Source organism: Dromiciops gliroides, chromosome 1 (genome assembly GCF_019393635.1).
Source record: "Dromiciops gliroides isolate mDroGli1 chromosome 1, mDroGli1.pri, whole genome shotgun sequence".
Taxonomy (NCBI): domain Eukaryota; kingdom Metazoa; phylum Chordata; class Mammalia; order Microbiotheria; family Microbiotheriidae; genus Dromiciops; species Dromiciops gliroides.
Genome location: NC_057861.1, coordinates 398,434,647 through 398,578,825, shown reverse-complemented (window position 1 = coordinate 398,578,825; position 144,179 = coordinate 398,434,647). Strand labels below are relative to the sequence as shown.

Sequence of the window (144,179 nt, the reverse complement as noted above, 5' to 3'; positions counted from 1 at the left end):
AATGAAAGCAGAGTTTATTTATGAGATACTATTTAAAATTAAGAATACAGGGAAATAAAATGTACAACCTGACTGCGTTCCTAGGTGCTTTCACCTGCTGTCCCTGGAACCTTTTCAATACAATAAGGGCCTTAGCTGCCTCTTGCCTTAGGGCACTCAGATCCTTTATTCTAACTTTGAGCCCCTTTCACTTTGTAAATCTCGCTGCCTCTAACTTTCTTCTCCTTACTGCCACTGCTGAACCCCTGTGTTTCTCTCTCACCGACTTTCTGTCTGTCTGCTCCATCAGTCTGCCCTTCGGCCTCTCTTTTGCTGCCCCTCCAATCTTGTCTGCTGGCCTTTCCTCCTTGTTCCTAGTCCTTTAGCCTTCTGAGTCCTTGTAGCTCCCACCTCTCATCTTCTTCCCTTTCTAATCTCGTCAGCCGCCTCTTGACCTCTTCTCCCCCCCCCCCTTCACTCCCAGGTCTATATATACCTTTTCTTCTCTCCACTCAAATCTCAGGGCTTCCTGTACGCCCACAGACCAAGCTAATCTCCCAGCCAGGGCTGCAGCTGGGGGGGGGGGGGGGAGAAGAGATGCTTGAGCATCCCTCGCCTCAGCACAGGCTATCCGGGATCTTTCGGATAGCTCTGCTCAGGTCGGACGGAGCTGGGGGCTTTTTTTCCCCCAGCTGTCTGACCTGGCGTCTTGTACAGCCCACGGGGGTGGGGGTGGGGGTGGGGGGGTGGGGGGGTGGCTCAGCTGAAGCAGAGGGGGAGGGGCACCAGCACCTCCCACACAGAAGAGACCCTGAGGGCCTAAGGCTTTCTAATCTCAGCCTAAAGGTAGGATCCCCAAATCAAAATAAATTTCCACACACCAGAGAAGGAGACCCCCAGAGCCTCTGAATCAGCTGAAGCACCAGTGTCATCTGAAACTAAACTCACAGTCTGGTGAGAGGGCTGAGCCCTAGGCAGGAGGGAGACTACAGGGGTCTATGCTGCTGAGGCAGAACTTGGATTTTTCACCCCTGATGAGAACCAGAAGGTAGGCTCGAGTAGCAATGGCCCAGGTCAGGGAGGAGCACAGGCTCATTGGAGCTAACAACCATAACACACAAAGCTGGTTGATTAGCAAGTTGGTCTGGGGTCATCTACAGACCAGGGAACAGGCCGGGTGAGTAAAGAACCTGATCCTCCTTAAATCATACCACCTGGGACTTCTTAAACTTAGGATACTGCAGCCTGGAAACAGTGCCCCACTTTAAAGAGCTAAAAGTCAAGTAAAAGAAAGGCAAGATGAGCTGACAGAGAAAGGTGAGGACCATAGAAAGTTTCTTCAGTAACAAGGAAGACCGAGGTGCACCCTCAGAGGAAGATGTCAACATCAGGGTCCCTATATCTAAAGCTTCCAAGAAAAATATGAATTGGTCTCAGGCCATAGAGGTGCTCAAAAAGGACTTTGAAGATAAAGTTAGAGAGGTAGAGGAAAAAATGGAAAGAGAAATGAGGGTGATACAGGAAAGACATGAGAAAAAAGTCAACAGCTTGAAAAGTCAAATTGGCCAAATGGAAAAGGAGGTACAAAAGCTCTCTGATGAAAATAATTGCCTAAGAATGAGGATTGAACAAATGAAAGCCAGTGACTTTATGAGAAACCAAGACACAATAAAGCAAATCTAAATGAATAAAAAAAATAGAGAGCAATGTGAAATATCTTCTGGGAAAAACTGCTGACCTGGAAAATAGGTCCAGGAGAGATAATTTGAAAATTATTGGTCTACCTGAAAACCATGATCAAGGAAAGAGCTTAGACATCATCTTCAAAGATATTCTCAGGGAAAATTGCCCTGAAATTCTAGAAGAAGCAGCTAAAATAGAAATTGAAAGAATCCACTGATCACCTCCAGAAAGAGATCCCAAAAAGAAAACTCCTAGGAATATTATAGCCAAATTCCAGAGCTCTCAGGTCAAGGAGAAAATATTGCAAGCTGCCAAAAAGAAAGAATTCAAGTACTGTGGGGCCCCAGTCAGGATAGCACAAGATCTAGCAGCTTCTACATTAAAGGACTGGAGGGCATGGAATATGATATTCCAGAGGGCAAAGGAAATGGGATTACAACCAAGAATCATGTACCCAGCAAAACTCAGCATTATCTTTCAGTGGAAAAAAATGGGACTTTAATGAAAAAGAAGACTTTCAGATATTTGTGATGAAAAGAACTGAACTGAATGGTAATTTTGACTTTCAAATACAAGATCCTAGAGAGCCATAAAAAATTGGAGCTGGGGGACATACCTGGGGTCGTACAGTGGGCGACTGTCTTGTGTCTAAGGCCGGGTTTTGGCTGGGATCCCCCTGGGTCCAGGGGTGATGCTTTATCCACTGTGTCATCTAGCTAGGTGATGACATCTTTAGGGTTAAATTGAGGGGTGAAGGGAATGCACTGGGGGAGGGGGAAGGGCAGAGGTGAAATCCTACATGAAAGAAACAGGAAAAGGCTTATGGAGTGGGGGAAGAGATGGGAGAGGAGCATGGCAGTAAATGAATTTTACACTCATCAGAAAAGGCTCAAAGACCTTCAGCTCATCAGAGCTACCTCAAGGAGGGACTAACACACACCTAACTGGGCAGAGTAATCTATTTAACCTGGGCAGTAAATGAGCCTAACACTCATCAGAATTGGCTCACAGACCTCAATCTCATTAGAACTGGCTCAAGGAGGGAATAATGTCCACACTCAATTGGGTGGAGTAATCTCTCTAACCTGCAGGAAAATAGGAGGGGAAGGGGATAAAGAGAGAGGGGCAAAAGAAGGAAGGGCAGAGTGGGGAGGGGACAGACAGAAGCAAATCCCTTTTGAAGAGTGATAGGATGAAAGAAGATGGATAATAGAATAAATATCATGGGAAAGGGAATAGTATGGAAGGGAAACAGTTAATAATAGTAATCATGAAAAAGAGAAGAGGGGGGGAAATTTGTACAAAAAATATTTATAGCAACTCTTGGTGGAGACTAAGAATTGAGAATCAAGGGAATGTCCATCAATCAAGGAATGATGGAAGAAGCTGTGCTATATGATTGTAGTGGAATGGTCTTGTGCAACAGGAAATGACAAACAGGATGATCCCTGAAAAACCTGGAAAGACTAATGAACATCAATGTATAGTGAAGTGAGCAGAACTGGGAGGACATTGTGCATAGTGACAGCAGTATTGTTCAATGGGCAATTGTGAATGACTTAACTACTTTCAGCAATGCAGTGATCCAAGACCATCCCAAGGAACTAATGAAGAAGCTTACTACACACCCCTATAGAAAGAAGTGATAAAAAAGAACACTTGTGGATTGTACATATATAACCTGATTGTGATCTTGTGGAGGGGGAAGGAAAGGGAGGGAGAAAAATTTGGAACTCTAAATCTTATGAAAATGAATGTTGAAAACTACCCTTACATGTAAATGGAAAATAAAATAAATGATTGTTGCTAAAAAAAAAAAAGAGAGAGAGAGAGATTGGTGACTAGAGCAGGGGCCTTTGCTTTAACATCAAACTTCCAGGGAGAACTTCCTCAAACTTGGAATAACTCCTGGAACTTTGAATAAATCTTCTAGTCCATGCCACCGTGGGCTACAATAACCCCTCACTCCACTTCCCAGGATCCCCTCACTGTGCAGCTGAGAACTTCCTCCTCTATCCCCAACCTCCTGGTGACAGATCTTCCCCCATCTCCTTCTTGTCCAGACTGTGCTGGGAGTACAACAGTCCCTGCCCTGCCACTAGAAACGTACCACCACCACCACCACCCTCCAAATATTTTTCTTCTGTTGCTGGATCCCAGTGACAGTGGCAGGAGGGTCTGAAAGTTGCAGGGAGAAGCAAGCAGAATAGTAACTCCTCCTGCTGACCCTATGTGTCCAGTGTTAGAGAGGAGTGGCCAGCCACTGTATAAGGTAGCAAGGGATTCCTTCTCTATGGAGGAAAACCAAGTTTCAGGTTATGCCATTTGGAAGGATTATAAGAGGAAGATATCCAGGGTGAAAGATCGTTGGTTAAAAGTAAATAAATGAATTTAAGGGAGCACATTGGAAGAGGTGGGGAGAAGAGGGGCTAAAAGTAGCTGAGGATAAAGCTAGAGGGAGAATTAGTAAGAGGAAAAACTTTTTTGTAGCTTCCTATGTCATTCTGAATGACAGGAAGCAGAAGAGGAGATTGGAATTTGCTAGCCGTAAAGCACAGGGAGAACCAAGTAGACAGAAGCTTAGAGGATGAATTGGACCCAAGATCCTAATTAGCATTTTGGCAGGATGATTCCTTTGTCGACGCTCAGCCACTGTGTATAGCTGGCATTTACATAGCTTTAAAGTGCTTTGCATTATCTTAGTTGGCCCTGTAACAGCCCTAAAAGATTAAATACCACAAATATTATTCATAGAATCATTAGAGCCAGAAGGGACCCCCGGAAACCATCTAAGTCAACCCTTTCCGTTTACAAATTGGAAAACTGAGACCCAGGGCAGTTACTTAAATTGTCCAAGTTCTCCCAGGTAATTAGTGTATGAGGCAGTAAAAAAGTCTAAGGTCTTTGATTCCAGAACCAGTGCTCTTGTCACAGGCCTATGATGAGAAAATAGATTTGGACTGATGATGTCACTCACCCATCCTTACACAACTTGTTACATATCAGAGGCGTGATTCTAACGCAGGTCTCTGCTGATTCCAAGTCTAGCTCTCTTTCTATTATAGTACTCTGCTTCTAGGCCAGTAAGGTGATCACAGTGAGGAGAATCAGAAGTTAAGACTCTCTCTCTCTCCCAGTGTCTCTCTCTGTCTCTGTCTTTCTGTCTGTCTCTCTCTGTCTGTCTCTGTCTATCTCTCTATCATCTCTCTATCTACCTACGTCTCCATCCATCATCTATCTATCTATCTATCTATCTATCTATCTATCTATCTATCTATCTATCTATCTATCTATCTATCTATCTATCTATCTCCGTGTCTCTGTCTCTGTCTCAGCTTTTTCTCTTGGCAATCTTAGCTACTCCATAACTTCAGTGAACTGATAAATCTCAAATTTGTATATCCAGTTGGAAACTCGCCCTTAAAATGTTTCCAATGGCCTAACTAATCTGTGTGCTTAGATGTCCCACTGATGCTTTCAAAAATATGTTAACAAGGAAATCATCAGCTTCCCCTTTAAACCCAACCCTCACCCCAAACTTCCCTATTTCTATTGGCAGCTTGATGGCATAAGTAGATAAAGCAGTTGACTTGGACTCAAGAAGATCTGAGTCCAAATCCAGCCTCAGACACTTAGTAGCTGTGTGACCTCAGGTAAGCCCCTTAAGCTTTGTCTGCCTCAGTTTCCACATCTGTAAAATGGGGATGATGATAGCACCTACCTTCCAGGGTTGTTGTGAGGATCAAAAGGGATAGGTAACATTTTTAAGTGCTTTGCAAACCTTAAAGTGCTTTGGCTGGATGTGGGGAGGGAGGGAGAGGAAAGAGTCCACCTGTTGCCAACACCTGTTGATTTTATTTTCACAATGCTTCTTGTATTTGTTTCCTTTTCAAAGATGGATCAACCACTACCCTAATTCATGACTTACTTGAGCTATTGAATTTCCTCTTAAATAGCTTTCCCTAACTCCAGGTTCTCCCCTCTCTGATATATTCTTCACACAACTGCTAAAATAATTTTCTTTTCTTTTCTTTTTGTAACAAACATTTATTTTATTTTTTCCAGTTACATGTAAAGGTAGTTTTCAACTTTTATTTTCATAAGATTTAGAGTTTCAAATTTTTCTTCCTCCCTCCTTTTCCTCGCCCCTCCACAAGACAGCAACCAATCTGATATAGATTGTATATATACAATCCACAAGTACTCTTTTTTTTTTTACTCTGTGTTCAGTCAATATCAGTTCTTTCTCTGGGAGTGGATAGTATGCTTCATCATTAGCCCTTTGGAATTAGCTTAGATCATTGCATTGCTGAGAGTAATCAAGTCATTCACAGTTGCTCATAGAACAACACTGCTGTCACTGTGCACAATGTCCTCCCAGTTCTGCTCACTTCACTATACATCAGTTCATATGAGTCTTTCCAGATTTTTCTGAAATCATCCTGCTTGTCATTTCTTATAGCACAATAATATTCCACTACAATCATATACCACAGCTTCTTCAGTCATTCCCCAATTCATGGACATTCCTTTGATTTCCAATTCTTAACCACTACAAAGAGTTGCTATAAATATTTTTGTACACCTTTTCTCTTTTTCACAATTACTACTGTTAACTGTTTCCCTCCAACCTATTCCCTTCCCCATGATATTTACTCTATTATCTATCTTCTTTCCCCCTATTCCTCCTCAAAATGAATTTGCTTCTGACTGCCCCCTCCTCCAATCTGCCCTTCCTTCTTTTGCCCCTCCCTCTTTATCCCCTTCCCCTCCAATTTTCCTGCAGGGTTAGATAGATTACTCCACCCAATTGAGTGTGTATGTTATTCCCTCCTTGAGCCAATTCTGATGAAATTAAGATCTTTGAACCAATTCTGATGAGTGTTTGGCTCATTTATGGCCCAGTTTAAATAGATTACTCCACCCAATTAGGTGTGTATATTAATCCCTCCTTGAGCCAACTCTGATGAGATTAAAGTTTTTGAGCCTATTCTGATGAGTTTAAAGTTCATTTACTGCCCTGCTCTTCCTCCATCTCTCCCCTTACTCCATATGCCCTTTCCTGTTTTTTTCACATGGGATTTACCCTATGCTACCTCTCCCCTTCCCCCTTCCCCCTCCTCTGCTGCATTCCTCTCACCCCTTCAGTTTTACCCTAAAGATGTGATCATGGGGCAGCTAGATGACACAGTGGATAAAGCACCCATCCTGGACCCAGGAGGACCCCAGCCCCAATCTTGTCTCAGACACAAGACACCTGCCCACTGCATGACCCCAGACATGTCACCCAACTCCAACCACTCCACAAAGAGATAAAAAATAATCACTTTAAAGATATCATCCCTTCGTAATCAATTTCCACCTGTGCCCTCTGTCTAGATTTATTTCTATCATCTGCCCTAATACTCAGAAAGTTCTTTTGAGTTAGACTTATCATCTTTCCATGTAGGGATGTAAACAGTTTAACCTTTTAAAATTCCTCTTAATTTCTTTTTCCTGTTTATCTTTTTATGGTTCTCTAGGGTCTTTGTATTTGAAAGTCAAATTTTCCATTCAGTTCAGGTCTTTTCATCACAAACACCTGAAAGTCCCCCTTTTCATTGAAGTCCCACTTTTTCCTCTGAAAGATTATAATCAGTTTTGCTGGGTAGGTAATTCTTGGTTATAATCCCAATTCCTTTGCCTTCTGGAATATCATATTCCATGCCCTCCAGTCCTTTAATGTAGAAGCTGCTAGATCTTGTGCTATCCTGAATGGGGCTCCACAGTACTTGAATTCTTTCTTTTTGGCAGCTTGCAATCTTTTCTCCTTGATCTGAGAGCTCTGGAATTTGGCTATAATATTCCTGGGATTTTTCCTTTTGGGATCTCTTTCAGGAGGTGATCTGTGGATTCTTTCAATTTCTATTTTACCTGACAATTTCTTGGAAGATGATGTCTAAGCTCTTTCCTTGATCATGGTTTTCAGGTAGTCCAATAATTTTCAAATTATCTCTCCTGGACCTATTTTCCAGGTCAGCAGTTTTTCCAAGAAGATATTTCACATTGCCCTCTATCTTTTTTTTGTTCATTTGGTTTTACTTGATTGTGTCTTGGTTTCTCATAAAGTCACTAACTTCCATTCAATCCTAACTCTTAGGCAATGATTTTCATCAGAGAGCTTTTCCATTTGGCTTTTCAAGCTGTTGACTTTTTTCTCATGTCTTTCCTGCATCCCCCTAATTTCTCTTTCCACTTTTCCTCTACCTCTCTAACTTTATCTTCAAAGTCTTTCGAGGGCCTCTATGGCCTGAGACCAATTCGTATTTTTCTTGGAAGCTTTAGATGTAGGGGCCCCGATGTTGCTATCCTTCTGAGGGTGCACCTCGATCTTCCTTGTCACTAAAGAAACTTTCTATGGTCCTCACCTTTCTCTGTCTGATCATCTTGCCCATCTTTTACTTGACTTTTAGCTCCTCAAAGTGGGGCAGTGTTTCTAGACTGCACTTTCCCAAGCTTAAGACGTCCCAGGTGGTATGATTTAAGGAGGGGCAGGTTCTTCACTCTCCTGGCTTTTTCCCTGGTCTGTAGATAACCCCAGGCCAACTTGCTGATTAACCAGACAGCAACACTTTATGTGCTATGGTGGTTAGCTCCAACAAGCCTGTGCCCTTCCCCTACTTGGGCCACTGCTATTCAAGCCTACCTCCTGGTTTCCAGCAAGGATGAAAAACCCAAATTCTGCCTCAGCACCATCAGAGACCCCTGTAATCTCTCCCCTGCTAAGGGCTCAGCCCTCTCACCAGATCATGAGCTTGGTTCCAGATGACACTGGCACTGCAGCTGATTCAGAAGCTCTGGGGGTCTCCTTCCCTGCTCAGCCTACCTGAGACTGGATCTGTGTCAGTATGCCTGTGGGGTTGGGCTCTACTCCTGCCTCAGTAAAGTAGCCCCCTCCTTTCAACCTTCTAAGCCATCTTTGGTTGGAAAATTATCTCAACACGTTCTTCTTTGGGTTTTGCTGTTCCAATAATTGTCCTATGGCATTATTTGGAGTTTTTTTGGAGCAATTGTGTCATGAGTTCAAGAGCTCACTGCCTTTCCTCTGCCATCTTGGCTCTGCCCCAATGAGGGAAGCTAAAATAATTTTCTTAATGCAAAGCCACTTCCTGCCTTAAGAAGCATCAGAACTTACATGAATTGATGTTGAGTGAAATGTATAAAACCAAGAGAACATTGTACACAGTATCAACAACATTATGTGATAAGCAACTGTGATAGACTTAACTCTTCTTAGTAATGCAATAATCCAAGACAATGCCAAAAGACTTATGGTGGAAAATGCTCTCTACATTGAGAAAAAGAACTATGGAGTCCAAATGCAGATTTAAGCATACTATTTTCAGTTTTGTTGGGTTTTTTTGTTGTTATTGTTCTTATTCTTTCTTGTGTCTTTTTCCTTTTGTTCTGATTCTTCTCTTACAACATGACTAATATGGAAATGTGTTTAACGTGACTGTAATGTATAACCTATATCAAATTTCTTGCTGTCCTTGGGAGGGCAGAGACAAGGGAGGGTGAGAGAAAAATCTGGAACAAAAAAATCTTTATGTGTAATTGGAAAAATAATTAAAATAAATAAATTTTTTAAAAAATGTTTAAATACTCATCATGTCAAAGTACAAAAAAAAAATGAAGCATCAGAGAATCCCTATGGCCAAAAGGATAACATAGCAGTTGTTTAGCAAGGGATTAGAGTCCCTCTGTAACTGGTTAGTCCATCAGTAAATATTTATTAAGTGACGTGTATGGGTTGTTCGGGGAGTCCTAGCACCCCTGGTGTGAGGGCTTGCTAAGTCTTTCTTAGGGCTACTCATCCACCTTTAGTGTCCACCTGGCACTCAACTCTCACCTGTGGCTCCAAGGTGCCGTAGCACCAGCATTGGCCAAACCCTGGTAAACAGTCAGGACAGATGGGCTAAACCAGGATGAGGGTAGGCAACAGGTTTTAAACCAATTGGTGAGTTGGGGGGATGCCTACTGAAAGAAAATGAAGATTCTCCTGATGGAATGGGTAAATGAGAATGATTTGTCCCCAAACATTACCCCATGATATCATTGGTCCTCTTCGAAAATGAGAACATGTATTAAATGCCTATGGTATGCTATGCCTGCACTGTCTTAAAGGCTGGGGATACAAATAAAGGCAAAAGGCAATCTTTACTCTTCAGGAGTTCATGGTATAATGGGGAGACAACATAAAAAAACATGTATGTAGAAATAAGTTACATGCACAGGATAATTTGGAGATCATCTCAGAGCAAAGGCAGTGGCATCAAATGAGATCAGGAAAGGCTACTTGTGGAAGATGATGTTTTGGGTGGGACTTGAAGGAAGCCAGGGAAGCTTGGAGCTGGTCATGAGGAGGGAGGGAATTCCAGGCATGGGGGCAGCCAGTGAAGCTGTCCTAAGTCTCAGGGATTGAGTGTTTTGTGAGAAGAACAGGAAGGAGCCCTGTAGCACTGGGGTGGGGGTGGGTGTTGGAGGTGGGAGGGAAGGGAAAGTGTAAGAAGATTGGAGAGGTAGTGAAGGGCTTGAGTGCCAAACATTGGAGGCAACTGTAAGCCACTGGAGCTGACTGAAGGTATTTGTGTGAGGTGGAGGTTGGGGTGGAGAAGTGTGCAAAGCCTGACCTGGTCAGACTTGTGCTTTAGGACAGTCAGTTTGACAGCAGAGTGGAAAACGGATTGGAGAAGACAGAAGCTTGATGCAGGGAGATCAACTGACAGTATGCTTGTGAAAGGGGCTCTAATTCCTTGTTCCATTGTCCCCTCCTTATGCATTCCTCTTTCCAGCCAGGCCAGCCTAATAGCTGCTCCCTAATTTCCTCCAGCATCCTCCCACCTCTTAATTCCTAAGACCAGACCCCCAGGCCAAGAATACTCACCCCCTACACATCTCTTATGGTGGAAAAATTCCCTACCTTCCAAAGCCCAGCTCAGCTACCACCTCTTCCACAAATTCCTGTGGAAAGTGATCTGTGGCTCCTTAAATTCTGATAACCTAACCCTCCTCCTTTGCAATGGCCACATTCTATCTTGTCTTGCATTGGCTACATTTCCCACCACCCTTGTCAGACTGAGGAAGCACAGTGCATTCAGAGTCAGAAGACCTGAGTAGAAATCTTGGATCTGCTTCTTCCTTCCTTCCTTCCTTCCTTCCTTTTTCTTTAAAATTTTTTTCTTGATTTTTTTTTTGGTTTGTTTCTTACATCACCTTGGTATCCCCTGCATCCCTCCCTATCCCCTTCCCCTAGCCTGGCTCTGCTTCTTAAAACCAATGGGACCTTGGACAAATACTTAACCTCTCTGGGCCTCAGCCCTCGAGCTCCCCCCCCCCCCCCCCCCCCCCCCGGTAAAATGAAAGGTTTGTACTAGATGATGTCTAAGGCTAGTCTATGGTGCTGGGATTGTAAGCTCCTAGAAGGTAAGGTCTATAGAGCGTGTCTTCCCTGGTCTCTTGTACACAGTATGCAATTTGTTTACTTATCTGTAACATGCACCAGACTAAATGATCCATAAGGTCTCCTTCAGTTCTAACATTCTACAATTCAATATTTGTTGCGTTTCCTTGAAAAGGAACAGGTCAGTGATGTCTTCCCTGTGGGGTAATAACTCCCCCTGCTGGTGAAGTCATCCCATGGTGGTAAAATGGAATTCTGACAATTCACCAAGAGGTGCAGAATTAGTAAACTAATCGCAGAGAGAAGAGGCGGGGGAGAAGGGTTCAGTGGAAAAGAAAGCCCAGCAGTTTCTATTACTACAAGAGGGCGTCTTTCTTTCCATCTGTTTTCGCTTTTCTCCTCTTACAACAACTCTTGTTTCCCCCCACACATTTTCCCTCTCCTTTCTATTTTCCTCCTTCCTTTTCTCTTTTCTTTTGAACCTGAAAATAGTTTCACTGAATATAAACTCAGCAGGAGAAAAATCTTTCTAGGGTCCTTGCCTTTTCTTTTCAGCTTCTTCTCAAACGAACAGAACTTGTGATTTTGAAGAGGAGAAATTGAGTGAGATAAATAATTCCCTCCCACATATTCTCTCCAAAGAGTATTTGCTCTAACAAAAACCAGGATTGAAGAATGGGAAGTAAATTGGGTTTCTTCTCTACACAGAATTTTTTTCAGATGTGGGAAGGATCATGGGATTGAAACAGAAAGAGATACCTTTTTAATGGATGGGGGAGGCTTGGAGGGAAGGAGACAATTTGGAACTGAAAATCTAAAAATAAAACAAAACACTAGTTGAATAATTGATTATGCATGTTCATCCTTCCCAGTGGTGGGTGGTGAATGGTGGGTGTGTTTTGGGATGATTGTACCTTTTATTTGAACTTAAAAATAAAGAAAAAAAATAGGAGAACAAAAAGAGAGAATATTTTCAACTTTATGTTGATAACTGTTCCAAGTAACCATTTCATTTGGCCTAAACCATAGGCATGTGCAGCCTATTTCAACAAGTTACTCAGGAAATTTTTACTTTTTTTTTTTAACTGGTGAACATTTGTTAAATTATCATAAAGGACATTATTTTTACTTATCAAACTAAAAAAAACCTAAAACTTAAAGAAACTTGATGATTTCAACTGTATCTTCATATTGTTCCAAGTAACCATTTCATTTGGCCTAAACCATAGGCATGTGCAGCCCATTTCAACAAGTTACTCAGGATACTTTCCTTTTTTAAAAAAAAACAAAACAAAACTGGTGAACATTTGTTAAATTATCATAAAAGACATTTTTTTACTCATCAAACTTAAAGAAGCTAAAATTTAAAGAAACAAAATTTTAATTAACAAAACTTTTTAAATGATATGAGATATAAATTTTTTGCTATAATGACGATGAAGTGTATATAAAGATACAATTAATTTTCATGATCTTTATTTTTAACCAGATAATGAGTTAACCCAATTGTCCCAAACAAATTAAGGTTTCATTATCCTGTTCTAGAGAAAATGATGTTGATCACCTGGTGTTAAAATCTGAAGGCCCTCAATTATCTAGTTGTAATTAACAAGGCTAGTCCTATTTTGGCGGAGTAAGGCTATAGATTGATAGTTGATATTTTTCTTTCATTGCCTTTTAGGGGTATTGCTAAGATCTGAAATTTTGTTCTATGCCTTTTGTGATTTTCCTCCCTTCATGTTGATCCATAATTCCTTCAGAAATATATTACCTCTAACAAGCATCTCCTTTGTGTACTTCGTTGGGGTATGCTGGTAAATGTTTAGCAACCAGCTCTCTGAAAAGATAGGACACACTTTTAAATTTAACCCATATTGGAGGCAGCTAGGTGGCACAGTGGATAAAGTGCCAGCCATGAGTTCAAATCCAACCTCAGATACTTGACACTAGCTGTGTGACCCTGGGAAAGTCACTTAACCCTCATTGCCCTGAAAAAAAAATTAACCCATATTAACATTTTCTCCATCACTTTAAATTGACAATCAACAACAATAAATCAAACCTCTTCCAAAGTATAAATGCTCACACTGGAAATTTAACGCTTTAAATTTAAGAGTCTTTAAATTTAAAAGTGAATCTAGGGGCAGCTAGGTGGCACAGGCCCTGGCCCTGGAGTCAGGAGTACCTGAGTTCAAATGTGGCCTCAGACACAATACTTACTAGCTGTGTGACCCTGGGCAAGTCACTTAACCCCAATTGCCTCACTGAAAAAAAAAAAAAAGAGGGAATCTGAGCTAGCTCCTTCACACCTTTGTAATTGGTCCAATCTGAGGACTTTTACCATCTGAGTGTCTTTAGTGTCATTTCTGACTCCCCCATGAATACATCTAGGATTACAGTGTTATATAAGTATGGTGATTCCACTGTAAAAAAGAAACAAAAACAAAAAAACAACAATTCATTAGAGTAATTTCTGCAGATCTTTTCCCATTTTTTCTTTTTTTTCCCCATTGTTTCTTTTGTTCTCAACTCATTTTCATTGTAATGCCTTTTGGATGATATTGTTTAGTTAGATACCTTGCCAGCCTTCCTTTAAATGGGCATTCCCACCCTGCCCCCCCCCCATTTCCTCTTTGCTTTGTGAGATAATACTGCTTATAATCATTCACCATCTTTTGTAAAAGTTTTACAAATGAGTTTATATTATAAACCAGTGTAACCTTTGGCCACTATCTCTCTTCTCTGGTTCAGTAATTCATATGTTACCCAACTAAAGCACTTTCTGGACTCTTGGACTTGTGGCAATTGATTTACATTTGGTTAAATGTATGTATAAAATAGTTACATTCAATTAGTGGAACTTTCTGTTCTTTATTTCCCATTTTTGCTTTTCAATTACTTGCTTAAAAAACTGAAGGTTGTTATTTCAATTGCCAGTCACATTCCCCCTCACCCCCTTATCATGTTTTCAGTCTATACCATATTTATACTGCCCTAGTGAAAAGAGAACTGGACTTGCAGCCAGGAAACCTAGGTGGAAATCCTTCCTCCAACATTCCCTAACTGTGTGATCATGGATGAGTCACTTAAGCTTTCTAGGAATCACTTTTTTCATTTATAAAAGAGGAATTGTAATATTTGACTACCTACTTTACAGGTTTGCAGTGCTTTGTAAACCTCAAAACATCATATAATTGAGTTACTATTGATTCTCCTAATATTTGATGAAGCTCAGATAAAAAAGGGTCCTAGGACAAACCATTATCCATTTATGTTTAATGTTCAGTGGACTGTTTTTACAGAATAGCATGCTGTAGAAATGAGTGTTATATTAGCACTGAGCAGGAGTTTAACAAAACATGTGTGGGACTACCCTTCCTGCTTTTAGCTGGCCTCACCTATGTGACATTAGTATTGAAGGACCTTGGTGCTTTGAGATGATGAGGCAACCCCCTTAGTTGAAAGAATAAATCACTGAGTGGAGTGACTCCATCCCTGGCCCTTCCTTCAATCTTCCAGTTGAGATTATGTCATTTTACCTCCTACTTCAGTTATCATTCAGTCAGAAACATGTAGCAGATAAAACTCACATCTTGCCTAAGTTCTGATTTTGAGATTTGGGTTGTCTTTTCTATGTCTCTTCTTTTTCTGTTCTTAGGGGAACAAATATTGTTACCAAAATGTATGAGTTAGGCTTAGAAATCATTTTGTGAATTTGAGAGATTGGGAGAGCTGCCTGCTTATTAACAGTGACACTTCAGTAGTTATCTTTGTTATCCTACTTCTTTTTTTTTTTTTTTTTAGTGAGGCAATTGGGGTTAAGTGACTTGCCCAGGGTCACACAGCTAGTAAGTGTTAAACGTCTGAGGCCGGATTTGAACTCAGGTACTCCTGACTCCAGGGCTGGTGCTCTATCCACTGCGCCACCTAGCTGCCCCTGTTATCCTACTTCTTATCCTACACTCTTGGCTGGAGGACAAGCCATTCAATCCCTGACTTGACTTTTCAGAAGACTTGGACTTTGTGGAAAAGTGTGCAAAGCTGAAATGAAATGTAAGATGCTTAATCAGCATTCTCCTGCCAGCTGCTTCATGATTAGATAATTTTAACCATCTAGCTCCCCAAAGCGTATAACTGTGTTTAACACTGCCAACTTTGTTTATTTTGATTGTCTTTCTGCCAATATGTATTTGTGATTTTTTTTTAGTAAACTTCTTTTGTGTATTAGAAATGAATACCTATCTCATACTTGATTCATATAGTACAGTGACTGCTTCTCTTTTCTCCCTTTGGAGAGACTTTAGACATGAATCAAAACCAAAGCTCTATATCAATCTTCCCCAGGGCATTGGGATTAGAGCAGAAGCACTTCAATAGTTCGAATAAAAGGGACCCCAACCCTTCTTATTAAGGGTCAGGCTTCCCAAGGACTAAACACAGTCTAGGCCACATGTCTGAATCCAGAGCGGATGGGCCCTTTGGTGGAAAGATAGTGAGTGGAATGCGTTAGCTCCCTGGGCCCAGTTCTTATTAGACAAAGGTTCTTTTTAAACAAAGAATAAGCAGATCTGACTTGTCCAGCTGTGTGATCTTGAGTAAATCACCTATAGGATTACAGAATTTAGAATTGAGAGATTATATTATTCTAAACCTCCCATTTTAAAAATGAGAAAACTGAGGTCAAAAGAGAGTAAGTTATTTTTCCCAAGGTCACACAGGTAGTAAGAGTGAGAATTGGAATCAAGTCTACTGACTCCAATTCTAGGGCTCTTCCTATTTCATCATGCTTCCCCTTCCCCTTGGGCCCAAGATTTCTTCATCTGTAAAATGAGGATCTGTGCTACATGATCTATAAAATCTTTACAACCCTAAAATTCTCTGAAATGCTCCATCCTATTTTTGAATACCACCAAAGACAAAGAAGAAAATGCTAAAACCTCTGTGAGTTACTCATTCTACAAGAAATTTTCCTCTTATATCTAGCCAAAATAATTTGCATTACAGTGTAAGCCCATTGTCAGAACCTTGGGAGTGTGGTAGAGAGCTATTGAGAGCTGTTGGCCATCATTCTCTCCCCCTCTATTAACATTGTGGGTCTTTCCAGATTCTAAGAGGAAGGAATAGTATAGTTGTTGGATGTATGGAGAGGGAAAGGATTTATAACCAAAGATGAGATAGAGAACATTATGAAATACAAAAGTGATCATTTTGATTACATTAAATTAAAAAGGTTTTGCACAAACAAAACCAGTGCAAACAAGATTAGGAGACCAGAAAGCTGATAAGCAATTTTTACAGCCAGGGTTTCTGATAAAGGCCTTATTTCTCAAATAAATAGAGAACTGAATCAAATTTATAAGAATACAAGTCACTCCCCAATTGAGAAATGGTCAAAGGATATGCATAGGCAGTTTTCAGATGAAGAAATTAAAGCTATATATAGCCATATGAAAAAAAAAAGTTCTCAATCACTATTGATTAGAGAAATGCAAATTAAAACTACTCTAAGGTACCACCTCACACCTATTCAAATGGCTAATATGACAAAAAGGAAAAATGATAAATATTGAAGAAGATGTAGGGAAATTGGAACACTAATGCATTGTTGGTAGAGTTGTGAACTGAATCAACCATTTTGGAGAGTAATTTGGAACTATGCCCAAAAGGCTATGAAAATGCACATTCTCCTTGACCCAACAATACCACTCTTAAGTCTATATTCCAAAGAGATCATAAAAAAAGAAAAGGAAAAGGGACCCACATATAGAAAAATATTAATAGCTGCTCTTTCCGTGGTGGCAAAGAATTGGAAATTGAGGGGATACACAATTTGTGGTGTATAATTGTGATGGAATGCTATAAGTAATGATGAGCAGGATGCTCTCAGAAAAACCTGGGAAGACTTATATGAACTGATGCAAGGTAAAATAATTAGAATCAGGAGAACATTGTACACAGAAATAACAATATTGTAAGAGGACCAACTGTGAATGACTTGGCTGTTCTCAGCAATTCAATGAGTCAAGGCAATTCCAAAAGACTCATGATGGAAAATGCTCTCCACATCCAGAAAATGAACTACATAGTCTGAATGCATATAGAAGCATACTATTTTCACTTTTTTGTTGGTTGTTGTTGTTTCTTTTTTTTCTTGAGGTTTTTCCCTTTTGTTCTGATTCTCTTCTCATGACATAACTAATGTGGAAATATTTTTAACATTATTGTAATGCATAACCTATATTAGATTATTTGCTGTCTTTGGATGGGGGGAGAAAAGAGAGGAAAGGAGAAAAATTTGGAACTCAAAATCTTACAAAAATGTGTTGAAAATGATATTTACATGTAGTTGGAAAACATCAAATAAAATACTATTTAAAACATTTTGGACCTTTCAAAATTATTTTTATAGAAATAGATAATCCCAGTGCTAGAAAGCAATCCATTAGAGGTTTCTTGAGGGAAGAGCTGTGTCTTAATTTTATCTTAAATCCCCAGAGTCCAGCATGGTGCCCAGCCACAAAAGTGCCTTCTAATTCTAGATCTATAATTTTAGTTAGAAAGAATAACTCATTAAAATAGGAAAGTACCAGATAGGTTCATGTTTTGCCACTCTTCTCTTTTAATATCATTATTTTATTGTCATTGTTTTATTATCATTATTATCTCATTTATTATCATTCTCATTTATTATCATGATATCAATGTGATATCATTATATCACAACTTAACTCTTCATGAGTCTGTCCCAGATGTATCTTCCTTAGTGGCAATCTCTCCTTTTGTGTAAAGGTTTCTCCTCCAACAGCTCTCTGTGGGTCATTCCCCTCCCCAAGTAGGGGTATATTTGGTGCTGCTTACCTTGGGTGCCATTTTATATTGCTCATCCTGGTATAATAGGCGTATGGAATCTGTCAATAATCCAAACCACTATTTCACTGATAGTTTCAATTTCCTCTGTGAGGAATGAAAATGCCAGATTTAAGTGTCATTTCTAGGACTTTTTCCTAACTACTCTCTGACAGAAGGGCTAATAAAAAGCAACATATCTAGAAGCAAGGCAGCATGAGGAAAGAGAAAGAGAAGCAAATAACCTCTATCATTTATCAACTGAATAATCCCTGAATAATCGAGAGTTGAGTATAAAAGCTTTAACTAAAATAGGAGTTTAACTACCTGTAATTTATTTGAAATAAAATTAGGCGGTATTATCACTGGAGCCTACAATTCTTTAGCTCAAAGACGGAATAGAATTATAGCTTTTCATTTTCTAATTATCTTTCATTTTTAAAGCTTGTATCTAGCCCATATCAGATAATGAATCTCTCTTGACAATATGTAATTTTTCACAATTGGACCTGAGAAATGCTTTACTTTGTCAAGATCTAGAAGGCTTAATTTTTTTTCTCATTTTCAATTCTGATGTAAAAATAAAACACTGGCAATATGAATTGGAATTTGTGTCTATCCCTAACATCAGGAATATAAAAGGGATTCCATTATATAGGGCAAGCTGAACATGATTCCAGGGATTTTAAGGTAACAAAATCATATATGACCAAAAAAGTCATATTTTTACTTTAGAAAAAACTGTGAAGACACTCTTAATAATGATAATATTTAATGATGACTTTCATTGGTCAGCTTGGTGATTAGAATAATGGTAATTTTATTTTACTCTAAAGGGACTTCACTGCCATTTCCTGCATGCTATTCTCCCACAGGAAAGAGGTTTCTGATCCTATCAAGTCCTACCTAATTTAATACCTATTTATGGGTTTAAGTTTTCCAAAGGTTTACTCCCATTGGATTAGTCACCAAAATTGCATATGCACCTAATTGCATATAAATTGCCCTTTGCTTCTTATTCCAAACACATTTGTATATGTTGGAAATCTCCCAATTTTAGGTGCAAGAAAAAGTAGCTTAGTTTTCCTTATTTGCCTTACACATCTTCTACATCTTCTCCCTCTGCATTTGGCTATGGCATGAGGAAAACCATTCTCTTCATAATCTCGAATATCATTTAGCAATCTTCCTGAACAGGTTTTTAAATTTAAAACTCCATTTTACTGCAAGGGCCTATAATTTAATCTGTGGTGGGTATTCTCCTCAACAAAGCCTAGCTAGACAGAAGTAGATGTTCTTATTGAGGATGTGCAAATGAGAAATATTCCCATTATATACATTTGTAAAGTATTGTACTTTATTTTGCTTCTGTTTATGGTGAATCATCTCTGGAGGTGGGGTGAAGCAAGGATACATATCTACACTTGTTAGTACCGAGAAAGGAAAAGTTATGGAAATTATTTTACATTATCCTTTTTCTCATGATCTGCCTGGCACAGGTAGCAAGGGGAGCCCATGTGTTCCATTGCTGGTCTCCAGTGTCATTCCATGGCCCTGTGCCCAGTAAACATGTGTTAAATGTGCTTATGAATTGTTTTAAGCAGCATTCTACCAGATGCCACATACCAAGGGAGCCAGAGACCCGCTCTCCTCTGTGCTTCTATCAGTTACCCTCTGGGTGAGAGAAGCTCTTTCGTGGTTAGAGATCCAGGAGGGAGGAGAAAAATAAGCACCCAAGGAATTTCCTTGCTACTCATCCCCTGGGCAGGTATGCCGGTTCAGTGGAAGAATTGCTACCTTTGGAGTTAGATGGCATAGATTTGAATGCCTTTTATGTTGTTTACCTGTGTGACTTCAGACGACTTGCCTGACTTCTCTGAGCCTCAACTTTTTCATCTGTAAATGAAGGGGCTGGACCAGATGGCCCCTAACATCCCTTCCAACTCTTATTCTATGATTTCAAGTGCCAGCAAGATCCATTTTCTAACCTCCTTCCTATTTCTTTTTCCACTGGCTCTGGCACCTTTTATGGTAGAAGATCATTCAAGTGACTTAGAAGCTTGAAAGAACCAAGTCACTTCTTGGCTCAAATAAATAGGCAGGCCTGGAAATTCTATTTGTATGAGTCAGTCCTTCTTGTACTATTGCATGCAATTGGCTCATCTTGAACAGGGATGAGGAAATAAATGAAGTGCTAAAGGGGTTGGGGATAAGAGTGGAATTTGGGATTTCAAATTTGGGTCCCACTCCGGGCCCTTCAGATTTCTGAGTGAGTTTTGTTCCAGTTAGTGTGGGGCCCTTTGATTTTGGTCCTTACAAGCAATATTCACATTTATGCTATTATCTTTCTTGAGTTTCTGTGAGAGATAATGTAACTCCAGTGGATATTCTTTTTCAGGAAACATATTTGTATTATATAAATATCCTCTGATGGTTAGAATTTCTGAATCAATTGAGTGGGTATGTGTGTATAAGAAGAGGGATTAGGATAGTGGGAGCAGAATAGAGAAAGGGGATACTTTGCTAATGGGTCAGAGGATAAGGTACCATAGTGGGAATGAAAGATGTTACCCACCTTGCCATTTCCCTGAATAGGACCATTATCATTAAGATTACAAAATTGTTGGATTTAGGACTGGAATGATCTTTAGAAATCATCTAGTTCAATCCCCGTCATTTTTCAGAGGAGGAATCTGAAATCCAGAGAAGGGAAGGGACTTCCCCAGAGTTACAAAGGCACTAAGTATCTAAGCCAGAATTTAAACCCAGCGTGCCAGATGTAGTATTCCTTTTACTATACTATAATTATCGTTATTATGGGTGTGTGGGAGGAGAGTTCAGATTAATCTGATCTGAATATCTTACAAGTATATTTTTTTTGGAGAAGAAAGTAGGCTCTTCACATAAAAATAAGAATAACTGAGACAATTTGAGTTTTGAACTAACTTTTGTGAAATAATAGAAGACTTAGAAAAAGATCTCCAGCACATTGGGTATATTTCCAAAGGATTTATGTGTGAATAGTGACCAAATACATTGGGTGTCCCAGAAGTCTTAGTGAAGTTTTAATTCAAGCTTTAATAGCTTGAAACAGCACTAAGACTTCTGGGACACACTGCATATTATAACTAATACTCTAGCTCCGTGGTAAAAGTTCCTAGGTATATGAATATACCTGGATTTCAGTGGAGAAAACGCATAAATGGAACTTAGTAAAAGGCTGGATCATATGATTTAAAACTGGAAATGACCTCAGAGGTCATCTAGTCCAACATCCTTATTTTCCCAATGAGGGAACAGGTCCAGAGGAGTTAAGTGATTTGGGCCAAAGTTGCATAGTTGTTGTTGTTTTTTTTTTAATTAGCAGATCCTCGAAAAAGAAAAGACTGGCTATTCCTATTCTATTAAAGAAGTAAGAAAACTTGGAATTGGGTTAGTCAAAGCTAAGAAGAATACATAACAGGTTTGGGCAATAGATAGAATCAACCAATTTGCCAATGACTGCCTCAACCTGAATCAGGAAGATTCCAAACTTTCAGGTGTGTTCAGTCAGCTATGTGTTGATATTCACTGAAAAGATCAAATTAAAATTAATATTACCTTTAGTTTCTATTTGGTAGCTAAGTGGTGTAGTAGATAGAGCATCTGGCCTGGAGTCAGGAAGACCCAAGTTCAAATCCAGCCTCAGACACTAACTAGCTGTGTGACCCTGGGCAAGTCACTTAACCTGTTTGTCTTAGTTTCCTCATCTATAAAATGATCTGGAGAAGGAAATGGCAAACCATGCAAGTATCTTTGCCAAGAAAACCTAAAATGGGGTCACAAAGAGTCAGACACAACTGAAATAACTGAACTTGTTTCTACTGTATGGGATTTCCATGGCATTGATTCTATAATGTAATTGATTTTATACTGTTTTGATTTTATCATTGAGTCTACATCTACCTAAAACCACCTTTCTATATACTTGAATTGAGCTCAGGAATCTAGCTTTCTCTCTGAGTTTGCTTAAAGTTAGTTTAAAAGAAATGTTATCTCTCACGCAGGTATCCTCTGGGATACTTCTCGAATACCTGTTTGTGAAGCCCCACAAATTACCATCCCCAAAAGATATGTTGTCTGTCCTTGCTTGTCTTTGTTAGGGGAGTTTTTGTCTCTTCCAAGGAGACAGCAAGTCTCTAAGTTGTGATCCCCTAGCAAAGACTAGAAGAGGCAAATAGGTCCTATAAAACAATTAACATTACTTAATTGTTAGATAAGGGTGTGATTAGCTTCACCTGAATGTCAACCCACCTTTCTCAGTACATCCAATCATAATGTTCCTGCCCCAACCCTATAACCTTTTTCAACCTTTCTCCAAGCCTAACAAGATCCCTTTTTTCTTGTGTGTTAATAAAGATGGTCCCCCTTCCTTCTCTTGGGGTTGCTGGCTTTGCTGAGGTTGCCAGTCTAACCCACTTTGTTAATAGTTACACTCCTCGGGGGCAGCTAGGTGGTGCAGTGGATAGAGCACTGGCCCTGGAGTCAGGAGTATCTGAGTTCAAATCCGGCCTCAGACACTTGACACTAGCTGTGTGACCCTGGGCAAGTCACTTAACCCCAATTGCCTCACTTAAAAAAAATAGTTATACTCCTCATTGTTAAAAAACAGATCTTGCTAGGAGCTGGTACCTTTATTAAAATTACTTGAGACAGACCTCACTCTAATGAAGTCCTCTTCATTCTTTACATAGCACTTTAAAAAACAAAAACAAAAAACAAAGCTCTTTTGGTATTTCAATAATTATATACATTTGCATAGGACGTAAGACAAATCATCCCTCTATTTGACTTCCTAGCATAACCAACAGCTGCATCTCAAGGGCATGGTGAAATCTGTATGACAAGATCATTTCTGGATAAATCATCATCATCATCACTTCTCAGAAAATAATGGGTTTTGGGATGCCCAGAGGCCCCTGCTTGAGGGGATAATATTAATATTTATTAGGGGGCAGCTAGGTGGCGAAGTGAATAGAGCACTGGCCCTGGATTCAGGAGGACCTGAGTTCAAATCCGGTCTCAGACACTTGACACTTACTAGCTGTGTGACCCTGGGCAAGTCATTTAACCCTCATTGCCTTGCCCCCTCCCCCCCCAAAAAAAAGATTGATTAGATTGGCTTTGCTGATTAACTCACTTAAAGTTAACTTAATTACAACCACATCTACCTGAAAGCCTGGCCCTCAGAGGGTGTGTTCTCTGAACTCTGACCTTAGCATGTTCTGTTCATGGACCACCCTCAAGTCCAGTAAACCAACAGATTTGAAGGATGCTAGCCAATTAGCTTGGAGCTGTATGGAAGGGCCAGCTTTCTTTCAGAGTGGGAGGTAGGTAGTGAGGCTCTGGGATGCGCTCATGGTGGGGGACTTGGAGAAAGAAGGAAGCCAGGCTGAGTTCTATCTCTCCTCTAGGCTAGATAGTTCTTAACTTTCTGAGCCACGTGTTCTCTCTTTACTAATACTTGGTATGCTTTAATAAATACTTAATGCCCCAAACTGGTGCTAAAGCTTCTAATTTATAAGTAGCAATATATTAGAAACCCCAGTTAATTTTCCCCTAAACTTGGGACAGAAATAAGGCAACCACATATAATTTTAAACACCACATTTCTTAGTCATTGATTCCTGTTGTCCATTCTAGTTTTCAGGGACTTACTTGGATAAGATTTACCACTTTTAGTTCTCAGTTTCCCTCCAATTCTTTCCTTAAAAGTTTTATTTCTTTTTTTATATGTTGCTTTATTTCATCTAAATAGATTTTATGCAAAATACATTTTTTCCCTTTTGAGTATCTGCCTCCAATGGTTGTAGTGTTATTCTCTCCTAGTTGGATTTTTTTTGGGGGGGGCGGTATCTTTAGATATGTTGTTGTTTGTCTTTCATTATCTAAGAAGACCAATGATATCACAAGGGTGATGTCTTGACTTGCACATGATCTATAATAATACTTTGAAGTAGTCTGTGTTTTCTTTTTACCCACTCATTTCTCCAGTTTTAGTTCCTGAAATGGGGCTTTAGGCTAGGGCCAGGGTCAGTTCCCTGCTGCACTTTTAGGTTGGGTGGCCAAACTAGCTTGGTTTTGACATGGATTACCTGGGTTCCTAAGTTGACCTATACCTTTTAGAGCATATCTATAGTAAAAGATGGTAGGTTTTAGGTCCCCTTTGATCTTGGAAGCTCAAAGTAATGCATTTTTTAGAATATTTTAGGACATTTTAGGGCATCTTAGGATAGAGTGCTACCAAACTTGGAATTTGTAGAACAGGGATGTCCCAGGCTGAAAACTGTCTCCACTGTTGCTCCTCAGTGTTTCCAAGGTCTATTCTGTAGGTTTTTGACTACTCTTGGCCATTATAGCAGAAGGCCTCTACCCTTGCAGATTCTGGAGACAAGGCCTTACAGGCTGTAGTTGTCTCTGGCCCATTGTTGGCCAAATTGGTGTGCAGTTTAAAATCTAATTGTGACGTCTAAAAATCCAATGTGTGCTCCCCTTAAATTAGAAACATATAGCACCAATCTTTGGGCATTATGTATTTATTAAAGTATATTCGGGGTTAGTAAAGAGAACACATGGAGTTCAGAAGGAAAGAGCCTAGCTCCCCCTCGCCCTGCAGCTGCCCCTACCATGACCTCCAACTGAAATGAAGCTCCCTTCGGGCCCACCCAGGCTTGGTTCCCCCCCCCCCCCCACACACACACACAGCTCCAAGCTAATTGGCTGGTAGCATTGATTGACATGACTTACAGGCATTTCTATGAATAGATGTAACAGTTCTATGAATAAGATGTAACTTCTGGATGCTAGTCACATGCTTTCTCCTTAGGGTGGTGCTGCCCTGGTTCTCACAATGTCTTTCTCAGGAGGGGGGTGGCACTCTGATTCTCACACTGGGAGACTTCCATTTTTTTTTTTTTTGCAAGGCAATGAGGATTAAGTGACTTGCCCAGGGTCACACAGCTAGCGTCAAGTGTCTGAGGCCAGATTTGAACTCAGGTCCTCCTGAATCCAGGGCTGGTACTTTATCCATTGTGCCACCTAGCTGCTCTCCCTCCCCCCCCATTTCCATTTTGATCATTTGTTCTGGTGGCTTTGCTTTTCTGTTGTCCATGGGCTTCTCTCTGACTCTTTCTGCAGTTCTGGGGTAGATGAAAACACTCACTATAATTTCTCTTTGGATGTGTTGGTGTTCACTTAGTCTACTGCAGTTTTTTTAGGGTTTTACTGGAATAGGTATATGGAAGCTAGGCTGACTTTCTCCATTGAGGCAGCCATCTTAGCCAGAAATCTTGTTCACATTATTTTCAAGGGACTTGAAATCTGTTGGTGTGAACATATTTGTTAATCTCAGCGGGCAAATAACATAATTTAAAAATAGATAAACATCGCCAAGATTGTTCTTTAATCCACAGTTAAAATGAATATTTTTCTATTTAATATTTTACTTATATTTGGAGATTTAATATCATTTACTACTTTGTTAAGTCTACTTCCACAACACTTATTGGTCCCCTTCTCTCCACTCACAAGATCATCACACCTTGACTCAAGTCCTCATAACCTCTCTCTTGGGCTGTTGTAATAGCCTCCTCTTTGGTTCCCTCATCTCAAGTTTCTTCCCTTCTTTAGCTCATCCTGCATAGTTATGCCAAAGTCATGGTGCTAAAGCACTGTCCCCAAACAGTTACTTTCATGCTTAATAAACTTCTGTGGTTCCCTAGTACCACTAGGACTAAGTATTTGTATATCCCTCTGTTTGGCATTCATAGCCCTTTATAACCTGGTTCCAATCTACCTTTTCCATCTTATTATATATTAATAATATATTAATATTACATGATAATTATAATATAATAATATATTACTACCTCTCACAAAGTCTTTATTTTAGCCAGACTGGTCTTTGTCTTTGTCTTGACTGTCTCCCACACTGAGAATATACTTCCTCTGTTCATTACTTCTTAGGAGTTCCTAGTTTTGTTTTTTTCCAAATCTCAGCTCAAATGCTATCTCCTACTCAGTCCTTTTCTGGTTTCCCCAGCTGCTAGTGTATCCCAACACCCCTCAAAATAACCTTGTGTTTATTTCGTACAAGGATAAGAAATTGACCTGTGTTTTTGTTAGTACAGGGAACTCACCTTAACAATGTAGGCTGGTATCATCTCTGCTTTATAGAAAGATTAGAGGGCTTGCTGAGGGTTCTATAGACAATATTTGTCAGAGATAGAACTTGAACCAAGGTTTTCCTGGTGAGAGAAATGAAATCATGTCACACCAGAAAAATAGGAACAAGTTGGGAATTCTGGGAAGGAAGATTGAAAAGGGGGGCTTCAAGGCCAGTAGTCTAGTTAGTTAAGTATGCCAAAGGTTAAGACTAAGTTTGTACTTCACTTGCTTAATTAGCTTATACATATTAACTGACACACCCCTGATGGAAGATGGCTCATTTTAATGTACATTTGATCTATGTAAAGGGGACATGTTAAAGGGGAAATATGTAGAGATATTCCAGGAAGATCATGTACTTCCTAGTACTCAGCCAATGAGGAATGGGAGAGGAAACTTTTCATTAGGATTTGGCATAAAAGAGAATTTTCAGTGGCCAGAGTGCAAGCCAATCCTTTACAATGCCTGCCCATTCTTTCAAGAATGTAATAAAACCTTCATATATTCACCAAAAAGGGAAAGTCCCAAATTTTATTTCTCACACCGGCTCCAATGAAAACTCTCCTTACAGTATCCCATGCTGCCTCTCATGTTCTATAAACTTGTTTGTGTGCATGTTGTTTCCCTGATGGGGGTAAATTCTTTGAGGATAGGTATGATTTTATATGTGTCTTTGTATCCTCAGAGCCTACCACAATTCCTGGCACATAGTAAGTGTTTAATAAATGTTATTTGACTGAGTGCTTCCAGAAGAATTGGTGGCTCTGACCCTTTTAGGAAGAAAAGGAAGCAAGCATTTATTAAGTGTCTCACATGTTCCAGGTGTTTTACAAATATTATCTCATTTGATATAATGAATCAACAAACATTTATCAGGTACCTAGCATGTGCCAAGCATAGTGCTAAGCAACAACTCTGGAAGGTAGATTCTATTGTTCTCCTTATTTTTACAGTTAATGAAACTAAAGCAGGCAGCAATTAAGGGACTTGCCCAGGATTTTATTGCTGTTAAGTGTGGAGGCTGAATTTGAACTCTGACCTTCCTGACTTCAGGCCCAGCAATCCATCCACTGGCCACCTAGCTATTGAGAAAAATGAAATAGTGTCACACCAGAAAAATGCTATTATTTCAGAAAAACAAGAGAGGGGGGGAGTCTGGGTAAGGAAGAATTGCAGAAAGAGGCCTCAAGGCTAAAAGAGAGGTAGAAGTAGATTATAGAAGGGGACCTCAAGGCCAGTAGTCTAAGCTAGTCCAATTCTGCCAAAGGTTAAAACTTGTACTGTGCTTGCTTAATTAGTTTATATATATTAACTGCCAATACCCCAAAGGTTGAGACATTTGATATATGTAAGGGGCGGGGGCAACATATTATGGGGAAATATGTAGAGGTGTTCTGGGAAGATTGTACACCTCTGAGTCCTCAACCAATGAGATGAAGAGGGGATGGACTTTGAGTTAGATTTAGGGATAAAAAGAGAAGTTTGTTGTGGCAAATGCATGCCACTTTTCTTTATAGTGTGTGCCCATTCTTTTTTTTTTTTTTTTTTTTTTTGCTGAGGCAATGGGGGTTAAGTGACTTGCCCAAGGTTCACACAGCTAGTGTCAAGTATCTGAGGCTGGATTTGAACTCAGGTCCTCCTGAATCCAAGGCCAGTGCTTTTATCCACTGTGTCCATTCTTGCAAAAATGTAATAAAGCCTTCATTTATTCATCAAAAGGGAAAGTCCCATATTTTTATTTCTAACACTGTGTATTCCTTTTATGGAAAGACACATGGTAAATTCTGATGATACCTGGGACATTTTGGGAAGGGATATAATGCAAAAAGAGTTTGTGAGAGATTCTCCCACAACTAGCTCTGAACCTATATGAAACTTGGGTCTATTTCTAGCTTGTTCACACTGTCATTATTTATAATGATGTACAAGGGCTCATTCCATAGTGTGAGAAACAGGTGCAGACCACCTTCTCAAAATAAGTTCTTTCAGAGGCAACTTTGGTATGACAAAAGCCTTTATTGCTTTTTCATGAGATTGGGCACCCACAGTAAAAACAATCAGTGAGTTCCAGTGCTAAGAGTGTGCAGTCTGTATTTATCCTAAGCCCTGACTCAATAAGTCCCTTCCCTGAGTTATATATATAACTATATATATAACTATATAACTATATATATAACTATATAACCATAACTATAACTATAACTATATATATATATATAGCTAGGCTCAGGTTCACAATCTTCCCCAAAAGAGTTCTAACTAAATTCTCCTTGATATGTTACCCCTCCAATCCACATACACCTTCATGCAAGCCATTATCAAAATGGGGTGGAGATTTTAGACATGGGAGAAGTTAATATTAATGTCTATTAAGCCAGCAGTAGTGACTTAGGTTGAACTTTTACCTACTTTTACTAGAGGGAGGGAGTAAGCTCAAACTGGTTTTTATCAGTTCTCCCTCTAGCCCTGAAAAAACTTACTTTTCTCAAATTCTTGAGTTGACCTAGTTTACTAGATAATATTGCCTTGCTGTTCCTTATATGGGCGTGCTTTTCCCTAAGAAGAGTCCACTACTTTAACAGGTTGTTATTGTATCTCACACAGCAAAAATTTCTTTGTGCTGTGGAGTTCATTGTGGTAGAATTTTTACCTGTATTTCAGTAGGCAGAGAAAACATAATATTTTTAACTTTTAAAAATTATCTCTTGGGGCAGCTAGGTGGCGAAGTGGATAGAGCACCAGCTCTAGATTCAGGAGGACCTGAGTTCAAATCTCACCTCAGACACTTAACAATTACTAGCTGTGTGACCCTAGGCAAGTCACTTAACCCCAATTGCCTCACCACCCCCCAAAATTATCTCTTGAATGAAACCTATTTTCTATTCTTTGTTATGTGACAAGTTTCCTATCCTTTTTGGGATTAAGGACCCCTTTTTAATGTTTAAAAATATGCAGATATCTATGAGACATCAGTTGTACTTAGAATCTCTTGGTTGAGAAAATTCATGATTCCTTAAAATAACTATGAATTCAAGAACACTTTAAAATGAATTTATATTTTATTAATTACATCTAATGCATATGTGCCAAACATATTGGTTATTCTTACATATTGTCTATTTTATTAGAACTAATTACAATCCTTGCTGCACGATATAGATTCACAGATCCCTTGCTTTTACACACACACACACACACACACACACACACACACACACACACACAGAATTTCTGACTTTCCATGTGTCTCTTTCTCTTTCATATGACGCTTTATTATGTATTTATTTGTTGAATTGAATTAGAAAGAGCAAATGCCAGTGCTGCCACATCAGCTGTCTGCCTTTGTGCAAACCACCTAGCTTGCCTAGCAAACTTATTTGTTACTTCCTCTAGCATACCATGGAATTCTCGAGAGAGGTCAGTCTCTAACAAAAAAAAAATACGGGAGAGTTTAATTACTATGATTTTTTCTTATTCAAACATTCTTGGAGAAATATCTGTAACCACAACCCCCACCAGAGCCTTTGTATATGAAATACTTATATTATTAAATACTGTATTAAAGACACCCCCAGAACTCCTAGCAAGTCGTCGGGATGCACTCTGGGTAAACGGTGGCATCCACTATCAATCTCTTACTCCTGCTGCGGGGTGTAGGTTTAAGCAAGAATCGAAGTACTTGGTGAGAAGGTTCGGCAGAAATACAGAACCGCAGCCCAAGCCATCCTGGAAACCACCCAGTTCCTGTTAAACAGCTCCTGGGGGTTGTATACCTATTCCATTTACCGTGTTGGGGGGAGGGGAGACAACGATATTAATATTCTAAATGTAAGAACTCTTTTTAACTATCCTAGAATCTGGTCTCGATTCCTTGGATTTTTCATTTAATCTACCGCTGGTCTCTTATTTATCATCATCATCACCATTCTAACAATTACTAGTATTATAATTATTTAAGCACAACAGTGCCATGAATTTGCATGTCGCCGCTTTACTAAGTGACTCAAGCAACCCGGCAGCTCCAAGGAGGTTCTCCCCTTTCCTGCCCACTGTTGTGTGTACATACAACCATTTCATCTCTCATTTCCCCAAAGCGCTGCAAAATTACAAGAGTAGGATACCCGTGCATTGGGCAGCTGCTATGCAGAAGATGCACAGCAGCAGCCGTGCGTCTGCAAACCAAGCACTGTTTTTTCTCTCTGCACAGGGTTCGTTTTTCCCATCCCTCCTTCTCCGCCCCTTTATTCCCCCTCCCCCTCCTCTCCCCAGTCTTCTGGGCGGGTGCGGGAGGAGGGGAAGAGGAGTGAGTGGAGGGAGGAGGGGCTCCTTGGGGAGCGGCGGGGAATTCCCCCTTCCACCGAACGTTCCCGATTGTTCACCATCACACGTCAGCAGCAGGGGGTAATCCCCGGCTCCAGCTGCTTCTGACGTCACGGCGCGGAGCCACCGCCCCCCGCGCGCCCCTGCCTCGGGGTCCGCCTTCGAAGCCCCGCCCCCACGCAACCAGACCCACCTTCTCTCCACTTCCTCCAGTCACCCGCTGAGGAGGGAGGAGTCTTCCGGAGGTTTCGGCGTCGACGGTTGCTTAGGTCCGAACATTCTCTTTCGAATCGACTCTTTCCCGCTGCCCCGCCCACTTCGTTCCCTCCTTCGGCTCCTTCCACACCCTTTCTCCCACCTCCTCTTTCCTTCCTCGCCCCGCCCCCCCCTCTTTTTCCCCCTCCGCCTTCGCAACCACACTCGTTTCCTCCCTACATCGCCACCTTCCGCGATCTCGCGAGACTTGGCGCAGAACATTGCGGATCGGGCCGGCGCCATTTTGGGACTGAGTCTGGCTGTGGGGGGAGGGAAAAGCGGCAAAAGGGGATTATTCAAAGTACCGAAAACCTCCTCCCGGGACCGAGCTCAGCGACACCCCCGGGCCAGGGGCACCTCCGGTGGGGCGGAAGGTAACGGTCCCCTTCCCGCTCCGCGCCGGGTCCCCTGGGGAGGGGGGGGTGCCCGTCGGGGCTGGGGTTGCGTGTGGGGGGGTCGGGAGCAGAGCTGGCAGCGGCGGCGGCGGCGGGTGGGGAGGTGCGAGGTTGTCTGAGGAGGGAGGGGGAGAGGGGAGCCCGAGGGGGCGGGGGCGGCGGAGGCCCCTGGTGGGACCGGCTCCCGGGTCCCGTTGGGGTGGCGGTGGCTGTTGCTCCGCCGCCGCCGCCCGGGGGGGCTGGGCTGGGTTTGGGCAGGAGGGGGGGTGGGTCCGACGCCCTCCTCGCTTGGGGTTCCCCCTTCCAATTCCCCTTACTGCCTCCGGGCTCTCGGCGTCCGTGGCCTGGGTCCACCTCCTCCTCGCCCGGCCCGTCTCGCCCCCTCCTCGGACCCGGGCCGGGACCGGCTCCTCTCGTCCCGCGGTGGGGGAGAACTGCTCTTCCCGGGAGGGAGACACCGGCCCTGGAGGCTGAGGAGAAGCGCTTCCCTTCCCCCAGCGCAGATGGAAGCCTTCTCTTTTCTGAGCTAGTCCCCCACGAAAATAGAACTCGCACCTTCAGCCTGGGAGGGGGAAGTTTTCCCTTCGGGAAAGTGTTCTACCCCCGGTCCCCCGCATTTAAGCCCCATCTCCCCCTTTCTACACTCAGTTTGATCGAAGAATTAGCCACCCCCCCCGCCCCCTTCTTTTTAAACGTCCCCATTGAGGCTGAGTATTTTTGTCCCTCCTCTCGTGTCCGACTTGAGTAACCACGAGAGTTAACCCCGCGGTATCAACACCTGTGTCTGCCTGTGGCTCCGTTTCCTTAGTGTTTGGATGGGACAACAGTATTTTCAAAGTAACAACAATTGGACTTTTAGAGAAAACTCAGTTTTTATATCAGAGGAAGAGAGTTAGGATGTATGATTAAATGTAATCTACAGGTCCCTCCCCTCTTAAAACTCCTCCCCCTCCCTCCTTAGAGTTGAGTTTTTTATTAGTAAACACTGTACCCTCCACCAGTCCTTTCTGTACTGTGCAGTCACTTTGTGTGCTGATTTGTTTTTGGTCTGCAGTTTTTTGGTCTCTAGTTTCTTTTCAGCCCACTAGTTGTCCTTTGCTAGCTTGTATAGAGTTGTTTTTGAAACTTTCACAGGTGATTTAAAGCACTAACATGAAAACTTTTTTTCCCTTTAGGTTATTTGTGTAAAAAAAACCCTGGATATTTGGAGTGGCCATTATTTGGAATTATGATGACTGGATATTTTTGACCCAGAAGTTTATTAAGACTGGCAAGAAACAAGTTGGAAGTGAATTGACAACAGTGAACAATTTCACTGCTCCACCACAGGAATACAGGCACTTCTTCAGTATTTTGGTTCAGAACAAACTGTTTTAAGGGTTAAAGTAGTTCAGCTGGCAGAATTTTGCTGATTTTTTTTTTAGTTAATGTTCTTAAGCCAGAGCTGTAAGATATGTTTGATCTGTGTACTGAATAGTTTAAACAGTTTCAAAATACTGTTTAAACATTGCTGAAGTTCATGGCAGATATTTTTACCTTTATTATAAATTTTAGGTATTTTGAAGTCCACCCTTCTCACTTTGCCATGGATCCTCTTTTCTAAATGAAGAGATAATAGAATCCAAAGGTTTTTTTTTTCTTCTATCTTTTATTTAAGTGTAAATATATTTTCTAAAATGTTGCCCTTAACCAGCAATATGGTGGTATTGAGATAGCTCTTGTCTCTCTGTATATGCTGATGCTTAGGAATGCTCTTCACTTCAGATGTGAAATTTGCTTTTTGTTTTTTGCTTTTTGTGTTATAAAACCGATATTTCATCTGGAGTGGATGCTTATGACAGTGACATGAACACCAGATAATAAAGAAGAAAGGTTTCAGAAGATTTTACAATCTTAAAACCAAGGCTAATTCTGGAAATAGTCCTATGAATAATTTAAAACAAAAGGATGGGTAGCTGACTTGAAGTAGCTCTATGTCAAATAGCCACAGGTCAGGTACCTTCAAGGAACTTGGATATTATTTCAAAGGATACAAAATAAAAAAACAAACTGGAAAGAGTGAAGATTCCAGAGAGAAAACTAACACCTTCCTGCGCAGTCCAGTTGGATTTTGTAAGTATTATGTGATGTGTAAATCAACATTCCTTTGAGTAAACTGTGATGATAGTAAATTTTATCTTGCATTGTTAGGATTTCAGTTGCCTGCGTTTTTGCTTGTCTTCCGTTTCCAGTACTGTTCTCTAAACTGATAACAAAACCACTGTATCTATTTACATCAAGATTCATTTCCCCACCCCCACCTCCGACACCTTCAAAAATTGAAGAAAATTTATGTTAGAGAATACATAGATTTATAAAAGGGAACTTTTGAATAGTAAATGTTTTGGAGTTAAATCTGTGTGGTTAGTGTTTATCTTCTGCCTTTGTGCAGTGTTTTCCAGCAGTCCACTTGTGAAACTTTTTAAATATCTAGTTTATCCTAAAATGTGGGAAATTGGGTATATAGCTTGCAGTTCAAATTTAGTTATGTGTTAAAACATAAGTCTGAGTGTCTTGACCTTTTACTTAAGATTAAGGTTAATTCAACAAATTTTAGCTTAATGAATCTAATAATTTAAACAAATGACTTATTTTTTGCGTAGATAAATATATGAAACATAATTCCTTATTTTTATTTTAGAGGGATATGGATTTCTCTGCATGTTTAACTTCAGAACAAATAACATTACCTTACAAAGAAACTAAGGACCAATCTTTTTCAGAAGCTTGTACAGTATTAATTTTTAGAAAAGCTGTTAATGCATATACAACATATTGTTTTCCCCCAGAGAGTTTATGCTGACTTAAATAGTCTCCCAAACTCCCCTCTCCTCTTTTTTAAAGTTGAAGTTTAGTTATAAAAAGAATGAACCCTTTGTTGCTAGTTGAGAAAAATTCAGCAATACTTAAAATTTTATGATTCAGTAGTGTGAATGAATGTGCTGCACACTAAATTAGTATCTGCCCTTCAGAGAATTAATTGAATGGTACTACCAGCCTAGAGGTCTGACATTTCTTGAAGCTTTAAAGAATTCTAACGAACAATTTTTTGGTAATGATTTACAGTTTTCTTGCTTTAAGTCCGCATTTTAATGTTACTTAATTTTAGTTCTGGTTTATTTCATTAAATTACTTTCCTTCAAAAGGTAATTAAATAGTTTTGAATATCATCAATTGTTACTGTAATACATTAATTATGACAAGGAAGATATCTATTAAGATACTTTCCAAATATTTGTCCTTACTTTTAAATTCTCCCCCACCCCCCTAGATATCTCTTTTTTGGGAAAATAGTTAGAATTCAGTAAAGTTGGTGTTTTAACTACTCAGAAGTTTAAAAAATGATCATTTTCAAATTTCTTGCATTCAGAGTAGAAACCTTAATTCATTTTCCCTCAAATCTTTTTTTTAAAGTTTTATGATATATTTTTGTTTTTTTCATCAGCCATTTCTACATGTAACCTTTTTCCTCCACCATTGAGCCTTTCCTTGTAATACAGAAAATCACTTGAGCAAAACCAACCATCCTAGTCTACCTGTGTATGCAATAATCAACAGTCCGAAGTTCCCCAACTCCCCAAAGAAAGGAGGGGTGATACTTTAGAAACTTGAATTTTTTTTGGCAATGTATGTTTTCTTTCTAGAAATAATGTTCACCCTTTTCAGGGTGTTTGATCTGTTGTATTTCTTAGATGGAGAGTGCTTTTTCCTTTTTAAGTCAACAGATACCTGTTAATTGTGAAACAATAAAAATTAGATTTTTACTGATATATTACCTACTAGATACTGTCATTTAGTTTCTAGTCTTTATCATGTGGTAAAAATTATTTGTGATAAATCATTAGACATAACCATTTTACATGATAATCTCAATGATTTTACATAGGGAATTGGATTTCTTCTGAAGAAATGAATTTTTTTCCGCCATTATTTTTGCTTGCTTCCATTATTCTTCATTGGATGTCTTCAAGCCAAGGCTGATGACCATTTGTTGGGGAATAGTGTAAGGAGTGTTCTCAGGCTGCTATAGGTTGCATTACATGGCTTTTGAGGTTCTGACTGAAATTTTTTGATGTTCTAATGGAATAGTCTCCTGGGAAGAGAACTGGAAAAGAGCAGTTCTGGAAGATGAGATGAAAGAGTATTCAGAAGGGAAGGAGTAGTATTCAGAAGGGAAGGAGTAGTATTCAGAAGGGAAGGAGTAGTCAACAATGGTTAAAGGTGGTACAAGGTTAAGGAAGAATGAGGACTAATCAAAGGGCATTTGGATTTAGCAATTAAGAAGTTAGTGGCATCCTTTGAATTTAGGTAGAGTGGTGGAAATCAGTAGCCAGATTACCAAGAATGAGGAAATGGAGGTGGCTGAGGTAAATTTCAATTTGTGAGATTTTAGCAAAAAAGGAAAGAAGAGCAAAAATGATGAAAGTTTGAGGAGATGGCAAAATGAAGGCAACTTTGTTTCCTTTTTTTTTTTTTTTTAAGGTGCTTTCAGGAGAGGAGTGAATGTAGACAGCCTGGGAAGGAGCTAAAAGAAGAAGCTGAAATTTAGTGGGTTAGCCTTGTCAAAGGGCCGCCTTATCCTCTGATTCTGGAACCAGTTTAGTATAGTAGGAGGGAAAATTGAGGGGAGCTCTTTGGAAAGTTTCAATCTAGTATTTAAAGGAATTTAAAACTTTTAGTGTTCCCACCCAACTTGCAAGTTGAGACTGTCAGAGAATTTTGGTCCTGTGCTATTTTTTTAAAATTTCTTGAATGAAGTCATTGGCAATATACCTATTAAATTTGTAGATTGGACAGAGTGGAGAGATATAGCTAATAATTTGGATGACAGGATTAAAAAAGATTGCAACTGATTAGAATAATGGGATGAATCTAGTAAGATGAAATTTAGAGAATGATGCTAAATGTAGAATGGATTGCCTAAGGAGATACTGAGTCTACCTTCTCTCACTGAAGGTCCTTAGTGGCTGGAAGAGATTACTTGTTAGAAAGTTTCCAGCAGATTCCCCTACAATATGGGTTGGAGGGTCTTTGATTCTTTTATTTCTTTAGTAGTAGGTGATTGATTAGAATTATTGGTACTTTTTTCCCCCCTCTCCATGGATGGAAAGTTCTGGTGAGGAAACCTCTGCCAATGAAGATAAGCAACTGTGTTGAAATTTAAGGATTGTTGTCTGGGTCACAGAGAGGTTCAGTGACTGGCTCAAGGTTGAGCCAGTCTGTGTTAGAGGAAGACTTGAATTTGGGTTTCCAAATTCCTCTATTCATTGATCCTCCCTAGAACTTTAATCCTTGAATATTCTATAATTTGAGCCAAATACCTCTACTTAAATTTATCTTGATTAGGTATTAAGGGGCAGCTAGGTGGCGCAGTGGATAGAGTACCGGCCTTGGATTCAGGAGGACCTGAGTTCAAATCTGGCCTCAGACACTTAACACTTACTAGCTGTGTGACCCTGGGCAAGTCACTTAACCCCAATTGCCTCACCAAAAAAACAAAAAAACAAGGTATTAAAAATATTTTTTGTGTACAATCAGCACTTTATTTGGTTCAGGATTAGAAGCCTGAGGTTCCATAAGCTCTCCAGCCAAATTACTGGTGACCTACAAATACATATATCCTCTGACACTTCTTTTTTCTCCACATTTCTTACTCTCTTCTTTTTCTTTATTTCTTTTTCTTTTTTTTTTTTTGTGGGGCAATGAGAGTTAAATGATTTGCCCAGGGTCACGTGGTAAGTGTCAAGTATCTGAGGCCAGATTTGAACTCAGGTCCTCCTGAATCCAGGGTGGGTGCTTTATCCACTGTGCCACCTAGCTACCCCATGCTGCTCAATTTTGCCTGACTCTTTGTGGACCCCCCTCCCCCCCTCCCATTTGGGGTTTTCTTGGCAAAGATAGTAGAGTGGTTTGCCATCTCCTCATTTTACAAATAAGGAAACTTAGGCAAACAGGTTAAGTGACTTGACCAGGTTCACACAGCTAGTAAGTGTCTGAGGCTGGATTTGAATTCAGGTCGTCCTGACTCCATACTTGGTGCTCTGTCCACTGTGCCACCTAGCTGCCCTTGTCTTACAGATTAAATAGAAGTGAAGTGACTTGCCCAAAGTCATACAAGTAGGTAGGCAGTAGAGCCAATATTGAAACTCAGGTCTTGTGATTATGGAGTCAGCGTTCTTTTCATTGCAGTTATTGCCAACACAAAAGGGAAAAGGGAAATTTCATCCATCCTTTTGCTATTTGTTTTCAGGCATTTTTAAGAAGGGGCTCAAACCAAAGAAGAAAATGAGGGGTTTTTGGGAGGCTATTTATCCATTTTTACTTTTCACAGATGGATGGTTGAATGTATGGTTATTAATGGTGTATGTTCTTTTTACCCTGGAGAGCTGAACTAGATTTTGGAAGTTTTGTGTCTATAGGGTATAACATAAAATTGGGGGTGGTAAGGCTTAAGGTTACAGTAGGTAAAGGATAGAAGAATTAAGGAGGTACAGAGAAGGAAGAGAAGGGTTTGAGAATATGCAACTTAATAGAAAAAATAAGGGGAAAAAGGCAGTGGAGTTACATATTCAGTATTATCTTGTACTGTGGTGCCTTTGACCACAACTAGTTCTTCTGTCTCAATTCAGTTACACAAACATCAAGATTTGTGTACAAGGCACTATGCTAGTTACTGGGGATACAGAGATGGAAAAAAATGACATTCCCTATCCTCAAAGAGGAGGCTTACATTCTATTGGAGAGAGAGGGAAGCAAAGAAGAAAATGAAGTGCACACAGATAATTATAATAATAAAAAATAGAATGGCGTGGGAAAAAGGTGAGTTCCAAACCAATTGTGATAGGAAATTGTGAGGATGTGGAGAAGATTTTCCAGTTGGGGGGATTAGCAGGCTTGATTTGGAATCATAGGACCTGTGTTCAATATTGCTGGTCCTCCTTTGAAGAATTTGGACTAGATGAGCTTTAAGGTCTCTTCTAGATCTACCCTACATTCAGATCCTTTGTATGATCTCATGGTAAAACTTTTCTTTTTTATTTAACTGCTTAATGCTAGGCCCTGAAGATGGGCCATCATTATTTAGTGGAAAGAGCAGTAGCCTGGGTTTCATAAGATTTGTGTTGTCACAGTTTAGCTTTATGACATGAGGTGTGTTGATTAACCCTTTTTCAACTTAGGGTTGGCCTAAAGTAGTTGTTCTTAACTTTTTTTTCCTTTTAATGTCACAGACCCCGTTGGCATTCTGGTGAAATTGTAGACCCCTTCTCATATTTTTTTTTTTTTAAGGCATAGGCTTTATCAAGGAAACCAAAGCCAGGTGAAAATAAAAATGTAATTTTTTTCCCATCCAGGTTCACAGAACTCTTGAAAGCTATCCACCACAGACTAATTTATATGCCCCAGGTTAAGTACCCCAAGCTCAAAGGATCTCTGGTCACTTTTAGCTTTAAAATTCCTTCCAATCCAGGTCCAGGTCTTTCTAGGCTACTGCATAATAAGTGCCTAACAGGGTATTAATTAAAACCCTGTGTATTCTGTGTAGGAAGGGCAGGTTAAACCTTCCTTTTTGTTTATTCTAAGGCCAAGCTTCTCTCTGGTAGTCCAATTTTTTTATTTTTTATTCACAAAGGTAATTCTGCCTTCCCATCAGTTTATCACCAAACTTTTGTTCTTTGTCTTTTCCAACACAATTTGATAATAACTGTTTTATATATAGAATATTTTACTCTAGATTCTTGGTCCCAAATCATCTTTCTTTTCTTAACAGCTTGGTTGGTTACTTTTGGTTTCTCTCCTTTATAGTTCTCTGAATTTGTCTCGTAATGAGATTTTTCTTTGTTCAGGTTTCTCTGTTCACTTCAAAAGACTTTAGAAACATAATCTTAGCAAAAGTATAACTTTTTCCCAATCCCTGTTCAAATAATACTTTACCCTAGAGTGCATTTCCTTTGAAGAGCTCAATTAGAACGTACTAGTCCAAGCAGGTTTTCAGCCTGTCTCCCTAGGAACTATACACTGATAGCAAATGAATGAATTCTGTATTCCGATGGGGGGTGGGGAAGGGGGGCTGGGGAAGACGATGGACGGACTATTTACAAATCGGATCATTCATGTTCATGACTCTCTGTGAAGTGTTAGATATGAGAAAAGTAAGACTACTAAAAATCTCCATAAAGAAATGTGTTCTGGGGCAGCTAGGTGGCCCAGTGGATAGAGTACCAGCCCTGGATTCAGGAGGACCCGAGTTCAAATTCGGCCTCAGACACTTAACACTTACTAGCTGTGTGACCTCTGGGCAAGTCACTTAACCCCAATTACCTCACCAAAAAAAAAAAAGTGTTCTTTGCTCAGAATTTGGAAAGGGCTGCCTCTAATTTGTCCAGTAGTGAAATTGTGCTATTTTTAACTACGATTTACCCCCTTGATTGCATTGAATCATTGTAACTTCATTATTGTGTACCATTCATATGGTTTGGTTTTATATTCAACAATTTCTTAGCTTTGTGAGCACCTCATTGAATGTGGCAACTGTCCTTTATGGAGATGTTTTGACCTTTGTAGAAGAATGTGTCCTGAAGGTTTATTAGTGCAAAACAAATTCCGTTAGGCTGTAAATACTACTTAAAGTGACTTTTCTTGGAGTGTCATATTGCCAATATTCCTTGTTCTTCATAATTGACTCAGTAATTCTCAGATTACAACATGGTAAATTTCTAGAAATCACTGTAAAGGAAGGGAGAGAAGGGAAATCAAACCATATTTATTAATCACCTACCATGTATAAGGACGTCATAGTGTTAAGCATTTTGCAAATTTTGTTTCATTTTATCCTTACAAAAACTCTGATAGGTATTCTTATAATTGTTTTACGTTTGAGAAAACTGAGGTAGACAGAAGTTAAGTGTCTTGTCCAGGCTCATATGCTTTAGTAAGTGTCTGAGGCCTGGTTTGAATTCAGGTCTTTTTGACTCCAGGTCCAGGGTTCTGTCCACTGTAACATGAACTTGTTGGTTTCTTTTTTGTTAGGGTGCAGAGGGTAAACAGCTCTATACTAGAATTAGAAGCTTTTGTGCTTCCTGAAAACCAAAAGGGTCAGGACATATTTCTCATTTACTAGTAGTAAGGAAGAAAATAATTGAAGGGACCAAGTAGTATAGCTCAACTTTGGTGAGTGAATCTTCTGTTTTTGCATATATAATAAATTATTACAATTTGCTTGCTAAAATATTTTCCACAGTAATATACTACTAATCAGAAAACACCTTGATTTCCTAAGGCACATAAGAGTTTTATTGTTGCAATTTGTATTTTCCTGAATAACCTCTCTTAAATTTTAAAAAAATGAAGGGTTTTGGACTTTTTCCCCCTCATTTTCCTAAAACTTTTAAATGGAAGATGAAGTGTGAGGGGAAATAACTGTTTCCATGGTAATCTGAAACAGGAAATGGTACAAAGCATCACCTTAATTTTAAAGTTTTTTTGTGAACTTGTATTATCCTTGTAGTATTCATGTGAAAGGTAATATCTGTAGTTTTTTGTTTTGCAACATATGGATTAAGGAATTTACATACATATGTATAAATATATCCTCTAGACATCAATGCTGCCAAATCTAGGATCCATATTAAGTAATTTCTCTCAAACGGTACACTTTTAATCCCAGAAAATGTGGTTTACAATACAAATTAGAAAAAAAAAAATAGCCCTTAAATCTATATTCTTTAGGATTATAGCTTGAGAGACCTGGAAGTTGTAGAGGTCATCCAGTCTAGCCCCTTTCATTTTACAGATTGTCATTCCCTGTTAAATATGGTAGGGGATTGTGGGAGGCACAAAGGAAGGCAGGGGGTGAAAAAGAGGTGACTTAGTTTTTATTTGGTTTAAAAAATTTTAATGACTGACAGACCTGAGGTAAACTGTATTCTCTTTTTATTCTCTTCTGCCTTTCACTTAATTTGAATTTCAGTAAATCTCCTATTCAGATTTGTGGTCTAGCACCTAGTTTCTTAAACTGTGGGTCTTGATCCCATATGGAGTTGCATAACTGAATGTGGGGGTTGTGGAAAAAAATTTGGCAACAATACAAGGATATGTGTACCTATTTTATATACCTATATGCCTGGGTTGCGTAAAAATTTCTCTGGCGAAAAAGGGCTGCAAGTGGAAAAAGTTAAGAAGTCCTGGTCTAGCAGAGAGTGCTGGATTTGGAGTAAGAGGATCTAGGTTGAAATCATGGGCAAATCACTTTTTTTTTGGTCTTGCTTCTAAAACTCCCTCATTATTTGTGGAGGAAACAAGACCAAAAAGAAGTGACATGCCCATAATCACAGCAACCCTGAGAGGAATTTAGCACAAATATTCTCCCTATTAGAGAAATGAGGAAAATGAGATCCAAAACAAAGACTTTACCTAAGATCACATAGCCAGTAGTGGAAGGACTAGGATTTGTAAGATTTTTAAATGGTCTTTCCATCATACCAGCGTGTCCCTTTTTTCATATTGAAAATAGGTGAGTATTTTTAGGCTTGGGATCCTTTAAAGACCTTGAAAATTTTGTTTTACTGTATTTATCGAACAAGGGGTAAAAATTGCACCATAATGAACTCTGAGGGTTTCTCCACCCTAACCAAACATTTCTCTGCCTCTTCTAGGTTCCTGGGTTATCTTTTTTTTTTTTTTTTTGGTGAAGACCTTACCAGGTGGGTTTTTCTAGGTGGTTCTTAACTAGTGGGCTTCTGCCAGTTGAGGACAACCATGGATCAGTGCCTTGAAGAGCCACTGGCCACAGTGTAGCTGTGCAGTCTGATAATTGCAATGAGGACTTTGGAAAACTGCGCTCTCTGTTGCCTGTCGGTTCCTGCGTCTCATTCGTTTTTCTTCCTCCAGAGCTTGGAGGCCCATCTCAGCTTCGCCCAAGCTGCTTCTGAGTACTGAACTCCATCGGGCACGGTCCTTGGCCATCTCCTCCCATCTGCTGTTGTCTATTCCCAGAGCCCTCAAGTCTTGCTTGCTTACATCTCTGTAGTGAAGCTGGGGGTGTCCAGCAGGTCTTTGGCCTGAGGCTAACTTGCCATGGAGTAGGTCTTTAGGAATGAGCCAGTCTCCAGCGCAGCCTTCTTTGTTTAAGTAGCCTGTAGATGTTTGGAAGTTGTGCGAGTTGGAGCACTTCTGTGTTGGTGATCCTATCTGACCAAGATATGCCAAGGATGCACCAAAGGCAGTGCATGTGGAAGCTGTTAAGCTTCTTCTCTTGTCTAGTGTATGTAGTCCATGTTTTGCTGCCATACAGTAAGGTACTCAGGACACATGCTCTATAGACGGCAAATTTGGTTCGTCTTGTCAGTTTACTATTTGCCCAGACACCCTCGGCAAGCTTAGACACGTTTGAAGTAGCTTTCCCAATCCTCTGATCCTGTATGACATGGTTGGCTTATAAAGGTGGATGGTAGTTCTCTCCGATAACCACCAGCCTTTTAAAGGGGGTTCTGCTATAAGTAGGCAGTCTCAAACTATCCTTTCCCCAAGCCATAAATGTCAAATAGAAGAAATCATCTTAAAGTTCTGGTAAGAGAAGATCTTAAAAATGTGTGAACCTGCAAAAATTCTAGATAAATCTTAACTAGTTAAGATGTGTCTTTATGCATCAGCAGGCAGAAAGCACTTTAGAAGTAGCCTAAACAAAGGAATTACACCAATAAGAATATAGGTTGGGGATTGGTTTTATGCCTAAAGAATGGATTTTTGATATTCAACCTTTTCTCCAAAAATGATTGTCGGACAGATTTCAGTGACCTTGAGATAAAACTGCTAAAAAGTGAAGTAAAAAAAGGGCATTTTTCCTTGGGACTATGCAAGGTGATGTGATTTTTTCAGCCAAATTATACCAAACCATTATACCAAAAATATCTTTTTTTTAAAGTGACCTAAAGCATGAAATTTGAGATCAATATTAAGTTGGGGTCCTAGTGATGCAGGTTGGGGCAGCCCTTGGGAAATTGGTTGACTAGTTGCTGTCCCAACCTTGTGAGGGACTCTCTAGCGTTTTCTTCTTTAATATCTTTTTCTTCTTCTTTTTTTTTTTTTGTGAGGCAATTGGGGTTAAGTGACTTGCCCAGGGTCACACAGCTAGTAAGTGCCAAGTGTCCGAGGTCTGATTTGAACTCGGGTCCTCCTGAATCCAAGGCCAGTGCTCCATCCACTATGCCACCTAGCTGCCCCATATATCTTTTTCAATATCTGCTTTTACTACCTGTATAACCTTGGGCTTGTCACCTTCACTCCTGGCCCTATTTCTTCATTTGTAAAATTAGAAGGTTGGACTAGTTGACTTACTTCCAAGGTCATTTTCAGCTCTAAATCTTGTGAGTCACAGAAATGTTCTACAAGTCAAAAGTGAATTCCTATTCCAGGGGCATGAGTAGGAGTACATATGTTAGAAAAAGAAATTGCCAGACTACCAAAGGGGTCCGGGACACAAAAAAGGTTCAGAACCCCTGCTCTAGTCTGACACTCCAAACGTCACTTCCAAATTCCAAAACAAAGGTATCATCGTGTGCAATCTGTCACTGAATGTTCACGAATAGGATAAAAACCAGACTAAGGGAAGAAAATTAGCCCATGAATCAAGATTGTTTTATATTGATTGATATAGATGTTATTTTTATGCTATATATTTGTGGTTTTTAAAATATTTTATATGTAGCTTGAGGTTGTTGCTTTTGACAATCCATTTTCTCTTCCTTTTTTATTGCTCACCTCCCAGAATTGGGGCAAAGTGAAGAGCATTGAAGAGTTGCTCTGAAATTTCTCCAAGAGAAGGCTGAGATTTTTCTATGGGAAAACATTTTTAGTATCACATAATTTAGTGCAAAAATTAGTTTGGTGCATAAAATGTTTTTGTTAGAGAATTTTTCCTCATGAGGCTCTCTTTTATCTCTATACTTTCTGAATGAAGGTATATAGAGAAAAGGCAGATGACTTGCAGAACTATATATCTGGCCCAAATATCTCTTCTGGATTCCAGTCCTGCATCAGCTCACTGGACATCTTTATTTGAATATTCCATTGGCATCTGAAATTTACAGTGTTCAAAAAGGAACTTTCTGCCTTCTCCTACCCCCTACCCCCACCCCTGCAAATCTGGAATTCCTCTAAACTTTTCCATTTATGTTGACACCAGTATCCTTTTATTCAGAATCCTAATGTTGAAATTAAGACTCATTCTGCTTTACCCTTCATATTCAGTCACTAGTCAGATCTTAAGAACTGTTATCTCCAAACATCTTTTTCATCTATTTTGTTCTCTTTTATGCCTAGCCCTCTTTCTGAGGCCTTAATCACTTAAAATATTTGTTTTAATCATCCCAAATCTGTTATCTTCCTTTTACTTTTCCCCTGTTGAGAACACAGAAAAAACAAAACTCATTACAAACATGTATAGTCGGGGCAGCTAGATGGCGCAGTGGATAAAGCACTCAGCCCTGGATTCAGGAGTACCTGAGTTCAAATCCAGCCTCAGATACTTAACACTTACTAGCTGTGTGACCCTGGGCAAGTCACTTAACCCCAATTGCCTCACCAAAAAAAAAATTAATTAAATAAAAACAAACAAAAAAACCAAACATGTATAGTCAACTAAAACAAATTTCCACATTGGCCATGTCAAAAAAAAAATCTCTTTTTGTATTTGAGTCCTTTATTTCAGCTCTCTATCATCAGGTGGGTAGCATATTTCATCATCAGTCCTTTGTAATTGTGATAAAATAATGGGATTTAGCAGATACTCAAAGGCCCACGAGGAGATTAATCTAAACTGATTGAAATAAGTGAGAGTGATTGACTGCTGATTAGCCTACTTCAGGTTAACTAGATTGTAATCACACCTGGCTAGCCTTTAAGAAGGTATTGTTCTCAGAAGCTAGACTTTGAATTTAACTGGAGACCACCTTCAAGTCCAGTGACCAATGGATTTGGATGACGCTAACCAATCCAGCTTGAAGCAGTGTGTAAGGACTGCCCATGCTCCGGACTTATAAAAAGCTTCCACACTCAGTTTGCTAGGAGTTTATGATTGAAGCAGGCTCCTGGCAGAGGACTTGAGGAAGAACTAGACCAGGCTGGAACTCTAGGCTAGATAGGCCTTTTCTTAACTTTCTGAACTCCACGTGAATACCTGTATGCTTTAATAAATGTTTAATGCCCAAAGACTGGTGCTAAAGCTTCTAATTTAAGGCAACCACACATTTAGATTTTAAACATCACAGAATCATGGTTGGGCATTTACACTGATAAGAGAGCAGCACGATGCAATTCTATCACATGTTATATGCCATAACTAGTTCATCCACTCCCCAGTTTATGGACATCCTTTGGATTTGCTTTTCTGTGCCATCTCAGAGAGCTTTAAATATTTTGTGCACCCTTAGACTTTATTTTGCTTAAGACAAATCCATCCCTCATGTTTCCCTCTTCCCCTTCTTTCCTTTTCATCTTATTTCCCTGTTGAGTGAAATGTATTTTTTTTATGTATATGTATTCTTCTTTGTGACCAGTTCAGATAATGAGGTTTAAGTATTAGCTCCTCCTGCCCCCTTCCCCAATACCTTCCTTGTTTGTCCAGATGTCTACTTGCATATTATGATTATATGAGATAATTTCCCCTACCTTTCTTTTCCCTCCCCTGCCTCCCAGTGTATTCTTCCCTTGTTTTTTTATTCTTAAGATCATCAAAACATAACAACCACTCCTAGGCCTTATCTAATTGTTTTTCCTGTATGAGTTCTGATGATAGGATTCCCAGGAGACACATGTATCATCTTTCCATACATATTTGAACGTAAACGGTTTATCTTTGTTAAGTCCTTTATCGTTCATTCATCTTTACCTTTTTAATGTATCTTTTCATTTCTGTTTTTGAACTTCTAAGTTTCTGTGCAATTGATCCTTTCATCAGGATTGCTTGGAAGTTCTCTCTTCATTAAAGTTCCATTTTCCCTCCTGTAGCATTGTACTCATTTTGCTTGGGTAAGCTAATCTTTTCTGTAAGTTCACATCCTTTGCCTTCTGAAATATGATATTCTAAGTTCTCAACTCCTTTATGGTGGTGACTGCTAAATCGTGGGTAATCCTGACTGTGGTGCATCAGTACTTGAATTCCTTCTTTCTTGGATGCTTGCAGTATTTTTTCTTTGACCTGGAAACTCTGGGTTTTGGCTATGATCTTTTTGGGAGTTTTCATTTGGGGGTTTCTTTCAGGAAATGACCAGTGGATTCTTTATGTCTACTTTGCCCTCTGATTCTTACAGATCTGTACAAGCTTCTTTTTAACATTTCTTGAAAATGGATGACATTCAGATAGACTAATGTTTCTTTTCTTAATTTTGTGTGTGTGTGTGTGTGTGTGTGTGTGTGTGTGAGGCAATTGGGGATAAGTGACTTGCCCAGGGTCACACAGCTAGTGAGTGTTAAGTGTCTGAGGCCACATTTGAACTCAGGTCCTCCTGAGTCCAGGGCCAGTGCTCTATCCACTGTGCCACCTAGCTGCCCCTAATGTTTCTTTTTTAAAAAAACATGCATTTTTATTAAAGTTTTGAGTTCCAAATTTTATCCCTCTTTCCTTCCCTCTTCTCCCCCCTCCCTGAGGCAATAAGCAATCAGATGTAGGTTATACATATGCAGTTATGTAAACATTACCATATTAGTCCTTTTGTATAAGAAAACTGGAATAAAAGAAAAAATGAAAGAGTGAAAAATAGCATGCTTCGGTTTGTGTTCAATCAGTATCAATTCTTTCTTTGGAGGTGGATAGTATGCCTCATTATTAGTCCTTTGAGATTGTCTTGGATCGTTGTAATGCTGAGAATAGTTAAGTCATTCACAGTTCTTCGTTGAACAGTGCTGCTGCATCACTGTGCACAAGTTTTCCTGGTTCTGCTCACTTCACTATACATTAGTTCATATAAGTCTTTCCAGGCCTTTCTGAAATTGTCCTTTTTTGTCATTTCTTATAGCACAATAATATTCCATTATGATCATGCACCACAGATTGTTCAGCCTTTCCCCAACTGATGGGCATTCCTTTGAGTTCCAATTCTTAGACACCAAAAAAGCTGCTATAAATATTTTTGTACAAATAGTTCTTTTTCTCTTTTTTAGGATTAGACCAGTGATTCTTAATTTTTTTTTCTGTTTTCTAGGTCATTTCTTTTTGCTGTGAGATACCTTACATTTTCTTACATTTTTTCAGCCTTTTGACTTTGTTAATTTAATATTTCTTGTTGCCTCATGAAATCATTGAATTTTCAGTTCATTTAAATTTTCGGGGAGTTTGTTTCTTGGTTAAAGTTTTGTACCTCTCATACCAAGCTGTCAATTTGCTTTCCAATTCTTCCTTCCATAGCTGTCGTTTCCAATTTTTTTCCTCAAGCACTCTCATTCCAAGTATAAATTTTTCTTTTTAACTCCATCTCTCCCAGAAATTTTAACTGTTTGTGCCCATACTGTGTTTTTCTTTTTATACATTGATTGTAGATGTTTTGGGATCCTTTTTGGGTTTGTGTTGAGCTGACTTGCCACTGTAATAGCTCTGTATGGTTGCCACCTTTTTGGAGGGGGGGTATTTTTCCAGCCTGACTTTGGACTTGAGGTTAGGGCTAGGCTCTACTACTTTTGGAGGAAGGTCTGGATTGGTTGTGTTGCTGCTTTCTTGGGGTATTGAGTGTTGTGTTATTTCAAGATTTCAGGGACAGGCTGGGGACTTGCAAACTTTCAGTGCTCTCAAAGTGGTCTGATCCAGGGCAGAGTCTGATTGCTGTCCCAGTGGACTGATTCTGAGCAAGAGCAGACTGCTGTAGGATTCAGCCCCATCAGACTGCAGGAAAGCTCTGTTGATTTAGAATTCTAGAATTGTAGTTTCCCCTTTAGTTTGGGATTCCTCCCCTGGTTTTTTCATGTGCAGGTTGGGCTAGATAGTGAAAATAAACCCTGCTCTGTGCCTGGAATTAGTCACACTGCTACTGCTGCTGGGTTTTTAACTTCTTTTATCATTATACCACGCATATACCTGAGAACACTATCACCTCTGCAAGGTCCCCTTTTCATTCGGCCCTGTGACTGAGACCTGAAATTGAGCAGTGGGCAACACAGCTCCTAGTTTGCACCCAGTTCTTGGCTCTTTATAGGTTTGGTACTTCCTGGGGTTCACAGATTGATCTGAGCCTTCCACCTACTACATCTATGCTTTTGTCTAAGATTTCCCTCATGCCTAGAATTATTTCTTCCTCATGTTTACTCTTAAAATCCTTAGCTTCCTTGAAGTTTCAGTTTTATGTGTCACTTCTGGAAAGCTTTTTGGATTCCCCTAGTTTTTAGAATTCTCTTTCAAATTACCTTATTTTTACATATGTGCTTATGTGTTTTATCTTCCAGTATAATGTATGTTTTTTGAGGTCAGGGAACCTCTTCTGTCAACTTTTTTTTTTTTTTTTGGTGAGGCAATTGGGGTTAAGTGACTTGCCCAGGGTCACACAGCTAGTAAGTGTAGGATTTGAACTCAGGTAGTCCTGAATCCACAGCCAGTACTCTATCCACTGGGCCACTTAGCTGCCCCTTTTGTCAACTTTTTATGTCTTTACATCCTTAGAGCTTAGAACCTTACCTTTAACATTATCATTTGCAAAAGCTACCAATATGTTAACCCATCAGACAAGTATGTCACACTTTTCACTTGTAGTCTCTGAACTCTACAGAGAGGAAGAAAGTGATGTGTCCGACTTGTTGGAACCAATATTTATCATAAACATTAATCAGAGATCACCCACCTTTTAGTGTTATTTTCATTTAGGGTATTGTGGTCATCCTCTTGGTTCTTCTGACTTTATTCTGTATCAGTTCATATGGGTCATTTCATGTTTCTCTGAATTTCTCCTCATTTCTTATGGTGCAGTAATAATTACATTTTTATGCTACGGGATTGTTCTTTTTGTCTTTACTGGGAGTAAATGCCCAGTAGTGGGATTTCTGGGTCAAAGGGTCTGAACAACTGAGTGACACTTCTTGCCTAATTTCAAATTGTTTTCCAGTAGAGTTGGATTAATTCACAACTCTACCAACAGCATATTAATGTGCCTATATTTTCATCTTTCCTAGGTGTGAGATGAAACCTCAGAATTGTTTTAATTTGTATTTCTCTTAGTGATATATAGAACATGTTTTCGCATGGTGGTTACTTTGCAGTTCTTCCTTTGAAGAGTGTATCATTTGACCACTTATCTATTTAAGACTTACTTTTATGTTTATTTCAATTCTCTATGTATCTTGCATATCAGACTTTTAAGAGAGATTTGTTAGATTTTACACCTTCCCCCCACAGGTTATTCTAACTGTATTGATTATCCTTGCACAAGTTGCGCATGGTGTTGTTTTTGTTTAATGCCATGTAGTTGAAATGCTTTATCTTATAAATACCCTCTCTCTATCTTTGGTTTGGTTGAGAATCTCCCCTCTAGTTTTGAAAACTCCCTTCTTCAAGTTTTCTTAAGGAACATTTAAGCAACTATAGTATCTGCAACATAGAGATTTGTTTGGATGGGATAGTCAATACACTGATCTTTTGATCTTTTAACTTTATTTTTTGGCATTTCTAACTTTTCAAGTTGCAGAGAATTGGGCTTGGCAAGAACTTTGCGTTTGGCCATTCTCCTAGAAGTTAGATGACTGTTATATTTGGCATTTTCTTCCCTCAATTATAACATGTCTGAACAGGTGTATCCACTTGGTGTATTTGGCATTCAGGATGGCTAGGTGGTAGAAAAACTTGGCCACTTCCAGGTCGATCCTATCCCTTTGACTTAGCACTTAACTTGGGCTGCCTGACTGCTCACTCACATTTTGGATTAGGATGGGAGTCAACACCTTTTCTTTCGATGAGATGAAGAACCACAAGATCTTGACCATCTGCCCTGGCTCTACTTCCTGTAGTCCTCCTGAGCAGTCATCTGACCTATTCTTTAGCTAATATGCTCACTGGTTGAATTTTCTTTTATGGGTTGTCTCTTCTATTAGTTTGTGCTATTGGTGAGTGGGGACTCTAGTTTTTCTGTTCGTTTCCTCTGCTCTCAGCACATAGTATGCCCTTAAATGCTTTTGAGTAGATTCATTATGTTTCGAAAATTTCTAAGTTGCAGGGTTAGATGAAGAAAAGCCAAAGTCTTCAAGCCAAAGAAAATAGGTTTATTGAGAGAGGATTGTGTCTCATTAATAAAGCTGGTCTCCAGTCTAGGACCTAATGACCCGGATATTTATATACCATGCCTCCTCCCACAAATTAATATAATCCCAGGGGTACAAATACAATAAGTATGGAATAGAAAGAGAGAAATCATCAGTCAGGCACCAACATAGTCAGTTGCCATCCTATATAGCCTACTTAAAATAGCCTTGTTACTAAGTAACAGGCGCATAACATAGGAAGCCATCTACTGGATTGCCATCCCAGACAAAGCTTCTTTTATCTCTTTTATCTCTGTTCCTCTGAGTTGTTTCTCAGCTATCAAGACTTTCCACCAAATTGGTTAAGCTTGGCTTTCCCAACTTCTCTCCTGCTCTGATTGGTCCCTTATAGCTCACAAGTTACTGTTTTAGATATCTGACCTTTAAGCTGATTGGTGGCTATACCCAACGACAATTGGAAGTCAAATAGTTGAATCTTTGGTTAAGCTTGTAGAGTAGACAAGTTAGCATTTGCCTTAGTTCTTTTAAATATCCATCTTACTCTTAAGCTAGTAAAGAATATTTAAATATAATAACTCAAGGTACAAAAAAAGTCTACATTTTTTAACTCTTAATTTGTAGTCTATAAGCTGATTAGTACTACTGTTAAATCACTTGTATCACATGGTTGTGGAAAATCTCACTCATGATAATTCATTCTTAGCCATGTAAAGACATTTGTAATATAATTTGTTCAAAGCAAATCTTTTAATTCACATTTTATATTTTATTGTAGAGGCAATTGGAAGCAAGTGCAGTTGAATGAATGGGAGAGTCACATGGTCATATTTTCCTTTAAGGAAAATTGCTTTGCCTTCAGTGTGTAGGATGGAGTGGTAAGAGATTTGGAGTAGGGAGACCAGTCAGGTGGCCTCTGCAAATAATCTAGGTGAGAGGCTATGAGGGCTTTGAACTTTGCAGGTGGTGGTTGTCTGCGTGGAGGGAAGGGGATAGTTGGTGAGAGATACTGAAATGGCAACTGATTGGATATGTGGGGTGAAAAGTTGAGATTAATGCATGGACCTGGATGACTAGAAAGAAGGTGGAACTTTTGATAGAAGTAGATTAGTTTGAAAGAGGGGAGGGTTTAATGTGAAAGATAAAGTTCAGTTTTGGACATGAAGAATTAATATTTCTCTTTTTTTCTTTTTCTTTTTGCTGGGCAATGAGGGTTAAGTGACTTGCTCAGGGTCACACAGCTAGTAAGTGTCAAGTGTCTGAGGCCAGATTTGAACTCGGGTCCTCCTGAAAATCCAGGGCTGGTGCTTTATCCACTGCACTACCTAGCTTCCCCTAAGAGTTAATATTTCTTTTAGACATCCAGTTCAAATGTCCAAAAGATAGTTGATAATGCAGAATTGAAGTGCTGAGAAAAGATCATAAGACTTGGCAAATAAAAGGTTATTAGTAACTTGGGAGAGAGTAATTTAGTTGAGTGATAAGGTTGGAAACTATATTGCAAAGGAATGAGTAGTGAGAGGAGAAGATGTAGGGACAGTGAATGCAGACAGCTTTTTAGGAGTTTGGCTGAGAGAGAGGAGTCAGTCAGTAAACATTTATTAAGTGCCTGCTATATGCCAGCCATTGTGCTAAGTGCTGGGGATCAAAAAGAGACAAGATAAGATAGTCCCTATCCTCAAGGAGTTCACAATCTAGTGGGGAAGAAAACAAGCAAATAAGTACAAACAAGTTATATGCAGAATAGAGGAGCTAATTAAGAGAGGGAAGTAATTAGAATTAAGAGGGATTGGAAAAGGCTTCCTGTAAAAGATAGGATTTTAGTTGGGACTTAAAGGAAGCTAAAGAAGTCAGTAGGCAGAGTTGAGGAGGGAGAACATTCCAGGGATGGGGGACAGCCAGAGAAAATGCCCAGTGCAGGGATGATACAGAATGTTAGTTTGAAGGGATAGCAAAATCTGTGGAAAGTTTTTAATGGAAGAGAGAAAGTTGGGTGAATTTGATAGTAGTGAAGGAACCATTTGATAGGGGAAGTTGAAAATTCAAGTGGGGCGGGAACCTTTAAAGTTGCAATCTGTTGGAAAAGAGGAGATAGATCAGATGTATATGTAGAAGTGGCCTAAGGAAGAAGAAGTGTTTCAAAGAGTGAGGAAAAGGAAGAGGAGAATTGGAAATGTCAAAGGGTTTTGTGATGAAGAGTGTGAGAAAAGAGTAGCTCAAGTCAAATGGTCTTGATTTTTTTAGTCACATAAGGGAAAAGGTCTGCAACTGAGAAAGATAGGGGATAGATTATAGGAAAAATATATAAAAATTACAGAAAAAATATAGTAAGAGGTACAGAGTAATGTTCAGAGAATTAAGATAGCTTCCATTTTAGAATAAGAAAGGATTCAATAAAAAGATGGCACTTGACTGTGAAAAGTGTTGTATTTTAGAACAGTTGCCATTTGCTTATGTGTATATTTTGTTATTTTTTATTGACTTCCTTTTATAAAATTGAAGATACGTTACCACAGAGAGAATAAGCACTTGTCATGTTGACAGAGAAATTAACGTATTGCTTCCACTGTTACACTCGGAGAGCTGGGAGTATGTCTTAAATCTTCATTTCAGAGTTGATAGAGACTCTTATTGTCTGGTCCCAGAGACCAGTGACTACACGACAATGAGCATAAATGTTTTTTTTTTTTAATTTTTTTCCCCTTTCTGCTTAATGAGACACTTGGTCTTTTTTTTTTTTTTTTGAGACTCTTGGTCTTGAAGATTAAGAGGCCACAGGATCTTGATAATCTTGCTGTGACATAAAGAAATGGCAGTTAAATTCGGTAATGGAAAGATTCACGTGGCACAGTGTCTAGGTACATAGTAGGCACTTAATAAATTCATATTCCCTTTCCCACCTTTATCTCCAGAATGTCATTTTCCTTTTTTGTGAACTTGTTGCCATTCTTATGGGTGTGAGATAGAACCTCGGAATTGTTTTAAATTCTGTTTCTCAAATTATTAGTAAATTAGAGCATTTTTTTTTTCATGTTTGCTGATAGCTTGGCTTCCTGCCACAGAAAACTGCCTGTTTATATATTTTGACCGTGTATGTATCAGTTGGGGAGTGGCTCTTATAATGTTTCTGAATGTATAAAATTATACAATTACCAAAATTAAAAACAAAAACCAAGCTCAAGACTAGGTTAAGAACCCCTCCTAAAAAGTTATAGCCCAAAGATGGCAGAATAAGAGATCAGCTCCTCAGTGCAATTCCTACATAGATAAAATTTTTCAAAAGAAGTAAAAGGAAGAGATGTATTCGAATTGATTTTTCCTTTTAAGTGGTTGTAGTTTAGTATGTATTCTGTTATTCTGTTTATGTTTTTGTTGTGTTGCCTTATTTCATAAGATCTGGAGGACTTCATCTGTTAAAGGATCCATCTTCAATTGGATTCTATACAGGATATGTTCTCCATGACAGAGACAAACATTTTAAGTCTGTTTATACCTCAGTTTTAATTGATCAAGATTGTTAAACAGTTCCCTTTTATGATTATCAAGGAACATTTTATGATTTTAATAGGAATATACCTTGTTGGAATCTTTAATGAACCTTTGAAAGCTGCATTTTGATTTACTAAAGTATTATAGTGAAAGATGAATGAATCTTGTATTTGCTGTACATTTCAGTCATTTGACTTAGAATATATAACATAATATACACATATATACTTATATACGTATAATATAGTTTGCAAAAACTTTCCTCCTGTGTTTTCATGTTTTTGTCCTTGATACTTGTGTGGATTATTCTGTCTTTAACAAGAACTGCTGACATGTTTATGTCTGCTTTTGTGTTCTTTAATTCTTTTTTTCAGCAGCAGTAAGATGATTTTTTTTCCTCTCACCGTTTAGTATCTTCCTTTTTTCAAAGATAGGTTTATACTCGATTACCCAATGTCATCACAGTTGTGGTGTTTCTGTCATGTAACTTCTCTGTATATTACTGGTTTAGCTTAGCTGTTTTCCTAGTCTTTTTTTTTTTTAGTGCCCCCTTTCCCCCCCCCCCCTTACATGGCGTATTGGAAACTGGGTGGAGGATAGATTGCAGAAGGAAGAAATGTGAGGCAGGGAGACTAATTAGGAAGCTATTTAAATAGGTGAGAGATGATAAAAGGCTAAACTAGAAAGGTGGCTCTGTGCATGTGAAGAAAGGGGTGGAAGGAAGTGAGAGAGATTGTGGGAAGTCAAATTAATATCGTGTTAACTGATTGGATAGGAGGGGGAAGAAGAAAGTGAGGAGGTTATCATGACCGAGTTTGGGAGCCTGAATGACTGAAGGGGGAAAGTGGTACACATGACAAAAATGTTCAAAAGAGATATGGATTTGGGGAGAAACAGAATTGGTTCTGTTTTGTACATTTAATTACAGATATTTATGGGACAGTGTTGTTGGGATATTCACTTTGAACTGATGGGAGCTGAACCAGAGAGAGTGTAGCAAGAGAAATGAAGAGGACTTTAGGCTGAGGCTGTAGAACCTGCTCCTGATTCAGATGAGCTTCCTGATAATTTAGATCCAAAATTGGAATGAAATGAGACACTCATAAGAAATTTCACAGTTAACAAAACAACATTTTACTTGACCATAACAGAGGAACAAGGAATGGTCTTTCAGGAAAAAGCATTGATTCAATTGAGAACATCTGCCTTGTTTAATGCTGATAGGACTAGTGAATGAAACCTCAGGAAGGGACTCTAATCACTCATATACTGATTCTTTTGTACCCAAGTGAATAGAAAACTTGCTGCATCAATGGCCACAGCCTTAGTCCCCCAAATCAATCAAATCTTAAAGCAGTTTAATTTTCATGGAGGGGAAGGGACTCAGGTTTAGGATATTGCTACTAACACAGCAATACTGGTATATACTACAGAAAGTAGACCGAGATGATGATCTACGAGCTTTCTCCATTGGGAAGTCTGCTTTTTAGAGCTGTCAGGTAGGGGGACCAAGATGATTTAACCAGTGTCATTGAAAAGCCAGAGAGGAGAATCCAGGAATAGAAATAGTCTAAGGCAGGGGTAGGCCAAAGGAACTAAGAAAGGTTTTTAAAGTTTTAAATAAAGGCCTGCCCCCCCCCAGCCCCCACCTCCCCATGGCAGTGAGGGTTAAGTGACTTGCCCGAGGTCACAGCTAGTGAGTATCAAGTGTCTGAGGCCGGTTTGAACTCAGGTCCTCCTGAATCCAGGGCTGGTGCTTTATCCACTTCGACACCTAGCTGCCCTCCAACAGTGACCTGGATGGAGCACCAGCCCTGGAGTTAGGAGGACCCGAGTTCAAATCTGGCCTCAGACACTTAACACTTACTAGCTGTGTGACCCTGGGTAAGTCACTTAACCCCAATTGCCTCACTAAAAAAAAAAAAAGAACCCATGTCACTATTTGGCTATACTGAGGTACTGGAAAAAGATTTTTGATAAGGAAGAATATAACACCTTTTGGGAACTTTTTCATCAAAAAGTGGTTAAAATTCTTAGATTGAACCTGAAGAGGCTTTTGATATAATATAACCATATCTTTTTATTATACAGTAGTATTGGCTTATAAGGAAGTGTAATTTCCTGATAAGTGAGGCATATATGGAAGAGATCAGTTCTTCTGGTCAACGGGCAGTCACAACATCACAAGACTTATGTGAAAGCCAGGTTTATTACAAGATAAATGAAACATGCATGTGGAACCCAAAGAGTCACAGTCCTTACAGAAGTTGTTTGATCATATATTAACTGGAGGCTATGCTTTATGGAACTTTTTTTAGCCCATCATTATTTTTTACAAAATGACCTTTTGAATCTCCTACAATTTTGATTACTTAAGAAGACTGTGGCATTCTATGATTCAGGGGTATATAGGATTGTTGGGAGGATACTGATGTTGAAGAATTTTTTATGTCAGACTTTGGGTGGGAATTATAGAAGGTACTTAGCAGCTGTTTCTCAGAAGTCATCTAGCCTGTCCTCTTTTTTTCCTAGTCAGTTCTGGGCTCAGTTCTTCCTTCTATTATCCCTGTCTAATACATACATAAGCCATAAAAAATGTCTTGGATAAGCAGATTAATATCAAGCTGAAGGAAGGCTCTTCCCTATGTTTGTTTTAATGAAAGATAGATATGAAGATAGAGATCTGGCCTGTGATTTCATTGGTATAGGCTATTCCTGAAGATGTAGCTCCCTCTACAGTTTGGTACCTTTTTGGCATTTCAGTGTAAGGGATAAAATATATATTTGCTATAGTTTTCAGTATCCCTTGATTTTAAAGTATGTAGAACATTCTTACTCTTTTAGCAATATCTGTTACAGAAACTTTTGTGTTGTATTTTGCTACCATTTCAGTGATTTGTGCTAATAAGTTTTAATCTGAAGTTTTCAAATTCCTCAGAAGGGGACACTTTTACATATGTAATGTCGCCAGTATTTTAGTGTTTTACTTCCAAGAGAATTCCAGAAGCAATTATGAGATTTAAACATCAATATTGTACTAGTAGGGGAAGTATTTAATGGTAAGAAAGGCCAGAAGAATGAGTATTGAGGTAAAAAAAAACAACAACATTAGATTTACTAATGAAGAGAGCCTAATCAGTAGCTTTTAAGAACCCATGGTCATACTGAGTGCTGTGCTTGGAGTCAGGAAGCGTCATTTTCCTGAGTTCAAATTTGGTCTCAGTCACTACTAGAGGTGTGACCCTGGGCAAGTCACTTAACCTTGTTTGCCTCAGTTTCCATATCTGTAAAATGAGCTGGAGAAGGAAATGGCAAGTCTGGTATCTCTGGTATCTCTGCCAAGAAAACCCCAAAAAGGATCATGAAGAGTTGAATATGATTGAAAATGACTGAACACGATTGAAAGACATTGTACTAGAGTGATTAAAGCTTATTTACCATGCTCTTTCTGTAATAATACTTGATGTTCTGGATAATACTGGTTCATAAATTGAGTCGATGGTAACTGTTTGGTATAATGAAAGTAATATTTATTGGACACTATCTCATGAGCTTCACAATTGTCTGACAAAGTTTCATGATGTTTTCGTTACAAATGGAAAAAAACAGTGTAATAAAGGAGAATGGTTTTTGTTTATTCATGATTTATAATTGACAACCATGGGCATACTTGAAAGATTTAGGACTGCCTTTTTTAAAACTCCAGTTTCATTTTTATATGACTAGCATTAGAACAGTAATTAAAAAGTCAACTTACATATTTATCAAGCACTAACTAGATGTCAGGCACTGTAAATTTGTCTTTACCCTTCTTAAAACTGGTGAAACTAGATTCACCTGAACTTATTAGGGTAGATGTGGTAAAGTATTAGCAAAATAGGTGAGTTTAATTAAACATCACCATAAAGTTGTTTAGGCTGAAGATCCTGTCAAGCATTAGTTACACAATATTTTCCAGGCATTTTTGTGAGCTGATTAATTTATACATTATAACTCTTTACAGTTGTTCAAATCTTTTGCTTTTTCAGTTACTATAAGCCAGGATATAAAATCTTTTTATAGTTTTATTTTTAATAAATAAAAGTATTATTTTCCAGTTACATATAAGGATAGTTTTCAACATTTGTTTTCATAGGATTTTTAGTTCCAAATTTTACTTCCACCTTCCCTTACTCTCTCCTCCCCAAGACAGAAGGCAGTCTGATATAGGTTATATATGTACAATCACATTAAACATATTTCTGCATTAGTCATCTTGTGAAAGAAGAATCAGAGCACAAGGGAAAAACCTCAAAAAAGAAGGGAAAAAAACCAGCCCAAAAGTAGAAACAGTATGATTCAATCTGCATTCATAATCCACAGTTCTTTTTTTCTTGATGTTGAGAACATTTTCTATCATGAGTTCTTTGAAACTGTTTTGTTTTGTTGCACTGTTGAGAAGAGCTAAGTCTATCCCCATTGTTCATCACACAATGTTGCTGTTACTGTGTACAGTGTTCTCCTGGTTCTGTTCCTCTCAGTCAGCATCAGTTCATGTAAGTCCTTCCAGGTTTCTCTGAAATCTTGCTCATTGTTTCTTACAGCACGATAGTACTCTGTTACTTTCATATACCACAACTTGTTTAGCCATTCCCCAATTGATGGGCATCCCCTTGATTTCTAATTCTTTGCCACCACAAAGAGAGCTGCTATAAATATTTTTGTTCATGTGGGTCCTTTTCCCTCTTCTATGATCTCTTTGGGATACAGACCTAGCAGTGGTACCACTGGGTCAAAGGGTATGAATAATCTCATAGCCCTTTGGGCATAGTTCCAAATTGCTCTCCAGAATGGTTGGATCAGTTCACAGCTCCACCAACAATTCATTAGTGTTCCAATTTTTTCACAGCTTCTTCAACATTTATTATTTTCCTTTTTTTGTCATATTAGCCAATCCGATAGGTGTGAGGTGGTACTTCAGAGTTATTTTAATTTGCCTTTCTCTAATCAATAGTGATTTAGAGCATTTTTTCATATGGCAATAGATAGCTTTGATTTCTTCATCAGAAAACTGCCTGTTCATATCCTTTGATCATTTCTTAATTGGGAAATGTCTTACATTCTTATAAATTTGATTTAGTTCTTTATATATTTTTAGAAATGAGGCCTTTATCAGAAATACTTGCTATAAAAATTGTTTCCAGTTTTCTGCCTCCCTTCTAATTTTGGCTGCATTGCTTCTATTTGTACAATCACTTTTTAATTTAATGTAATGAAAATCATCTATTTTGCATTTCATAATATTCTCTATCTCTTGTTTGGACATAAATTATTTTCCTTTCCATAGATCTCAGAGGTAAACTATTCCTTTCTCTCCTAATTTATCTGTGGTATCACCCTTTATGTCTAAATCTTGAACCCATTTTGACCTTATTTTATTATAAGGTGTAAGATGTTGGTCTATGCCTAGTTTCTGCCATACTATCTTCTAGTTTTTCCAGCAGTTTTTGTCAAATACTGAGTTCCTATCCCAGGAGCTGGAGTCTTTGGGTTTATCAAACAGTAGATTACTATAGCCATTTACTGTGTCTCCTGTGCCTAACCTATTCTATTCCATTGATCCACCACTTTATGACTCCCGCTTTATAGCATAGCTTCAAATTTGGTATGGCTAGCCCACCTTCCTGTGCATTTGTTTTCATTAGTTCCCTTCATATTCTTGACTTTTTGTTTTTTTCAGATGAATTTTATTTTTTCTAACTCTATAAAATAATTTTTAGCTAGTCTTATTGGTATGGCACTGAACAAGTATATTAATTTAGGTAGAATTTTCATTTTTAATATATTAGCTTGGCCTATCCAAGAGCGATTGATATTTTTCCAATTACATAGATCTGATTTTATTTGTGTGAAAAGTATTTTGTAATTGTGTTCATAGAGTTCCTGGATTTGTCTTGGCAGGTAGATTTCCCAAGTATTTTATATTGTCTACTGTTGCTTTATATATATATATATATATATATAATTTTTGCAGGGCAATGAGGGTTAAGTGACTTGCCCAGGGTCACACAGCTAGTTAAGTGTCAAGTGTCTGAGGCTGGATTTGAACTCGGGTACTCCTGAATCCAAGGCCAGTGCTTTATCCACTGCGCCACCTAGCTGCCCTCTACTGTTACTTTAAATGGAATTTTTCCTTCTATCTCTCCTTGCTGAGCTTTGTTGGTCATGTATAGAAATGCTCATGATTGTATGTGGTTTATCATTTTATATCCTGCAACTTTGCTAAAGTTGTTAATTGTGTCAAGCAGTTTTTTAGTTGATTCTTTAGGATTCATTAAGTATACCATCATATCATCTGCAAAGAGTGATAGTTTTGTTTCTTCCTTGCCTATTCTATTTCCTTTAATTCCTTTTTCTTCTCTTATTGCTAGAGCTAACATTTCTAGTACAGTGTTAAATAATAGAGGTGATAATGGACATCCCTGTTTTACCCCATATCTTATGGGGAAGGCCTCTAACTTATCCCCATTACATATCCCACGTTTCCCACACTCATTGTTGCCATTCTCTTAGACGAAGTTATTGATTGTTTCTATGATTTGTTGTTTGACCTACTCATTCTTTAGGATGAAGTTATTTAGTTTCCAATTAATTTGTAAGTCTACCTTTCCATGGCTATTTATTACATTTAATTTTTATTGCATCATGATTAGAGAAGGATGCGTTTACTATTTCTGCCTTTCTACGTTTGACTATGAGGTTTTTGTGCCCTAATACATGGTCAATTTTTGAATATGTGCCATGTACCACTGAGAAAAAGGTATATTCCTTTCTATCCCCATTCAATTTTCTACAGATATCTAGCATATCTAACTTTTCTAACATTCTATTCAGCCTTTAACTTCTTGTTTATTTTCTGGTTAGATTTATCTAATTCTGAGAGGGGAAGGTTCAGATCCCCCACTAGTATAGTTTTGCTGTCTATTTTGTCTTGTAAATTATTTTACTTCTCCCCAAAGAATTTGGATACTATACTACTTGGTACATACATGCTTTAATAGTGATATTACTTCATTATCTATTGTATATTTTAACAAGATGTAGTTTCTTTCCTTATCTCTTTTAATTAGATCTGTTTTTGCTTTTGCTTTGAGATAAGAATTGCTACCCCCTGCTTTTTGATGTCAACTGAAGCATAATATATTTTGCTCCAACCTTTTACCTTTACTTTGTGTGTGTATCTCTGTTTCAAATGTGTTTTTTGTAAACGGCATATTGTAGTATTCTGAGTTTAAATCCACTCTCTTTTTATGGGAGAATTCATCCCATTCACATTCACAGTTAAGATTATTAACTGTTTATTTCATTCCATCTTCTTTTCCCCTTTGTATTCTTTTTTTACCTTCTTTCACCTTATTCCTCTTGACCAGTGTTTTGCTTCTGACTTCTTCCTCCCTCAACCTGCCCTCTCTTTTATCAGCTGCCCTTTTCCCTCCTGGCTTCTGCCCTCCCTTCTATCAATACCACCCTTTTCCCCTTCCCCTTTTGTTTCCTTAAAAAGTAAGCTAAGATCATTTATAAAAATGGGAGTGTATTTTATTCCCTCCTTGAACCAAATCCGGTGAGAGTAAGGTTGAAACAATGCGCACGACCCTTCTTTCCCTTTATTGTAATAGGTTCTTTTTGTGCCTCTTCATATGATGTAATTGACCCCATTCCACCTCCCCGTTCCTCTTCTCCCCCTGGTCTTCTTTTATTCTACCCCTTAAGTTTCTTTATATCATCACATCAAAGTTTAATAACAATACCTTAACAGAGATACAGATCCCAAGAGTTAAAAGTATTATCCTCTCTCATAGGGATGCAAGCAGTTTAACATCATTGAACAACCTTTTACCGCCCCTTTGTTTACCTCTTGATATTTCTCTTGAGTATTGTATTTGGAGATCAAATTTCTATTCATTTCTGGTCTTTTACTCAGGAAGTCTTGGAAGGACCTTATTTCATTGAATGTCCATCTTTTCCTTTTAAAGAGAATGCTCAGTTTTGCTGGGTTATGGGTTGTAATCCAAGCTCCTTTGCCTTCCTGACTATCATATTCCAAGCCCTGCGATCCTTTAATATTGAAGCTGCCAGATCCTGTGCAATCCTGACTGTGGCTCCATGATATTTAAATGGTTTCTTTCTGGCTGCTTGGAGTATTTTCTCCTTCACCTGATAATTCTGGAGTTTGGCTACAATATTCTTTGAAGTTTTCCTTTTGAGGTCTCTTTCAGGTGGTGATCAGTGGATTGTTTCAATGATGATTTTATCCTCTGATTCTGTAATTTCAGGGCAGTTCTCCTTGATAATTTCCAGGAATTTGGTGTCCAGATTCTTTTCTTGGTTATGGCTGTGTAATCCTGGGGATGTTACTATGAGAAATAATTATTAAAGTAAGATTCTTTTGAATCCAACCAGACTCAAGCTCACAAAGGAGTCTTGGGTGGAGACTGATCCTTTTTTTCTAGATATAGCCCAGGGACAGTTATTGATGAGATTCAACCACACCTGCTTGACCTGCTTGAGTGGGGGTCCTGCATTCCTTTCTCTGATGTTATCCTTTCTCTGATGTCATCGTTGGTTTTTATTTTAATAAACCCAGCTCCAAATGATGCTAACCAATTAGAATTGATTGATGTATAATGACCCACCTGTTATTGAAAAGGGATTAAAAAAAACTTGGACAGGTAGCCGTGTGCTTTCTTGGGACCACATGAAGCTAAAGAGAGACTTGGTCAAGTCATTACTGGTAGAAATTGATAAGCTTACCCAAAACTTGAGTCTATGGTAATTATTTTAACTGTTACATCACTTAAGTTCTTCAGTACTCTAGGTTATTGGTGTTAAAACTCAAGTAGAAGGATATCATTGGGTCACATAATGACTTAGAAAACTACAAATTAATATTATCTATGTTTTATCAAATTTTTTTTTGTTGTTCAACATTTCCCAAGTACATTTTAACCCGATCTGTTGTGAGTTTGACACTTCTGCTTTAGGCAACTCTAATATCCTTAATTTGCAGGGAGGCTACTAGGCTGCTTTGGTGGAGTGAGTTTTCTCTACTAGTGAAGTCATTGGCCCAGTTCCCATCCCTATTCTCTATTGTTCAATGTAGTTTTTCTCAAGAACTGTTTTTACATGATAGAGAAACTATAAAAATGGACATTTTCTTGCTTAATTGTGGTTGGTGAAGAAGCCTGAGACAGAGCAAGAATTAAAGCCCAGAGTGCCTGAGTGCAGTCTGTCTCTAAACTATGTTGACTCTTCCTGCAGATATTTTATAGACCTACTTTTATAAGTTCCAATAAAGCCTTTATTTCAAACATTTAATTTTATAAAGATTTAACTCATGCTCTTTGCACCATATACATTTCCTAATGTGTGTACTCAAATCCCAATAAAACCTGCCCATATCATACACAACAGAAAAAAAAAAATTCATCAAGGCCAGCTTACAAAGCAACTGCACTTGAGAACCTGAGAGGCAACTTGGTGTAGTGGATAGAGTGCAGGACTTGGAATCAGAATGATCTGGATTCATGCCTCTTATGCTTACTATCTGTTGCTAGGGGCAAGTAAGTCATTAAGCATTTATTAAGCACTTACCAGGCCCAGTGCAAAGCAAGGGATACAGAGTCCCTGCTTTTGCACTATTGACCAAATGGGGAGACAACTTACAGATAACTATGTATAAGCAAACTGTATGGGAGGGGAAAGGAACAATCATTTAAGAGCCTGCTAACAACATTATAAATACCTCATTTGGGGGCAGTTGGGTGGTGCAGTGGATAAAGCAGCAGCTCTGGATTCAGGAGGACCTGAGTTCAAATATGACCTCAGACACTTGACACTTACTAGCTGTGTGACCTTGGGCAAGTAACTTAACCCTCATTACCCCTCAAAAAAAACCAAAACAAAACAAAAAAGAAACCAAAAAGACCCCAACAAATACCTCATTTTATTTTCACAGTGCTGTGAACTATGTGCTGTTGAGGTGAGGAAAATGAGGCAGACCATAGATTAAGCAATTTACCCAGAGTCACACAGCTATCAAGTATCAAAAATCAGATTTGAACTCAGGTCTTTCATACTCCAGGCCCAGTGCTCCGTCACCTAGACATACACAGGATATATTAGAAATAATCAACGATACTAGGATTAAGAGAGATTAGGAAAGTGTTCATGTAGAAGGTAGGATTTTAGATGGAAATTGAAGGAAGCCAGAAGGTAGAAATGTGGAGAGAAAACATTCTAGGCTGGGGGGGGGGGGGAGGAGGAGAGGGTGGAGTGGGGGAGTAGCCAGTGTAAATGCCCTGAGTCAGGGAGATGGAGAGTCTTGTTTGAGGAATATTGAGGAGGCCAGTGTCACTGAATTGTACATGAAAGGGAGTAAAATGTAGGAAACTTGGAAAGTTTTGGGGGAGGGTAGGTTACGAAGGAAGGGTTTGAATGACAATTTTATATTTCATCCTGGAGGTCATGAAGGTCCCTATGAGTATTGAATAGGGAGGTGAAAGGGTCAGGCTGGTGCTTTAGGAAGATCACTTTGATTAAGTAGAGAATGGACTAAAGTAAGGAGAGACTTGTGGTAGGGAGACCAACAAGCTCTTGTAATAGTCCAAGCTTGAGGTGATTCAGGCCTGTACCATCATGGTGTTTTCAGTATCAGAGGAAAGGAGGTATATGTGAGGGATGCTATGAAAATTAAAAATCAACAGGACTTGGTAATGGATTGGTTAGGGGAGATGAGAGTGAAGAGTTAGAGGTAACTAGGGGGTGCCCTTGACAATAATAGAAAAGTTTAGAAGAGGGGAGGATTTTGAGGAAAGAATTCACTTTTGATATCTTGAGTTTAAGATGACTACAGGATATCAGGTTTGAAATGTGTACAATAAGCATATAGAGATCTGAGACTAGAGGTTGCCAGAGAAGTATGGGCTGGATAAGTAGATTGGAGAATCATCAGCATAGAGATGATACTTGAATCCATAGGAGCTAATGAGATCACTAAATGAAATAGTATAGAGGGAGGAGTGAGACTAGGACTAAGCCCTATGGGAAACCCATCATTAGCAGATGATGATCTATCTGGATGAATATCCCAACAAAGGAGATTGAGGAGTCAGATATGTAGATGAAGCAGGACCACACACATAGGGGACTCAAAAACCTAGAGAAAAGATAGTATCAAGAAGAGGGTGATGGGGCAGCTAGGTGGTACAGTGGATAAAGCACCAGCCCTGGATTCAGGAGGACCTGAGTTCAAATCTGGCCTCAGACACTTGACATGTAACTAGTTGTATGACCCTGGGCAAGTCACTTAACCCTCATTGCCCTGTAAAAGAAAAGAGTGATTGACAGTGTAAAAGACTATAGAAAGATCAAGAAGGATGAGGATTGAGAAAAAGCCATTAGGTCTGGCAATTGAGAGATCCTTAGTAATTTTGGAGAGTGAGGTTTCTGTTGAATGACAAGGTTGGAAGCCAGACTGAAGAGAGTTAAATGAGAGGAAAGAAGTGGAAGTACCTACTATAAAATACCTTCTGGAGGAGTTTAGCCACAAAAGGTAGGGGATATGGATGGCCATAGTTAGGGAGGTGGTTGGCTCAAGTAAAGGTATTTTGAGGATGGGGAGACAATGTTTGTAGACAGCAGAGAAGCAGCCAATAGAAATTGCAGCCAAGTGAGAGAATGGGAATGATAGAGGAGACACTGTTGGAGAAGACAGGATGGAATGGATTAACATGCATGTAGAAGGATTAGCCTTGGCAAGGAGAAGGGCCACATCATCATGTGAGATGGGTTAAGGAGGAGATAGTAGTATAATGCGTTTTGGTGATAGGAGGAGAGAAGTGGCAGCTCTTGGCAAATAGTCTTAATTTTTTTCAGTAAAATGAGCAGGGTTCCCAGATGAGGTTGAAGGGGAACAATGGGAGATTTGAGAAGTTTCCAGAGTCTCGATTTCACCTTTGCAACATCTCTCCTATGCTCTTCTTCTCTCCTGACAAAAACCATGGTGTAGGTCCTCATCACTTACATGTGGACTACTGCAGTAGCCTGCTGTTTGGTCTTCCTTGCCACAAGTCTTGCCCAATTCCTTCATTCAGCTGCTATAATGTATAAGTCTTAAAGCATAATGTGTAAGTTGGACCATGCCACTTGCATGCTCAGTAAACTCCAGTTAGTGGCTCCCTATCACCTCCAGGTTACAATACAAAATATTCTTTCTGGAGTTCAAAGATCCTCATAATCTATCATTTTCCTACCTTTCAAGTCCCAGTCTTCTTGTAACTTAAACCCTCCTCTTTGATCCAGTGACACTGACAACCTCCACATTGGCAAACAAAACACTCCATCTCCATGCACATAAATGCTCTCCCTCTTCATCTCTGTCTTCCCTGGTTTCTGTCAGGCAAATACCATCTCCAACAGGAAACTTTTCCCAATCTTTAATTCTAGTGCCTTTCCTCTGTTATTTCCTATTTATCCTTTATGTAACTTGCTTATACATATTTGTTTGCTTGTCTCCCCCATTAGATTGTGAGCTCCTTGAGGGCTGAGGACTGTCTTTGATCTTTGTATCCTTAGCACTTAGCATTAGCTCAGTGCCTGTTACTAGCTGACTGAGGAGCAGCTATAATGAGAGGAGTTAATTAGGGAGGTGTAATTTGTAGTAATTTGTAGGTAGGTGCTTTGTAGCAGTGAGGGCCTAATTGAAGTTGCCTAACAAATTTGTAATGGACCCAGTCAGCACATGGTTTTGTGTTTTCTCCATCTTTGTTCCTCAGCGTAGGAATGAAGGCAGCTGATGGTGGGAGTGATCAAGGTTGAGGCTTGGCGCAGGGTAAGATTTGTTAGAATAAGAGGGCAAAGGACTGGAGGATAGTGTAGAGTTGAAGTTGATTACCAAGGAATCAAGATAGGGAAATTTAAAAAAAACCCAAACCAACCTGTGGTTTTGGAGATTATAGTATTATACTAAGAACTGCATTTGGGGTTGTAAAGCTGAGAGTTGAAATGACAATAGATTGTGATCATATAAGATGGAAGTAGTACAGTTTTTAGTAATGTCAACGTCAAAGGTAGGACAGTGTAGCTGAGATGGGCTAGAGCAAAGTTTCTTAAACTGTAGGTCTTGTAACTGAATGTGGGGTCATGAAAAATTTGGCAGTAAATGTTTGATTTGTATATGTATACCTGTTTTATATACCCATATACCTGGGGTGGTTATAAAATTTTTTCAGGTGAAAAGTGGTGCCAAGTGGAAAAAGTTTAAGAAGCCTTGGGCTGGAGAAGTAGGTTATATGAAATGAGTAGTTTAAAGAACTATGAAATTAGTCTTTCAATATATAGTTTGCAGTCCCCTAGTATAATAATACAGGAAATAATGCCTGTAAGTGCCTACTTTATTGGGTAGTGTGAAACACAAATTCAATTAATATCTGTTTTGCAAACTTTAAAGTAGTATCAATTGAGGTCTGTAGGAGATAGTGAATGGAAGGCAGACTTTTGGAGTAAATAAGGAAGACCTAGATTTGAGTCCTGTCTGCCACAACCAGGGCCCTTTCCCCACTTCTGGCTCTTTACTCAGCCCCAGACCTTCTGGGACATGCCAGTGTGGAAGATGGGGAAAGGAATAATTGGAGTGGGTTTTCTTTCCCCTACTCCTCCCTTGCCTACCTGTTTTGCTTTCCCCTTTCCCCCTCTCTGCCCCCTCCCCCAATCCCCCCTTTCTCTCCAGTTGCCTAGAATCCATTTAATTGCTACTTGCTTACAAGATTTGGATGGGAAGGAAGGTAGTCACCCACTATGTTTCATTCTGGTAAGACCACCAGACCATATAATTTACCTTATTTCACCTCCTATGGTACTCTAGCTCTTACTATCTCTGTGCTCTGAAGACCTCTTTAGGGTGACGTGTCTCCCCCACTTCCAAGTCTCCCTCCCCCCAACTCCCCCCCCCTCCAAAGTCTCCCTTCCCCCAAACTTGCTCTGGCCTGTTTGTCCTTCATCTGATGGAAATTTATTTTGTGTTATTTGAAGGGAACTTGTTAGAGAGTGTCTAGGTTGTTTTTTTCAGTATCTCCAGTGCTTACTTATTCAGTGCTTAGCACTTAATAAAGTGTTTCGTTCAGTGCTTAATAAATGCCTTTTCATTCATTTAGTAAACCTGGGCAAGTTATTTAACCCTAGGTAGCTCTTTTTACCTGAGTTGAATTGCTTATTTGCTTTTGTGGAAGACGTTTCTGTATTTCTAGTTCCCCACACCAATGAATTCAAGGGCTCCCACCTCCAAAAGTAGGTTATTAAAGTTCATCACCAGTACTTCTTTCTCTCCCTGGAATAGAGTTGTATTTAATCAGTTGTCCTGGGAAAAAGTATATTTGCTCGTTAGAATAGTTTTCACTTTATTAAAAAAAAATCCATAATTTTCTTTAAATGGCAGATTTTTAGGGTAACCAATTAATACTCTTACTAGTTAGTTAATTCTATAAAACATGAGACTTCATTTAACTTTACTCAATAAATAACTTGATAGTGTTTTGAAAATATTTTCCAAGAGTTGCTTTAAGTATGATTTGGGTAAAGGAGATGTAAAAGTATAATTTTGACTAAAACCTATGAAGCTAAAACATAATTCTTTCCTTTTGTAAATGGCAGGGGCTTGCCATGAGGTGTTGAAACCTTGTTTCACTGAGTTGGAGAGACTGGACCTAAATGGCGCAGCATGACTTTGCTCCAGCCTGGCTTAATTTTCCTACTCCACCATCGTCAACAAAGGTATTCTTTCCTTTATCCCTTCTTTAGGCCTTTATAAGAAATATCTTAAATATCATACCCAGATTATTTTAAGTTTAATTTATTGGTTTCCGTGTTACAAAGTCTGCTTTTTGACTTTCTTAAACTATTTAATCTTTGGAATCCAATCTCTTTATCCCACTAATAACAAAAGTTTAGTAGATTTGTTTGTTTTGAAAGGCAGACTTTATATAAAAAGCAAGTTATTCAGCTCTGAAGGGATGTCTTCGCAAAAGTATTTGCTGAAAGTTTACAAGTGTATATTTTAAACACCTTGATTATAGGGACTGTTTCAATTTTGTCTTTGTATTCCTGGCACCTAGCACAGTGTGGCACATAGTAGATGCTTAATAAATGCTTATGGATTGATTGAATGGCCCTTAGTCTTAATCACAAAAGGTTGTGGGTAGACTCTAACATTGTCTAAATTTTAGTATAGATCCACATGAAAGACAAATGACCAGTTCTTGGCAGTTAGGAAGATGGGGACATGATTGGCAGGCACTGGAGTTTATTGAGCAGTGAGTAATGATAACTTAATGAAACCCATACTTTTAGGAAGATCAATGACAGCTGAGTAGAGAGGATGGAATGGCATGGGGGAGAGACTCAAGGCAGGCAGATCTACCAGCAGGCAATTGCAGTAGTTCAGCAGTGAGATAATGGAGGCCCTTATTACAGTGGTGGAAGTATTAGAAAGGAGAAAGGAGCATAGATGAGAGATATTACAAAGATAGAATTGACAGGACTGGCAAAAGGTTGGACATGAAGAGAGAGAGTGAGGACGTCTGAATGATACCTTGATTGTAAACCTAGATGACTAGGAGGTTGGTGGGAAGTTAGATGGAGAAGGAAGCTTAGGGGGCAAAAAAACAGTTTGATTGAGTTTAAGATGTCTATGAGACATCCTTAGAAGCTGATGAGATCACAAAATAAAATAAGATAAAGGACGAGAAAAGAAGTTATATAGTGTCCAAGGATGTTGAGAAGTCAAGAAAGATCAAGATTGAGAAAAATGTCATTCAGATTTAGCAATTAAGAAATCATTGGTCACTTTGGAAGAAAGTTTTTAGATCTTAATATTATTGCTTGGAAAATTTAAAAGGTTTAAAAAAATGGCTTTCATACTATAATTACTAAAATTTGATGTTGTCTATATGTTCTGCCTCAGGAAGAAATTTTCTCAATGTAATGATTTTGCAATCACAAGAACCAACTCTAATAACTTAATAGGCTACCTTCCCACAGCTGGTGCTCTCCTCCACAGCTGTTTAATAGCTGTCATCATTAGTGTAGTGAGAATAGCATATACAAATATATTAGTCTGTGGGTGAGAGACTAGAGTAAATTATCCTTTCCCCTCATTCTCTTTAATTTCAGTTTGGGGATTTCCCCTGGATTGGAGGATGATTGAATCAATCCTTCAGCTCCTCTACCCATTTATCCAGTCTTTTCCTTTTAGTTGCCTATATAATAAATTGGATACTAAAGTCTTATCTAAAAAAATTGATAACAATGATTTTTTCTTTCGACTGTTTCCTGTATACTAGATGCTTTACGTTTGTGCAGAAGCTTTCAGTTTCATGTCATCATGCCATTACATATTTTTGTGATTGCCTCTTTTATTTGGTTAAGAATCCATCCATCCATTGCTTTGAAGTATATATGATCTGTTTATTTTCTGATTTGGGGGAATATGATATTTAAAATATCCGATTTTCCATTTTTAATTTATCGTGAAATAGGGTGTTGGGCTAAGCCTAATTTCTTTTCTTTTTTTAAGCCTAATTTCTGACAGACTTCTTTTCAGTTTTCCTAGCAGTTCTCATACAGGGAGTTCTTTCCTAGGTAATTTATATTTTCTGGTTTATTGATCACTGGGTTATTGAATTTGTCTCACATTTATGTATTTTTTTCTCCATTGGCTAGCCCATGCCACACCTGTACCTACAACATGCTTTTTCTTGAATATAGGGAGATAGGGAGCCTAGTACCCTGCAGGAGTATAAGGCCTTGGGGGGGGGGGGCAATGAGGGTTAAGTGACTTGCCTAGGTCACACAGCTAGTAAGTGTCAAGTGTCTGAGGCCATATTTGACCTCAAGTCCTTCTGAATCCAGGGCTGGTGCTTTGTCACACTGTGCTACCTAGCTGCCCCAAGACCTATCTTTTAACATCAGAATTTGGAGAAGTGAACTGTAGATGTGTACAGCAAAGAGAAGTAGATTTCAGACTAAAACAGCAGTAGATAGATAGAACTGGTATCAATATTTATTTTATTCTTTCGTTGATCCTCATTTAACTCAGATGGCAGACCTTGATTTTAATAGGGGGTTCCTATTATTTTAATAGTGGGTACCTATTATTACTTATTAGCCCATTATATATAACTTTGCTTGCATCATTTGCAGCTGTTCTCATGAGGAAAATATTGGTTTTAGAAGTGGACATTTGGGGCTGCTAGGTGGCACAGTGGATAGAGCACCAGCCCTGGATTCAGGAGGACATGAGTTCAAATCCGACCTCAGACACTTGACACTTACTAACTGTGTGACCCTGGGCAAGTCACTTAATCCCCAACTGCCCCCCCCCCCCAAAAGGTGGACATTTGGGGGGCAGCTAGGTGGTGCAGTGGATAAAGCACTGGTCCTGGATTCAGGAGGACCTGAGTTCAAATTTGGCCTCAGACACTTGACACTTACTAGCTATGTGACCCTGGGCGGGTCACTTAACCCTCATTGCCCTGCAAACAAAACCAAACCAAACCAAACAAAAAACCCCCAAAACAAAAAGAAAAAAAGTGGACATTTGTAGCAACATGCAATTTAGTTAGTAATCAATAAATATTAAAGTTCTACCATATGCCAGGCATCGTACTAACCTTTTGGGATACAAGTATATTAAAAAAAAAAATAGTCCCCTGTCAAATAGCTTGGAATCTAAAGGGAGAAGACAGTGTACAAAAAAAAGTCAAAAAGGAAGGTGAGGGGAGGAGGGGAGAACAGGAATGGACTCTAAAAGTACCTTGTATGGGTTTGTGTTGGAGAAGTAAGAGAAGTTCCAGAGTATTGTAGCTAGGTGAGAAATGAGGAGACTTTCTGATGTGTTGCCTCCTTAAATGTTGGAGTTCGTTGTAGAGAACCAAGGCTGATGAGATCTTGCAGGATGTTGAGGTTTTCTCAATAATGAGCATCCTGGGGCATGGTGGAAAAAGTCAGAAGTTTCAAAGGTAGTATAGCCAGGTGAGAAACGAGGAAGATCATTGAAAGCACTGCATGATTTCCCAGGTTCAGTCCAGCTAATTTCTACCTTCATTTCAACTTCTGGCCCAACTAGTTGTCTATCTGCAGTACCTGTCTGCAGTTTCATGTCATAATTTATGATAATGGTAAACTGTTCTTTGAAATAATTACAAATATTTCTTAGAAGAGAAAAGGTTGGGCAGCTAGATGGCGCAGTGGATAGAGCACCAGCCCTGGAGTCAGGAGGACCTGAGTTCAAATCTGGCCTCAGACACTTGACACTTACTAGCTGTGTGACCCAGGGCAAGTCACTTAACCCCAATTGCCTCACTAAAAAAAAAAAAAAAGAAGAGAAAAGGTCCAGAGTTAGATGGATTTAGTATGCTATATAAATTATCTATTTGTAGAACCTAGCTATTAACTTGGAATCTTTCAGGTTAGGTTGTGATTCACAAAACAGATTGTTTCTCAAACCCAAATCTGAGTATGGCATCAAGATCTAGAAATCATTGCTTTGATGCTTTGACTCCTAAACTCCAGTTATGTAACCTCTTTAAATCTGACATAGCTGACCACTTTTTGAGAAATAATTTTTCTATAATCTGCATCTTCTCGAGGTGAAAATGGAATAGGAATGACTTTTCTGACTTTATCTTTAGTTAATCACATAACCACCAAGATTTTTATAACTATGTAAGATCAGAATAGATTCTTTCAAGACCATTGTCTACAGATAAAATTTCCTAATAAGAATTCCGTCTTCAGTAACTTTTATTTATATACCTGAATTTCCAGAGGTAATTGGAAGATCCACAAGATCATAGCCTTTTACAGATTATATGGTTCTAATTATAGTAATTTAGAAAGATTTTTTTCAGCTTATGTAGTCACCTTAGTATTTTTTTGTTTGTGTGTTTTTTTGTTTTTTGCAGGGCGATGAGGGTTAAGTGACTTGCCCAGGGTCACAAAGCTAGTGTCAAGTGTCTGAGGCTGGATTTGAACTCAGGTCTTCCTGAATCCAGGGCTGTTGCTTTATCCACCCATAGCTCTTTATATAGGTGCTTAATAATTTTTTTTGTTTTTGTAATATTTATTTTATTTTTTCCAGTTACATATAAAGGTACTTTTTGACATTTGTTTTCATAAGATTTAGGATTCCAAATTTTTCTCCCTCCTTCCCTTTCCTCCCCCCTCCACAAGACAGCAAGCGATATGATATAGGTTATATATGTACAATCCACAAGTACTCTTTTTTTTTTTAGTCTGTGTTCAGTCAATATCAGTTCTTTATCTGGGAGTGGATAGTATGTTTCATTATTAGCTCTTTGGGATTGTCTTGGATCATTGCATTGCTGAAAGTAGTCAAGTCATTTACAGTTGCTCATAGAACAATACTGCTGTCACTGTGTACAGTGTCCTCCCAGTTCTGCTCACTTACATCAGTTCATATGAGTCTTTCCAGGTTTTTCTGAAATCATCCTGCTTGTCATTTCTTATAGCACAACGATATTCCATTACAATCATATACCACAACTTCTTCAGTCATTTCCCAGTTGATGGACATTCCTTTGATTTCCAGTTCTTAGCCACCACAAAGAGTTGCTATAAATATTTTTTGTACAATTTTTCCCCTTTTCTCTTTTTCACAATGACTATTGTTAACTGTTTCCCTCCACCCTATTCCCTTCCCCATGATATTTACTCTATTATCTATCTTTTTTCACCCTATTCCTCCTCAAAAGGAATTTGCTTCTGACTGCCCCCTCCTCCAATCTGCCCTCCCTTTTTTTTTGCCCCTCCCTCTTTATCCCCTTCCCCTCCAATTTTCCTGCAGGGTTAGATAGATTACTCCACCCAATTGAGTGTGTATGTTATTCCCTCCTTGAGCCAATTCTGATGAAGATCTTTGAACCAATTCTGATGAGTGTTAGGCTCATTTATTGCCCAGTTTAAATAGATCACTCAATTGGGTGTGTATATTAATCCCTCCTTGAGCCAACTCTGATGAGATTAGGGTCTTTGAGCCTGTTCTGATGAGTGTAAAGTTCATTAACTGCCCTGTTCTTCCTCCATCTCTCCCCTTACTCCATATGCCCTTTCCTGTTTTATTTTCATGTGGGATTTCACCCCATGCTACCTCTCCCCTTCCCCCTCCCCGTTGCATTCCTCTCACCCCTTCAGTTTTACCCTAAAGATGTGATCATGGGGCAGCTAGATGACACGGTGGATAAAGCACCTATCCTGGACCCAGGAGGACCCCAGCCCCAATCTTGTCTCAGACACAAGACACCTGCCCACTGCATGACCCCAGGCATGTCACCCAACTCCAACCACTCCACAAAGAGATAAAAAATAATCACTTTAAAGATATCATCCCTTCGTAATCAATTTCCACCTGTGCCCTCTGTCTAGATTTATTGCTATCATCTGCCCTAATACTCAGAAAGTTCTTTTGAGTTAGACTTATTATCTTCCCATGTAGGAATGTAAACAGTTTAACCTTTTTAACATCACTCATGATTTCTTTTTCCTGTTTATTTATTTATTTTTTGGGGTGAGGTAGTTGGGGTTAAGCGACTTGCCCAGAGTTACACAGCTAGTAAGTGTCAAGTGTCTGAGGCCAGATTTGAACTCAGGTCCTCCTGATTCCAAGGCTGGTGCTTTATCCACTGCGCCACCTAGCTGCCCCGTCCTGTTTACCTTTTTATGGTTCTCTAGGGTCTTGTATTTGAAAGTCAGATTTTCCATTCAGTTCAGGTCTTTTCATCACAAATACCCGAAAGTCCTCCTTTTCATTGATGTCCCATTATTTCCTCTGAAAAATTATAATCAGTTTTGCTGGATAGGTAATTCTTGGTTATAATCCCAATTTCTTTGCCTTCTGGAATATCATATTCCATGCCCTCCAGTCCTTTAATGTAGAAGCTGCTAGATCTTGTGCTCTCCACAGTACTTGAATTCTTTCTTTTTGGCAGCTTGCAATATTTTCTCCTTGATCTGGGAGCTCTGGAATTTGGCTATAATATTCCTGGGAGTTTTCCTTTTGGGATCTCTTTCAGGAGGTGATCTGTGGATTCTTTCAATTTCTATTTTGCCTTCTGTTTATAGAATATCAGGGCAATTTTCCCTGACAGTTTCTTGGAAGATGATGTCTAAGCTCTTTCCTTGATATCATGGTTTTCAGGTAGTCCAATAATTTTCAGATTATCTCTCCTGGATCTATTTTCCAGGTCAGCAGTTTTTCCAAGAAGATATTTCACATTGCCCTCTATTTTTTTATTCATTTGGATTTGCTTTATTGTGTCTTGGTTTCTCGTAAAGTCACTAGCTTCCATTTGTTCAATCCTAACTCTTAGGCAATGATTTTCATCAGAGAGCTTTTCCATTTGGCTTTTCAAGCTGTTGACTTTTTTCTCATGTCTTTCCTGCATCCCCCTAATTTCTCTTTCCACTTTTCCTCTACCTCTCTAACTTTATCTTCAAAGTCTTTCAAGGGCCTCCATGGCCTGAGACCAATTCATATTTTTCTTGGAAGCTTTAGATGTAGGGGCCCCAATGTTGCTATCCTCTTCTGAGGGTGCACCTCGATCTTCCTTGTCACTAAAGAAACTTTCTATGGTCCTCACCTTTCTCTGTCTGCTCATCTTGCCCATCTTTTACTTGACTTTTAGCTCCTTAAAGTGGGGCAGTGTTTCTAGACTGCACTGTCCCAAGCTTCAAGGGGTCCCAGGTGGTATTATTTAAGGAGGGGCAGGTTCTTCACTCTCCTGGCTTTTTCCCTGGTCTGTAGATAACCCCAGGCCAACTTGCTGACTAACAAGACAGCAAAATTTTATGTGCTGCGGTGGTTAGCTCCAACAAGCCTGTGCCCTTCCCCCACCTGGGCCACTGCTACTCAAGCCTACCTCCTGGTTCCAGCATGGGTGAAAAACCCAAGTTCTGCCTCAGCATCAGCAGAGACCCTTGTAATCTCCCCCCTGTCAAGGGCTCATGCCTTTCACCAGACTGTGAGCTTAGTTCCAGATGACAGTGGTGCTGCAGCTGATTTAGAGGCTCTGTGGGTCTCCTTCCCAGGCTCAGCCTACCTGAGACTGGATCTGTGTCAGTGTGACTGTGGGGTTGGGCTCCACTCCTGCCTCAGCACAGCAGCCCCCTCCTTTTCAACCTTCTCAGCCGTCTTTGGTTGTAAAAATCTTCTCAGAATGTTCTTCTATGGGTTTTGCTGCTCTAGGAATTGTCGTATGGCATAATTTGGAGGTTTTTTTAGAGCAATTGTGTCATGAGTTCAAGAGCTCACTGCCTTTCCTCTGCCATCTTGGCTCCGCCAATAATTGTTTGTTGAATGGAATATCCAGATGAGTTTGAACCAGCTCATGAGGTTCATAAGAATACTTATCTTGGATTCAGATAAGTAAGGTTAGTGAAACTATTTTGAAGGAAACACTGCTTTAGGCACATACATATATTGAAACACATAATGATTTTTTCCCCAGAATACTCAGTTTTGACTGTATATTTATCATTACATTTAAGTAATTTCTCCATTAAGTTTTCATTGAGAGAGAGTTTTAAGTGAGAATGAATTGGTCCTAAATAGTAACATATGTCATGATTTCTGGGCCTTTACAAGAGATATTGTTGCTAAAAGTTGCATCACATCAGTACTTGTTTTCCTTATTTCATTGCTGTGACTTGTATTTGTAAAAATCTAATCAAGAAATATTTTTTGAATACTTCATACTTGGCCTTAAATTCTTTTATATTTAGCATTATGGAAAAAATGGAAGGCAGCTTTGTATGGAGAACAGGGTTCAAATTCAACCTCAGAAATATACTATATGATCCAGGGCAGGTCAGTTTAATTCCTTCATTCTCTAGGTGAGGGCTACTTAAATTTTTTCCACTTGTGACCCTTTTTTGCCTGAGAAATTTTTACATGGCCTTGTGTACATATAGGTATATAACATGGGTATATATAACCTTTTTCTGTTGCCGGATTTTTCACAACCCCCACATTCAGTTATGTGATCCCATATGCATAGGTTGCAACCCACAGTTTAAGAAACTTTACCCTAGGTTATAAGTTGTAAAGAAGATATCAACCTGCATTGAAGATATTTCCTCACCTGGAAGCTCTCTTATACCAGTGATATCAAACCCCTAGTCCCTTTCCTTATCCCTTTGGAAAGATTACTAATAGGTACCTCTATAAAAGGCAGTTTTTTCTTTACTAGATAAGGTTGGACTTTCATGCTGTGTATTGAGAGTAAATAAAATTACTGAAGTAGAATTGATTTGTGACCTTTTGTAGCTTAGGTTCAGGTCATTCATGGTTCTTTCTTACACTAAAGTAGATGTGATCTTTGATAGTGACCAGCTTCCCAACTCTGTTTCCTCATATGTAAAGTTTGTAGAGTAATGCTTGCTTCTACCTAACTTTTTGAGGGGGGGGGGCGGGCGGGGCAGTGAGGGTTAAGTGACTTGCCCAGGGTCACGCAGCTAGTAAGTGTCAAGTGTGAAGCCTGATTTGAACTCAGGTCCTCTTGAATCCAGGATCGGTGCTTTATCTACTGTGCCACCTAGCTGCCCAACCTAACTCATTTTTTGAGGATTACATTACATACAAGTATAAAGCACTCTCAGCTATACTACATAAAGTACTACATGTTATTAATCATGTTTTTACTATTAACAAACGTGTTAATAATGAACATTGTGAGACTCATTTCAATATGGCCTGATAGACTTCTTATTATAAAGATGTTACCTTTAATCTTTCACATACCTTATGATAAAACTTCCCTGATGGGTATTTTTTTTTTTTGTTTTAAGATGAATTTTAAAAAATCTTTGTGAAAGATGGTTTGTTCCATCTTTTGGGGGAGGGGGGGGCACCGTGGGAAGCACCGAAGGAAGAAAATCTAAAAGGAGACCAAACTCAAACTTTTTCCAGTGTGTTTTTCTCCATGCTGTCACTAAGGTTCATTTGAGGTTACTTAGATGAAAAAGCATTGTGTTGTACTGGAAAGAATAATTGATTTAGTAGCAGAAGACTACCAGAGGTTTGTTTTTGGCCCTTGCTCTGCTAACTGCTGGTTGTGAGCTTAGATGCTTTATGAGGGAGGCAAGGTGTAATCAGGGGGGATGATTTTATTTATTTATTTATTTTTTGCTGAGGCGATTGGGGTTAAGTGACTTGCCCAGGGTCACACAGCTAGTAAGTGTGAAGTGTCTGAGACTGGAATTGAACTCAGGTCCTCCTGAATCCAGCCCCAATACTTTATCCACTGAGCCACCTAGCTGCCCAAGGATAATTTTTGATACTTCTTATGCATAATAATAGGTACTTAATGTTGAATTTAAAATACATATCTTTAATAACAGGATTCTGTACTCTGGTGATAATGTAATTTATTAAGAGGGAGAAGGAAGGATTCACTTTATCGTTAGGTAAAGGCATGTCTGCTATGTAGCTTTAGGCATAAGATAGGTTGCAAGGATTGAGTAAACCAGGTCTACATTGCGGTAGTCTTCATAACTGGTCTTCCTGCCTCAAGTTTTTCCCCTACTCTAATCCTTCCTCCCCACAGCCTTCAAACTGATCTTTCAAAGTTGAGGAAAGGATTGTTGTGAAGAAAGCTGTGTGTGTGTGTGTGTGTGTGTAAATTATTATCCTATATTACCCTATACACATTCCCATTGCTTGCACCCTGTCCTTGCTTACTTGATGGTAACTGGGATCTTAAATGAACTCTCTTGGTTATCTGCTTGCAATGTGTAGTCTGGTTTCCTCAATCCTTGCAACATACTTTCTTAACCCAAAGCTCATTTTTTTTATGATAGTCACCCCAAAATATAGGTGTACTCAGGCTCTGCATTGAACAAGCCCAGTATAAAAGTTCACATTTACATAAGATAGACTGTTCTTATTTGTTTTACTAAACAATTTCTTAACTTTTTATAAGGATTTGCTATATAGCATCTCTTTGAATGTCCATTCTGACCTGACATTTGGCTTATGAAAACTGTTTACATAAATGGCTCGTTATCACATCAGCTATATAAAATGACTTTTTATTGATCTTTTGTTTTCATGTCATCTTTGTGTTCATGTGTTTGTGTTGCATGTGTGTATAGATGTCTCTCTGGTGTGTATATGTATGGACCCACATGCCCATGCGCCCACGCACCCCCCCCCCCCATACTCCTAAACAGCATTTGTTGTAACGAAGAGTATAAAAGAAAAGAGGTATTGGAGGAGTGGTTCAGTAAACTAACCAACACTTCTACTGTATGTGACAATATAGATTAGGGGTTCTTAATTTTTTTGTGGGGGATTGGACCTGGTAAAGCCTCCTGGACTCCTCAGAATGTTTTTAAATGCATAAAATATACTTTGTAGGAACACAAAAGAAACCAATTATATTGAAATACACTTATAAAAATATTTTTAAAAACAAGTTTATTTCCCTCTTTTCAATCCCCACCTTACTCCCTGATGGACATGGACTCTTTTCTCTCTGAGAATACAGAGAGATCTTTTCCTCATTGCTAGCCCTTGATTTGACCCTGTCACACTCACTCCTCTCTATCCCCCTCCTCCTCTCCCTACTTTTCATGTACCTTCCCATGTCGTAATTTAGTCCCATAAAAGAAGCATTCACCTTTTATCCATAAGACCCTTGTCTACTTCTTCACTGTTCCTGCTACCAGAGTTTTGCTGTCACCCCTGTCCCCTTTGTACATTTAGAAAGAACTCTAACTGGTCTCTCTATTCCTGGTAATGTCCTTTCCTGTTGTATTCACTCCTCTTGCATTTCTGTTATTTAGGGTGTTTGAGAGGCAAATAATCTTTTCAGTTCTGGTTTTCTTTCTAAAAATGGTTCATATCTTTTTTATTATTGAATTTCCATCTTTTGTTCTGTATGGTTAAGTTTAGATTTGCAGTATAGGTTGCCTGAGGCTTCGTCCTCTGCACTGTTGCACTTTGGAACACATTATTCTAGTCCCTCCTTTTTCCTAATGAGTATGGAATAGTCGTTTGTTATTTGAATGACCCTTTCTTTGTATTTTGAAGGCCTTTCTCTTGATGGCTAGCAGAACTTGTTTCTGGGTTGAATCCTTAAATTTAACCACAGCGTGTCTTGAAGTTTACAGACCTTTTCTCTCCTCCCTCCCCACAGCTGATCTGGATTTTGGGGGACTTTTTGGAATTTTGAGTGTCATAAGCCAAGGAAACAGCTGAAGTTGCTGTATTTCTTATGCATAATTTGTGTTTTGAAGGGGTTTGAGAGGCTGTGGGGATTGGAGAAAATTCCTTTGTTGCTCACGTCTTATCATTTGGGTTTATTTCCCTCATTTACTTCATTGTAGTCATTGCATATATTATTTTCCTGTTTTTTCTTATTTCATTCCGCACCAGCTCAGACGAGTCTTTCCATGTTTTTCTATTTGTCCTATGAACATTTATTATATAATTATAACAGTCCATTATGTTTATGTGCTACAATTTGTTTAGCTTTTTCTCAATTAGTAGGTATTTACTTTGTTTCTAGTTATTTTGCTACCCACAAAAAGTTGCTGTGACTATTTTGATGTGTGTGGTATCTTTTTGTCTTCTACCCTATTGGGTAGAAATTCTATTGGGATTTCTGGAACACACAGGGTATGAACTACTTTTAAGAATTGTCCACCAGATTCATAGTTTCAAGTGTTTGAGTGCTTGTGTTTCTGTCTCCAGAATTTACTATTTCTGACTTTTCTCAGCTTTGCCAATTTGATGGCTTTGAGGTGAAACCTCAGAGTTTTTTGGATTTGAATTTCCTTTATTGTTGGTAATTTGGAGTAATCTTTCATTTGGTTGTTAATAGCAATTCTTTTGGGAACTATTTATTTATATCCTTTTACTACTTATCTATTGTATAATGTTTCCAGCTTTTACATCCCTAACCATATCCATATCTCTTCCCCCCTCCAAGTGAATACTTGTCAGAGATAGTTGATGCAAATATTTTTTTCCCATTCGACAGCTTCCTCAGACAGCTAGGATTCTAGCTGTATTGATTTGTTTATTCAAAAATGTTTCAGTTTGACATAACAGAAATTATTTCTACTTTATACTCTTAAAACTAAAATGGGTTGACACTAAATTAACCCCACTACCACTATAAAAATCTTGATCTTTTCTATATTTTGTCTTCCTATATGTTCAGAAATGTGAACACACACACGTATACATATAAGAGCACACAAGGCATGCATGTACAAACCTATGCATGCACAAGTATAGGCACAAACATGTATGCATGTATTTGTGTGTGCACATATATGTATGCATATATGTGTGCCTATATTATTTTGATCCCTTCTAAAATGAGGCAGAAAATGGTCATTTGTTCATGCATGCATTCATTCATTAGCCCAGCCACAGTACCTTGAGCAAAGCACAAAAAGGGAGGGCTCTTTAGTAGCTTGGTTTTATTTAAGCTCTTCCTATCTAGAGTTGCTTCCCTACTCCCTTTAAATGTGCCCAAATTTCTTTATACTTAACCCTTCACTAGACCCTGTCATCCTATATCTCTGTACTTTTCTCAGCCAAACTCCTTTATGTATTTTTGCATTTGCTGTCTGCACTTTTCTTTCCTCTCATTCAGGCTTTTAGCCTGTCACTTTCAATTTGAAATCACCCTTTCTAGTTACTGATGATTTCTTGATTTCCAAAGGTAATAGGTTGATGCTGCATTTTGACACTACTGACCATCTTTTTTCTTGGTTTACTTAACAGTAAAACTGTTGCTCAGCCAGTCCTTGCTGGTCCATCATCTACTGCACACTCTAACTGTAGGTGTTCTTTTTTTTTTTTTTTTTTTTTTTTTTTTTTTGCAGGGCAGTGGGGGTTAAGTGGCTCGCCCAGGGTCACACAGGTAGTAAGTGTCAAGTGTCTGAGGCCGGATTTGAACTCAGGTCCTCCTGAATCCAGGGCCAGTGCTTTATCCACTGTGCCACCTAGCTGCCCCTGTAGGTGTTCTTCAAAGCTCTCTTCTCCTTTTCCTCTACACTCTGTTTTGGTAATAACCTTATTAGTTCCCATAGGTTTAACTGTCATCTTTGCTCCAGTCCTGTATCAGTTGCCTGTGGACATTTCAAATCTATGTTCCAAAGATATTTTAAACTCAACGTATTTCAAACTGAACCCATTTTTCTCCCTAAATCAAGAATTCTCAGTCTTTTTGGTGTCATGGACTTCTTTGGTAGTCTTGTTGAAGCCTGTAGACTCCTCAGAAGTTTTTATTTATTTTTAATTTTTTTAATTGTTATATAATAGTCAAAAGTGACTTAGTCATTCAGAGTTGTTCTTAAAACAGTATTGCTGTTACCATATAAAATGTTCTCTTGGTTCTGTTCATTTTACTTTTCATCATTTTGTGCAAGTCTCTGTTTTTCTAAGATCAGCAAGCTTATCATTTGTTATGGCACAGTAACATATTACACTGCAATCATAAACCACAATTCGTTCAGCCATTCCCCAATTGATAGGCATCCCACCACAAAGAGAGCTGCTATAAATATTTTAGAACATATAGCTTCTTTTCCCCTCCTCATCTTTGGAAATAGACTAGTAGTGGTATTGCTAAGTCAAAGGGTATAGGGAATTTAATGACTCTTTTGGTATAATTTCAGTTTGTTCACCAGCATGATTGGATCAGTTCAAAATTCCACCAACAACGAATTAATGTCTTAATTTTTCCATGGTCCCCTCCAACATTTGTCAGTTTCTCCTGTCATATAAGCCAGTCTGATAGGTGTAAAATCCACATAAATTATCAGCATTCTTATATATCACAAAATCCTGCAATAAAAGATAGTAAGAGATACTCCATTTAAAACAATCTAAGAGTATACCTGCTGAAACAAACCCAGGAACTATATCTCAAGGTTGTTTTAATTTGTATTTCTCTAATAATTTAGAGCATTTTTTTCACATGACTATAAATTGTTCTGATTTTTCCATTGGTCTTGTAGACTTGACAAAGTTCTTTATATCTTTGAGATATGAGACCTTTATCTGAGAAACAGAGAAACAGCTCTTGGCTATATTTGTTTATTTGTACAAATTTTAAAAAATTTAATGTAATCAAAATTATCCATTTTACACCTCACAGTGCACTCCTGTTTCATAAATTGTTTGCCTATCCATAAGTCTGATAAGTAACCAACGGCTTCTTTGCTGTGGAATATATAAATTAATTTAGGTAAAATTGTTAATTTTATTATATTGACCTGCCTACCCATAAACAATTAATATAACAATTAATAATGATGATTTTCCTAGGAAAGAAGTACCAGGGCCAGACAGATTTATGAGTGAATTCTATCAAACATTTAAAGATCAACTAATTCCAATATTAAATTATTTGGAAAAATGGACAAAGAAGTGATCCTACCAAACTCCTTTTATAAAACAAATATGATAGATACCTAAACTAGAAAGAGAAAAAGAGATTATAGACCAGTTTCATGACTGAATATGGATGCAAAAATGCTAACTAAAAGATTACAACAAAATTTTACAAGCATCATACATCATGACCAGTTGGGATTTACACCAGGAATGCAGGGAAAACTATTAACATAATTGATTAAACCAATAATAAAAGTTTAGAAATCATAATTTTATCACTAGATGGCAGAAAAAACTTTTGATAAAGTACAATACTCATTTCTGTTAAAAAAAAAACTCTTGAAAATATAGGTATAAATGGATTTTTCCTTAAATTGATAAAAATTATTTATCTAAAACCATCAGCAAACATTGTTTGTAATGGGGATAAAAGCCTTCCCATTAAGATCAGGTATGAGACAAGGATGCTCACTGTCACCAATACTATTCAGTATTGTATTGGAAATTCTAGCAATAGCACTAAGAGAAGAAAGTGAAACAGAGGTTAGGGAATGAGGTAATAAAATGATTTCTTTATGCAGACTTTATGCTCATATATTTGGAAAATCCTAAAAACTCAACTGAAAAGTTAGTTGAAATAATTAATGATTTTAGCAGAGTAGCAGGATAGAAAGTAAATCCACACAAATTATCAGCATTCCTATATATCACAAAATCCTTCAATAAAAGATAGTAAGAGATACTCCATTTAAAATAATGTAGGCATATACCTGCCAAAACAAACCCAGGAACTAAATAAACAAAATCATTTAAAATTTTATACAAATAAAATTAGATTTAAATAATTGGAGAATAGTGTTTTTAAGTGCATAAGATAAAATATATAGTAATACAAAGGAAACCAATTTTTTTTAATGTCAGTTTTTTTATAAAAAGCTCACCACTGCCCTACACCCTCCCTTCTTCTCAATTTCCCTCTTTCTGTTAAAGGCACCATCATTCTTTCTAGGTTCATGACTTTGGTGTCATTCTTCATCACTCATCCTCATTCCACATATCTAGCCATTTGCCAGATATCACCATTTCTAACTTCATAACATCTCTCATATTAGACATTTTCTTTTTATTCATAAAGCTGTCCTGTTGGTTCAGGCTCTCATCAGTCTTTCACCTGGATTATTTCAACAGCCTCCTAATTGGTCTTCTTCCTTCAGGTATCCATCCCATCACTTCAGTTCAACCTATATGTTGTCAAAATAATCCCCCAGCCCAATAAGTTCTAGTTCCCTTTTGCCTTATTCCTTATGCAGTATGGCCCTAACCTCTCTGTCCAGCCTCATTGGTCTTCAGTTCCCTTTGTACTATGCAATACGACCACACTGTTCTTCCCTGTGTTCCTCACATACAACGCTCCATCTTAATTCTCTAAACCTGCAGTGTTTACTTTCTTACTTAAAAGCCTAATAGAGACCCTTCTTTTTTTTAAGGTGCAGCTCAATTAACCCTTGCATCAAGTCTTTCCTGATCTCCCCAATTGCTAGTGCTTTCCCTCATAAACTGCCTTTTACTTAACTACTTTGTATGTATTTGTAATCACTTTGTATTTGTTATACACTTTTGCATGTGTATTTGCCTCACCAATTAGAATATGAGCTCTTAGCTAGCTAGTAGGGATTGTCTCATTCTTTGTAGTTTGTATCTCCAGTTCCTAATATGATGTCTGGCACCTAAGAGAACCCTAATTAATATTTATTGAATTCTAACATTTAGCACAGTGCCTAGTGCATAGTGAGGACTTAAATGTTTATTTATTATTTTATCTTTTTAGGAAAACAATACCAAATAGTTGCCTTATTTTATGAATTAAGGTTACGTGAAATGCCCAAGATCACAGTTAGTGATTAGAGCTTGGCTTGTAACCCAAATCTTTTGACTCTGAACATAGTACTTTCTAGTGTACTAGAAATTCTACACGAATATCTCAAATCTCTGCTGTAGCTAGGTGTGCTAGATGCTAGGCAAAAAAACTGAAGCAGTCTCTGCAATTGTGGGAGAAAACGTGCATGTACACGAATACCTACAAAATAAAAACAGGGTAGTAGGGAAAGGGGAGTACTCGCAATTGGAACCAGGAAAGACTTTGAAAGCTAAGATAGTGCTTGAGCTAAATTTGGCTTGCCCTTCTTTTCACCCCTTATCATTTTTCTCTTCCTTCTTTCCTCCAGCTGTTGTAGAACCCCTTCCCTTTCCTTCTTGATCCCTGGGGGAAGACCAACCTCCCCCCACCCCCTTTTCCCTTCCCCTTGTCCTAGAACCAAAACAGGACAACTCACTTGTGTGTGTGGGGGGGGGCAGTTGGGGTTAAGTGACTGGCCCAGGGTCACACAGCTAGTAAGTGTTAAGTCTGAGGTCACATTTGAATTCAGGTCCTCCTGAATCCAAGGCCGGTGCTCTGTCCATTGTGCCACCTAGCTGCACCAAGGACAACTCACTTTAACCTAAGGACCTTTGAGTTTTGCCATCCACCCCTCTGCTCTGCCCTTACTACTTAGCATGCCTCTTCATCTTTTATGCATTGATTGTTTCCAACAGTTAGAGTCTGAGCTCCTTGTGAACATGGACTATCTCCTTTTTTCTATTTGTATCCCTAGTGCTTGGCACATAGTAAGTGCTTAATATGTCTTCATTCCTTTATTCATTCATTGAAGGAAATGAAGAGGAGAGAGTGTACATTCTAGATATGAGTGATGGCCAATGCAAAGGCATGGAGTATTGATTGAGAGTGAGAAATACTGAGAAGGCCAATTTGTCTGGATCTTAGATTTTGGGGGGAAGCAATTTGTAGTGAGTGCCTTAACCATTTCCCAGTTGAAAGTGATCTGTTCCCTCCTCAGATTTTCCCCAGAAACCATTGTACTGAAGTTCATCTTGCTCAGTCTAATTCTTTTATTATACTTATTGATTCGCTTTGCCCCTGTGCCCTAATAGAATGGAAGCCCCTTGAAGTTGATTGTGTCGTTTTCATTTCACATTTATTGTACGTTCTAGGCTCAGTATTTGTTGAATTTAGATGAAATACAACAAAGGCACACAGTGTTTTATTGCGCATCACTTTGTATGCACTCAGTAGCTATTTGTAGGAAGTTTTTGAGCGAATGAATTGAAGAGCAAATTAGGAATTAAACTGGATGTTTAGTCCTTACCTTTCATTCCCTTCACCATCTACCTCTACTCTCTTCCCCCTTTTTTCTTTTCCTTCCCTTCTTCTCTCTGTCTCTGTCTGCAGCTCACAATGACTATTTCTCAAACTATCCTTTCTTTTCTGCTTCCCCTGCAGCTTTTCATATAATTACCAAATTGAGTTCTACCTTAGTGCATCTTATTTTATTGTCTTCTTTCTACATTTCTTTTTTGTCCTTTACCTAGCACCAAACAGATGCTGCAGCAGAAAGATATCATTACTGATTTATTGATTTCTGCATTCCAACAGAAATAACATTTTTCTGCTGTTTTAAATTTTTTTGCATAATGTAGGCCCAGAAAGATTGATATCTTTATCAGTGATCTCAGAAGAAAAATAGAGTTTTAGCTCCATCGTGTGGTGAAATTTTAAACTACACTTTGAGATACAGAATGGCTTTTAGGGTTTTCTGTATTATAGGTTTTATTTTAGGAATATTGGGCTGGATTGTCCTCAGATATGTGAAACTTATATAACCAAGGAATCATCTTTGACCTAGTTGTTTCTTCAACTTATTCTCCCCTTTGTTTTGGTTAGGATGGTAAGATAAACTTTAATAGCATATATTTTCATGAATGTTTTCTCCTTGAGATATATTTCCAAGAGAGAAATGGAAGCCTAATAATAATAGTTGGTATTTATATATCACTGTAAACAGCTCTCAGGTACACATATTTAACACTGGGCATTGTAGTTAAAATATCTCCTAGTATATGAACTTTATGTCGATGAAGATCTTATTTAATCTGTATGTAGTCCGTGTGGGGGGGGGGGTGTATGTTTATTTGAGGAATTCTTTGAATGACAGGCTCATGAATTCAAATTTTACCTGCAGAGTCCTGAATGATTGAAGTTTTCTTTAAAAAGTGGAATACAGGGGGCAGGTAGGTGGCGCAGTGAATAAAGCAGCGGCCCTGGATTCAGGAGGACCTGAGTTCAAATGTGACCTCAGACACTTGACACTAGCTGTGTGACCCTGGGCAAGTCACTTAACCCCCATTGCCTCACCCCACCCCCCCAAAAAAAGTGGAATACAGCATGAAATGTAATGAGAAAAGATAATTTTGGATAGAATAGACTGGTTTGAAAGCTTCCCTTCTCCCCCCCCCCCCCCCCATTAATTAGGGCTTTAACTAGGTTGGTGGCTGTTATCTGGAAAGGAACATAAGAATATCCTTACGGGGTAAGAGAGAAAAAGAAGTCAAAGGTGACTGCTATATTAAACCTTAAAGGATGGTAGTGCCATCAACAAAAACAAGGGAATTAGGTGGAATGGGTCTTTTTGGAAAGAACATAGGATTATTTTTTGATGGATTGTTTGAGGATCCAGGTTGGGGTGGTGCTTTGAAGTTCTGATAGTACTTGAGTTAGGGAGAGATTTTTGGGTCATCCCCATAGATGTGATAATTGAAACTTTGGAAATGGGTTTAGATTACCCAGGTATATAGTTATTATTCACCAGGGAAGAGCACAAATTCAGTGGAATTGTAAGGAAGGAAGCTCAGTCACAGCGCCTTGATCTCAAGGATAGTAAGGACAGTGTAAACTCTGTTTACTAGGAATTTGGCAGTGGAGTGAAAGAGAAAGAAATGCTAGGGTGGCAAGGCTTTTTTAAAGTTTAGGGGAGATTGCTCGTATTTGTGGGCTAAGAGAGATCACTCCACACTCAGCCAAGATGATGGACTCTTTGTCAAGTAGCTAGTGTCATAGTTGAACCTCAACATAAGAAAGATTTTAATAGAGGTGGTTTAGGCATAGGCAGAAATATGGCTGTAAATGTAGTTTGGGGATACAGTGCTGGATGTGTTAGAGAAGACAAGTTGTCTAGATTGGAGCATAGTTTAAGTGGAAAATGGTTTGAATTAACATTGGAACCAAAAGATGACAGATTGTTCAGTGTCCTTAATGCCAGGCTAAAGGGATTTTAACTTGATTATTAGGAAGCAGGGAGCTATTGAAGGGTTTTGAGCAGTGGGATGACACCATGATCTCTCTGTGTATAAGAAAGATTAGTATTTTTGGCAGTGATTAATTCATTACAAGGGGGAGGAAAAGGTTAGGCAGGTTGACTAAATCATATTGCAACTTTCTAGGTAGGTGTAATAAGGTATAATACTAGGGCTTTCTCGTAGATTGAGAGAGCTTGGAAATATTACGGGCAGTGTTTGATCACTGGGGTTTTTGGTAGGCAAAGGAGAAAAAAGTACTTTCAATTTGGTTGTTACTATATTATAAATGTGTTTTGTTTTTTTTTTAAGTGAGGCAATTGGGGTTAAGTGACTTGCCCAGGGTCACACAGCTAATAAGTGTTAAGTGTCTGAGGCCGGATTATATTATAAACTTTTTGAGGACATAGATTGCCTTTATCTTTTGTAATCCCAGCATTTATTCCATGCCACCTATCATTGTCATGTTTAATTGAGTTGGAATTTTACTCTTTCTTTGTCCTTATCTCCCTTTCCCTGGTGAGGAAATGACTGGGAGATCCTCAGATGAACTTGAGAGATGAGACAGGGCAAAATTGTGGGAAGGTAAAATTTGCAGCTTTCCAAACTGATCCTGCTATTTATTTAAACTTGTCTGCCAAGGAATAGAGTACTCTGAATCATCTTAGCATGAAGCTATCCCTCAGTTAGGAAGATTTCCCTTCCTCCTGGGCTTCCCCCCCACCCAAACACGGCACCTCCCTCCCCCCCAAAAAAGGGGGGGGAACCACCAGCAATACTCTCCCAGATTAGCTCAGTAAACACTGTCTTGCTGATGGGGGATTGGCTGTTAGGATGTGTATGCCCATGAGGGTTTTCTGTATTCCTCAATTATTACTGGCCTGCAGTTTCTAAGATTTCCAAGCAAAGAGATGAGTGAAGCTCTCTATTAGCCTATCTATTATTTGGTAATTGTCACTAGTTTAGCAGCTTGTAACACTCCCCACAGCTTTGCTTTCCTATTTGTATAAACATGGCTGGCAGCCAAAAGTTGCTGCTGTAGATATTTAATGTAAACACTGCTTTAATTGTGATAATTTTGCTTTAGGCTATATTCGCACAATGAACTGGATATTTTAGACAGCTACTCTTTAAGATTATTAATCTTTGTTGATCTTCACTGATTTTGTTGGCTGTGGTGAACTTGATTGACTCCCTGTTGGTATCTGAGAGCTTCCTATTAATTTTAAACCCTGGGTAGCATTTTGCTTTATTTGTCTTCCCTAAGTCCTGGGATTGGCTGTCAGCCACACTACATATTCTTATATCTATCTCCCTCATTTTATAGCTTTTAGCCTTTTGTGGGTGGGGGAGGAACATTCAAAACGTTTTACTGGTGAAAATAACAGCAAAAATGTTTTATCTTACAAGTCTTTTAGGGCTTATTTTTTTTTCATCTTTAGTCTTCATTGCAACGTAACTAAAAGTATGCCTGATTCTCCTGGTTCCTAGTCTTGACATTCTAATTACTTTTTTTGTTTTGGAGGGTCAACCCTACCCAACTTCCCCCTCCCCTCCCACTCTTAATCTCTGTTTTGTTATTTTCTCATTTTCCCCTTACTTTTTTCCTTATTTGTCCTGTAAGGAGGACAGATATAAAAATTTAACTTGTACAAATGAGGTAAGATTAAAGATTTCAGTTTCTTTCCTGGTGAGTCAAGTTTAGGAAATACTTAGTATTGCTACTTTGGCTGACATGTATGAAGATGGTCTGGGAAGGTAGGTAGGAGCTAAATTGTGGGAGGCTTTAAATTCCAGGTTGAAGAGTTTATATTTTACCTAGAGGCACTAATCCTGGAAATGGCATGATCAGATATGTGCTTTAGGAGTATGTGGGATCATTAAATAGGGTTTTTTGTGACTGCAGGTATTGATGGATGGATGAATAATGAAATGGATGGATGTGAAAAGTTGGGGTTGAATCTTCAGGATTTAGCAATTAATTCACTTGGGCGATGAGAAGGAAGCTTGATAAGAGACAAGGTTGCAAACTTAGGTAACTAGAAGAATGGTGGTACACTCAGTAACAGCATTGAAACTTTAATGAGTTGATGGTAAAAGTTGCTTCTTTTTGTATATGTTGACTTAGAGATAGATGGTCATGAAAAATCAAGGTGAAGATATTTACAGGTCATTGGTGACTGGAAAAGAAATTAGAGTATAATGAAACTCAGGGGAGCTGAGGACTTTGACAAGGTGGTAGTATATGTAGAGAAAACAAGTGGATCCATGAAAGAAGTTTGGAGAATTACCTAGGTTTAATGTGTGGGAGATGGATGAAAATCCAGCAAAGGAAATTGAAGAGAAGACATCAAATGAATAGGAGAGAACCACAACAGACCAATGACATAAGAAGCCCAGGTGTCAGAATCTTCACAAGAAGGGAATGGTTGACAAGAACAAAAATTACAAAAGGTCTTTGGATTTAGTAGTTTGTGTTTTGTTGGTAACTCAATAGCAGTCTTAATCAGGAGGGTTTAGAAAGCCAGATTGCAAGGGATTGAGAAGTGAGGGAGAAGTTAGGAAATGAAGGCAACTAATACAGTTGGTTCTTTCTAGGAGCTGACTGTCAAATGAAGAAACAGATGGCAGGGTCAGGTGAGGTTTTTTTGGACCCAGGGCATAATGAGAGATAGGGAGAGGAAAGGGCAAAAAGAGATGAAAGGGAAGGAAAGATATTGAAAACACAAGGGTTGTTGGTCTTGACAGATGGGGGAGTCACCTTTTTCATAGTTACAAAGGAACAGGCAATGGAACAAATGAGGAATTATGTGGAGGGATATTTAAGTTGTGAAGTTAAGAAGATGTGACAGCCTCTAAGTAAAGGAAGTGAGAGGAAGATAGTAGGTAAACTGTTGGGAGTGTGGCAGTTGGGGAAAAATGGGATTGCCATGCAGAGTGAGGGTCCATGGGACAGTAAATAAAATGAATGTGTAGTGGATTCATTTTCAAGACTCTAGCTGTACTTAGCAGTGTGTGAATAGGAGTGAAGACAATGGGATCAACCCAGAGTTAAGAGTTTGGCAGGATTTAATTGTAGGTAGTATAATAGGACTAAGGATTCAAGAGTGGATGGTAGTTGAATTGGTCAACTATGGGATCAAGAAGGGGGAAAGTGAGGCCAAAAAAGCATCTGATATAAACTGGGAGACCAGGGAAGGGTAAAGAGATTGAAAGTCATAATAAGGATGTAGAATAAATTTAAGGTGCAGGATAGTGTGAAGTTATATGAATATATAGTAAAGGACAGACAAGATCAATATGTAGCAGTTACAGTTGCATTGTTTGTGAAGGATATGTACAGGCATGTATATAATTATTAAAATTGTTTTTTGTGGATGGAAATAGTTTTAAGAAGTCTTAGAAGGTTGTGATTGCTGTCTTTTCATGTATTTGAAAGGCTGTCAGCAGGAAAGAGGGATAAAATTTGGGTTTTTTTGGTCCTAGAAGACAACAATGGGTAGAAGTGTCAGAGGCAAATTTAGGTCTAATGTGAGGAGAACTTGCTGCTGGCTTTCAAGAGCCCAGATAGTATGGTATTGTGGAAGGAGTTCTGGGTTTGGATTGTTTAAGGTCTGAGGACCTGGATTTGAAACCTCTCTATGCTGTTTATGACAGTATGACCTTGGGCAAGCCAGATAACCTGTCCTATGTCTCAGTTTCCTCATTTGTAAAATCAGAGGGTGGTGCAGTGGATAGAGCACCAGCCCTGGAGTCAGGAGGACCTGAGTTCAAATTTGGCCTCAGACACTTGACACTTACTAGCTGTGTGACCCTGGGCAGGTCACTTAACCCCAATTGCCTCACTTAAAAAAAAAATCAGAGGGTTGGACTAAATGACAACCTTCTAAATTTGTGATCTAATGGCCACCACACTATAGTTGAAGCTGTATGTATGTTTATCAGTACTTTGGAAATTAAAAGTTTTTTGAGTGTGGTTATGGTGGAGACTTTTAGATAAATCCTTAAGGTTTTTGCTGACTGTTTTGGAAGCTCTAGATTTTTTTTTTTTTAATAGAAGAGAGGGGCTATTGGCATTTGGGAGAAGTGGAGAAGCTGTAAGTTTGAGATAATGACTAAAGAATTGTGTAGCAAATTACCAATTTGTGGTTAATTTAAAAAACATTTTATAGATTGTATTTCTTATGTGAGTAAAGGCACTTTGAAAAAACTTAAGGAAAATGCATCAGCATTGTCTGTTTTCTTAATGCTGGTATATTATGCTTATCCTTTGGTAATATTTGACAGCTTAATGATTAGAGACTAGAGAAGTTTTAAGACTATTCTAAATTCCCTCATTAAAGGAGTTAAATTAATTTAACATTTTGATTAAAAAATGAACAGAAGACAGTAAATATTGGTGTTAAATAGCAGCTACAATTTAATACAAATTTTTTAAAGACATGGAATATATGGTGAATAATAAAATGTTCCTGATTGTATTCTCAAAAATACTTTAAAAGGTTGAAATACTAGGAATTAGTCATTCTTTCTTTTTTAATTTTTTTTTGGGGGGGGGAGTAGTCATTTTTTCAAAAGTCTTATAAAATTATATGGGGTAAAAGTAGAATGTTGCCTGTATTTATGCTTAAAATCTGTATTCTTTTAGTCATCACTGAATTTTGAAAAACATTCTGAAAGCTTCCAGTGGGCAGAGAATCGTTATGATATAAATCGTAGACGTCACAACTCTTCAGATGGCTTTGATTCTGGCATTGGACGTTCTAATGGAGGTAAGGTTTTTCTAAGGACTCTTGATATAGTTTAAAAAGTGGTTTGATTTTTAAACATTCTTTTAGAAAACATTTTATTTGTTTGGATGGTTATATTCTTCCATATACAGTTTTTTGCTTTGTCTTTGGGCAAAGTCATCTTTGCAAGAATTATTTTATTTTTGCCATTGTAGGAAACTTTGGAAGGAAAGAAAAAAATGGATGGCGTGCACATGGAAGAAATGGTACTGAAAACATAAATCATCGAGGGGGATACCATGGTGGAAGTTCCCGTTCTCGTAGCAGTGCTTTCCACTCTGGAAAAAGCCAAGGACTGCATGAAAACAATGTCCCTGACAATGAAACTGGGAAAAAAGAAGACAAGGAAGAACGCAAACAATTTGAGGCTGAGGATTTTGTAAGTTTCTTGTAATTATAATACAAAACGAGGTTTCATTGTTTCTTCAAGTGCCATTTTACCCATTATGCAAGCTACTTCATGAGATTTCACCAGTACAGCTCATCTTATACAGGGATCACCCTTTCCATACATAGGTAAGAGGTATTAGTCATTTGACCACTTATTTTTTTATTTTATTTTAAAAATCCTTTTGTTTAGTGGGTGGGTTTTAAATATATATATATATATATATATATATATATATATATATATACACACACTATGTACACTTTAAGTTTTGGTCTAACAAATATTATTAAATTCACTTCATCATAATGTTTTGCAACCACTAGGGAGTTTTCTAGTTTTGTTTAATAAAATCACATTGTATACAATCTGCATCATTTATGCCAAGAGAACAAAAAGATGTGGTGCAAGGGGTAGGGGAAAGAGGGAGATAAATGTTTGTTTATATTTTTAAAAAATACTAACCTTTTTATTAAAATTGTTTAATAATTTATTTGCATGATAGGACTTGGCAAGTGGGCATTATGCTTTTTAAGTATTTGAGGAACCATTTTTAGATTAATTTTAAATTTTTTATTCAGAAATTTTCTAACTGCAGCATATTGTCTTCCCTATTGATTTGAAAATACATAGCTTATGGGGCAGCTAGGTGGCGCAGTGGATAGAGCACCAGTCCTGGAGTCAGGAGTACCTGAGTTCAAAGCCAGCCTCAGACACTTAACACTTGCTAGCTGTGTGACCCTGGGCAAGTCACTTAACCCCAATTGCCTCACTTTAAAAAAAAAAAGAAAAAGAAAAGAAAATACGTAGCTTTGTTTTAGGAATACTCGATTTTACTGATTTTAAACACATTGTTGTCCACCCAAATAAGAGAATGGTCCCTAGCACCCCTAAAAGATACGAAGAAAAAGGGAAGAGACCTGAACTCTTTATTATTTTTGATCACTTATCAGATAGCAGGTGGAGTGGAGATTTATTTTAAAAGGAAAGTAATAGAAAAATATATCATCACCTAGAACAGGCCTAACCTGTCAGTCAGGAATGGTATTTGCATTTTAAAATACAATAAAACTTTACTTAAAAGTGTAAATATTGTTCTTAGCTCACTCATGTTACAAAAGCAGACAGCTCCGGGGCAGCTAGATGGCGCAGTGGATAGAGCACTGGCCCTGGATTCAGGAGGACCTGAGTTCAAATCTGGCCTCAGACACAACACTTACTAGCTGTGTGACGCTGGGCAAGTCACTTAACCCCAATTGCCTCACTTTAAAAACAACAAAAAAAAGCAGACAGCTCAGAGTTCTGATCTAGAAGATGTACTTCTCACAAAGTTGTAACAGGGTTCTCTAAGCATCTTACCATGTATCCAATTTTAAATCTCACATGGGAGCCAGGTCAGGTCAGGACTATTCTGCCATCATGGGATTTCCTGCAATTGCTGGAGTTCTTACTTGAAGTAGTGCTTCCCAGTTGTTTCAAAACCACTATGGAACAACAAAATTGGCTCTAACTAAAGTGGTAGGAAGACCCTTAATTGTCATAGTATCCACTAACACTTAATTGATTTTTCTGTATTTGAGCCTCTACTGGTAACCTGAGTCAGTCTATGTTCATCCACCTATACACATCTAACTGCCCTTCGATTTCACCCACTGACATAGCGAGAGGATTTGGACTTATATCTCCTTTTGTCCTATTTGTTTGACATACTATTGCTGCAGTGGCGGTTTCTGTGGCTGCAGGTTATTAATGAAATTTTCATTAATCTGAAATAGAATTTCACACAATTGGTGATAAATTAAATGAGATATTCATCCTATACTTATGCCCACGTTGACTATATTTTAATAACATATAACTATATGTACAAATATGAGTTACATCATTAAAAAATGTCTTTATGTCCATAATGCAACATTGGTAATAAAGCAATGTATGGCCCCCAATTTCCCAGTAGTTAACTAGTTTTCTAAAACTGCAAATATAAAATGGGATGAACTAAAATTGCACTTGTAGGAGAGTTATCTTTGTTTTTATAATCTTATTGATTCAAAATATTATCATTCATTTTTGTCACTTGCAAGTTTTTCTTTTTAAATTATGGAGTACATTTGGCTTCCTAGTCATTTTAAACCTTTAATGGTTTTTATATGAACTATTTCTTATTTAATTTGATATGGAAATTAACTTGTATATTTCAGTTTATTTAAATATTATTGAACATAATTGTTTAACTAGTCTTTATACTTTTTGGTAGTAGTTCTAACAAGTTTTTCAGTTATTTTTGCTTAGTCTTACTTGAATATCAATTCTCAAATCATTTTTAGATTATTCATAGGAAAAATAGTTGATTCCAAACTAGCTTTTCCTTTCTACTTTACATGCTTCAGGTTAGCCTTACTGAAAGTTGATAGGGGAATCCCTATGTGTATGGCAAAATGAAAATCTAGCACACAAAAAATCATATTCAAAAACTAAACGTTTTGATCTGTGTGTCCATCTTGAAATCCCAGTTATTTTACCAAGTTAGTATTTTACATTGCTTTATATCGCTGAATTTGTAGATTGAACTTTTTGCCAGATGCTACAAAAAGTTAATATAAGAGCTATTATATGAAGATACTAGACATCAACTTATTTTGGTTCTTTTAGGTTTGGCATAAAAACTGGTTTGTAGAACATAATACATTGTCCATTGTTGCATAAGATCAATAAGGCCTAAACTCCAATCTTTTCAAGAGAAAAGGGCCTAGTTTGTTTGGCTTCAGGTTTGGCCGAGATAGTTTGAGTTGTTCTCTTATTAAAGCACAGGGTATGAGTGCTTGTCCCAGAATTTATTATGGGATTCTGAGTTCCGTTAAGATTTATATAGAGCTAAAATCCCATTATATTAAAATAGGGGGAAATAGCATAGGACAGCCCATTTCATATAACCAGTGCTTTATTGGTGAGTTTATAATAATTTCTATAGAATGAAAAATCCAGTACAAGAAGTGTTTTTTGTTTCCTGACTTTTATCCACATAATAGTCATTCTCTGTGATGGAAAATCTTTGATTTTGTGCTGTTTTCATTGTAGGTTTGGAGAGCTGGCCTGTAGCTGATGTTGTTTTTTGTCCTGTCATCAAGTAACAGTTGTGTTTCAACTCCCAACCTTGCCACCTCAAGCATCTTAATCCCCTAATCAAAACCAACAAAGCACATTAAAATATATAGGACTTAGGGAGAAGACAAAGGTCATAGGACAAGTACATTCAGACTTGGAAAGGACCTTAAAGGTTATATAGGCTCATATAACTACAGCCAGAAGAAATCTTAGAGGCCATCTATTCTAACCCCTGCATTATACAAATGAAGAGAAACTTAAGTCCCAAGAGAGATCGTGACTTGTGTAATGTTTCATAAGTAGTAAATGACAGAGCTTGGATTTGAGTACAAGTCCTATGACACTGCAGTGTGCTTAATACTTCCTGTCCTCTTTTACTGTGTTTAAAGGCTTTTCCCTTTCTAATTAGTTATAAAAAGGTCAGCTTTTATACCCACCTTCTGCAGACAGAATATAATTTGCAGCAGTGTACTCATTTAAACAAAATCTATTGTGATGTTCCATGCAATCTTTAATAAAGTGGTTTTTACCTTTATTTACTAATGATTTTTTATACCAGTGGTAACAACTTGAATAATACAAAATTGCTGCTGATGAAAAAAAATTATTTGTAGGCTTCCTTCATTCACTCATTTAATAAATATTTGTTAAATCCCTATGAACAAGGCGCTGTGGGAGAGTCAAAGACATTTTAAGCACAGTTCTTGGTCTCATTTTAAAAACTGAGAGTGGAGGTTTATGTGCATACAATGCATAAATGGCATAAAGAAGCAAATGATAACTCATAGTACTTAAACTCTAATTAGTATATCAGACATTTAAAACTAGTTGAATTTATATTTGTATTTGAATATTCTAGTAATTTAGTGTTAGCATAATGAAACCACATCTGAAGGTCTGACTCGAGTTACAAGTTAGTCTAGTTTTTGAATTTTAGCTCTTCTCCTCTATTCCATGCTAAGGATGGGTAGATATTTTGAGATTGAAGTAAAACAATAGTCTGAGAGGTTACTTCTCCCTAAACTTGCTCTCTTTCTTACTCATATTTTTCCTCTGTTTGGGGAAATAAATGTCAAAGGCCGTATCTTCTGACCCCAATGAAAGAGCATAGTAATAATGTTAACAACTGAATAGATGTTACTTTTAGATTTCTGTTGATACTAATATCAGTGTTGAAAGGGACTTCAGAGGACATCTGGTTTACTCCCTCATTTTATAGATGGGGAAACTCAAGTCCAGGAAAGTCAAGTTATTTTGTCCAGGGCCACACAGGTTGTAAACATCAGAGTGTGATTTGATTCTAAAGCCAGTGACCTTTCTGCTGTACTACTGTATATGATTGACTTCTGGCAATTTGGAGTTGATTGTGTCATAAGTTTTTAAATAATTTTCAACTGGATTTTTGCTTATTTATGTCTAGAAGTTGAACATTATTTGTTAAATCCACAAACTTTCCTTTCAGCCATCGTTAAATCCTGAATATGAGAGAGAGCCAAATCAGAATAAATCTTTAGCCGCAGGTGTTTGGGGTGAGTATTTTTTGGTCCATTTGTGATATATAAAATAGTATTTATAAATTTGACTATTTAGTAAAATGCTACAAATGGGAAAATTGTTTACAAGATGGTTATTAGGGGAGAACACTAGCAATAATTGTAATCAAGAAAGGCTTTATGTAGAAATTGGTGCTTGAAAGAAATGAGAGATTCTGAGGCTAAAATGACAAAGTGGACTTGTGAGCATGGCATTAAGAGACCACTAGTAAAAAAGCAAGGAATTGGAGATGGAGTACCACGAAGAGAAGGTTGGTATGACTAGAAATCCAGACCTACGAGCAAAGGAAACAAAACAATTGTATAATGAAACTGAAAAAAGATAAAACACAGGTTATGAGGAGTCAGGAATAACTCAGAGGTTGCTACCTGGAAAGCTGATTGTGCCTGCAACAGAAATAGAGATGGCATAATCTTTATTTGTGAGGAAGGCACTATATCTACTACTTATTTTTTCTCTTGCCTCAACTCTTATTGTTTATAAGTACCAGTCAGTTTATTGGTTGTACCCATTGGATGGCCTTGTATACAAGAAATGGAAACAAAACTTTTCTGTGGAGAAGCTGAGTGTGCTTTACGTAGGATTTCTATAATATTTATGTTTCCACTCACTTTTAACGATTAAGCACTGACTTTAATGATCAAGTATAACTTGTAAGGCCAAGGGGAAGTTGAAGATCGGCGTTCTAGATTTACTAAAAAGCCAAAAAGGATTTGGAGAAAATGTCAAAAGATCATACAAAGTATTCAGTGTGGAAACTGAAACTTGAAAAGGTTGGAGGGGCAGTTTAATGGAGAAGAATGAAGAAAAGTGAGAGGGCAATCAATTATCCTTGTCTTTGATCTGCTTTAGATTGATTTTAGTGAAATTTTAGTTGTCAACTGAATACTAACCAACTTTGGTGCTATTTCCCTCTACTATCAGTTGATACTACTTAAGAAATAATGACTAATTTGGGGGGCAGCACTGACCCTGGATTCAGGAGGACCTGAGTTCAAATGTGACCTCAGACACTTGAAACTTACTGGGCAAGTCACTTAACCCTCATTGCCCTGCCAAAATTAAAAAAAGAAGAAGAAAGAAATAATGACTAATTTTAATATTTATTATTGAGGCAGCTAGATAGCACAGTGGATAATTGCTTTCCTGGGTTGTTGTGAGGATAAAATGAGATAGTACTTATAAAGCACTTTGTAAAACCTTAAAGTACTATATAAATACTAGCTATTATATTAGACATGAAGAAAACATAATTAGGAAGTTAAAACATAAAATGTAATTCAAAAACCAAAGAGAATATAATATATTTTAAGTTATTTGTATTAATAGACAAACTAGGGATAGATAATCCAAAAATTAGTTATAAGCTTTGGCGAGAGTACATTCTTGAATACTTCAAATATAGGTGTTTCTTGGTTTTCTAGGAATTCATTTTAGAGTAACAGAGATACATTTCAAAGATCTATAACAGAGATACATTTCAAAGATCTAACTTGGAAAAACTGAGATGTTTTGTTTCCCATTTACCAAATTCTTCCCCCATCTCCATTGTGAGAACCACTTGTACTTGGAAATTGATTCAGATTTTTCACTCTTAAGACACTCTGGAGCAGATTTGAAATTATGTACTAGTGTATAAAGTAAATAGAATTTAGATGTAAAGAAAACAGTCATTAGTGGATTAGATTCTGCATATTAATTAATGCCTGAATTGTTAACCAAGTAAATAGGTTAGATTTCAATTTTAATAGCAAGTTGTTTGTTTATTTGTGGCTTGTCTTATCTTTCCTACTAAATCGATGAGCTTTTTCAGGACACTGACCAACTTCTTGTTCATCTTTGTATTCCCAGCACAGTTTTCTTGCACGTTGTAGGGAATTGATAAAGGTTTGTTGACCAAATAAATGAATAAATATGTGAGAATTGTTGAATATAATATAGCCTATCTGAAGGTTTATTTGCTTATGAGCAATAGATAATTGATTGCAAGTGAATTTTGGATTTTCCATTGTTTGTTATATCCCCTTCCATTTATTGCTGCAGGTAATTTGGTAGCTCACTATATTAGTATCAATAGCAAGGCAGTGTGACTAGAGAGAGGGAGCAAATTGCAGAGATGATGTGGAAATAGAAAGAACAGGACTTAGGCTGTTATTTGATGTGTGTTTGTTGTAAGGGAGACAATATAGTTTAAGGTGACTGAGCTTTTGATCCTTGATGACTTGGTGCCGTTAACAGAAATAGGAAGTTGGAAGAATGGGTAGGTCAAGTGAGGTGAGAAGGGAAGGAATGGCTTGTTGGAAATCTTGCTTTTTTGTTATCCATACAAAAATATCCATTGAGTAGTTGGAGGTAGAGAATTGGAAGAGCATAGATTAATAATAATAATACATTTGGGAATCATCTATGTAGAGCTTTTATTGTGATTGTTGCTAGTAATAGTGGTTTTTATCAAACATTTGTTGGTAGTATATGCGTTGTTGCCCACTGTCTTAGGCATTATTTTCATAATGCTTTTTAACCTTGTTTATGTTTTCCCTTGTGTTAATCAAAGTCATCTCAGTATAAATAAAAAGTAGCACAATTTAAAATCTAAATCCTCCTAACACTTCATCACATTTAGTAATCTTAAACAGACTATTCTGTGAACTTAATTTACAGGATTCCTTTAGAGAGAAATGCTTCCCTCCCTAATAAACTATAGTAATTGTCTCACTGTGAGATGATTGTGACAACTGTACCTTGGTACTTCTGAACTTTAGGAACAGTTTTTCTCCCTGATTTGAAGCTACTAGCAGTCTTATTAGCCTTTCAGAAAGCTTTCTTCAGAGCTTGAAGCAACAGTTATTGGTAATCACCTCTTTTTTTTTTTTTTCCCTTAAAATTAGAAGAGTGATGATATTTGCTAGTGGCAACTTCATGGCAGGGGTCATCAAAGGAAATAGTGCAAAGGAGGAATTGATGGGGGAAATGTTTAATTTCTTCTCAAAATAGGTTGAGGGAGGAGAATGTGAGTAATATATAATGCAAGAGTTCATTTTATTTAAAAAATGAAAGCATTTTTCAAGATGACTAAAACATAAAAGATGAAATAAACATTTACACTTGGTTAATTTTTTAAATTAATTTTTTTCAATTAACAAGCGTTTTCTTTCCTACTGAACACCAGAAAATCTCTGTAACAAATATTCATAGTCATGAAAAACATTCCTATGTTAGTAGTGTCCAAAAATGTATCTTATTCTTTATATTTAGTCCATCCCTTCTATGTCAGTTGTCTAGAATCATGCTTAATTATTGTGTTGATCAGAGCTTTTAATAAGTGTTTCAAAATTGTTTTTTTAAAAAAATAATGTTGGTTAGTTTCCTAAACATACTAAGCATCGTATAGTTAACAGAAGGGTACAAAATTAGTTGACATTGGAATAACTTATTCGTCAGGTTAGTTTTTAAGCATCCAATGAGTATGTGGTTAAATTTACTCCAAAAACTAAGTTTATGAGACTTTAAATAGTTATGATCACAAAGATAATATAATATTATTGGGCTAAGTTATTCTCTTATTGTTTTATTTTAAGATCTAGGGGAAAGATAACTATAATTCATTATTTGTTTATACAGAATATCCTCTGAATCCTAAATCTAGAGCTCCAAGAATGCTGGTCATTAAAAAAGGTAGTACAAAAGATTTACAGATATCTGGATTCCCTGCAGTAGGAAATCTTCATCCTCAGCCAGTTAAAAATGGAACTGGTCCAAGTGTTTATAAAGGATTAGTCCCTAAACCTGCTGCTCCACCTACAAAGGTAAGGATTTTGTTTGTTTTTAAGGTTTTTTTCCTCCAAAAAGTATTTGAAATTGATAAAATATACAGTAGTGGTAATGTAAAGCATGTATATTTTGAAAAATTGCACTGACTTCTGTCAATTTACTTATTTCTCGATGGCTGGATCTGGCCCATTTTATCTTAATTTCTGTTACATTTTAGAACTACTACTCAACTCTGTTCTTTTTATAGTAAAAAAATAGATGCCCAAAGTGAGATGTTAGGGATAGGGGCAGGACCTGTGATTTCATTACTATAGGGAACTCCTAGGTAAGGAAACTCCCCCTGTCAATGCAGGTTGGCACCTTTTTTGCAATTTGTAGTCTTTAGAGAGTTGATTAGATCACTGAGAGTTTGTGACTTGCTCAGGTCATTTAGTCTGTGCCAGAGGCAGAACTTCTTCTATGATCTTCCTGGCTTTAAGGCTGACTATTTGTACAAAATGAGACAGTAACTTTACTGAATTTTGAAATCTACATGAGCAACTTTATAACATATTGCAACTCATTTATGTGAAGGGCTGTGGGAAATGCCTGTTACGTTAAGTGCTATGAAAAATACTACCCTTCAGTAAAACTTATCTACAGCAAGGGCCTGATGACACATACAGTGGTAGATTTCAAAATAAGAGGTTAAAAAGTCCTTTAAGAGGTAGGAACTGTCAATTGGGGGACTCGGGGAAGGCTTAGTAGAGATGGTAGGAGGGAAAGATAGTATGTATTTGTCTTATTAGCACAACCGACATAAAAACACTTGGAAGGTTTACAAAATGCTTTCTTCAGAATAACCCAAAGGCAAGTAGTACAAATTGAATTCAGTGTAGACTTACTAGGTACCTACTATCAACAAACAACATTGTTATCCCTGCCTTACAGATGACAAAACTAAAACAGCTTTTGTTGTGAAAAATACTCTATACACCAAGTTCAGGGACCTGGATTTCTTCTAAGTTAACACTTAAAAGAGCTTAGTGACTTGCCCACATAAATTATTATAATCTAGAGCATTCTTTACTTTATTGTGCTATTTACCTGGTGGCTTCTTAAACTTTTTCCACTTGTGATCCCTTTTTGCCCAAGAAATTGTTATTGGGTATATAGGTATGTAAAATAGGTAGACAAACATTTACTGCCAAATTTTTCATAACCTCCAAACTCATGCATCCCTACATGGGGTTGCAACCCACGGTTTAAGAAGCTTTGGTTTATAAGAAGGTATTATGATTTCTGGAAATTCTTCACTAATCTGCTTGAAAGTGAAGGGATATATATTAACTAAATTTTACTTCCAGGGTTTTTCTTTAGCCTTAGATTTGGATTGCATATATTTTCCTCTCTTTTTAAAATAATGGAAAGAGACCTATGGAGCAGTAATTAGAAAGTCTTGTAAAAAAAATTTTTTTAGTGTAATACTCTGATTCCTATATTTTTTGTCAAAACCTTGCAGCATGTTTAATTCTTTTTCTATCTTTTTTTTTGTTCATAACTATATCCATATATGTTCATATGTATTTTTTTAGCCTACACAATGGAAAAGCCAAACTAAAGAAAATAAAGTCGGAACTCCTTACCCTCATGAGTCTTCATACGGCATTGGCAACTTTAATGCCTTCAAATCAACTGCCAAGAATTTTAGTGTTTCAACAAATTCAGTTAAAGAGGTATAGTAATATTTTTTATATCATAAAATATTTAAATCCCAGTAATCCAATAAAAAGAGTGAAAATAAAATTAAATGGATGCTGTATATAAGTATGTTATGTGGATATGAAATATATTAAGGTACTTTGAATCCCCTCTGAAAAGTAGAATGAGCACTGGATAATATTAGATATTTTGCTTTTTATTTAGAAAGAGAATAATATTTGAGGATATAGTTATTTTTTTCTGTTTGTCTTAATTTTTAAAATTTAATTAAAAATGTTTAATTATTTCAAGCTTGTCTTGTTTAATTTGAGGCAGCTAGGTGGTACATTGTATATAGAGCACTGGGCCTGGAGTCAAACCTTAGTGAATCATCATGGGTCAGAACTCTGATCTTCCAGTGCTTCTGAGTTATTCTGGGTCAAGAACGGTAGTCTTCAGGCCCTGTTTGTGTGCTCTGGGTCCCGTCCCCATCTCCCCCCAATTTCCTTGCATCCTGTTGAGTGTTACTGCCTCTTTGGAGTTCCTTGTCAGGAACATTCTAGATTTTGGGCCCCTAGGACCAAAGTGCTTTAGCCTTCAAGTACCCCTCAGGTATTCCTGATCAGAAGACTGACAAGCTTCTAGCCTGGTTACCTATGCTGATGCTAGCTTGCCTAGCAGTATCCCTTTCCAAATGCTTACGTTCTCTTGGAGTCTTTGTCTTCCTCCTTCCCCTCTTTGCTTTCTTTTCCTTTTCTTTTTAAATATTTTTTCCAATTACATGTAAGAATAATTTTTAGTCCCCTTTTATAAATTTGAGTTCCAAATTCTCTCCCACCCTCCCCTTCCCTATCCTTGAGAAGGCAAAGCAATTTGATATAGTTAATACATGTGCAGTCATACAAAACACACTTCCATATTAGTCATGTTGTGAAAGAAAACACACAAAAAAGCTGCTTTGATATGCATTCAGCATCAGTTCTTTTCTCTGGAAGTAAATAGTATTTTCATCGTAGGTCCTTTAGAATTGTCTTGGATCTTTGTATTGCTGGGAATAGCTAAGTCATTCATAGTTGATCATCGTACAATATTTCTGTTACTATGTACAATAGTGTCCTGGTTCTTTTCACTTCACTTTGCATCAGTTTGTTTAAGTCTTTCCAGGTTTTTTGAAAGCATCCTGCTCATTATTTCTACAGTTGGACCATAATTTTCATACCTAAAAAGCTGCATATATCTGAATAGCTGCATTACCTTAGTCAGTGAAAATTTCAGGAGGTACTAATGTAACAACATCATATTATATTTGAAACTGCTTAGAAGGATCATTTTCCTTTGGAATCCTCTATACCATCAAACAAGATAATTTAGAGAAATAGAAAGGAAAAGGTGAATAGTCTCAACTCTTGTTTTATGTGAGGAAACTGATAGTTCTAAAAGTGACTTGAGACTACACAGCTAGTGTAGCCTCAGTGGAAGATCTGAGCATGAGAACCTGGTTCAACTCTCATTGTGGTGTTTTTTTCTCTGTACCATGTTGAGGTTGTAGTTAGAAGGCATGATAGGGATGATTATGCATAAGGACCCAGCTTAAGAGACTGAGGAGGCTCAAACCATGAGGAGGAAGACAGAGTCTCTCTATCATAGAAACCCAGACAATAGAGACTATGCAGGAGACTGTGTGTGTGTGCGCACAGATAAATTCATTAAAAATATAGTTAATGGTCAGCTGCTGCAGTGGTAATAGAGTTAAACAACTTTACCTGTTCATTTTTGAGAGTTCTATCAGAGTCGATACAAAGTACTCATTGTTGGAAAAATTATTTGCTCTTTGTGATGAAAAGTCCAGAGAGATAGAGGTACTGTTCTACTTAGCCACTTCCCCACATAATAAATCAATTCAACAAGTATTTCTTTTTGTTTTTTTTCCAATTACATGTAAAGATAATTTTTGATATTTGTTTTTATATGATTTTGAATTACAAATTTTTCTCCCTCCCTTCCCTTCCCACTTCCCAAGACAGAAAGCAGTCTGATATAGGTTATATTTTTATATATATATTTTTATATATATATATATATATATATACATATACACACACATTAAACACATTTCCACATTACTCATGTTGTGAAAGAAGAATCAGAACAAAAGGGAGAAACTTCAAAAAAAGAAAACAAAAAAGTATAGAAATAGTATGATTCAATCTGCATCCAGATTCCACAGTTCTTTTCTCTGAATTGTCTTGGATCATTGCACAGCTGAGAAGAGCTAAGTCTGTCACAGTTGTTCATCACACAATGTTGCTGTTACTATGTACAATGTTCTGGTTCTGCTCATCTCACTCAGCATCAGTCCATTTGTCTTTCCAGGTTTTTCTGAAATCGGCCTGCTTATTTCTTATAGCACAGTAGTATTCCATCACATTCGTATACCACAGCTGTTTAGCCTCAACAATTATTTCTTAAACATTGCTATGAATCCAGTCCTGAACTTGGCACTAGATTGTTGGTTTGCTTGTTTGTGTTGTCTAGATCTTTACTTTCATCTGATTTTAGGGAACCCACAGTGTGGAAATTTCCTCCACTGATGAAGCCTCAGCCACACATCTGTAAAAGAAAGTCTTAGAATTGCCTGAGGCACTGACAATTTGTGATTTGCCTAATGTTACATAGCCAGTAAGTTTAAGAGGCAGTATTTTAAAGTTGGGTTTTTCTGCAGAAAATATTTCTGGCTGCCAGAAATATTCTGGAGGCTTAGGAACTAACATTAATTATGAGGGGAGAGAGCAGTGATTAAAAGGGAAGATTTAAGGATGACTTCTAGATTGCATACCCGAGTGATTGAAAAAGTAATGGCAAAACAAGGAAGTTAAGGAGAGGAGAATGTTTCAGGGGAAAGATAATGAGTTTTATATACTTTTAGTTAATAAAATGTTAAAATATTGCCACAATGAGTTGTATGAAATGCTAAAAAAAAATTTTTTTAAACCCAAACCACTAGTGGCAACCCATTTGTCAGAGGTTCCTTGATGTTGACAAAAGGAAATTTATGCTGCAAAAAAAAATTTTTTTCCAAATTTGAATGTATAGGAAATATGGGAAGATGTCGTGTTATTCTTATGTTAAGTACAGTTAAAAGCCATGTTAAATGTGAATTTAGTTACTGCTTTAAGAAAATAACTTTTATGTTTAGTTGTCTAGTTAATTGTTTATTTCCATCTTGGGACTTGATCGTTATTCGTATTTTTCCCATTAGTGTAATCGCTCAAATTCCTCTTCTCCTGTGGACAAACTTAATCAGCCTCGTCTAACCAAACTGACCCGGATGCGCACTGATAAGAAGAGTGAATTCTTAAAAGCATTGAAAAGGGACAGAGTGGAGGAAGAACATGAAGATGGAACTCATATTGGACCAGAAAAGGTAACTGAGCGTATAAAACAATTAATAGATGTAATTTAAGTGTGGGCACATTCATTTATCAGTCAAACTATTAATAAAGATCAAGCTTATCTAGATCAGTCAGAGTGCTCAGATTAATTTTAGTACATGAAATTAAAGACTAAGCAGGCAATTTACTTGGCATGCAAGATGACTTAATTGACAAGCACAGTTAAGAAATTGTAGTTGAACAAAGTATATTTATGTGATAGATTTTTCTGCCACAAGAAATTAAAGACATGCAGAGAGGATAAAGAAAAATCAAAAGAACTACATGGAAACAAAGTTGTTTTATTTTTATTAACTGGACATATGATTACGCTGCTGTAGGCACTGGTAGTCAGCACAGCCTCCCTCTAACAAGGCAGGTGAACACCTGTTCTCTGTTGTCGTAGTGGTATAAGACATTGGGAGCCATTATTAGCAGAGGTAAGAGTTGAACTCAGATTTTCCTGTCTCCAAAGCTTTCTTCTTTATATGCCATGTTGCCTCTGATTATAACTGTGTACATATTAGCATTGTAATGACTGATTACATTGATTTGGGGTACTTTCTTCAATAATTTAGATCTCAAACAGTCCTTCTCTACCTAGCCTGTGATAACTTGTGTTCCTGAATAAAGGTGAATAACAGTAATGAGGAAGGGGGAAAGAACATGTGAACAAATAAAATATTTGATAAATTCATTCAACCAGTAACATTTTGTCAATGTAATGATGGATATTTGATTTTATATGCTTAAGCTTTTATATGTAATGGAAGTTTCTCAACTTCATAATAAAAACTTTTATTAATAATAGTAATAGCTAACATTTGCATAGTATTTAGGGTAGCTAGGTAGCTTAGCTCAGTAGATAGAGTGCTGGGCCTGTAGTCAGGAAGACTCATTTTCCTGAGTTCAAATCTGGTCTCAGACACTTATTAGCTGTGTGACCCTGGAAATATCACTTAACCCTGTTTGCCTCAGCTTCTCCATCTGTCAAATGAGCTGGAGAAGGAAATGGCAAACCACTCCGGTATCTTTATCAAGAAAACCCCAAATGGGGTCATGAAGAGTTGGATGTGACTGAATAACTACATGTAGTATTAAAGCGCACAGGCACAGGCACTGTGCTAAGTGTTTTACAGTTACCTTGTTTGATCCTCACAACAGCCCTGGAGGTAGCTGTTAGTATTGTCCTCATCTTACAAATGAGGAAACTAAGGCAAACAGGTTAAATAACTTCCCCAGAATCAAATAGTTAATAAGTGTCTGAGGCTGGGTTCATACTCAGGTCTTAATGACTTTAGGCCCAGTCTTTTATCTTCTGTGCCACCTAGCTTCTGGGGGGAAAGGGAGGAGGGGGTAGAATGAAGGAGGGAGGGAAAATGTGCTTTACCTTTTTTCTACTAAAATAAACCTTCTTTATTAGTTTGTAATTCTTGCTTCTCTGGATTTGCATTCTTCCTGTTTTGTTTGTTTGGCCTTGCCTTAACTTCCTTTCATCTCTTGAGCTCCACGGAGTAGATGTTATCATCTAATGTTTTCCAGCCTCTTTGGTGAGGAACAGGAGACATAAAATAGTCATTGCCAGTTGCTACAATCATGAACCTATCTTCCTGTCAGGGACAAGTTATCAGTTCTTATGAAAGCAGCTATTACCCCTAAGAAATCTATCCAGCAGTTCTGGCAGGAAAGTCTCATGCTGGCAGAAATCCCTGACTAGAATATTACCTTGCCCCATTACTTTCTAAGAAACAATATATCTTGACTGTCATTGCAGGCATATACAGTATTGCCTTTCTACTGAACTATTTTCAGCGGTATAAAGTATCTGAAGAGGCCCCAAAATATAAAGTAGTTTTAGGAATCTACAGTAGGAGAAAAATAACTATTTGAAGTTGCTGGAAATTTAATCTGGTCACACATTTTTGAGATTATTGTAAAGGAAGAAATAAGGAAGAATGATTTATGAAGAATGAATTCATATAAATCTTCAAGTGATATGTCCGTTTTATACCAGTAGTATATTTCTAGTTCAAATAGCTCCTAGGGAATTGATTGGATTTATGATTGTTTCATTGGTAAATTTCATATTTTGAAAAAGTCTCAGATTTGTGAATTATTTAAGATACATATCAAGAATTTTTAGGAAGTATTTTATAAACCACTTCAGGACTTCTGTGATATGTAATTGTAACTTTTTACTCTCTGAAATTATTAGGATGATGACTCATTTAATTTGCATAATAGCAACAACACTCACCACGAAAGGGACATAAACCGAAATTTTGATGAAAATGAAATTTCGCAAGAGAATGGCAATGCCTCCGTGATTTCCCAACAGATCATTCGGTCTTCTACCTTTCCACAAGCTGATGTCCTTTCAAGTTCACTTGAGGCAGAACATAGGTTAGTATTAAGTTTCATTAAATTTTGTCAAAAATCAATGTTTCCTTTTGTTAATATATAGTTGTCTATGTTGAATGGTACAGATTATTTCAGAGTGAACCTAATGATTCTTGTTTAATTTTTGTAGCCTTCAGAAATGTTTTTAAGTTAGTGAAAATATGCTGCCAGTCTCCACTAATTTGAAATTTAAGGTAATTTAAACTAAAACTTTTATCTTTGGATTGTCTGAAGAAAGTTTGTACAGTAATGAGTAGCATAATAAAATTACTGGCACAATATTTAATTAATGTAAGAACAAATTACCTTCAAGCATGTGATACTTATATGCAATCATACAAATATTATGGGTAACTTAAGAAAGATCTGATTAGATTTCTTGTTAGCTCTCAGTTTATAACTATGGGGTTGGCCCAAAGTTGTGAAGGGATTTCAATATTTAATAACTCTTTTTTTTGTTTTGTTTATATGCAGTACATATAGGAAATGAATTTATATATGAAAAATAAGTTTCAAAAAGTTGTTAAAATCCTGACTTTTGGCTCACCCTGTATGTTCTTGAAAACAACAAAAAGATCCTTAGATAGTTCAGCTCTTTACTGGTTTCACATCTCAGTCATTCTGAAATAGCTCATAATTTTTTTGCTTATTGTCCTGATTTGAAGTAATCTTGATTTTCTCATCATTGAAATGCACATAGAGAATAACCATGGTTTTAGAGGAACAATGATGAAATAGGCTTCCCTTCTCTTCACAGAGAGGTGAAGGAGAAGTGTAGAATGAGACATAGCTAATTTGTGAGTTTGTTTTGCTTGATTAGGCTTATTTATGACAGTAACCTTTAAGGTGGTGTTTCTGCCTCTGGGATGGTGAGGAGCAGGGAGATTATAGAGACAGTGGTTTAAAAAAAAATAAGGATGAGTGTCAGTGAAGCACAGAAAAGAACATGGGAGGTTCAGACAAGTGGGATGGATGGTTTGGGGACTAAGTGCTTAGTTTATTGTATGCTTTGAAGGAACAAAAAGGGAGACCAGCATTATATGGTAGGGTCAGTTTCATGTTCGGGTTCCCCCCCCTTCTCATATTTGCTGATATTCAGAATATCAAAAAAATACTAATTTTTTAAAAATGTACATCATGTTAGCTTGTACTGTCAAGAAGGGAAATCAGTGATGGTAAGCCTTGAATCTTAAATTGTAATAATAGCTAATTTTTATGTAGAACTTTAAGGTTTTTGTATAGATGATAATATAGATGTTAATTCAGATAACCATCCTGTGAGCTAAGGGCTCTTCTATGTCCATTTTATAGATGGGGAAAGTGAGGCTAAGAGAGGTTAAGTGAATTGCTTGGAGTCACATAGCTAGTTAGTGTCTGAGAGATGAATTTGAACTCTGGTCTTCTGACTCCAAGCCCAATGCACCTTTATCGACTGTATAACCTACAAACTCTCTAGTATTGGTTGTTGAATTTTACAGGTAATAGGATAAATTTCATATTGATTTTTGCTCTTTTAAGATAACAAACTAGGTGACATGGTGAACACTACCAGTAAATAGCTATTGAACTTATGCTTCATTTTGGTTTTTTGGCCTCTGTCCATTATAGCAGGAATGTAAAAGTTGAAAGATTAGGGTTAAGGTTTATAAAAATTAATTCTACCCTTCAGTTCTCTTGATTGAGAGCATGGTTTTGCTTAAGGCTAATTCTTTGCCTTTTTTTATACCCTTTCTAATGATACAGAGAATTTTGTTTGATTATTCCACCCAGCCTCTTTTTAATAATTAAAGGGACATGACTGCTAAGACAATTAGAGCAAAAGATAGTCCAAGAACAGGAATTAGAATACTTTTTAGCCAGGAAAGGAAATTTTACATTTATAACTTGTCATATCACATAGGCAGTTGTGCTAACAAGTATTATTTTCTTGAATTGTTCTCAGATATGTCTTTTACTTATTAAATTTTAAGCTTCTTGAGGTCAGGAGCTGAATGTTACATTTTTCTTGTATTTCTTTTTGTTTGGGTTTTTTTATAAGTGAGGCAATTGGGGTTAAGTGACTTGCCCAGGGTCACACAGCTAGTAAGTATTAAGTGTCTGAGGCCGGATTTGAACTCAGGTACTCCTGACTCCAGGGCTGGTGCTCTATCCACTTTGCCATCTAGCTGCCCCTCTTGTATTTCTTACAGTGTTAAGTATACAAAAAATTACTCAATACTAATTGATTGATTATTAGGAACATGGAATTGATTTAGCCTCCTTGAACCAAGTTATATATTCAGCTTTTGTAATCTCTTAAGGGAGCAACTGTTATTTGTGTCCATTTTTAGTTTTTCTCTTCTCAGATTGAAGCATCCTAATTTATATACAGGTAAACCCCACACATAGCTGTTCTAACCAGTACTGGTTTTCAGTCATATAACTAGCTTAAAGTTCAGATCTCCTTGGTTTCCTGATTCATGGATAGTAACTTATCCATGAGTCTTTATTAATTGATTTAATTGGAAAAGTTGCTAGGCAGGCTTAGCATGATACCAGTGAATTAGTGAGTACCTACCCACACATGTTGCTTCCTACTACCTTCTTCCAGTTCAGTGTGATATTGGCTCAAATTGAGTAGGTTCTGCTTGTTGCTGGCTTTTTCTTGAGTTGTGGAGGGGAGTCAGAACGTATTATTACCCGCCATAGAAAAGATGTGAATGGGGAACAAGTGTGGGGGGGGGTGTTTTTTTTTTCCCCCAAGCTGCCCATTATATTAAAAAACAGTATCTGAGGGAAAAAGGTACTAGTCAGTATTACATATACAGACATGTATTGTACATACATACACACAGATACATGTTTATATATAAAATCATATATAGTTATATACATATAAAATGTATGTATATATGTATACTATGCATATACACACAGACTATATAGTTATATATAATTATAGCTTTTGAAATGTTATGTCTCTTTAAAGACCTGATTTTTTAATAGTATTGATTTTGGCTTCCATGAAACATAACATTTATAAACTAGTTTCCTATAATGTGTCTCCTAATATTATGCTTTTGTTAAATAATGACATCACCTAGGATAACCCTATAATTTTATGCTTGTATATAGGTACCTGTATCTCAAATCATTTTAGCTTCTTTGTTCTTGTCTGTCAACCTTTGTAATGCTATATGTTTGCACTTGCATTATAGTATAGATTTTATGGAACATAACCTTGTATAGGCAGAGTGTGCTTAAAAGTAGATGGCAAGCAATAGATCACATCATATAATAGATCATAACAAACTGTGCTATAGCTGTTTTTGCCAAATCTACTGAAAATTGATTATGACTTTTTGTTGTTATTGTTGGGCAGTGAAGGTTAAGTTACTTGCCCAGGGTCACACAGCTAGTAAGTGTCAAGGATCTGAGGCTGGACCCAGGTCCTCCTGACTCCGGGCTGGTGCTTCATCCACTGCGCCACCTAGCTGCCCCCTGATATGACTTTTGTTAACTCCTGATGTTTTTATGGACTCATGCTTATATTTTTTGGTGAAGAATCTCCTTACCAGCTATTTCTAATTAGTTCATATTCCTATCCTCTGGCTCTTCTTGAATTGAACTTTTTTGACAAACCCATTGGCTTTGAACTGGATTATTTCCCTGGTATCACTTGGCTACCAGCTGGTGCTACTGATACTTGTTCTGACTCCTGACAGTACCTTTTTTTTTTTTTTTTAAGGGATAGAAGAGTATTGTTTTGCTATTTTTATGCCTTCTGTTTTTATAACCCTTTTAACCATACACAACATTTTGTTTGATTGTAACAGCAGATTAAGCTGATTTCTCTTGACAGTATTTTACAGTAGGCTCTAAAAAATCTTGAGTTCCAGAGTCACGATTGATAGTAAGTAGTTAAGTACTTCTAAAGATCTAGGATTTCATTGGTATGGGTTCTCCCAACAATGCAGATCTGAATCCTTCCTGTTCATGAGTTGCTGTGACCAAACAACAACCATCTACTGATGACCAATATTTTGTGGATAAACTTCTCTGAACTTGGTTAGACTAGATCTTGGCCTAATTGAATGGCAGACATACAAGTATATCACTGGTCCCAAATTCCAGAGCATATCCAGCTTAGATAGAAATTGGATGTTCCTTCAAAAACCCCAGAATTATACCTGCACCATGAGGCATTGGATGAGTACTCATAGTACCCTCATTTGGAAATCCTACTTTAGAAACTTCTTTCCCTGCATGTAGACCTTTTCTTCCCATCACTGCTTTGGATGAAGACCATTTTATTCTTTTAAAGAAATATAGTCCAGTTCCCTACCGACGGACTTATATGGTAGGGGGAAATTAATATTTTATCCCTTGTAATTCTCATTTTGCATCTCCTCACATACTCTCCCCAATTTTTTTCTTCACTTATTTTCTGGTGTCTCCTTGCTTACCTTTTTTGTATCAATACAAAAAAAGTAAGCATTAGTCTGGAGTCTTGCCTTCCTTTTGTGGTATCTTGAAAATTGGTTCCTGAGGTTTTTGAAATTGTTCCCTCCAGCATGGATTTCCTTAATATGTATTTGGTCAGTTTTAATCACTTTCCCCAACTTCATTATCTTGAGTACAATTTCTATTTCCTTATCATTGCATGCAGAAATATTAATTATCTCAGATGTGATGACACTTCCACCAATAATGAGACTAGTTTATTATATAAAATGTTTTGCTAAAATTCTCTCCATGGTTTCAGATTTTTTTCTCTAGAAGTACAATTTTATATTTAAACATGATACATTTAAAATTTTACTAAACAGAAATACTTATACCAGAGTTGTTTGTAAGTGTTGATTATATTTTACATAATTGGGTAGAGAGAGGCAACACATTACAGTATATAACAAGTTGGTCTTGGAGTCAAGAAGACCTGGGTTCAAGTCTCAGCTCTGGCATTACTGGCCCTATGATCCCTGGGTAAATCACTTAACCTGTCATCTACCCATGTGCAGTTAATTTTAAGTTGCAGAACAACTGCCATTCTGCTTTGGTAGAAGGAGTTTCCTCACTGGTGAGCTCCCTACTTACAATAGTGAAATTCAAAGGCCCAGACCTTTTATTCCTCTTACTCCACTTAGTAGGATATCACATTTTTAAAAGACATTGTGTCCAATATTAATAAGTATAAAGTGAGATAAGTTAAATAAGGAGGTGGTATACATTTGTTGAGTGTCTTTTCTGTCCAAAGCATCAAGGTAGGTGTTGGTAGTTCACAAACTTGGAGGTCACATTGCCTCTCCATTAGTGTGTTCACTTATATTTGCTCATGTGGATGGTTTTTAATAATGAGTGTCCTTTTGATATTAAAAAGCAATACTATATATACACACTTTGGGGAATGTATATCTTTTCCAAATGTTTTATTTTCTGAAGGTCATTTTAATTCATAGGTTGTATTTAACATTGTCATGATAACTGAAATAGCTATTTTAGGATTGCTTGAGAAGTAGAAAAATCTATTGGGTAGGTATATGACAAACTTATTGAGAGAAAAGTAATGCTATTACTCCCTATAACCTCTGGGACACCCTTTTAGCTATCTTAACCCAAAAATTTTAGTGATGGGTATTTTTTATACCAGATTTGAGACAAAGCAGTTTTATTTCCATTTAAACTAGACTTTAAGACTTTAAGATTTTTTTTTTTGCCAATGAAGCACTGATAGATGTTGGTCCATATCTACTTAAGTATATTGTAAATGATGTTTTCCTACTTGAGGCAAAGTTGTTTTTATCATTTTATTTCAAATCTTTTCTTTTTTTTAAGGTTGTTAAAGGAGATGGGTTGGCAGGAAGACAGTGAAAATGATGAAACATGTGCTCCCTTAACAGAGGATGAAATGAGGGAATTCCAAGTTATTAGTGAACAGGTAATAACTGTCATTTATTATAAAAGACAAGTGTTCCTTCTAATTTCATATACTTATTAAAAGTGGCATAATTAAGTATAAGCAGTTTTGTTTAAGATTATAAATGGCTAAAATGTGCTTTATATTCAGGGGAATGTACAGCTTTAGGTTGAAGAGTTGTAGATATATTTTGCTTTAAAAACAGCTGTACTAATTAGCTTTTTAGCCTACTTACTATAATGTCATAACTCAGGAAGAAATCTTTGTAGAGTGAAAAAAATCATTATGAAATTCCTTCCAGTGATATAATGGAATTATATTTAGTACTGTTTTAACTTTATCATATCTATAAAGAAAACAAATAAATTTAAAGAAGCAAAATAGGGCCTCGCATAATTTCTGCAAGAAATATATTTGGAAGGTATAGTATTCTCCAAAAAATGTATCATTCTCCAAGTATGACATTTCAATTTTCAGTTCTCTTGTTTTACAAAGAAAAACAATTTTCATTCTAAAACATCACATTTTATCATTCCCTTTCTTCTCACTATTGCATAGGTGATGATGTGGTATATGTGCCCAGCTTCACCTTAGTTTTTAATATTTCTTTTGGAATGCTTCTCTCTCCCCTTTCTCCTCTCTTCCCCTCTCCTGCCTGTGTTTCTGCTTGTCTCCTAATCTAGAAGATGGTAGTTTTCTTCAGATTATATATAGAGTCACAGATATAAATAGTGAAATAGCCTTAGATCCCATCTGGTCCAACCTGATTATTTTACTGATTATCTGTAAATCATCTTGAGCTCATTTGAAGGAAATTAGTATAGTAGCCAGCTCCATTGTTTACACTGTTTATTCCATTGAATAAAGTAGCTCAAACACATGCCCTCTTCTACATCAGTCTTTTTAAAAAGGTAATTGTGAGAGTGATAATGAGGTATTAATTTAGGGATTGATTTATAATCAGAAAGGAGACACTAAAAGAAATTGATTGGGTCAGCTAGGTGGCACAGTGGATAGAGCACCGGCCCTGGGGTCAGGAATACCTGGGTTCAAATCCGGCCTCAGACACTTAACACTTACAAGCTGTGTGACCCTGGGCAAGTCACTTAACCCCAATTGCCTCACTAAAAAAAAAAAAAAAAGTAAAAAAAAAAAGAAATTGATTGTCTTACATTTTACACACACATATAGACATTTTTGTTTTTGTTAATAAAAGATGACCCAGATAATTGAGATGAGAAACTTAACCTAAAAGCCAGCTTGTTATGGGGCAGGCAGGTAGAGTAGTGAGCTGTTAATAAGAATATTACAAAAACAATTTTATCCACCCAACTCCTGGTTGAAGATGACTTTTAATTTTACCTAAAAGAAGCTACATCAACAGGCAATTTCTAGACATCATAGTATGTAGTATGTAGCATATAGTGCAGCCTATTCTAACACATAAAACTTGTGAATTCTGAGGTCTATACTTAACTGTGGTCATGATAATAGTAATGTCGAGAGTACTCTTTTATGTTTATTCACTTACAGCTTCCTTACTTTTTGTTAACAGGATAGTAACTTCTAATCTATTTTCTCTCTGAGATATTGCTTGATCTATCTGGATTTAAATATGGACTATAATTAGACCTACTTCTAGATAAGCAGTGGTAGTTTTCATTAGAATAATGAGACTTAAAATATTATTATCTTGGAAATTTGCATGGTGATTATTAAAGCATATAACTCAAATTATATCTTAATTTTCAATTATCAGAAGGTTCTTTATTATTTTAATCTATTGCCACCTTAGCTTATGGTTTTGAAAAGGGGGGGGGAGTCCTAGCTTGTACAATTTTGTTTCTAAACATTACTGATGAATATTTGGGGATTTTACAAATATATATCTTTAGTATTTAGAGGAGAACTTCTCAAACTGGACAGATAATACTTCTCAAACTGAAAGATATTCAAGGTCTAGTCCAAGCACCTTATTTTACAGTTGAAAAAGCTGAAGTCCAGAGAGATTAAAAAGCATAATATTAGTAGCTAGGACAAAGACACACATTTTCACTAGACTTTTAGTCTGGTGCTTTTTCCATTGTAGCATGATGTTTCCTAGTTTGCTATTTTACTTTAGTGTGCAGAGTTTTAGGGCAGAGATAGTTTTATAGATTTTAATATAACCATTATATGCTATTGATGCCTCTGTATAGGCGTGGATTATGTATAGTGTTGATACATAGTTATATTTTATGGTGGTAATTTCTTTCAGTTGCTAAAACATGGACATTTTGTATTTTTACATTACAGTTACAGAAGAATGGTCTTAGAAAAAATGGTATTTTGAAAAATGGCCTGATCTGTGACTTCAAGTTTGGACCCTGGAAAAACAGCACTTTCAAACCCACTTTTGAGAATGATGACACAGAGACAAGCAGCAGTGACACATCAGATGATGATGATGTGTGAAGGATTCTCTAACAGCTTTAGAAGTTTTAGTGTGATACATCTCATACAGTTTGGGGTGAATTGTAAAAATGAAGAACTATAATTTATGTAGTAAAATACCCCATTAGAAGAAAATATTGGGGGGACTTCTTTATGAAGAAAACCAAGAATGTTGTGTTGGGCTGTGTTGAACATTACTATAATTTCTTTGTAAATGAATGTTGTAGAAATGAGGACTTTGGTTGATCCAACATTGACTTTCTTCATCACTGCAGCGTTTCTCTGACTAGCAATGTGACGATGTAACAAATGAGATTGTTTCTCATTTAATAAAAAAAATGTGTAATGTTTTGCAAAGCTTCTGTCTTAAAATGTCCAGGTCTTTAAAGAAAAAGGGCAACTTAACACTGTTTCGCTTGCAGTCTTATTTCTTTCTTTCAATGGAAATCCTCAAGTCCACTTTGTACGCAAAAAAAAAAAAAAAAACACCACAAAACAAAAATGGGGCAATGTAGCATGTTGGCTAAAACTGGAGCAAAGTGCACTAAAACTTTAATTTCTTGAACTGAGCTGTTGTAGTGTTCACTTTTTGAAACATAATTGCTCTTTAACTATTTGTAGTGCAGTAAATGTTACAGTAAAGACTCACCGCACTTCTTCCAAATTTATATAAATGATCTAAAATCAAGAGCTTTATTTGGGTGTGCTGCAAAACCCAAGATTTTCAGAGTGGACAATAAGGAAGAATCTTGTGGATAAAGAATACATATTTTGATAAGTTATTACACATGGAAAAAACCTGCTCACATTGACTGGATCTGTCCACTACATGAAAAATAAACTGGATTTTCATAATATTGTCTTAATGCGTAGTGTCCAAGGTATTGGTCTTGTAAACACAAATGTGTTTTACTCACCTTTATTTAAAACAAATTGTACCATATTTATTGAAGATGGTTATTGGTTTTTGAGTTTAGAAAAAGCTTTTGGAAAGCAGTCATTACTCATTGTTTGGCAAGTATGGATTACTATTAAATAATAACAAACTTTATTTTTAATTGCAGAGTTAATCCCAGAACCGTTTGTGGTATTTTAGCAAAACATAAATTTACATTTTTACAGGTTTGTTTTGTTTCAGTTTTTTAGCTTCTTTGTCCTTGTGGATGAAATATTCTTATTTTGTAGCATAATTGTGCAATGAGCAAAAAATACTTTACATTTTGTGGGTCTTTAGGATATATTCCTTCTAAAATATTTTGTCTAATGTTTCAGTACTTATAACTGGTTTTTCCTCTCCTACCCCCTTGGCAACTTCTCCGCCCACCCCACCCCTTTCCCTTCCAACCCTTGAGAGAAAAAAAAAAGAAAAAAGGTGACAGGTAGTGTTGGAGAAATAAAATAGTATATCCCTAAATCTTGGATTGTAGGAATAGTAGAAGGTGGTATTAAAGTAATTTTGGTTCTAATTCTGGTTAGGTTGTCTTTATTAAACAGGCATTATGAGTTGCCATAAAAGCAATCCAGTTATTAAAAGGTATTCCTAGTGGTAACCAATATAGAATTGTGTAAGCATGTGCACTGACAGCTATGTCACTGAAGGTCTTCTTGGATTAGACTTAGAATCACTATTGAGGTTCATTAGCTAACTTGATCCATACATAAAAATTTAGAATATGCCAAAGTTAGAGTTGGTTACAAGACTAAAAAAGACATTTGGAAACCAACTGGGTTGTTATCCTAGAAACCATTTCTTGATCCTCATAGCCAGGAATTTCTTATCTCTTAAACTCTGTTCATTAGTAGTCAAAGACTTATTCTCTGTCTTCTTCAGCTTTTAAATATGAAGTGAAAAAATTAAGCTATAATTCATTTTGAAGAACAGCTTAAGTAGCATCTCTAGTATATTTAAATAGCATTAATAAATATCACTTGAGATAATTATTAATTTAGAAGAGGAATTTGAATAATGATTACTTTGAAAGTTAGGGTTTTATAGCTGTGTTGATTTTAAAAGGAAGAAAGCTATGGATTAGGTTGAAATAGCTCTGGTGGAAAATCAATCTGATCTGAATTTAGAAATCGTCAAAAGGCTTGGAACCCTTAGGCAGAGGTAGTATAATTCTGGCAGCTCCAAACTCTGCTGATATTTCACCTCAGCAATAATTTTATAAGTAGAATGGAGGATAAAGTTACTTGGGTATGGGCCAAATTGTCCTGTGTATAAAAGCCATTGTCAAGCAGTCAATGTCTTGCTGTCATTATTAGTGAAGAATATAGTTATGTTTCATGTAATAGGAATCAAGACCTTTCATAGTTGGATTGGCATGTCTTGGAAGGTATGGAATTGAGCTTGTGCATTCCATTCTTTGAGCAGGTAGGTTGCCATCTCAACTACTGAACTTGGCATTTTTATATTACCATCCACATAACGTTTTAGTGTTCCTTAAAAGGAAAGAAAAGAGAAGGGTTTTGATAAGGTTAATTTTTAAGTAAAACATGCATTCCTTGAACCTTCTTGAAATTAGTTGTTGGTGGAGAATTAGGGTGGATTAAAGAAACATTGGTGGTGGTCAATTTTTTTCTGAAAGCAGTGGGTAGGGCAGATTGGTGGCATAGTGGATAAAGCACCAGCCCCTGAGTTTAAATATGGTCTCAGACACTTGACACTTACTAGCTGTGTGACCCTGGGCAAGTCACTTAACTCTCATTGCCCTGCAATGCCTCCCCCTCCCACCCCCCCCCACCAAAAAGGCAGTGGGTAATGGGCCCAGGGTCTCTACTGCTTATATAGAGTTATATTGGAACTTGGTTAGAAAACATTAACTTTAATAAGCCGTGGAGGGACTTTAGAGCAGAAGTGTCAGAATTATCTGGCAACATTTCCTTGGGAATGTAAATTGAACTAGACTAAAATTTAATTGGGAAATACTTAACAAAATACAGAAAAATTCAGTACAACATAGACAATTTGTGGTTTTCTAAATCAGTTTGTAGCCTTCAAGGATTGTGTTTTATTTTTAGAGGGACTAGTCATAGTCACTGGATAGATTAAGTTTGAGCAATTCATTAAAAATCATGGGCCACGGGGGCAGCTAGGTGGCGAAGTGGAGAAAGCACTGGCCCTGGATTCAGGAGGACCTGAGTTCAAATGTGACCTCAGACGCTTAACAATTACTAGCTGTGTGACCCTAGGCAAGTCACTTAACCCCAATTGCCTCACCAAAAGAAAAAAGATGGGCCACATTCTCTTTGGAACTGGTTTAATGTAAATAGTTTTTAATCATGTTGACCACATTTGTGACTTCATAGCTACAAGATTAAAAAGATGTTAGTTCCTTAAAAAATAAATATGAATTTCAGTTAAAATTGGGATACAAGTGGTTAGCCTAAAAATAGATAACGGAGGGGCAGCTAGGTGGCACAGTGGATAAAGCACCAGCCCTGGATTCAGGAGGACCTGAGTTCAAATTTGGCCTCAGACACTTGATGCTTAGTAGCTGTGTGACCCTGGGCAAGTCACTTAACCTTCATTGCCCCCCACAAAAAATCTAGATAATGGCTTATTATAATGCCCTCCACCACCAAATTGGATCTAATACGTTGATTTCAATATATTCAAAAGGACAATATCTGCCCAAATATGTTTAGTCCTTCCAATCATACATAAAATTGAATCTTGTTTGAAGTTGTTGCCTATACACATTTTATGCAAATTATCTTTAAATTGTTTAGAAACTATCATAAATGAGAGTTGTCATTGTTCTAGGAAAACTAGATGAATGCTCCCTTCTACTTATCTGAAAATTAAGCAAAAAATTGAAGCCATTTATGGGCATTTACAAAGTTTTCTCCATGTTTTTAAATCTACTCATTAGCTATTGGTTCTATCCCTGTCGCATATATATGCTGTAATTCTAATGTTCTTAAGAGCAATAATACTAATGAACATTCATAATAATCTTCCTAAACGTATGAAAACTTAAGCAAATTTCAGAATGCTAATCCTTGCTCACAAAATTGATTTCTTCCAAAGTATATGTTGAATTTATGTACTACACTATCAGCAACTGGCCCATAAATGGCTTCAATTTTTTGGTTAATTTTCTAGTGAACACAGTATGAGCTACCCTGATTTCTATATACTAGCTGTTTTTGCTCTTAGTAATTTAAGAACTCAAATGTGTGATAATAGGGCTTATGTTTTATATTACTCTTGGACTGTTATCTTTGTATTTTGTTTTCCATTCATTCACTAACTTTACAATGTCATCCATTATACTTAATGCACAGGGGCTTATAAGTACATAGCCCTTCAATGCCTGTGTAGTCGGATTTCAGCATCAGTTTTTATGACATGAGATGTCATAGCCAAGCATATCTGATCAAAAGAAATGGTAATGAGGAATGAGGAACAGCTAGCCAGTCCATCATTGATATCTATAATGTGAAAAGAAAGGAAGGACAGCCTTGAGGGCATTGGGTAAATGAATTTCTTAGATGAGTTTGGACTAGTATTAAAGATCAGGATACATGAATGTGTTGTGATTTGCACCCATAGAGTGAGTACTCACATAGATGAGAGAACAGATTCAAGTGTGCTATTGCACATGATCCCTTGTGGAAACTAGGACAGGAAAGCAAATTTAAGCCAGTGACTAATTGTAATAGTCATCCCGTTTTTTTTTTTCTTTTTGTTGTGTGCTGAAGAGCAATTTTGTTTATATGAACTAAATGGGGATGAATGGGGGGAAAGAGGGAACTTTCTCAGATTCTCTTCCTCCATTCCCCTTTATATTGCTTCTGGAATAAGGCTCTAAGATTTTTCTTATCACCTCAATAGTAAGAATATGTAGGGGTTTTTGTTTTTCCCAAGATGCCTAGATCTTTTTTTCCAGTTGGGATTTTTTTTTTAGCAGTTATAGCCTTAAATTTTCTTTTAAAGTAATTTTACTTCACTTTTTGCTTTTAGCTGCTTTGCTCCCAGAATACAAGAGCTGGAAAAGAATAAACTAGCAATTGAATCCTGTGGAAGTGATTTCCTTACTTGAAATACATCAGTGATAGTTTTTTAAAGTTATAAAATTGGGGGGGCAACTAGGTGGTGCAGTGGATAAAGCACTGGCCCTGGATTCAGGAGGACCCTCATTGCTCTGCCAAAAAAAAAAAAAAGTTATAAAATTTCCCCCAGCCTTTTTGAAATAATGCTATTTTTTTGTGTCCTTGAGATTGAGCAAAATGTAGACACGAATTAGCAGGCAAATGTGTTTTTATTGTAGTATGATTGAGAAGTATAATGAAGGTCTCTACCTCAAAAATCCACAAACCATCAGCACTGTGCATAAAAGTTAGAGGAGAAAGTGTAGTTTTATGAGGGGAAGCTAGGTGGCTCAGGACATTAGCATTCAGTAGAGTGCTAACTCTGGAGTCAGGAATACTCTGATTTCAAATCCAGCCTCAGACACTGGCTGTCTGACTCTAGGCCAGTGACTTAATCCTGATTTGCTGAGTTTCCTCATCTGTAAAATGGACCAGAGAAGGAAATGGCAAGCCACTCCATTCCATTATCTTTACCCAGAAAACCCCAAATGGTGTCATATGTGACTGAACAACAAAAGTACCTTCAAGTCTGTTATCTGTGAAATGGAACTAATGCTTTTAATACTCATCAAATGTTTATCAAATTGAGGAGTATCAATTATAGTATCAGCTGAGAGGACCTGAGAGCCATCACTTCACACCCTCATTTTACAGATGAACCTAGATCCTGAGCAGTGAAGACAAAATAGCCACTAATCCATATATAATGATCCCTACTGGCTATATAAGTTTTAAAAATGTCATGTTACCTATGTTTTATTGCATTTCTGTTAAATATTTCCAATTACATTTTAATCTGGTTCTGTTGCACTTGGGAGTATTGTGAGTTCATATTTGATACTTCTGTGGTTTCCACAAGATAGATACCTTGGGGAAGGTCACCATTCCCTTTCTGTGGATTTCCTTTCCTATTTGTGAATCAGCCGCAAGTGTTCATTAAGTGCCTTACTACATGCCATGCACTGTGCTGCAAAATACACAAAGAAAGACAAATGTGCAAGCTGTGGAGATAATGGCATCTTCCTTCTTGGCATGTTAGAATGAATGATCCAGTGGCCAAGTATCTACAATATTAAATTCTAAATTGTAAGAAATTTTAGATCAAACCAATGCAGCATAGCATAGATCACTATAGACTTAATTTCTATAGCGTTTAATTTTCCTGGGAACCAGTCAGGCCTGAATTATTAAAAAATATCTTCTGGTTTACTTTTCCATTTAAGATCTTTTGTTCAACCTTTATGACCAACACCCAATTTTTTTAAAAGGAAAAATATAGTGTGTGTGTGTGTGTGTGTGTGTGTGTGTGTGTGTGTATATATATATATATATATATATATATATATATATGGAACTTTGTATCCTCTACTAGATAAAGTTGACGTTATTGATTCAGGAAGGATTTCATATATGTGTATGCATATATGTATGTAGACATGTATGTGTGCATATATTGTGTGTGTGTGCTTTTCACTGAGAACAATTCAAAGTAAGACATTTATCAAGTACTAAATATGCAACCCCTAAGCATAGGGTGGGTGGGGGTACAGGTGGATTTCTGCTCTCGAGTTCAGTATAGTTGGATATGATCAATAAGAACAGTATTGTGCTATACTCTGGAAAATAAAAGTTTTATGTTCCTTGAACCATCAAGCTGCAAACTCTAAGACTGTCTTTTGTTAATCATCTCAAATTGCAGCCCCCCTCCCTTTTGAAATGTATTTAATATCTAGAGAAATAGTGTATATAATTTTCATTATATGTTAGGTGCAGGAAGAAAAAGGGAAGTTGTCCCTACTCTATAAGATGTAGTTTTGCTGCCCTTGAAGACACAAAAAATTCTACGGCTAGTTCTGAAAAGTAAATGTGCAGATACGATGGCAACTGCAATTCACCAAGATTTGCTGGGCATCTAGATACTAGGGATATAAAGACAAACATGAAACAGTCTGCTCCGTTGAAGGAAAACTACGTACATAGAAAATCAAATACAAAATATATGCAATTTCCTGGGTAAAAGCAGTAGCATCTGGTGAGGGAAGGGGAAATGGAGATGAGGATGAACTTCCTGTTGAAATTGGACCTTGAACTGGACCTTGAATTAGCCAGGAATTCTGTGAAGAAAAGGACTGCATTCCAAGCATGGAGACCAGTAGTCAGGCAACTAGCATCTAATAATAACTAGTATTGATTATGGAACTGTGTGCCAGACACTGTGCTAAACACTTTACAAATATCTCATTTGATCCTCACAATAACCCTGGAAGGTAGGCACTATTAGCAGTATTTTACAGTGAGGAGAACTGAAACAAGTTGTGACTTGTCTGAGGTTATGCAGTGGATTTGAACTTGTCTTGACTCCAAGTCCAAGACTATCCATTGTGCCACCCACCTGCCTAGTAAATGCCTATTGTGTACCAGGCCCTGTGCTAAGTGTGGTGGAACAAAGAAAAGCAAAAAACCCCCAAAACCAACCGACACTGCCCCCCCAACAACAGTTCCTTGTTCTCTGGGAGGTCACAGTCTAATGGGGGAGATAACATGTAAACAACTATATAATAATAATAACATTTATATGACACGTTAAGGTTTGCAAAGCACTTTGCAAATATCTCATTTTATCCTCACAACGACCTGGAGGTAGGTGCTATTCTTACCATTTTACAGATGAACAAACAAGTTATATACAGAATGCATTGAGGGTAGTCTTGATGTAGGAGGCAAAAAAGGGGTTAATAGAAAAACCTAAGACCCAAGCTTTAATTCAGATTTTAGCTCCAAAAGGGAGTCACACCCCAGTCAGGATTCTCTTACGCACAGAAATCAGTACCCATAATGGGACCATAAAGGGTCAGGTCAAATAACAATAAAGGAAATGACAGCCTATAGAAATTTAGACCAGAAATTAAAAAAAAATATGATTATGTTTTGAAACTAGCCATAGGAAACAGAGACATGCGCAAAAAAGGCCAAAATTGTCCCCAGATTCACCTTATGATGTATAAACTCCAAAAACACACTTCCACAGAAAAAGGTACCTGCCTCGGGGGTTAACTTAGGACCCCAGGAACTCCAAATTAGGATAAGCCCTCAACCTGTAACACTCAAAGGTGAAGAATATTATAATGAGTAGGACAGACCCTCCCTTGTACCTCCTCAAGGTGGAGATTATTATGAGACTGATAATCGATTTATCCATACTATAAATATAACTGTCTTTCACTATTCGAGAGATACCTATCCACTATTCTGGTTCTCTCCCTGTGGTTACCCACAGTATTGCAATACAACTTGGGAAACTGAGTCACTGAATCTTGTAATTCTTTTGGGATGACTCATGATCAGTTTGACCCCAAATTCTGTCCCACATAAATCAGTCTTAGAGGGAAGGGTCTAGCATTAAGAAGGACCAAGAAAAGCTTCTTGCAAAAGGTAGAATTTTAGCTGAGATTTGCAGGAAGCAGAGATGAGAAAGACAGTTCAAATGTGAAGGACAGATAGTGAAAATGCTTAGAGTCCGGAGTTGGAGTGTCTTATGCAAGGAACAAATAGGACAGTGTGATTGGATCCCTATTTTGGGGACAGTTAGATGTAAGAAGACTGGAAAGGTAGAAAACGGACAGGTTATGAGGAACTTTTGAAAGCTAAACAGGATTTTATATTTGATCCTGGGGGTGGTAGCCACCCATTGGAGTTTATTGAATGGTGGGAATGGAAAAGAAGGAGCTACGGAGTTTGACAACTTAGTAAAGAGTGGATTGGAGTGGGGAGAGCTTTGAGGTGGTGACACCAGCTAGTATGCTCTTGTAATAGTCTGTTATTTGATAAACATTTATTAAGCATCTACTCTGTGCTGGTACTATGCTAAGCACTGGGAATACAAAGAAAAGTAATAGAATGAGAGAATTCTTTTTCTATTACATCAATAACCAATTATTAATTAGGATTAAGGTTGTCCCTTTTATTTCCTCATTCAGGGACCAGCCCCTGTAGGCCAGACATTGCTGATAGATGAGATTGTCCAAATCCTCTGTGTACATGCTCTGGGATCTTGGGTGAGATCCCACCCAACTAGAAGACCTTACTTCTGTTTAGAGTATAAATAGAATCTAACCTAGGTGAATTCTTGCCCTTAGGAAATAAGCCCATGTCATGTGCAACTCCACTAGAGTTTAGGATAACCCAGTTTATGAAGGAAAAAAAAAACAACTGGAGTGGTCTGAGTAGAGATGGATTCCTTTGTCTAGACTGCTGGAGGTGGCAGAGTCTCAAGATCAAGCCACATTCTCAGCAGGAATAGTTGAAGACTTTTAGCCCACTTCCTCATTAATACGTCCACCGCCTCATTAATTGTTCACCAATCAATCAGAGTTGATTTCACCTTTCAGGGGCACATCCTTTTCCAAAGGTATTTAAGCATTCAAGAATCTCCATGATTTTGTCTTTGGTAACTGAGAGAAAAAGCACTGACCATCAATTTATTGATTATCAGCTAGCCTAATTAATAAATTGATAATTCATTACCCAGAAACTCTGTCTATTGGCTTTTCATTTATCTCAAAACAATCCTTGTTCTCAAGGAGTTCACAATCTAATAGGGGAGACAACATATAAACAACCTATATATAGGATAAATTGGAAATAATCAGCAGAGGGAAGAAGGAACTAGAATTAAGAGAGATGAGGAAATCTTTTCTGTAGAAGGTGGAATTTTAAGGGGAACTTGAACAAATCCAGGGAAGGCAGGAGGCAGAGATGAGGAAGAACATTCCAAGAATGGGGAAATGCTTGAGGCAGGAGAAAAAGCGTCCTGTTTAAGAACTAGCAAGGAGGCTGATACCACTGAATCACAAAGTTATTTAGGGATGGAGGGGGGAGGGAGTAAAAAAGTGTATGAAGACTGGAAAGGTGTGTGTGTCTTTGAAAACCAGAGGATTTATATGTTCCAAGAGATGCTAGGGAGCCACTGGAGTTTATCGGGTAGGAGGTGACATAGTCAGACCTGCACTTTAGGAAGATTACTTTGACGACAAAGTGGAGAATGGACTAGATTGGAAAGAAATATGACAGGGAGACCAACCCACAGGATATTGAAAGAATGGTGGTACCCTCAACAAAAACTGGGACATTTGGAGGAAGGGAGGATTTTGGAGGATAGAAAATGGGTTCTGTTTTGGACATGTTGAGTTGAAGATGTCTATCAAAATCTACTCTGAGATGTTTACATGGCAGTTGGAGATGTAAGACTGGAGATTGAGAGAGAGGTAAGGACTGCCTGGACAAGTAGATCTGAGAGTCACCTGTGTAGAAATGATAGTTGAAACCATAGGAGCAGCTAGGTGGCACAGTGGCCCTAGAGTCGGGAGGACCTGAGTTCAGATCTCACCTCAGACATTTACTAGCTGTGTGTCCCTGGGCAAGTCACTTAACCCTGATTGCCTCAAACATCTGGGACCATCTCCAGGCTATATATGATGTATATTTTGCCACTGGACTCAGATGGCTCTGGAGGCGAGAGATTGGTGACTTTACACAACCCTCCCTCACTTAAATCCAATTCGCTGCAAGTCATGACATCACCTCCCAATGTCACGGTCCTCTTCGGGAACAAAGGACAAACTATAACAACAACAACAACAGTTGTAACCATGGGAAGTGATAAGGCCATCAGCTGAAATATCACAGAAAGAGAAGAGGACCCAGGACAGAACCTTGGGAAACCTGCATTGGTTGAAGTGATCTGCTTGAGAATTTGGGATGGAATAGAATGTATGTATGTGTATGTATATGTATCTGGTGTATGCAGAGGGGATAACCTTGACAAGGATACAAGTTACTTCTTCAGGTGAAATGGAGGTGAAGGAGGAGACAGGCAGAAGACATCTGAGTGATAGGAGATAGGGAAGAAGGGAGAAGAGAGGCTCTCTGGGAATGGCCTCAATTTTGTCTCAGCGAAATGAATCAAGGTGCCTTTGTATAGAGATCATGCATGGCTATGGCAATGGAATGCTGTGCACAGGGAACAGTAGGTTATCCATTTTGACTATAATTTAGAGTGTATGAGAGAGTAAAGTAATATTGACCTGTGAAGGTAGCCTAGAGTCAGATTGTGGAGGACTTTAAACAAAAATGACAAGTCAGTGGGAGCCAGTGAAATTTCTTGACAGTGAGGTGGAGGATTGGGAATTCATCGTCAAGAGAAAAGACTAGAGGGAGAAAGCCAATGAAGAGGTTATTTTAATAGTCCAGGTAAGAAGTGATAAAGGCCTGAATGAACTAGGCTGGTGACCAGGTAAGTGAAGAGAATGTGACAGATATGAGAACTGTGGAGGCAAAATGATAAGTTTTGGCAGCTGATTGGATATGGACAATGGCATCATTGTTGGGATTCATATATAGCCTCCTAAGGTCATTATTTAACATTATAGGACTTTATGATTTAGAGCTGCAATGTGTTCTAGCCCAACCCCTTCATTTTACAGATAAGAATTTTCACCTTTCAGAGGATGGAAAAACCCTTGCTTAATTCATGTTGGGTGTGTGTGCAGAGGGGAACCCTGGTAGGTAGTGGTCCTATGACATATATTCTTTTGGGGGGGGAGCAGGGCAATGAGGGTTAAGTGACTTGCCCAGGGTCACACAGCTAGTAAGTGTCAAGTGTCTGAGGCCGGATTTGAACTCAGGTCCTCCTGAATCCAGAGCTGGTGCTTTATCCACTGCACCACCTAGCTGCCCCCAACAGTACTGAATTTAGAGAGGATTAGGTAGTAAGGGACTATGCTGAGATTTGAACCTAATCCTCTCTCCTGTCCTCAGGTGTTGACTGACCCATGGGGTCAAAACTCAAATGTGTCTCCTAAGGCAGCTTCCTGATAGCCTATGGCCTATAGATGTGACTTCCTGGTCATCTAAAGACATAAAAAGCCCCTGACGTGGAGTTGGGCCCTCCAGATTTGGCAGGTGTTGCAAAACAAAATCACCTTACCCTGGCCCACTGATCAGAGGCATTTCAGTTTGGATACAAGGGGCACAGCATTCACCCAGGTTAAGTGCTAGAATATCCTTGTTAAATATCTTTTTTTTTTATTCTGTAGTTCAATAAAAATATTGTTGTTTGTAAAAAGACCTTCAAGTGCTTCCCCATTTTGTTCCAGTATTGAATTTGAACTAAATGTACTGACCTCAGACATTCCTGTTACAAAATACATACTTTGAAGGGGACAATGAAGGCTTAGTAGTATGAGTAAATGTCATTGGGATTTTTCAAAAAATTAGTCGTCATGTTATAGTCATGCCTACCTGATAGTGCCATATGCAAATGCAGTAGGAATCCTGGCCATTCTTTCATGAGTTTCAGCGCTGGTGTGTGTGTGTGTGTGTGTACACGCGTGCGTGTGTTCTCACGAGTAGGGCTGGTAGTAAGGAAAGCAGGGAAGGAAACGTCTGTTGAAGCGACCAGGTGGTGCTAGCTTTGATTGACGGCACTTTACCCACCTGTGCTTTTTGGTCCATAGACATTTCAGAAGACGGGCTAGATTAGCTTAGTCTCTGAGGACAGGCAGGGCTGCTCTTGCACCCACCCTATTGTGTCATGCCTTATTAGAGAGGAGCCCTCAGTGAGCCAGAGCCGGTCCAAGGCTTTGCTGTCCCTGCTGGTTAATACCACTGATGGGCTATGAATGGGCTCCAAACACTGGGCTGATGGAGAAAGGCCCTTACTTCCTTTCACAAAGTTGTTTCTCATCTCCATCCCCCAAACACCGCCCCCGAGCTACCAAGTACCTTCACCAGCTTGTCCAGCTAACACGATAGTCGCGGTTCACTTTTTGGTTTTTGCCTGACCCTTCACTATAAGCAGTCGGTAACAACTATACTATTTCAAGGTTTTCTATCCCTTCTGACTGGGAGCAGGTTATACAAGCTTTGTTTTTGTATTTCTCCCTCCTCCTCCTACCTTCCTCCCCAGGGAATAACAGGATTAGACAACAACAACGTATAACACATTTTCTCCCAAATAGGAGACCAACCCTGGGTTAAAAAGTCGGAAGCTTAATGGAGTTTTTCCCCTTGGACCTTAATATTCTTCCATTAGTCTTTGTACTGTATGACATGGCTATTTCAGAACTTGGAAGTTAGAGACACGTACATACACCCGATGTCCGCAAATAACCCCCAATACTTATTTACTTACCTTTATATGATCAAATTTTTATTCGTTCCCCAAAAGAAACCAAAGCGCAACAGCTCATTGTAGTGTTTTGGTGCCACCTAGTGGCATAGTACAGCACAACACGAAGAGAGTGTGACATTTTGAAAGCAATTCTGACAATCACAGTTTAAGCTCGTCCCAGGGGGAACGAGGGGTCAGGGGGGAGGGAACTGTTGGAATTCTTTCTTCTGTCCGCCATGGAATATTTAGCACCCAACAGGACTCTTCCTTCCCCCATGTTTCACCACGGGGAAAGTTCCATGGAATTGCTTGGCCAAGGGACTCCTTAATTCCTACAGGATGCCCGGGATCATTATGGAAACAAGATGGGAGGGGATGGAGGGGAGACGGTTGGGTGTCTCAGTGTTGCCGCTTCCAGTAAATTCTCATTTTGGGGGGAAATAAGGCAATCCATTCTTTGAAGTCAGGGACTTTTTTGTCTCTCTTTTTCTTTTTTAGTACCTTGTTAGGTCCCTGGAACATAGCAGGTGATTAATAAATGCCTATTGATTGATTGATTGGTTATAGCATCTACTGACTGGTAATAAAATTGATTTGTATAAGATTATAAATAACTGTGATGTTCCTGTGTCATCCTCTCATGGGGTGGGGAGTAGGGTTGGGGAGAGATAACCTATTCAGAGAAATAAAGAGATGGCTGGCCCAGGCATCCTCCTTAAATGAAAGGTCTGAGAAGAGTCAGCCAAACAGAGGGAGAGGCTTTCTAGGTGTGAATTCCAGGGATGAGATGAGTTTTCAGGATGTAGCTTTTTTTATCATAAAAGTATTTTATTATTTTCCAGTTACATGTAAAGATAGTTTTCAACATTTGTCTTCATAAAAATTTTAGTTCCAATTTTTTCTCCCTCCTTCCCTTCCTTTTCCAAGACAGAAAGCGATCGATATGTACAATCACATTAAACATATTTCTGCATTAGTCATATTGTGAAAGAAAAATCAGAACACGGGGGAAAAATCTCAAAAAAGAAAACAAAAAACAGCCAAAAAGTAGAAACAATATGGTTCAATCTGCATTCAGAATCTGCAGTTCTTTTTTCTGGATGTGGAGAACATTTTCTATCATGTCCGGGATCACTGCACTGGTAAGAAGAGCCAAGTCTATCACAGTTGATCACGGGATGTAGATGTTTGGGGGAGAGGAGGACATGTGAGAAAAGTGGAGAGTGCAGCCTGGTGGGAAATGATATAACACCTGTGTTTACTTTTTTTCATTTTTAAAAACCATATTTAAAATTTTGTTCACCAAAGCCTAGGGACATGGGAAAAAATTCTGCCAATGAACAGGAAACGCTGATGTCTCAGAAGGACTATTTGCTTCAGTACTTTAAGGATATGTGATTTCATGGATGAGGGCACTCCTTCTGGCAAACCTGAAATCTTCCCACAATCATAAAAATCATCAGAAATTCCACAACTTATTAAAAGAGCTTTGATAGTTACTGTGTTAAATATCTTACTGCCCCACAGCTAACCTGGTGTTAATCTCCCTGTACTTACAAGACTGGTCCTAAGGTGTCAGATAAAGTTCTAATCTGTCATCTCTGGTGATCAGGTCTTTGCACAATCTTTTCTTCATGTGTTGAATCCATGCCCTTAGGAAAGTCCAGGTCTCTAAAAGCACTTAATATTCTTCTTCTTCTTCTTCTTCTTCTTCTTCTTCTTCTTCTTCTTCTTCTTCTTCTTCTTCTTCTTCTTCTTCTTCTGCAGGGCAATGGGGGTTGAATAACTTGCTCAGGGTCACACAGCTAGTAAGTGTCAAGTGTCTGAGGCCAGATTCGAACTCAGGTCCTCCTGAATCCAGGGCCGGTGCTCTATCCACTGCACCACCTAGTTGCCCCAGCACTTAATATTCTTTAAGTTATAATTTTTAAAAGTTGGGTTAAAGGGGAGGGAAGGAAAAGAGATTGCCTATTGTCTAATGTGAAATCATCATATATGTTGTAAATATAATTTATGTAAATTCATAAAAAAAACCTCATTGAAAACCTCCACCTCATTGAATCTCTAGCTTTCTTCAACACCCAGCTCAAGTGCCACTTTTTACAAGAAGTCTGTCTTGATCTCCCCCAGTTGCTAATGCCATCCCCTCTGAAAAAATTCCTTTATGTACATTTTGTATTTAATTATCATGTTATTCTTCCCTAACCAAATGAAATGTAAAATCTTTGAGAACAGGAGCTGTTTTGTTTGGGAAAAGGTAGATTTGGAGATGAAGAGAATGTACTGAAACCTGACATCCATTACAATGCTTGCTTATCCTGTTTGACTGACTTCCTCACCCAAAATAAAAAGATGGGAAGGCAGGACTCTTAAAGTTGAAAACCGAGTAACACCCAGGAGGGAGAGAAGAAATAGTTTAAAGTTATATCAAAGAACAACATCAAAAAAGGTCTCATTCGTAGTCAGTGGACATGTGGGAGATGTCAGTATCAGACATAGTGGATAAAGTGCTTGACTTGGAATCAGGAAGGTCTGACTTTGAATCTCTATCTATCTATCTATCTATCTATCTATCTGTCTGTCTGTCTGTCTGTCTGTCTGTCTGTCTATCTATCTATCTATCTATCATCATCATCATCTGGCTATCTTTCTAATCTATCAGATAACTCTTACTAGCTGTGTGACCAAGGGTAAGTCACTTAACCTCTCTTGGTATCAGTTTCCTTATCTATAAAATGGATATAATAACAGCACTTACCTAATAACAGCACCTACCTTGCAGGGTTTTTGGTAGAATCAAATGAAATAAAATATGTAAAATAGTTTGTGAACTTTAAAACGTCATACAGGGTGCCCCAAAAGTCTTAGTGTTGTTTTAGTCCCAATTTCAGGACACCCTAAAAAAATTCTACCTATTATTACTAATGATAATTACAAATAAACATTTCAAGATAAAAAGAGGATTATGTAAGAAACTCTTTATGTATTACAGTTTAAGAAATATAGATACATACATATATGCATATATGTATGTATGTGTATATAGATATGTATATATAAAGTTTAACAAGGTAGAAATAAAATTACTCTGTATCCCTTCTGCACTTCTATTTAAAAAAAAGTTTACTGATATTCATCCCCCCCCCATCACTACCCATTAACTACCCTCCCACCCAGAGGCAGCCAGGTGGAAAGAACACTGGGCCTGGAGTTTTGTCAAGAGCTTTTTCTCTATTTATTGATAAAATCATATGATTTTTGATGTTTTTCTTATTAATATGATTAATTAAGCATATTATTAAACCAACCCTATATTTTGTATTCTCACTGGTCAACATATTAAGACCATATCTATATTACAGAAGGAATTTGATAGGATCCTTTGTTTTACTATTTTTGAGAACAGTTTACATAACATTGGAAATAATTGTGCTTAGAATGTTGGATAGAATTAAATTCTGAATCTATCTGGTTCTGGAGTTTTTTTCTTTGGATGTTCATTTGTAGCTTGTTCCATTTCTTCCTCTTATTCTGGATTATTTAGACCCTTTGTTTCATGATCTATTAATTTGGCTATTTTATATTTTTATAAGTATTCATTTATTTCATTTAAAGTTGTTAGTTTGACTGGCATATAGTTTGGCAAAATAGTTTCTAACAATATTCTTTATTTCTTCTTCATTTGTTGTGACTTTTCATTTTTTGATATCAATGATTTGGTTTTTCTCTTTTTTTCTTTTTAAATAAATTGGCTTATCTATTTTAATGTTGTTTTTAAAGCTTCTATTTTTATTTATTAATTATTCCGTTTCCCTTAAAATTTCTGAGTCTCTTTGATGATTTTCAGGATTTCTATTTTAGGGTTTAATTGGAGTTTTAAAATTTGTTGATTTTCTCGTTTCTTTTTTTTAGTTGCACGTACAATTTATTGAGCTTTCCTTTCTACTTTTTTGATACAGCATTCAGAAAAATAAGATTTTTCCTAAGGACTTCTGTGTCTTCACCCTCAAAATTTCAGTATGTTGTCTTATTGTTGTCATTATCTTTAATAAAATTATTTATCAGTTTAATGATTTGTTCTTTGGTTCACTAGTTTTTAGGATTTAGTTATTTCGTTTCCATTTGATTATTAGCACTTTTTAGGATTTGATTGCGGTATAATGGATTCTATTCCAGTCCTTCATCTGGACACTGAGTGAAATTTTGTGTCTGATGTATTTCTTGTAAACAACTTATTGTTGGATTCTTCTTTCTAATCCATTCTTTCACCTTAACCACCGTGGAGTTTATCCCATTCACATTCATAGCTATAATTATTAATTAAGTGTGATTTCTTTCATCATATCCTTTTTTATAATATGCCCTTTCTTTGCTCTACTTCCCACTTTTTCTTCTTTATGAAGAAAAAAAAAAGATGGTGAAAGAAAGGAAATGGGATCAATTGTTTATTTATAATTCTAGTGGTCTGCCCCTCCTCTTTTGCCTTTCTTCTTTTCATTGACCCCGTATCTAAGTTGCTGAATCCTAACCTTTTTTCTCTCCTTTTAATTTCCACTTTATAAGGTCTTGAACTGAAGTTTGTTTTGCATGTGATTATACCCTCTGCAATTCTGTCTTCTCTTTCAAACTCCCCTACTCCCTGTCCCTGTTTCCCTATTTTAGTATCTGTTTACACTGAGTAAGCTCTGTGTACGTGTTCTATCTTCCTTCTCCTGATTCAGATATGAATGAGGTTCATCAGATGCTTGCTTTCCCTGCTATCTCCATACTATCACATACTTCTCATGTGCTTCCATTATGAGAAATAATAAATCCTTCCTTCTTCTTAATATAATGTAGTTACTTTTCTAGGTTTGGTTTGTCTTTTCTATTTGTGTGTCAAAGTTTCTATGCTGCCTAGTTTTCTTTCTTCCTTTTATTTATTTATTTTTTTGGGGGGGTGATGCAATTGGAATTAAGTGACTTGCCCAGGGTCACAGAGCTAGTAAGTGTCAAGTGTCTGAGGCCAGATTTGTACTTAGGTCCTCCTGAATCCAGGGCTGGTGCTTTATCCACTGCTCCACCTACCTGACCCGCTGCCTAGTTTTCTTAATAGAAATGCTTGAAAATTCTCTATTTTGTTAAAGATTCATTTCCTCTCACCAACTGTCCTCCACCCCCAAATTATTCTTTGTTTTGCAAGATAAGTTATTATTTACTGAGTCATTTTCTTTGGCTTTTTAGTATGTAAGATTTTAAAATTTCTTTTCCTTTTAGCACTGTTATATAAAATCTTGCCTGTAGTTATTTGATAGTCTCTTTTATTCTGGATGCTTATAGCAGTTTTTCTTTGACCTAAGGACTCTAGAGTTTGGTTATGCTATTCCTAGGTGTGCTTAGTTTGAGGTTTCTTTCAGGAGGTGACATAAATTTATTTTCACTTTGCTTTCTTTCTCTAATAGTTGGGGATAGCTTTCTATTTAAAAAATTTAATATTTTTATCCCCTCATTACATGTAAAAACAGCTTTAACATTCTTTTTTCAAAAAATTTGGAGTTCTAAATTCTCTCCTCTTCCCCCTCCATTGAGAAGGCAAGCAATTTGACATAGATTATACTTAGGTCATCATGCAAAACACATTTTCATTTAAGTCATATTGTGAAAGAAAAAACAAAAAACAACAATAACAACAACAAGAAAAATAAAGAATGTAAAGAAAAAGTATCTTTGATCTGCATTCAGGTTCCATCAGTTCTTTTTGTGGAGATGGACAGCACCATTCATCAGACGTCCTTCAGAATTGTCTTGGATCATTGATTGCTGAGAATAGTTAAGTTATTTATTCACAGTAGATCATCATACAATATTGCTGTTCCTGTGTACAATGTGCTTCTGGTTCTGCTCATTTCACTTTGCATCAGTTCATGTAAGTGTTTCCAGGTTTTTATGAAAGTGTCCTGCTCATCATTTCTAATAGCACAATAGTATTCCATCACAATTATATGTAACAACTTGTTCAGCCATTCCCCAGTTGATAGACAACTCCTCAGTTTCAAATTCTTTGCACCACTAAAAGAGCTGCTATAAATATTTCTCTACATATAGGTAATTTCCTTTTTTAATTTTTTTTTTGAGTGTTCATCCACGGACATTTATTGAGCTCCGAGAAAGGAACAACACTAGTCCTAGGGAGCTACAATTGCCCACAGCTTCACAGGAGCTACTTCAAATGCAGATGAAGGGAGGGCAGGGAAGAGAGGAGGCTTTCTTTAAAGTTAATCTCCTTTCTGGTGGTGCCAAGGATCTTTCAGCTCTCAGGAGCTATGAAGCCTCTGGACTGATACAAAGGCTGCTGGGTAACACCTCTCTCTCCCTGACCTCTTCATAACTCCCAAGGAGTTTTTTTTTTTTTTTAAGTGACAAAGGCTTTATTTTCTTCTCATGAGAAGGAGGCACCCTAGTGTGCAGCTAGTGGGTACCCAGAAAGGGGGCTCTTAGGCCCTGTTTTATACCCTAGTCCCTAACGTGAATGGACCCTCCCCTTTTTCATCACTGGTGGGGTTACAATCTACCTTCAAAAACTAGCTAATCGGAACGCAATATTCCCACCTCTCTTCCTTGTATGGGCATAACTCAGGAGTGGACCTTATACTTCCTTATATGGACACAACTCTGGAGCAGACCTTATTGAGACCAGGGCTCCTTGAACCATGTGACCTTGCTAACCTGAGTGGGAGGAGGGGATCTGAGACCTTTCTCCTACAAACAGGTCAGGAGGAGTATGACTGACTGTTATATCCACATTGAGAGGAGACAACTACCCATTTCTCACAATCCCTCCTCTTTATTTTTTTGACTATTTGGCTCCTCTCATTCCATTTATTGAATATCTCCTCTGCCTTTTGGTCTAAATCTGTGAATCCTGTGCTATCTAGGCAGATTCGATCATCAGATGACCCTTTTTGCCCCTCTGGGCTGTGTTTCTTTCTTGATTTAGACTCAGATTTGGAGAAATGCTCAGGTGTCATGGTAAAGGGGGTGGCCAGTCGCACCAGCCCATAAGTCCCAGCCCAGTTAGGGGGTAAGGTTGATCTTCCACCACAATACTACCATAGGTTGGCTCAGGGGAGGATCAGGGATGAAAATTCTACCGAGTTGTTCTCGGTTACTTCCCATGTTTGGACACAACTCATATTACCCAAGACCAGAAAACCTCTCATCCATCTGGAGAGACAGGCAGGATGGTTTCCTGGGACTCCAACAAAAGTGGCTATGATCTTTTCTGCTGTCCTTTTTATTACAGGGAAGAGTAGCTCCAAATCCCTGCAACTCTCACCCTTTGCCAACCCATTCTGGTATAATTGAAGGAGACACCAGAACCACTCCAGGCTAAAATGTGGACTTAGAATATGGGCAGCTGACCCAAAGCACTGACCCATTCCATCTGAGCATCTGAATCTCCAAACCCAGTCTCTGTCTCTGCTGTCTCACATCCTTAACTTCACTGGCCTGTAACTCAGGAGTTTCAGGGTTTCCTAATTTCCCTTCTGTACTTGGAGAGGTTATTTCTGGAGTCTTAAAAGGATAGGGGGATGTAGGATCCATGAGATTTTCCTAAAGGATCAGTTCCTCCTTCAGATGCCCATATTAAAAAATCCTTTTTGCTCCTCCACTACTTATTTGCCTGAGCAGCTCCCACTACCCCAAAATGTTACCTCCCTTCCCCCTTTCTGTACCAGGCTTGGTATATTGTACATTAAAGTCTTTTTAAACTTCACCCTCGGTCGATCAGATTCCTTATTATCAGTCCACTGCTCATGTTTTGGCTCTGATTTTTCTTCTGGAAAAGATGCCCCTTTTACTTGAGAGTAGTGAGTCCAGTTTTGCTCCTCAGTCCTCACTGCAATGTTAGTGAAAAGTAACACCAGGAACGGCCCTTCCCAATCAGGTTCCAACTTGTTGCTCTTCCAGGTTCTCATCAATACCCAGTCTCCAGGCTTAAATTGGTAAACTAGAAACTCAAGAGGAGGAGTCTAGGTCAGAAGTCCCCCCTTGGTGAGCATGCTCCACTCTGCGTTTGCGACATCTCTGCTGAATTCCTCGGATTCAGGAGTTGGGGGGTGGGGGTGGGGTGGCCCCCCTCCAGGCTCCGACCATCACTGGTAAATAGCACTGAGAGTGCTGGAACATGGAGGGAGGGTCCCCCCAGCTCCTTACATCTCGGTGGGACCTCCAATTGTGAGGGAAAAATCCATCCTCTTCTCAATAATTCTCAGGAACTCAGCAGCGAAGTGACGAAGGCTTTATTTTCTTCTCATGAGAAGGAGGCACCCTAGTGTGCAGCTAGTGGGTGCCCCCCAAGGATCATTCTTACCAGTGTTTTTGTATTGTTTTTTTAAAAATCACCCTAAAGCACGAACTATGGGTGCTACCAAAGGCACAAAGAAGCCACTGGGACAGAGTAAGGAAAAAGAGACATTGGTAAATTAGTTCCTAACACAGGAGTGGGCAGTGCCCCCTCCAAGGTCGTCTTTTTTGTGGCAATAGTGCCAACCTTTCCCCCAACCTCTTAGCCCAACAGGTTTGCCTAACAGAAGGGAAAGGAAACAACTCCATCTGTGGGAGGGAAGGACAGAATAGAACATTGCCTTCTCTCGAGCAGTGTTCAAAACCCATTTGCTCAGCCTCAGCCTCATAAGGCTGAGCTGTATGCCCTGGGGGTAGGTGTTTAAGGGCTAGGGGCACTATTAAAGCAGGAGGTGTGGAGAGAATAGGTATATGAGGCCGACAAAACCAGCGAACAGTCCAAGCCTCAATGGTAAAAAGTCCAGGGAATCCTCTAGCTGGAAATGCAGGTGGAGGGTTTGTCGGCGGGTGACTTCCCACTCCCCTGAGTTGTCCAGGATGTGCCGAGCCAGTTGGCACTTCTCTTCCAAGGGCAGTTGGGCTGCAATCTGTTCCTCAGCCTCCTCTCAACTCAGCCCATTCCGCTGCATCAGACGTGACAGCTGGGTCTGGGGGTCACAATATGCCACCACTGTATGCTTCATGAACTGTAACATTGCTTTGGTTTCAAACAGCAAGGGGATGTCCAAGATCACTCTTGAACCAAGTACTTCAGGATCTGCTTCAGCATCTCCTTATGAATTTCTGGATGGGTGATGGCATTCAACAGTTTGTGCTTCTCAGAATAGTGGAAGATGATGCTTCCCAAGGCCAGGCAGTTGATCTCACCATTCTCTAGCAGGATCTCATGTCCAAAGGCTTGCACGATATGATGGTAGGTAGGGCAACCTGGCTTTACTACCTGGTGGGCAATGGCATCCGAATCAATCACAGCACATCCCAGGTCCCTGAACACCTGAACTACTGAGCTCTTTCTTGATGCAATGCCCCCTGACAGGCCTGCCAGGAATATCCTGCCTCAGCAAGCCTGGGTCAGCTCAGCCAGTCCAACAGGAGAGGGGCCAGGGAATCCCAAGGAGAAATGGTGAGTTACAATATCATTCACTTGTACTTGGTTGCCCATTTTCCGTGCATGTATTCTTTATGCTCTTTTCTTTTCACAGCTGTGTCCTTTCTCTTCCCACATATCGGAGGCTGCCAATGAGTCAACAAGGGTAGGCATTAGTTATGTGCCAATTACTGGAGACGGAGGTAGAAATGAAATACTTGTTTTCTATAGAAGTAGTACTTTGAGGCCATCAACCACTTTATTTGGGAGCTTTTCTGGCCTCAGGGGCCCTCGGAGGAAGAGAGAAGTGCAGCCACTCAGCTCTAACTGGGTGGGGAGGAGGGGTAATTTCCTCTTCAGTTTTTGTTTTTGTTTTTGTTTTTTTAGTGAGGCAATTGAGGTTAAGTGACTTGCCCAGGGTCACACAGCTAGTAAGTGTTAAGTGTCTGAGGTCAGATTTGAACTCAGGTACTCCTGACTCCAGGGCCGGTGCTCTATCCAGTGCGCCATCTAGCTGCCCTGGTAATTTCCTCTTTAAAAAGTCTTTTTGGGATATAGACCTAATAGTGGTATTGCTGGGTTAATATATCTCTTTGGGCATAGTTCCAAATTGCTCTCCAGAATGATTGAATCAGTATACAACTTCACCAACAATGCATTAGTGTTTTAATTTTCCCACATTCCCTCCAACATTTATCATTTTCCTTTGTTGTCATATTATCTAATCTGATAGGTGTGTGGTGGTTGTTTTAATTTGCATTTCTCTAATCAATAGTGATTTAAGAATATTTTTTCATATGACTAAAGATAGTTTGATTACTTTGAACATTACTTGTTCTTATCCTTTGGCCATTTATCAATTGAGGAATGGCCCTTATTTCAATAAATTTGATTCAGTTTTTTGTATATTTGAGAAATGAGGTTTTTATCAGAGAAACATTCTATAAACATTTTTTCTCAGTAATGATTACCAATTATATATTTCCTTCCATCCTATTTCCCCTTTGTTTATCCTACTCTCTCCTTTCACCCTATCCATCTCAAGTATTTTGCTTCTGACTTTTACTTTTTGCAATCTGCCCTCCCTTCTATCAGCCTACACCTTCTTTTTTATCCCCTTCCTCTTTTACTTTCCTCTATGGTAAGACAGATTTCTATATCCAACTGATTGTGTATGTTATTTCCTCTTTGAGCTAATTCAGATGAGAGTAAGGCTTACAAGTTCACCTTTCCCCTTCCCCCACCTTCCCCTCCACTGTAAAATCTTTCAGGCTTCTTTTATGTCAGATAATTTGCTCCATTCTACCTCTCCTTTTCCTCTTCTCCCAGTGCATTCTTCTTTTTCAGCCCTTAATTTTACATAGTCATCCAATTACATTCAATTCACACCTCTGCTTTCTGTCGATGTATACTTCTAATTGCCCTGATAAGAAAAAAAGATTTTAGGAGTTACAAGTATCATTTTCTCATGTAGGAATGTAAACAGTTTAACTTTATTAAATCCCTTAGGATTTCTCCTTCCTGTTTACGTTTTTATGCTTCTTTTGAATTTTATATTTGAAAGTGAAAATTTCTCTTCAGCTCTGGTCTTTTCATCAGGAATACATAAAAGTCCACGATTTCATTGAATATCCATTTTCCCCTGGAAGGATTGTACTCAGTTTTACTGAGTAGGTGATTCTTGACTATAATTCTAGTTCCTAGAACCTCCAGAATGTCATATTCCAAGTTCTCAATCCTTTTATGTAAAAACTGCTAAATATTGTGTTATCCTCCCTGTGATTCCATGATCTATTTCTTTTTGGCAGCTTGCAATATTTTTTCCTTAACTTTGATGCTCTGGAATTTGACTATAATATTCCTGGGAGTTTTCATTTTGGGATCTCTTTCATGAGGTTATTGGTGGATTTGTTCAATTTCTTTTTTACCCTCTAGTTGTAAAATATCAGAGCATTTTTCCTTGATAATTTCTTATATGATGCCGAGGCTGTTTTTTTGATCTTAGCTTTCAGTTAGTTCAATAATTCTTAAATTATCTCTCTTGGATCTATTTTCCAGGTTAATTGTTTTTCCAATGAGGTATTTCACATTTTCTTCTATGTTTTTTATTTTTTAAGTTTTGTTTGCTTCTTGATGCCTCTTGATGCTTCTACTTGCCCAATTCTATTTTAAAGGAATTATTTTTTTCAGTGAGTTTTTATGCATTTAAAAAATTTGGCTAATTCTACTTTTTAAGGAGTTCTTTCCTTCAGTGGATTTTAGTACCTCTTTTTCCATTTGGGCAATTCTGCAAACATTTTAAAGGAGTCATCTTCAGTGACTTTTTGTGTGTATTTTCCTATTTGGCTAATTCTTCTATTCTAGGCATTCTTCTCTTCCTTTTTATTAAACATTTGGCCTATTCTGTTATTTAAGGTGTTATTTTCTTCAGTATTTTTTATGCCTCCTTTACCAAGCTGCTGATTTTTTCATGATTTTCTTGTATCACTCTCATTTCTCTTCCCAATTTTCCTCTACCTTTCTTGCTTGATTTAAAAAAAAATCCTTCCATTGCCTGGGCCCAATTCATATTTTTCTTTGATGTTTTGGATGTAGGAGTTTTAACTTTGTCATCTTCTGAGTTTGTGTTTTGATCTTCCCTGGCACCACAGTAACCTTTTAGTAACATAGGACTTTTTCTGCTGTTTACGTATTCCCCAGACTATTTCTTGACTTTTAACTATGCTAAAGTGTGGCTCTGCTTCCCAGTGGAGGGAGCACTGTTCCAAGCTTCAGGATTTTTGTGTAGATGTTTTAAGAGGTAATTCTGAAGATCTGTAGGTTTTCAGTTCTTCAAAGTTGTATGATCTGCGTAGAGGTGTATTTACTACTCTTTCTGTACTGTGCACTGGTATATGAATGACTATAAGTACTCTTTTCTACTCTGAAACTGTGACCAGGAACCCTGATCTCCTTCAGCTTCAAGCTCTGGTGAACTAGTGCTCCTCTTTGCACTGGGACCGAGACTCAGGACTGCTACCCAGATCCAAGTATGGGCAATGCAACAGAGTCCTTCCCAGTGCCAATAGAGAGACCCCTATATTCTCTTTCTGACTAGTTGTCCAACCCCCTTACCATCTGTGGGCTGAGAGGTCAGTACTGCTGCCACTGATTATGTCACTCCAAGACTTGCTTTTGGTTTTCTGTTGCTGCACAGGCATGACCTACCCTGGATGGTACTCCACTCTTACTGTGGTGCAGCTGACCTTTCCTGCTGACCTTCTAAGTTGTCTTGGTCTGGAAAATTGTTTCACTGCATTTTTGTGAGTTCTGCTGCTCTAAAATTTGATTTGAGCTATTACATAAAGGTATTTGGAGGGCCTTGGGGTAGAGCTCAGGCAAGTCCCTGCCTTTTCTCTGCCTTCTTGGCTCTACCTAATAGTTTTCTTTTATGATTTCTTGAAATGGAATATGCAGGTTTTAAGTTTGGTCATGATTTTTATTCTTTAATTATCTCTTCT

General features: G+C 37.9%; 2 protein-coding genes and 1 pseudogene across 2 annotated transcripts; 1 reads left to right on the top strand and 2 right to left on the bottom strand.

Moving 5' to 3' along the window:
• Positions 1 to 30,935: 30,935 nt before the first annotated feature.
• Positions 30,936 to 119,030, top strand: GPBP1 (GC-rich promoter binding protein 1). The gene is made up of 12 exons (XM_043974008.1): positions 30,936 to 31,104; positions 32,301 to 33,237; positions 68,566 to 68,685; positions 93,180 to 93,303; positions 93,477 to 93,700; positions 98,277 to 98,343; positions 101,990 to 102,174; positions 103,714 to 103,854; positions 107,079 to 107,243; positions 109,466 to 109,653; positions 115,465 to 115,567; positions 117,842 to 119,030. The coding sequence occupies exons 3-12, from the start codon at positions 68,623 to 68,625 to the stop codon at positions 117,998 to 118,000; spliced, it is 1,419 nt and encodes a 472-aa protein (XP_043829943.1). The 5' UTR covers positions 30,936 to 31,104; positions 32,301 to 33,237; positions 68,566 to 68,622; the 3' UTR covers positions 118,001 to 119,030.
• On the bottom strand, positions 31,023 to 31,753 carry LOC122749727 (basic salivary proline-rich protein 2-like). Its single transcript, XM_043996222.1, has 2 exons — positions 31,681 to 31,753; positions 31,023 to 31,588 (listed from the first exon to the last, which is right to left on the bottom strand). Exons 1-2 carry the CDS (start codon positions 31,751 to 31,753, stop codon positions 31,023 to 31,025), a joined length of 639 nt encoding a protein of 212 aa, XP_043852157.1.
• A 20,942-nt stretch (positions 119,031 to 139,972) lies between the features above and the next one.
• Positions 139,973 to 143,879, bottom strand: LOC122749720 (annotated as a pseudogene).
• Between the last annotated feature and the right edge of the window lie 300 nt (positions 143,880 to 144,179).

Coding starts and splice junctions, on each gene's coding strand:
- LOC122749727 (XM_043996222.1), bottom strand. CDS start 31,753: ATGGGGCTTAAATGCGGGGGACCGGGGGTAGAACACTTTCCCGAAGGG. Junction 31,589..31,680: donor TTCCCCCTCCCAGGCTGAAG/GTGCGAGTTCTA, acceptor CTCAGCCTCCAG/GGCCGGTGTCTCCCTCCCGG.
- GPBP1 (XM_043974008.1), top strand. CDS start 68,623: ATGGCGCAGCATGACTTTGCTCCAGCCTGGCTTAATTTTCCTACTCCA. Junction 103,855..107,078: donor CAACAAATTCAGTTAAAGAG/GTATAGTAATAT, acceptor TTTTCCCATTAG/TGTAATCGCTCAAATTCCTC. Junction 107,244..109,465: donor CTCATATTGGACCAGAAAAG/GTAACTGAGCGT, acceptor TGAAATTATTAG/GATGATGACTCATTTAATTT.